The following is a 143820-nucleotide window of genomic DNA, read 5'->3' as shown; positions in this document are numbered from 1 at the left end:
GATCTGGGGGTCTTGGTGCACGAAACTCAAAAGGTTAGTATGCAGGTGCAGCAAGTGATTAAGAAGGCCAATGGAATGTTGGCTTTCATTGCTAGGGGGATAGAATATAAAAATAGGGAGGTATTGCTTCAGTTGTACAAGGTATTGGTGAGACCGCACCTGGAATACTGCGTACAGTTTTGGTGTCCATACTTAAGAAAGGACATACTTGCTCTCGAGTCAGTACAAAGAAGTTTCACTCGGTTAATCCCGGGGATGAGGGGATGGACATATGAGGAGAGGTTGAGTAGATTGGGACTCTACTCATTGGAGTTCAGAAGAATGAGAGGCGATCTTATTGAAACATATAAGATTGTGAAGGGGTTGGATCGGGTGAATGTGGGGAGGATGTTCCCGATGATGGGTGAAACTAGAACTAGGGGGCATAGTCTTAGAATAAGGGGCTGCTCTTTCAAAACTGAGATGAGGAGGAACTACTTCACTCAGAGGGTGGTAGGCCCATGGAATATGCTGCCCCAAAAAGCTGTAGGAGCTACATCATTACATAAATTTAAAACAGCAATAGACAGTTTCCTAGAAGTAAAGGGAATTAAGGGTTACGGGGAGCGGGCAGGAATTTGGACATGAGTCTAGGTTCGGATCGGTCATGGCCCTGTGGGTAGCGGAGCGGGCCCAGGGGCCGTGTAGCCTGACCCTGCTCCTATTTCGTGTGTCTAATTCTGTTAGATTCAGGAGATGGTTATGTGATAGTGGATTGGCGGTTAGGATCAGATCAGCCATGATCTTATTGAATGGCGGAGCAGGCTCGAGGGGCCGATTGGCCTACTCCTGCTCCTATTTCTTATGTTCTTATACCACAGTGACTAGTGAAGTCAAATTAATAAATGGCCAGGATTTTGCGGTCAGCGGCAAAGTGATGGCACTTTCCGCTGACCTCGAAAAAAGCTGCTCACAAAGGTCTAGCGATCTCTGTGGCGTGGATTTCACCTCTCCCATTGATAATTTGATTCTGGCGTCACCTATAGGTGATCTCCAGTGTCCAGCAACAGTGATGTCATCAAGCTGGCTAAGCAGCCAATCACATTGAAGAATTCTCACAGACAGCAAACCAGGAAGTAAAATGCACTGATTATCCTGCACTTTTTAAATCATTTTACAGAGAGTGAAATAAAGATTTGGACATACACATGGGATGAAGGTAAAAGCTGAAATATCATAAACAAACTTTTAAAAAATTATTATATTAGAAACCATGGAATCTTTATCATAGTGGAAAAATTTGACATTCCATAAATATAAAATTAGTTTTTCAGGGCCAGAACGGTTGTTCAGCAGTAGTTATGACTCAATGCACTGTTAAGAACTCAGTTACACTTCATTGAACAAGGCTTAACTTTTTCGGGGAGGTTTTAACAGCGATATCAGAGCGTAAAAGCCGAAGTTTTCATCAGTTCAGTGATTTCAATTGGTAGCCGGCTGTGTGGAGGAGCAGGGAATCACTGACAGCAACTTCTAGATTTTCACGTTTAACTGCGCATGTGCAAGTTGCTGTCAGTTTCACAGTTGTAATGACGGCGAACGCTGACAGTTTCGCCGTCAGTACAACCACAAATTCTGGGCCATAATGTTTCAAAAGGAGTTAGAGAAACACTTCAAAAAGACAGGGAAAGAGCAGGAAAATTGAAGTGAAGCAGATGGCTCCAGTGGGAACTAACAGTGGCACAGGTATGTTGGGCCAAAATAGCCTCCTTCTGTGCTTAAACTTCTAAGATTCAGGACATTATCAAGGTTCAAACGAGTAAAACAAGATGTTGAAATAAATCAGGAAATAATGGCCCGTAATTTCCGATAGGAGGCTTCCTGCGTGCGGATGCCGAGGTCCAACCATTTCCGATCCTGGGCCTCTCCTGGTGCGCGCGCGAAGAGGCCCAGGTATCCCAGGAGCGCAGGTGGTTCGCAAGTGTCCCTGGGATCACATGGGCCAGGCGAGCCAATGGGAGAAGGGAATCCCACTTCATACTTTTGACAGGTAGACCTGTCAATAGCCTGAATGGGGATCAGTGAAAAAAGACATCAAAGCATTAAATAAATTTTTTAGAACCATAACGTTTTTAAAATGAGTTAAAATTACATTAAATTTAATATTTTAAACAAAAATTTAATTTTTTGAAAAAAATAATTAAAGTTTTTTACAGGGCTAAAAATAAACTTACCTTTTTAAAAAGTATTTTAAATTATAAATGAGTGAAAACATTTTTTTTAACTTTTTTAAAACTCTTATATGCTGATAATAAAAGCAGGTCTTACACCTGCTTTTACCAGGCGTAAGATTTTTAAGGGATTTCAGCGGGTGGGGGTTCTGCAGAAAGCAGCACTCTCCACCCGCAGAGGCCCTTCTCCAGGGCGGGCGTGCGATCTGTCAAGAGGATTCTTGACAGATCGGAAATGCTGGTTTTCAGCGCATGCGCTTCGCATGCCTGAAACCGGCACTTGCAAGGTCCCAACGGGTGTGTACACAGCTCGTACACACCTGTAGGGATCGGAAATTACGGGCCATTGATTAGAATAAGTTAAGCTTAGATTTTTAAAATCTGAAGACAATAGGAGGGAGGAAAGATGGAAGAAAGAGGACAAGGCATTCCACAGTTTTGGGGTCCCGCAAGAGAATTGAGTTAGAGTAATAGACTATATGATGAGTCTTGATTTCAACACAGTAAGAATGCAGAGAAGTGGAACAGCAGATGGGATAGCATATCTACAGCTTAGGTGCAACAAGTCAGGAAGGTTCAGAGGATCGCTGACCATAATAATATTGAACAAGTAAAGAAAGTCAAGGAAGTTTATGACAGAAAGAGAGAGGTTAGAGGCTAAAGGTAAAAGATAGATCACCTATCATATGGCTAACTTTTACCTGGTAGCCAATCTAGAGGGGTGAAATTCTTCTTGGGCCAGTGAATCGACAACCCCTTTACACTCCATCCGATTTTCTTTTCCATTGGCTGTTAGAATGAGAGCAGTATTCATGCCTCCAATGGACTTTGGTTTTATAGCGAGTTAAGAATAGTTAAGGAGAAAATAAAAAATTGAAAGTAAAGAGGAAACCAAGTTTCTTGGAGCCAGCTTTGGCAATGAAGAAGATTTGAGATAAGAGGAGACAATGAGGCCAAGAATATCAATAGATGAAAAAGGGTTAAGGTTAGAACCATCAAAGATAAATTTGTTAAAAAGTGACTGCACTCAGGCTGGGTATATTTGAATGTTTGCGGATGGCGTTCTGCTTTTGATCATTCCACAGTGGGCAGTGCAGCTCTCGATGACGCAAGGTACAGTGTAAATTCAGCAATAGGTAATATTGAAGAGATTTAGTAGTGAAACTTTGCATTCCCTAACAATGAATGAATTACAGTTGTTTCACAAATGGGAAATACATAGGTGAAAGAATATCAGAACTTAATATTCACCCATCTCTAAGTAAGATCTTGAATACTTGTAGTTTCAGCATTCAGCACACTTATGATGCAAATATTGTTATATCTGCCCCATAAAATAAATTGACCATAGACAATCAATTTCTACTTGCTACACCAGTATCCCCATGGCCTGAGTAAGATTGCTGAACACTCTGCTGTAGTCTTATAGCAGAGGCTGCCCAAACTCACTTCACACATAATTTGCATAGTTGACAAAGGAGGGTTTTTAAAATTCTCATCCCCATGTTCAAATCCCTCCATGGCCTAGCCCCTCTCTATCTCTATAACCTTCTCCAATCCTACAACCCTCGAAGAACTCTGCGTTTTTTCCAACTCTGGCCTCTTCTGCATCCCTTACTCCCTTTGCCTTGCCATTGGCGGCCGTGCCTTCAGCCATCTAGGATCTAAGCTCTGGAATTCCCTCCCGAAACCGCTCCACCTCTTTGCCCGCCTTAAAACCTACCTCTTTGACAGTCCTGACATCTCCTTATGTGGCTCGCTGCCAAATATCGTCTGATATGAACTCCTTGGGAATTTTTTTTATGTTAAAGGTGCGATATAAATAGAAATTGTTCTTGTTAGGAATGTTCACTGCCCAGAAAAACGGCAGTATAGACTATCTGCAGCAATTATAGTCACGGACAATTTAATTTATTTTAACATTGCAGAACCTTTTTAGAAGAGGAGGGGGGGAGGAGGTGGAACACAACATATACTTACACCTGTCAATTTCACAAAGAGCCATTCAAAGTTCGTTTCACATCAGTTACCATATCAGTCCAGTGCTGGAAATATTTATCACAAGTATTCGTTATACATATTGCAGTCAAAACTAATATAAATTTAAAACAAATGTATTTAGCTTTATCAGTGAAATAACCTATCACACTAATTGTGATGGTCAAATCAAAACTGCAGGTTTGTCGATACTGTTAATCTTGTTTGTATAAATAACAATGACATTGTCTTCAGAATACATTTCACTTTAGAGAGAATGAAGAAATTAGAGCGGCGCTTCTGACTTGGTCTCTCAGAGAACCGATCAGTGCTCGTCCGGAGCCAGCCGCTCATTTAGCCGGTGAGATTCATGGTGCAACGAGGCAGCCGCAATTCCCCTTTTCTGTAACTCGACTCCGAACTCCCTGAAGGTTTGAAGCCCACCTAAAAGAAAACCACCAGGATATCTGCACATTCGGGGGGAGACTTACATTGACGGCCTGTATGTGTGCTTTATCTCCGTCCGCCGTTGAGGGGGGGGGGGGGAGCCGCCGTTACAGCCGCTGCTCCTGGTATCCACAAACAACCCGGTCACCATGGAGACAACCACTTCCGGCGGGCCGAGCAACGTGCGCTCCATCCGGTCATAGAGTCCCAGAAGGAAGCCATTCGCCCCATCGAGTCCATGCCGGCTCTCTCTAGAGGAATCCAGTCCGTCCCATGCCCCCTCTACACCCGTAGCCCTGCAAGTTTATTTCCCTCAAGTGCCTATCCAGTCTCCCCTTGAAAATGTTGAGTGTCTTCACATCCACCACTTCCGTTGGCAGTGAATTCCAAGTCCTCACCACTGGCTGCTTAAAAAAGTTTTCCCTCACATCCCCCCCTGTATCTCTTGCCCAAAACCTTAAATCTGTGTCCCCTAGTCCTTGTACCATCAACTAGTGAGAACAGCCTTTCCCTGTCTAGCCTATCCAACCCCGTCATAATCTTGTACACCTCTATCAAATCACCCTTCAACCTCCTTTGCTCTAATGAAAACAAATCCAGCTTCTCCAACCTGTCCTTGTAGCTAAGATCCCCCATCCCCGGATCCATTCTGGTAAATCTCCTCTGCACCCTCTCAAGGAACTCACATCCTTCCTAAAGTATGGTGACCAGAACTGAACACAATACTCCAGTTCTGGCCTAACCAGCACTTTATAAAGGTTCAGCATAACTTCTCTATTTTTGTACTCAATACCTCTATTTATGAAGCCCAAGATCCCATATGCTTTGTTAACCACTCTCTCAATATGTCCCGCCACCTTCAGGGACCTATGCACGTTAACTTCCGCGGTGGCACTCGGTGAGCTCAGCCTTTCACTGGGTGCAGTCTGTACCAGGGAGCGTCAAGGCTGCTGTGAGGTGGCCTCCGTTAAACTCGCAATTAACGGGAGATCCAGCAGCGAAATGATTTGCCTGTCGTGTCTCATTCATTTCGGTTTAAAAATATGATCGGTTGAAGAGCAGGGGAGTTCCCCTCCCCGTGTCCCGGCCAATATTTATTCCCGCAATCAAGATCATCAACAAAACAGATTATCTGGTCATCATCACATTGCTGTTTGTGGGAGCTTGCTGTGCGCAAATTGGCTGCATTACAACAGTGACTACACTTCCAAAAAAAAAAGCTGTAAAGCGCTTTGGGATGTCCAGTGGTCGTGAAAGGCTCTATCTAAATGCAAATTTTTTTTGGTGTTAAAAAATAAACCCCTGTTCAGGTTTATGTTTTTTTTTGCTCTACTGAATTTTTCCACATTCAACTGAAACAACCTTCACCGAGCTCACAACTTGGTGGAAAATTATGAGGGCTAAATCTCAAGTGCTGTCAGCGTGAGAAGTGACTTGCATTGGAGACAGTTCAGAGATGATTCACACAGTTAATTCCAGAGATGAGGGGTTTGACTTATGAGGAAAGGTTGAGCAGGCTTGGCCTATACTCATTGGAATTTAGAAGAATGAGAGGTGATCTTATCGAAACATATAAGATACTGAGGGGGCTCGACAGGGCAGATGCAGAAAGGATGTTTCCTCTCGTGGGGAAATCTAGAACTCGGGGGCACAGTCTCAGCCTTTTTAGAACTGAGATGAGGAGGAACTACTTCTCAGAGGGTCGTAAATTTGTGGAATTCTCTGCCCCAGAGAGCTGTGGAGGCTGGGTCATTAAATACATTTAAAGTGGAGATAGACAGATTTTTGCATGATAAGGGAGTGAAGGGTTATGGGAAGTGGGCAGGGAAGTGGCTTTGAGCCCAAGATCAGCCACGATCTTATTGAATGGCGGAGCAGGCTCGATGGGCCAAGTGGCCTATTCATGCTCCTATTTCTTATGTTCTTATGCAGTATAATGTGGATAAATGTGAGGTTATCCACTTTGGTGGCAAAAACAGGAAGGCAGATTATTATCTGAACAGCAATAGATTTGGAAAAGGGGAAGTGCAACGAGACCTGGGTGTCCTTGTGCACCAGTCGCTGAAGGTAAGCATGCAGGTGCAGCAGGCGGTTAAGAAGGCAAATGGTATGTTGGCCTTTATAGCGAGAGAATTTGAGTACAGGAGCAAGGATGCCTTGTACAGGGCCTTGGTGAGACCACACCTTGAGTATTGCGTGCAGTTTTGGTCGCCTTATCTGAGGAAGGATGTTCTTGCCATGGAGGGAGTGCAGCGAAGATTCACCAGACTGATACCTGGGATGCCAGGAATGACGTATGAAGAGAGATTGGGTCGATTAGACTTATATTCGCTAGAGTTTATAAGAATGAGAGGGGATCTCATTGAAACTTATAAAATTCTAACAGGACTAGACAGACTAGATGCAGGAAGGATGTTCCTGATGGTGGGGGAGTCCAGAGCCAGGGGTTGTAGTGTATGTACTTTGCAGAAGGAACTATATTCTGCAGCCCCTGTATACTGCAGTACCAGTAGTGACCACCCCTGTATATAAGCCTGTGTAGTAACTTTTGCATAGTAGTTCCAGTTTGTCTCCACTCAGTAAAGACCTGTTATAACCAACTCCTGCAGTCCGTGTCTCAATTACACACGGACATAATACTGGCGATGAGCAGATCCGAACTTAACTACAGTCTGCACCACCTCATGGGGATCCATCCCTGAAGCGAAGTTGTCAGAGGTCGAGGCCAGAAGGAAGAAAGAAAAAACAAACAAACAGAAGAAACGGGCGTCGACCGTGGGCAACCGCCTCTGATTCATCGGAGTTGAAGATTTGCAGGAGAGGCTGTCGAGAGCGGGGCTTGGTTATCCTGTCGATGGTGTTCCAGCTAATCGGGCTGGTGGCAGGTAGTACACTGATCCTTCCTGGGCTGCGGCGGGCTAGAGCTCAATCGGGTGGCTTTTCAACGGGGCCGAGCAGCGTTGTCAGGAAGAGGAGAGAGAGAGGGAGGGTGGAGCACACAGGGCGCGGCCGGTGCTACGAAGCCAGGCAGCGTACAGACCTGAGAAGAGGGAGGAAAGTGTCCCGCAGGGTTGCTCCAACGACGGGGAAATAAAAGAAATTAGAAGCGCAGAAAGCCGCAAGGAGCTGCAGTTTGCCACGGGAACCGCGGAGAGCAGCGTTAGCAGCAGCACGGGGGGAAGTGCGCGAAGACCATAGGGCGTCGCCATCAAGGCACAAAACGCCAGCAACAGTGCTAGCAGCAGCGGGGAAGACGGAAAGCGCGGGAGGCGCCATTTTGTTAAATCGGGGAAGAAGGCAAAGCGCAGGAGGCGCCATCTTAGATTTCCAAGATGCCAAAGACTGGCAATATCACTGCCTTCGATAATGCAATAGAAGACTGGACCACGTATGTGGAAAGAGTCGAAGTATATTGCGAGGCAAACGAAGTAGCCGATGAGAAAAAGGCATCGGTACTACTAAACTTAATGGGCGCAAGAACGTACGGCCTATTGCGGAACCTGATTACTCCAGCCAAACCGATGGCGAAGAGTTTTAACGAAATTGTTGATATCCTACAGGAACACCTAAATCCTACACCGCTGCTGATAGCAGAAAGATTTAAATTCCACAGGAGAAATCAGCATAAAGATGAGAGCAATGCTGATTACCTTACGGAACTACGCAAGCTATCAAAGCACTGCCAGTTCGGAGCAGGACTGGCAGATACCCTACGGGACAAATTTGTCTGTGGACTCCTGAGTGAAGGAACCCAGAAGAGGTTACTCTCAGAGAAAGAGCTGACACTAGATAAGGCTTTCAGCGTGGCAGTATCGTACGAAGCAGCAGCAAGGGGAGCTGCAGAAATACAGCAAAAGCCACAGGAATACGGCACCCACGAAATGACACGGGGATTTGAAAAATGTTATCGCTGCGGCAGAACAACCCATGACCAGAAGGACTGCTGGTCCAAGGACAAAATATGCGGGCAATGCGGAAAGATGGGACACATTGCACGAGTTTGCAGGTCTGGGAAGAAGACTAACGACAACAAAAAGGCTACTAAGGAACAGTACAGGAAAGTACAAAAGATGACAGACAGTAGTTCCGAAGACCAGATGAGCGATAGTGAATCCGGGAACAAGAGACTAAGCTGTCTCAAACTTCACAACGTAATCGCAAAAGAGGTTCACCGAACCATTTGGGTCACCCTCACGATAGCAGGGTCCCAAGTCAAAATGGAATTGGATACAGGATCAGCCCTGACCATCATGAATCGACGAGACTACGAGCGGCTATTCTCACACATACCCTTGAAAGAGACATCCATTGTCTTGAAGACGTATACGGGGCAAAAAGTATACCCCAGAGGGAAAATAAGGGTGCCTGTCGAATACAACGGCAAGGAAATACAGAAATTGTATCTGTACATACTGCAAGATGGTGGACCACCGTTATTGGGACGTGAATGGATCAGAAAGATAAGTTTAGGCTGGCACTCCATTCAGGCACTAACGGTGGCTGGTAAAAAGGATGACGACGTCACACCTGGACGATTGTCAAAAATCTTTGCTAACGCCAAAGAGGTATTTCAACAAGAACTGGGAACTCTTAAAGGCGTAACCGTCTCGATAAAAATAGAAGAGAATGCAATTCCCAAGTTTTTCAAAGCAAAACCGGTACCATATGCAATTCGCCCAGCCGTCGAGGCAGAGCTGGAGAATCTGGAGAATGCAGGCGTGTTATCTAAGGTAGACTGGAGCGAGTGGGTGACACCCATCATTCCTGTCATGAAGAAAACGTTAAACAATAAGTCTGAGGAGCCAAGGAAGGTTCGCATCTGTGGGGACTTCAAGGTGACGGTGAACCCAGTCCTTCACACAGTACAATATCCTCTCCCAAGGATAGAAGATATTTTCGCCTCACTATCTGGAGGGAAGCATTTTACAAAAATTGACCTAACACAAGCATATTTGCAGATGGAGGTTGAAGAATCCTCTAGGAAGTATCTCACGATAAACACTCACAAATGTCTTTACCAGTATAATCGACTGGTATTCGGAGTAGCATCAGCTCCGGCAATATGGCAAAGAGCGATGGAACAAGTCCTGCAAGGAATTCCGGGGACTCAGTGTTACTTGGACGACATCCTAGTGACAGGTGAAGATGACAGTGAACACCTTGCCAACCTAGAGCAGGTGCTCACTAGACTAAGAGAACATGGGCTACGAGCCAATTGCACCAAGTGCGAGTTTTTTAAGAAACAGATATCGTATTGTGGCCACGTGATTGATGAAGAGGGGTTGCATAAGTCCCCTGACAAAATTGAAGCAGTAGTTAAGGCTCCAGCGCCTGAAAATGTGTCGCAACTGAGGTCATTCCTCGGATTGGTGAATTACTACCATAAGTTTTTGCCGAATTTGTCCACAATTCTGCACCCACTGAACGCCCTACTACAAACTGGAGTAGCATGGAAATGGAGCGATGAATGTAAGCGGGCCTTTCAAAAGAGTAAAGACCTAATCACTTCAAGAGAAGTATTGGCTCACTACAACCCATCACTACCGATAAGACTGGCGTGTGATGCGTCTCCCTACGGCATTGGAGCGGTACTGTCACGTAAATTCCTTCATGGTTCAGAGAGGCCGATAGCTTTTGCATCACGCTCGTTAACATCAGCCGAGCGTAACTACGCCCAGATTGACAGAGAGGCCCTCAGCCTGGTGTGGGGGGTGAAGAAGTTCAATCACTACCTGCACGGTCAGAAATTTACTCTACTAACTGATCATCAACCTCTTGTCTCCATTTTCAACCCTCAGAAGGGCGTCCCGATAATGACAGCACAACGGCTACAGAGGTGGTCCCTTTTCCTAGGTGTGGAGATGCCGGAGTTGGACTGGGGTGGACAAATGTAAGAAGTCACACAACACCAGGTTATAGTCCAACAGCTTTATTTGAAATCACAAGCTTTCGGAGCGCTGCTCCTTCTTCAGGTGAAGTGGAGAAATGCATAAAGACACAGCTTATATAGTCAGAGAATCATGTCAGATGTTTACAGGTAACCTTTCCAACTGCCATTTATCGCACCTCGGCAGAGAGATAATCACAGCAGTCAAAGGTGTGAATGGTGTCCAAACAGGTCAGTCAGGGAAACATTACATCAAAGAACAATGAGGTGGGGTCACAAGGGGTCAAATATTGCAGATGCTGGGGTCTGTTTTTCATACAGACCCCGGCATCTGCAATATTTGACCCCTTGTGACCCCACCTCATTGTTCTTTGATGTAATGTTTCCCTGACTGACCTGTTTGGACACCATTCACACCTTTGACTGCTGTGATTATCTCTCTGCCGAGGTGCGATAAATGGCAGTTGGAAAGGTTACCTGTAAACATCTGACATGATTCTCTGACTATATAAGCTGTGTCTTTATGCATTTCTCCACTTCACCTGAAGAAGGAGCAGCGCTCCGAAAGCTTGTGATTTCAAATAAAGCTGTTGGACTATAACCTGGTGTTGTGTGACTTCTTACCCTTTTCCTAGGGGCACACCAATATGACATCGAGTACAAAGGAACTAAACAGCATGGGAATGCTGATGGATTGTCGCGCCTACCGTTGCCGACGGTGGAAGAAGCACCTGCAGTGGATCCAGTGGAGATATTCCACTCAACCATAGTCGAATGTCTCCCTGTGACGAATGCAAACATAGAAAAGGAAACACGAAATGACCCGACACTCTCCTGGGTCTATGATTTAACGGTGAAGGGATGGCCAGCACATGGCAAACCACTGCTGCCAGCATTCTCGCCGAGAAGAGAACAGCTGTCAGTGTGCAGAGGAACCTTGATGTGTGGATCCAGAGTGGTAATTCCACCCAAATTGAAGGATAGAGTGCTCAATGAGCTTCATGAGGGTCATCTGGGTGGGGTAAAAATGAAGAACTTAGCCAGAGCGTTTGTGTGGTGGCCGGGAATCGATAGAGAAATCGAAGAGATGACCAAGAGCTGTACAGGATGCCAGAAGGTCCAAAACGCCCCACCACAAGCCCCTCTACATCCATGGGAGTGGCCCTCATCTCCATGGCAAAGGGTGCACATTGATTTTGCTGGTCCATTTATGGACTCGATGTTTTTAATTGCGGTGGATGCACATTCAAAGTGGCCAGAGGTAATAAAAATGTCCTCAACCACCACAGAAAAAACTATCACAGTCTTACGAACCATATTCGCCAGAAATGGGCTGCCTGAACAGATTTGCTCCGACAATGGACCACAGTTTGTGTCTGAAGAGTTCCGGAGGTTCTTAAAGAACAATGGTGTTAAGCATTACACATCCACCCCATATCATCCAGCCACCAATGGATTGGCTGAGAGGTTCGTTCAAACATTCAAGAAGGCTATCAAGGCAATGTGTAATGAAGACATACCCCTACAACACAAGGTGGATAACTTCTTGTTTGCCTACCGGAATGCGACACATGCGGTTACCAACCAAACTCCAGCCATGATGTTCTTCAATCGAAGACTACGATGCCGCTTGGATTTGGTTAAGTCAAACATCAGAAGAGATGTGGAGAACAGGCAGTTTCAGAATATGAATGAAAGGCCGACCAGGAGTTTTAAGATAGGTCAACCAGTTTTGGCCCGGGACTACCGCACAGAGAAATGGCAGCCAGGAATGATCTGTACACGGCAAGGACCTCTAATGTATACCATGGACTTTGGGGAGAGCATTGTAAGACACCATGCTGACCAGATTCTAGTGTTGGAGAGAATTTCGGTACTAAAGGACTTTGCAAAGCTCGTCGGGATACTTGACATTCGTTACAGGCTAAAACTGGACCTTGAGCTGCGCATGTACCCTGGAATGAGTAGTGCCAGCTGCATCCTGTTTTGTACTTCAGTTATCTTGCAAGGACAGACAGTCTGCTAATTGTTTTTATTTCTGCTTATCCTATCTCGCGGTATAAAGTCCAAAGAAGTCCTAGTTCTGCTGAACATTGTTTACAATATCTTACTGCTACAATGTCATGAGGCATTTCTCTGATTAATCCGCTTAACCTTTCATTTGTGTATAAAGGTAAACGCATTTAGAGTGTCAAACGAGAAGCTTGGCGGTTGCACACGGGTGCATAGCACTTCTCCCAGAGCGCTCTGCAAATAAAGTGTACTCTCACATTTCAATTATACCACAGTCGTCTGAGTCTTATTACTCTATCAAGCTGAGGTTGGGTATACGTCGACCTTGTATATCACTTGGTCCGTTCAGGCTCCAACTCAGCGGTAACACTAGAGTCACAGGAAAACGTCAATTCCATACCACGATCCGATACACCTGGTGATGAAACCGAAGTACCAATTGCATCTACCTCAGAATCGGTGATATTGGAAGCAGACGAACCAAACAACGACGTTGATCCCGAATCAACTTTGCCAGAAGAACCTGATACCCCAAAGAGGCGTTATCCAGACAGAATCAGGAAGCCTCCTCAAAGACTGAACTTATAATTGCTTAACTTCAGCTAATGTATCTAGCAACTGTAATTGTAAATATGTTATTTAATTATTAATCGAATGTTATGTACTGTTTAGCTAAAAGGGGAGGAATTGTAGTGTATGTACTTTGCAGAAGGAACTATATTCTGCAGCCCCTGTATACTGCAGTACCAGTAGTGACCACACCTGTATATAAGCCTGTGTAGTAACCTTTGCATAGTAGTTCCAGTTTGTCTCCACTCAGTAAAGACCTGTTATAACCAACTCCTGCAGTCCGTGTCTCAATTACACACAGACATAATAGGGGTCACAGTCTAAGGATAAGGGGTAAGCCATTTAGGACTGAGATGAGGAGGAATTTCTTCACCCAGAGAGTGGTGAACCTGTGGAATTCTCTACCACAGAAGGCAGTTGAGGCCAATTCATTAAATATATTCAAGAAGGAGTTAGATATATTTCTTAAGGCTAAAGGGATCAAGGGATATTGGGAGAAAGCAGGGACAGGGTACTGAATTTGGATGATCAGCCATGATCTCATTAAATGGCGGAATAGCCTCGAGGGGCTGAATGGCCTACTCCTGCTCCTATCTTCTATGTTTCTATGTTCTTATGTTATGTAAGTGTGCACAAAGTCTCCTGGAGTTACAGATGTTTTAGGCCTCAGAACCTTTGCGTTGTCGGTACACAACAAAATGTTTGTGTTATTTTTTAACAAGTTGGTGGCCAGTGAGGTCTGTGCAGACCTTATATTCGCAATTTTTTTTTACCAGGAATGGCAAGTGCAGTTAGTTAGAAAAAATAATAATAGAGGCTTTGACTGCAGTAAATGGCCCAATTGCTGATTAAGTCAGAAGGCCGTGGGATCAAGTCCCACTCCGAAGGCGTAAGCGCCTAATTTAGGTTGACACTTCAGTGCAGACCAGTTGTTAAACAAAGGCCCTCACAGGTAGATGTAAACGAGCCAATGGCATTTTTAGAAGAGGAGCAGGGGAGTTCACCCAGTGACTTTGCCAACACCTATCTCTAAAGCAACACCGCTAAAACCATAATATTTTCCAATGAACTCTATTCTGTTTGTGGGGCCTTGCCTTGCGCAAATTGGCTGATGCATTTCCCTACATCACAACTGTAGTGTATGTACCTTTAAGGGGAGAACTACTTTTTATAGCTCCTGTATACTGTAGTACTGGCAGTGACCACACCTGTATATAAACCCTGAGTAGGGATTTGTACGTTTAGTTTTAGAGTAACCCTCATCCAGTAAATACCTGTTGATTGTTCCTGCAGTCTCGTGTCTAGTTATTGAAGGACACACAACATCAAAAATACACGGATCTAACAGTGGCGACGAGGCAGATTTGAACCTACCTGCAACTCTGCATTACCTCCCAGGGATTCGCTCCTGGAGAACAGTGGAAGAAAGTTGAGGCTAGAAGCACAGGCGTCGACCATGAGCAACCGCCCAGTCATCCAGCAGAGATTGAGCATCGCAGGGGAGGCTGTTGAGAGCTGGGCTTGGTACTCCAGTCACGGTGGTCCAGCGACACGGTACGGCGCAGACCCTTCCCGGACAGCGGCGGCTAGAGCCGACCGACGGCACAGAAAAGGCCGAGCAGCGTCGACGGGAGAAGAGAGAGGGTAGAGCGCACAGGGCGCAGCCGGTGTTCAGGACCGAGCGGCGTCGACGGGAGAAGAGAGAGGGTAGAGCGCACAGGGCGCAGCCAGCGCTCAGGACCGAACGGCTTCGACGGGAGAAGATAGTGAGGCGTGAAAGAAAACGCGCAGAGCGCAGCCGGTGTTCAAGGGACGAGCAGCATCAGCGAGGAAGAAAGGGAAACGCGCAGAGCGCAGCCAGTGTTCAAGGGCCGAGCAGCTGCAGCGGAGAAGAAGGGAGAGCGCGGGAAACGCAATTTTGAGCCGCAGCGGAGAAGAAGGGAGAGCGCGGGAAAACGCCATTTTGAGCCGCAGCGGAGAAGAAGGGAGAGCGCGGGAAATCGCCATTTTGAGCTGCAGCGGAGAAGAAGGGAAGCGCGGGAAAATGCCATTTTGAGCCAGTCTAACCACACCCAGGGATGCCGAAGAGTGGCAGTATCACAGCGTTCAACAATGAAGTCGAAGATTGGGCGACATATGTCGAACGCATAGAAGTGTACTGCAAGGCGAATGAAGTGCCAGATGAGAGGAAAGCGCTGGTATTGTTGAATTCCATGGGTGCAAAAACGTATGGCTTACTGCGAAACCTAGTAACCCCAGAGAAGCCAGTGGACAAGGATTTTGGAAACATAGTGTCAATCCTACAGAACCACTTAAACCCCACACCGCTGCTGATAGCAGAAAGATTTAAGTTTCACAAAAGGAACCAGCATAAAGAGGAAAGTAATGCTGAGTATTTAACGGAACTGCGCAAGCTATCGAAACACTGCCAGTTTGGAACGGGACTAGCAGATACTTTAAGTGACAAGTTTGTGTGTGGGCTTCAAAGTGAAGGAACCCAGAAACGGCTTCTATCAGAAAAGGATCTTACACTGGACAAGGCTTTCAGCATGGCAGTATCACACGAAGCAGCCGCATGGGGCGCTGCAGAGATACAACGGAGACCACAAGAATATGGCACAAATGAAATGTCATACGGAACAGTGAAGTGCTATCGCTGCGGCAGAACAACACACGACCATAATGTTTGCTGGTTTAAGGACAAAGTGTGCAGACAGTGTGGAAAAGTAGGACACATAGCAAGAGTCTGCAGGTCGGGAAAGGAAACCAGCAGCAAGAAATCTCCACAGGAGAAGTACAAGAAGGTACATAAGGTGACGGAGAGTAGTTCAGATGAACAGAAAAGTGATACAGACTCCGGAAGCAAGGAGCTGGGTTGTCTGAAACTACATAAGGTGATCCAAACGGAGGATCATCAAACTATCTGGGTCACGCTCAAGATAGCAGGAGTCCAAGTGAAAATGGAATTGGACACAGGATCAGCCCTAACAGTCATAAACCGAAGGGACTACAAGCGGCTATTCTCACATATACCCTTGAGAGATACAGAGATTGTCTTGAAGATGTACACGGGGCAAAAAGTCTATCCCAAAGGAAAAATAAGGGTGAACGTTGTATATAACGGTAAGGAAACACCAAAAATGGACCCATATGTATTGCCAGATGGAGGACCACCACTATTGGACGTGAATGGATCCGGAAGATACAGCTAGATTGGCATTCCATACAAGCACTGACTGTAGATGCCAAAAACGATGTCGACGCCACACCTGGACGACTGTCAAAAATGCTAACTGACGCACAAGAAGTGTTCCAGGAGGGACTTGGAACACTAAAAGGCATAACAGCGATGATCAAAATAGAGGAAAATGCAAGCCCAAAGTTTTTTAAGGCCAGACCGGTGCCTTATGCGATCCGCCCAGCCATCGAAGCAGAGCTGGAAGGTTTGGAACATTCAGGAGTACTGTCCAAAGTGGACTGGAGCGAGTGGGCCACACCCATCGTTCCTGTAATGAAGAGGTCGTTGAGTAATACGCCTGGGGAACCAAAGAAAGTTCGCATCTGTGGGGACTTTAAGATGACAGTGAACCCAGTCCTTCACACGGTACAATATCCGCTTCCGCGGATTGAAGATATTTTCGCCTCGCTATCTGGAGGAAAACGCTTCACTAAGATTGATCTGGCCCAGGCGTACCTGCAAATGGAGGTAGAAGAAGCCTTGAAACAGTACCTCACGATCAACACTCATAAAGGTCTCTACCAATACAACCGGCTGGTGTTCGGGGTAGCATCAGCTCCGGCTATTTGGCAAAGGGCAATGGATCAAGTCCTGCAAGGGATTCCAGGGACCCAGTGATATTTGGACGACATCCTGGTCACGGGCGAAAATGATAGTGCTCACCTTGCCAACCTGGAGCAGGTGCTCACTAGATTGAAGGAATATGGGCTCCGAGCAAATCGCCACAAATGCGAGTTTTTCCAGAAGCAGATCTCGTATTGTGGCCACGTTATTGATGAAGAGGGGTTACATAAGTCCCCTGAAAAGATTGAGGCAGTAGTCAAGGCTCCAGCACTGGAAAATGTGTCACAACTGAGGCCGTTCCTCGGGCTGGTGAACTACTACCATAAGTTCTTGCCGAATTTGTCTACAGTACTACACCCACTGAACACCCTACTGCAAACGGGGGTACCATGGAAGTGGAATGACGAATATAAACGAGCTTTCCAGAAGTGCAAAGAATTGATTACATCAAAAGAGGTGTTGACTCATTTCAACCCAGCACTACCAATTCGGTTGGCGTGTGATGCATCACCCTATGGCATTGGAGCGGTGCTGTCGCACAAGTTCCCGGACGGCTCGGAGAGGCCGGTAGCCTTTGCGTCTCGGTCACTAACCTCAGCCGAGCGTAACTACGCCCAGATTGACAGGGAGGCCCTCAGCCTAATGTGGGGAGTGAAAAAGTTCAACCACTATCTGCACGGGCAGAAGTTCACCTTGCTGACGGACCACCAACCACTTGTCTCCATCTTTAATCCAAAGAAGGGCGTGCCGGTGATGACTGCGCAACGGCTACAAAGATGGTCGCTTTTTCTAGGGGCGAACCAATATGAAATCAAGTATAAGGGCACGAAACAGCATGGATACGCTGATGGGCTATCATGCCTGCCACTGCCTACTGCGGAGGAAGCACCAGCAGTGGACCCTGTCGAAATATTTCATTCGACTATAATTGAACGTTTGCCAGTAACTAACGCTGGTATAGAGAAGGAGACCCGAAATGACCCGACACTGTCTCGGGTATATGACTTGACGGTGAAGGGATGGCCAACATATGGCGACTCACTGTTGCCAGCATTCTCATCCAGAAGAGAACAGCTGTCAGTATGCCAGGGGACCTTGATGTGTGGATCCCGAGTGGTAATTCCACCCAAGTTAAGGGAGAGAGTGCTCAATGAGCTTCACGAAGGCCATCTGGGAGGGGTGAAAATGAAAAGCCTTGCTAGGGCTTATGTGTGGTGGCCGGGGATCGATCAGCAAATCGAGAACCTGACAAAGAGCTGCTCAGGATGCCAGAAGGTCCAAAATGCACCACCACATGCCCCTCTACACCCATGGGAGTGGCCCTCCTCTCCATGGCACGGGTGCATATTGATTTTGCTGGTCCATTCATGGACTCAATGTTTCTAATAGCCGTGGATGTGCACTCGAAATGGCCTGAGGTGATCAAAATGTCGTCCACCACCACGGAGAAAACTATTGCAGTCCTACAGACTATATTTGCCAGGAACGGCTTGCCAGAGCAGATTTGCTCTGATAACGGACCACAGTTTGTGTCCGAAGAGTTTCGAAGATTCATGAAAAGGAATGGGGTAAGGCATTACACATCCGCCCCGTATCATCCAGCCACAAATGGATTGGCTGAGAGGTTCGTACAAACCTTTAAGAAAGCAGTAAGGGCCATGTGCAATGATGACATTCCACTGCAGCATAAGGTGGACAATTTCCTGTTAGCCTACAGAAATGCGACACACCAACCAGACCCCAGCCATGATGTTCTTTAACCGAAGGTTGAGATCTCGTCTGGATTTGCTCAAACCAAATGTACGAAGAGATGTTGAGAATAAGCAATTCCAGCACATCAATGAGAAGCCGACAAAGAGCTTCAATGTAGGGCAACCAGTCTTGGCCCACGACTACCGAACAGAGAAATGGCAACCAGGAACGATATGCACACGGCAGGGGCCACTAATGTACACAGTGGATGTTGGGGAGAACATTGTGAGACGCCATGTCGAACAGATCCTAGAGTCACAGGAACGAGTCAACCCCATGTCTCGCGCACCTGGTGATGAACCCGACATACAGGTAGCATCTACCCCAGTGTAAACAGTAGCATCGGAAGCGGATGAACCAACTGACGACAGGGGGCCTCCGCACCAAGAACAAGACACTCAGGAAAGGCGCTATCCAGAAAGGATTAGGAAGCCGCCCCAAGACTGAATTTATAAATGGACTATTTTCAGTTAATGTGCATGTTAAAAGTGTTAATTGTTAAATGAATGTTATGGTACTGTCAATCTAAAAGGGGAGGAACTGTAGTGTATGTACCTTTAAGGGGAGAACTACTTTTTATAGCTCCTGTATACTGTAGTACCGGCAGTGACCACACCTGTATATAAACCCTGAGTAGGGATTTGTACGTTTAGTTTTAGAGTAACCCTCATCCAGTAAATACCTGTTGATTGTTCCTGCAGTCTTGTGTCTAGTTATTGAAGGACAGACAACATCAAAAATACACGGATCTAACAACAATGGTTACTTCAAAATAAATTCTGGTCATCATATTATAAAAAGGATATAGAGGCACTGGAGAGGGTGCAGTGAAGATTTACAAGGATGATACCAGAAATGCGAGGGTATACTTAACAGGAATGGATGAATAGGTTGGGTCTCTTTTCTCTTGAAAAGAGAAGGCTGAGCGGTGACCTAATAGAAGTCTTAAAAATTTTGAAAGGCTTTGATAGAGTAGACACAGAGAGAGTGTTTCCATTTGTGGGGAAGAGCAAAACTAGAGGCCATCAATAGAAGATAGTTGTAATATATGTGGGTAGAACAAATAAAGGACAGAGACACAATGAGTTGCTAATACATGTGCTTACGTTACTAGGCCAGAGCAAACTGAGCATGCTCATACTAAACTATGTGACAAACCATATGATAATACATTACACTGCTTTCCCCTTAAAAAAAAGTATGTATTCCCCTTTCAAATACAACAAAACTATGGTCTCACCTTTCCCAGCATTACATGTACCGCATAACGAAAACTCCTGGCTTTTAAAAAAAATAAACTACAAATCCAGTTTAATAACAGGTTTGCGGAGCCTTCCTGATCTCACAAAAGATTTTGGCATTGAACCAATTTTCGGGCTGTTTTGTTCTGGTTCCGAACTCAAAGATGATCGTGTTTCTATCTCAGATTTGTTTGAACCTGGTACATAAGAACATAAGAAATAGGAGCAGGAGTAGGCCATTTGGCCCTTGAAGCCTGCTCCGCCATTCAATAAGATCATGGCTGATCTTCTACCTCATCTCCACTTTCCTGAACTATCCCCATATCCCTTGATTCCTTTAATATTCTTTAATGGTACTTCAGTTTCTGAAGTCTGAACGGAGTCAAACTCATGTATGAGTTCATCATCAAGCGGTTCAAGATCACGTCTTGGTTCATCTCTAGCAGAGATCATTTGATCTACATGAACACTTCTCGGATGTTGTCACCAATTCCAACCAAATATCTCTTGGTCCCACCAACCTTTAGTATGGTTTCTATATCCCACTTGTGTGAACTCAACTTGCCAGGGGGACTGAGAACACAAACACACTCGTTTTGTTTGAAACTGCGTTCTTTCTGATTGCTGTCATGTCTGATCAATTTGATTGAATTTTTCGAGGAGGTGACTAGGTGTGTGGATGAGGGTAGTGCAGTTGATGTAGTCTACATGGACTTCAGTAAGGCTTTTGACAAAGTTCCACATGGGAGACTGGTCAAGAAGGTAAGAGCCCATGGGATCCAGGGCAATTTGGCACATTGGATCAAAAATTGGCTTAGTGGCAGGAGGCAGAGGGTAATGATCGAAGGTTGTTTTTATGACTGGAAGCCTGTGTCCAGTGGGGTACCACAGGGATCGGTGCTGGGTCCTTTGCTGTTTGTAGTGTACATTAATGATTTAGATGTGAATGTAGGAGGTATGATCAGTAAGTTCACAGATGACACTAAAATTGGTGGAGTGGTAAATAGCGAGGAGGAAAGCCTCAGGCTACAGGACGATATAGACGGGATGGATAGATGGGCAGAACAGTGGCAAATGGAATTTAACCCTGAAAAGTGTGAGATGATGCATTTTGGGAGGACTAACAAGGCAAGGGAATAAACAATGGTAGGACCCTAGGAAGGACAGAGGATCAGAGGGACCTTGGTGTGCATGTACATAGATCCCTGAAGACAGCAGGACAGGTAGATAAGGTGGTTAAAAAGGCATATGGGATACTTGCCTTCATTAGCCGAGGCATAGAATATAAGAGCAGGGAGGTTATGATGGAGCTGTACAAAACGCTAGTTAGGCCACAGCTAGAATACTGTGTGCAGTTCTGGTCGCCACACTATAGGAGGGATGTGATTGTATTGGAGAGGGTGAAGAGGAGATTCACCAGGATGTTACCTGGGCTGGAGCGCTTCAGCTATGAAGAGAGACTGGACAGGCTAGGGTTGTTTTCCTTAGAGCAGAGAAGGCTGAGGGGGGACCTGATTGAGGTGTACAAAATTATGAGGGGCATAGATAGGGTAGATAGAAAGGAACTTTTCCCCTTAGTAGAGGGGTCAATAACCAGGGGGCATAGTTTCAAGGTAAGGGGCAGGAGGTTTAAAGGGGATTTGAGGAAAAACTTTTTCACCCAGAGGGTGGTTGGAATCTGGAACTCACTGCCTGAAAGGGTGGTAGAGGCAGGAACCCTCACAACATTCAAAAAGCATTTAGATGAGCACTTGACACGTCATAGCATACAAGGCTACGGACCAAGTGCTGGAAAATGGGATTAGAATAGACAGGGCTTGATGGTCGGCGCGGACACGATGGGCTGAAGGGCCTCTTTCTGTGCTGTATAACTCTATGACTCTATGACTAATGTTTCTGACTCAACTGTTTCTGTTCAACTCTTGAGGCCAAATTTGGTTGAACAAGATTCAATCGTGTTCTCAATCTCCTCTTCATCAAGAGTTCTGCTGGGGTATACGGGGTTGTAATGTGTGGAGTAGTTCTGTACTTCAGCAAGAAATTTGCCAAATGTTGCTTCATGCTGAGTCCCAAACAACCCTGCAACACTTGCTTTTTGAGAGCTTCTTTTACTATTCTGACTGACCTTTTGGCTGCTCCGTTTGAAGCTGGATGATATGGTGGAATGAGAGTGTGTTTGATGCCATTCCGTTTCATGAATTCTTTGAATAGAACAGAATGAAACTAAGGGCCATTGTCAGAAACAAGCTCTTCAGGTAAACCATGACATGCAGAGATAGACCTCAACTCATCTATGGTATGTTCAGTTGTAGTATTTGAACTCATGTGTTTCACTTCAATCCACTTTGAATACTATCTACAAGTACCAGGAAATAATCATTTGCTTTCTCACAGAGGTCTACATGTACTCTATGAAAAGGTCTACTTGGCCATGACCAGGGTTGTAGTGGAGTTTTGGGTGGATGGTTTCTGCAATTTTGGCAAACGCTGCATTTGCTGACAAGTGATTCAAGATCACTGTCCAATCCAGGCCAATAAACAAAGCTTCTTGCAATTGATTTCATACTAACAATCCCTGGATATTCAGTATGAAGTTCGACTAGAATTCTATCTCTCAAAGAAGTAGGTACCACCACTCTGTTTACCCACTTGATACAACCTTGCTCACGAGACAATTCAGTATGACAGTTATGGAATGGTTTCAACTCTGTGTCCAGACACTGATCAGTCCATCCATTCAAGGTCTTTTCAGTACTGAGTCCCATCTGCAATCTCAGATGCATTCATGGGAAAGTCTTTGTCAACTGCACCTAGCGTGAAAATATCACCTTCACTCCCAACACAGAAATCACAGAAACCCCACAGTGCAGATAGAGGCCATTTTGGCCCATCGAGCCTGCACCGACACATATCCCACCCTATCCCCGTAACCCCACGTATTTAATCCCCCTAACACTAAGGGTCAATTTATCATAGCCAATCAACCTAACCCGCACATCTTTGGACTGTGGGAGGAAACCGGAGCACCCGGAGGAAACCCACGCAAACACGGGGAGAATGTGCAAACTCCACACAGACAGTCACCTGAGGCCGGATTCGAACCCGGGTCCCTGGCGCTGTGAGGCAACAGTGCTAACCACTATGCCACCGTGCTACACATGAGTCCTTATGTGGCAACCTGGACAAGGCATCTGCGATTGCGTTATGCACTGAAGGGCGATATTCAATCGTGTAGTCATGTTGTGACAACACTGCCCAACATTGCATTTTTGATGTGGCCATTGCAGGGATGGCAGATTTGGGCCCCAATATTGCTAGGAGCGGTTTGTGATCGGTTATCAGGGTAAATTTTCTGCCGATCAGGAACTGTTGAAATTTCTTTATTCCAAACACTATGGCGAGTGCTTCCTTTTCAATTTGCGTGTAGTTTCTTTCGCTCTTTGTGAGGGTTTGCGATGCAAACGAATTGGTTTCTCTTGGCTGTCATCCATTACGTGGCTTATTATAGCTTCCACACCACAGCTAGAAGCATCACACGCTAACTTAAGCTCATGCTCTGTGTCGTAGTGCACAAGTAGAGCATCGCTAGAGAGACTTCTCTTACAAGTGTCGTAAGCTTCCTGTTGCACTTTCGGCCACTTTTACTGGACATCCTTCTTGAGGAGCTCATGCAATGGAGCTAACATGGTCGCTAACTCAGGTAAGAAACGTGCGTTTCCAAGGAAAGATCTTAACTCAGGCTTTGGAGCATTGATGACAGCATCAACCTTTTCCTTCACTGGCTGCAAGCCATTTGCATCAACTTTCAGACCAAGGTATACAACCTCGGGCTGCACAAAAGCACATTTGCCCCTTTTCAATTTGACATTTGTGGGAATTCAACCTTTGAAGCACTATATCTAACACTTCTAGATTTTCTTCCTCGCTGCTTGTTGCGATCAGCACATCGTCTTGATTGCATAAGCAATTTGGAATTCCTTGCAAAATCTTATCCATCGTAGCCTGGAAGATTTTGGGGGAGGACTTTACACCATACAGTAGCTTGGTGTATGAGTACAGTCCCTTGTGTGTGTTGATAGTGGGACACTGTTGACTCTCTTTGTCAACATTCAGCTGAGCGTAAGCGTGTGACAGGTCAAGCTTAGAGAAAACCTTTGACCCAGAGAGTGCTATATACAAATCTTGCGATGTAGGTAACGGGTACTGCTCATCGTCAATTGCTTGGTTGATACTAACTTTGTAGTCACCACACAAGCGAACATAGAAACATAGAAGATAGGAGCAGGAGTAGGCCATTCGGCCCCTCAAGCCTGTTCCGCCATTTAATGAGATCATGGCTGATCATCCAAATTTAGTACCCTGTCCCTGCTTTCTCCCCATATCCCTTGATCCCTTTAGCCTTAAGAACAGTTTTGTCTGCTTTGGGCACTACTACAATCGGGGTAGCCCATTCACTTTTGTCAGTTTTTACTAGCACTTCGTTCTCTCTCAGTTTCTCTAGCTCTTCCTATGTGTTGAAAAGTCAGGTGCAGGAAGAGCTAGAGCAGCCTGCCACTGTGTCGATATACATAGCAATATATTGCTCGTTGATCAAAAGTTTTGTACGGAAGTCTTTCTCACGACTGCTTGCGTTGCCGCTAGTGGCATAGATACTGTAGATGCCTAGTTCTTCAACATCAGGTGTGTTCACTTCAATATTGTGAACTCCTCCCTTTTGTTGTCGCTGCTTTGCATTGCATTACTTCCTGCTTTAGATCTAGCTCTGCAAGCTGTTGAAATATGGCCTTGCTTCTGGCCGTGAAAACACTTCGCATTTCTGTATTGGCAGGACTGTAGTGAGTGTTTTCAAATTACAGCGATAACAATTCACTGAACTGCTCTCACCAACATGCTTTTGACTTGGTCTCACAGCTTTAGGTTTGGCGGTGGCTTTGTGACTGTAGACCTCAGTTGCCCTAGTCACGTGAGTTGGACGAAGCTCCCTAACATTCTTAGATGCCATCTCCATAGATAGAGCAATTCTGCATGCTATGTCAAACGTTAGGTTCGGAGTGTTCAGTAACTTGGACTGTGTGCGCTCAGCCACCAGTCCACACACAAACTTATCTCATAACGCACGATCCAAAAATGTGCCGAAGCTACAATGCAAAGACAGGTTCTTAAGAACTACAATGTACTCACTGAAGGTTTCACTTTCTTTTTGGTTTCTCGTACCAAACTTATAGCTCTCTGCTATTTCTAACAGCTTTGGGTTGAAATGGTTCTCGAGTTTCTTGACAATGTCTTCAAACAACACATCCTTCATTTTCCCTGGCGCGAGTATGTTTGTCAACATTCCGTAGACATCTGGCCCAGTCTCCATTAGAAAAATTGCTTTCTTCCGTTCACGAATTACTTTATTTTGAGCTTGAACATTCTCATCTGCATCTTCAGTCTCAATAATGTTATCGGCCCTAAAAAACATTTCCATCCACTCAATGTAAGAACTGAATGGTTCAGGAGCTCGGTCATACATGCCGAGGCTTCCAATGAATCCTATAGGTGTGGCCATGATTATCCGATCCCATCGAACAGTGACTCAGCATGCTACCTGTGTACCTTAAACTTTTCCACTCGAAGGTTGAGCACTCTGTCCTTCCATGATCCCTAAAAGTGGCTTTGGGATCCCATTCTCATCACCAAAAATGTAATATATGTGGATAGAACAAATGAAGGACAGAGACATGATAAGTTGCTAATCCATGTGCTTGCTTTACTCGGCCAAAGCAAACTGAGCATGCTCATACTAAACCATGTGACAAACCATGTGATAATACATTACAATAGTCACCAAGAAATCAAATAGGCAATTCAGAAGAAACTTTACCCAGAGAGTGGTGAGAATGTGGAACTCGCTACCACAGGGAGCGGTTGAAGCGAATAGTATAGATGCATTTAAGGGGCAGTTAGATAAGCATATGAGGGGAAGGGAATAGAGGGTTATGCTGATAGAGTTAGATGAGGAAAGACGGGTGGAGGCTCGGGTGGAGGCTCGAGTGGAGGCTCGAGTGGAGCATAAACACCGGCATGGACTGTTTGGGCTGAATGGCCTGTTTCTGTGCTGTATATCCTACGTAATCTTATGTAATCCGATGTAAATGCTTTGGGATGTCCTGAGGTCATAAAATATATTCTTTACTTTAATGGTAATTAATACTAAAACCACTTCACTTCAAATAGAGAAGGAGCAAGACTTCAGCCATTCATCTGGATGGATATTACATTAATTTTTGTAAAACCAAATTTAGATTCCTCTTCCAAGTCATTCATAGTACAAAAGCCCTAAATGGGAAGATAATCTATTTATCTTGATTAGCAGCACACCTGTAGTACGTAGAATATGATACAAACTAGTTTACAGAGCACAAGGGGAGAAAAGTACTGCAGTTTTAGAGATTCCTTTCTGGCTTACCTAGTCATACCGCTGTGTCCAGTTGTATACTGCTGAGGGATTCCCCAAAGCAGCTAAAGCTGGATAGCAGAACCCTTCATTTTTTTTAAAGAGGGCCATAGGAATCTCAAAAGACTCCATCCTAAAAGCTGGTTACTTAAGTGAACTTACCTAAACAGCAGTATTTCCCCATGATGTTTTCATACCTGACCTCATGGAAGTATCAGTGCATAAATAGCACTCAAATTGCATGAAAAACAATGATTGATATAAACCTATAGTTTTCAGTATTAATCTTGGGACTGCACATTTTCAGTTTTTGAAAATACACCAACAATAGAATGTGACAACTCAGACTCTAAACTAATTTGAACAATCAAAATCACGAATGGCTATTTTCATTTGAGTATAACATTGTGTCAGTTTGCTAAATTAATAGCGCACTCACCTCTGCATCAAAAGATTATGGGTTCAAAACCCAACTATGGACTTGAGCACGTGTTCTAGGCTAGGACTCAAGTGTAGTACTGAAGGAATGAAAAGAAAGAAAGAAGACTTGCATTTATATAGCGCCTTTCACGACCACTGGATGTCTTAAAGCACTTTACAGCCAAGTGCTGGAGTGTAGTCACTATTGTAATGTGGGAAACGAGGCAGCCAATTTGCGCACAGCAAGTTCCCACAAACAGCAATGTGATAATGACCAGATAATCTGTTTTTGTTATGTTGATTGAGGGATAAATATTGACCAGGACACCGGGGATAACTCCCCTGCTCTTCTTCGAAATAGTGCATGGGATCTTTTACGTCCACCTGAGAGCAGACAAGACTTCGGTTTAATGTCCCATCTGAAAGAAGGCACCTCCGACAGTGCAGCACTCCCTTAGTACTGCACTGGAGTGTCAGCCTAGATTTTTGTGCTCAAGTCACTGGAGTGGGACTTGAACCCACAATGCTGTATTGTTGGAGGCACTACCTTTAAAGGTGTTAAACTAAGGTCAAGTTAAACACCTGCTCCCCTTCCCATGCAAAAACAGGAGATAAGAACATAAACATAAGAACATAAGAAGTAGGAGCAGGAGTAGGCCATACGGCCCCTCGGGCCTGCTCCACCATTCAATAAGATCATGGCTGATCCGAACTTAGACTCACGTCCACTTCCCTGCCCGCTCCCCATAACCCCTAATTCCCTTATCAGCTAGGAAACTGTCTATCTCCGTTTTAAATTTATTTAATGTTGCAGCTTCCACAGCTCTCTGAGGTAGCAAATTCCATAGATTTACTACCCTCTGAATGAAGAAGTTTCTCCTCATCTCAGTTTTGAAAGGGCAGCCCCTTATTCTAAGATTATGCCCCCTGGTTCTAGTCTCACCCATCAGTGGAAACATCCTCCCCACATCCACCCGATCAAGCCCCCTCACAATCTTATATGTTTCGATAAGATCACTTCTCATTCTTCTGAATTCCAATGAGTAGAGGCCCAACCTACTCAACCTTTCCTCATAAGTCAACCCCCTCATCTCCGGAATCAACCAAGTGAACCTTCTCTGTACTGCCTCGAGAGCAAGTATATCTTTTCTTAAATATGGAAACCAAAACTGTACGCACTATTCCAGGTGTGGCCTCGCCAGTACCCTGTATAACTGAAGCAAGACTTCCCTGCTTTTATATTCCATCCCTTTTGCAATAAAAGCCAAGATTCCATTGGCCTCCCTGATCACCTGCTGTACCTGCATACTAACCTTCTGTGTTGCATGCGCCAGGACCCCCAGATCCCTTTGTACTGTAGCACTTTGCAATTTCTCTCCATTTAGATAATAACTTGCTCTTTGATTTTTTCAGCCAAAGTGCATAACCTCACACTTTCCAACATTATATTCCATCTGCCAAATTTCTGCCCACTCACTTAGCCTGTCTATGTCCTTTTGCAGGTTTTTTATGTCCTCCTCACTCACTGCTTTCCCTCCCATCTTTGTATCATCAGCAAACTTGGATATGTTGCACTCGGTCCCTTCCTCCAAATCGTTAATATAGATTGTAAAGAGTTGGGGTCCCAGCACTGACCCCTGCGGAACACCGCTAGTCACAGATTGCCAACCTGAGAATGAACCATTTATCCCAACTCTCTATTTTCTGTTAGATAGCCAATCTTCCACCCATGCCAGTATATTACCCCCAATCCCGTGATTTTTTATCTTGTGCAGTAATCTGTCCTTTCACCTCCTCCCTTCCTACAATCCGGGACCCCAAACACTCTTTCCTGGTGAAACAGTGATTTACTTGTACTTCTTTCAATTTAATATACAGTATTCACTGCTCACGATGCAGTCTCCTCTACATTGGGGAGACCAAATGCAGATTGGGTGATCCGTTTGCTGAACACCTCCGCTCAGTCCATTGCCCACTCCGTTGCCCATAGCTTCCGGTCGCTCGCCATTTTAATTCTCTGTCTCACTTCCACTCTGACCTCTCTGTACTCAGCCTCCTACACTGTTCCAATGGAGCTCAACTGAAGCTCAAGGAACAGCACCTCATCTTCCAAACTCAACATGGAGTTCAACAATTTCAGTTTATAACCACTGCTCCGATTTTTTCAGACAGCAGGTGTTGGTAATGTTTCTGCTGTTGCCATTTACAGTTCCTCTAGACCCATCTTTTGTTTCTTTACTTGTCCCATTACCACCCCCTTTTGCCTTACACAGTCATCCTTTTTGTCATTTAATCACTCCTGTTTTCCACCTGATCACAGACCCTCCTTTTGTTCTTTTCTCCACACCCCACACCCCCTTTCCCTGCCCCTGTACTTGCTTAAAACCTGTTACATCTCTAATTTTATCCAGTTCTGACGAAAGGCCAACCTGGAACATTAACTGTTTCTCTCTCCACAGATGCTGTCTGACCTGCTGAGTAATTCCAGCATTTTCGATGTTTATATATCAGATTTCCAGCATCCGCATTTTTGTTTTGTGTCAAGTTAAATGAACTGTCCTAGGTCCATGAGGACAGGGCAGGACTTGATGCAGGATAGGCCAGGGGTTCTCAACCGGGGGTCCGCGAAAAGATTTCAGGGTGCCTGCCAATGTGTAGGCAAAAGTAATGGCCTGGAATTTGCGGTCAGGGTGACAGCAAACTGTCCGCGTTCGCTGTCATTGTGCCTTTGAAACTGACCGCAACTTTGGGATTTGGTGCATATCCTGAAGTTGCGGTCTGTCAATGACAGCTCTGAAACAGGCTACGCTGTGCGTCCCCCCGCCCTCCACTCCACCCTGCCCCCAGAGCTGGCAATCCGTGTAATCAGCCAAATCAGGGAAACTGACAAAAACTTCAGCTCTTCCGCAGTAAGTTCACTGTTGAATTCCCCACTAAATGGACCCAAAGGGATTAGGTGTATTATGTCCGTGAATGATTGAGACATGGACAGCAGGAGTTGAACAAAACAAGTCTTTACTGATTGAAGTCAATCAGGAACTGAAAACAACAGAGGCTCACTAGCGCCTTTTATACAGGGGTGGTCACTGCCGGTACTGCAGTCTGAGACCAGTTATTCTCTTAAAGGTACATACACAACAATTCCTCCCCTTTTAGATAAACAGTACATAACATTCATTTAACAACTAAATGATAACTAATTACAATCACAATTACGGTTGCTAGATACATTGGTTAAGTTTAAGCAATTATAAGTTCAGTCTTTGAGGAGGCTTCCTGATTCTGTCTGGATAACGCCTCTTTGGGGTATCAGGTTCTTCTGGCAATGTTGAGTCGGGATCAATGTCGTTGTTTGGTTCATCTGCTTCCAATATCACCGGTTCTGCGGTAGCTGCAATTGGTACGTCGATTTCATTGCCAGGTGTATCAGATGGTGGTGTGGAGTTGACGTTTTCCAGTGACTCTAGAATCTGGTCAGCATGGCGTCTTACAATGCTTTCTCCAACGTCCACGGTATACATGAGAGGTCCTTGCCGTGTACAAATCGTTCCTGGCTGCCATTTCTCAGTGCGGTAGTCCCGGGCCAAAACTGGTTGACCTATCTTAAAACTCCTGGTCGGCCTTTCATTCATATTCTGAAACTGCCTGTTCTCCACATCTCTTCGGACGTTTGGCTTAACCAAATCCAAGCGGCATCGTAGTCTTCGATTGAAGAACATCATGGCTGGAGTTTGGTTGGTAACCGCATGTGTCGCATTCCGGTAGGCAAACAAGAAGTTGTCCACCTTGTGTTGTAGGGGTATATCTTCATTACACATTGCCTTGATAGCCTTATTGAATGTTTGGACAAACCTCTCGGCCAATCCATTAGTGGCTGGATGATATGGGGCAGATGTGTAATGCTTAACACCATTGTTCTTTAAGAACCTCCGGAACTCTTCAGACACAAACTGTGGTCCATTGTCAGAGCAAATCTGTTCAGGCAGCCCATTCCTGGTGAATATGGTTCGTAAAACTGTGATAGTTTTTTCCGTGGTGGTTGAGGACATTTTTATTACCTCTGGCCACTTTGAATGTGCATCCACCGCAATTAAAAACATCGAGTCCATGAAGGGACCAGCAAAATCAATGTGCACCCTTTTCCATGGAGATGAGGGCCACTCCCATGGGTGTAGAGGAGCTTGTGGTGGGGCGTTTTGGACCTTCTGGCATCCTGCACAGCTCTTGGTCATCTCTTCAATTTCTCTATCGATTCCCGGCCACCACACAAACGCTCTGGCTAAGTTCTTCATTTTTACCCCACCCAGATGACCCTCATGAAGCTCATTGAGCACTCTATCCATCAACTTAGGTGGAATTACTACTCTGGATCCACACATCAAGGTTCCTCTGCACACTGACAGCTGTTCTCTTCTCGGCGAGAATGCAGGCAGCAGTGGTTCGCCATGTGCTGGCCATCCCTTCACCGTTAAATCATAGACCCGCGATAGTGTCGGGTCATTCCGTGTTTCCTTTTCTATGTTTGCATTCGTCACAGGGAGACATTCGACTGTGGTCGAGTGGAATAACTCCATTGGATCCACTGCAAGGTCTTCTTCTTCCACCGTCGGCAACGGTAGGCGTGACAATCCATCAGCATTCCCATGCTGTTTAGTTCCTTTGTACTCGATGTCATATTGGTGTGCCCCTAGGAAAAGGGACCACCTCTGCAGCCGTTGCGCTGTCATTATCGGTACGCCCTTCTGAGGGTTGAAAATGGAGACAAGAGGTTGATGATCGGTTAGTAGAGTAAATTTTTCACCGTGCAGGTAGTGATTGAACTTCTTCACCCCCCACACTAGGCTGAGGGCCTCTCTGTCAATCTGGGCGTAGTTACGCTCGGCAGAAGTTAACAAGCGTGACGCAAAAGCTATCGGCCTCTCTAAACCATCAAGGAATTTATGTGACAGTACCGCCCCAATGCCATAGGGAGACGCATCACACGCCAGTCTGGTCGGCAGTGCTGGGTTGTAGTGAGCCAATACTTCTCTTGAAGTGATTAAGTCCTTACTCTTCTGAAAGGCCCGCTTACAGTCATTGCTCCATTTCCATGCTACTCCCGTTCGTAGCAGGGCGTTCAGTGGGTGCAGAATTGTCGACAAATTCAGCAAAAACTTATGGTAGTAATTCACTAATCCGAGGAATGACCTCAGTTGCGACACATTTTCAGGCGCTGGGGCCTTAACAACCGCTTCAATTTTGTCAGGGGACTTATGTAACCCCTCTTCATCAATCACGTGGCCACAATACGATATCTGTTTCTTAAAAAACTCGCACTTGGGGCGGTTGGCTCGTAGCCCATGTTCCCGTAGTCTAGTGAGCACCTGTTCTAGGTTGTTAAGGTGTTCACTGTCATCTTCACCTGTCACAAGGATGTCGTCCAAGTAACACTGAGTCCCCGGAATCCCTTGCAGGACTTGTTCCATCGCTCTTTGCCATATCGCTGGAGCCGATGCTACTCCGAATACCAATCGATGATACTGGTAAAGACCTTTGTGAGTGTTAATCGTGAGATACTTCCTAAAGGATTCTTCAACCTCCATCTGCAAATATGCTTGTGCTAGGTCAATCTTTGTAAAACGCTTCCCTCCAGACAGTGAGGCAAAGATGTCTTCTATCCTTGGAAGAGGATATTGTACTGTGTGAAGGACTGGGTTCACCGTCACCTTGAAATCCCCACAGATGCGAACCTTCCTAGGCTCCTCAGACTTATTGCTTAACGTTTTCTTCATGACAGGAACGATGGGAGTTGCCCACTCGCTCCAGTCGACCTTAGACAACACGCCTGCCTTCTCCAGATTCTCCAGCTCTGCCTCGATGGCTGGGCGAATTGCATATGGTACCGGTCTTGCTTTGAAAAACTTGGGAATTGCATTCTCTGCTATTTTTATCGAGGCAGTTACACCTTTAAGAGTGCCCAGTTCTTGTTGAAATACCTCTTTGGCGTTAGCTAAGATTGTTGACAATCGTCCAGGAGTGACGTCTTCATCTTTTTTACCGTCCGCCGTCATTACATGAATGGAGTGCCAATCTAAGCTTATCTTCCTGATCCATTCACGTCCCAATAATGGTGGTCCACCATTTTGCAGTATGTAGAGATACAATTTCCGTATCTTCTTGCCGTTATATTCGACAGGCACCCTTATTTTTCCTCTGGGGTATACTTTTTGCCCCGTATACGTCGTCAAGACGATGGATGTCTCTCTCAAGGGTATGTGTGAGAATAGCCGCTCGTAGTCTCGTCGATTCATGACGGTTAGCGCTGATCCTGTATCCAATTCCATTTTAACTTGGGACCCTGCTATCGTGAGGGTGACCCAAATGGTTCGGTGATCCTCTTTTGCGATTACATTGTGAAGTTTGAGACAGCTTAGTCTCCTGTTCCCGGATTCACTATCGCTCATCAGGTCTTCGGAACTACTGTCCGTCATCTTTTGTACTTTCTTGTACGGTTCCTTAGTAGCCTTTTTGTTGTCGCTGGTCTTCTTCCCAGACCTGCAAACTCGTGCAATGTGTCCCATCTTTCCGCATTGCCTGCATATTTTGTCTTTGGACCAGCAGTTCTTCTGGGCATGGTTAGTTCTGCCGCAGCGATAACATTTTGCAAATCCCCGTGTCATTTCGTGGGTGCCATATTCCTGCGGCTTTTGTTGAATTGCTGCAGCTCCCCTGGCTGCTGCTTCGTACGATACTGCCACACTGAAAGCCTTATCTAGCGTCAGCTCTTTCTCTGAGAGTAACTTCTTCTGGGTTCCTTCACTCAGGAGTCCACAGACAAATTTGTCCCGCAGAGTATCTGTCAGTCCTGCTCCGAACTGGCTGTGCTTTGATAGCTTGCGTAGTTCCGTAAGGTACTCAGCAATGCTCTCATCTTTATGCTGAGTTCTCCTGTGGAATTTAAATCTTTCTGCTATCAACAGTGCAGGGTTTAGGTGTTCCTGTAGGACAGCAACAATTTCGTTAAAACTCTTCGCCTTCGGTTTGGCTGGAGTAATCAGGTCCCGCAATAGGCCGTACGTTCTAGCGCCCATTAAGTTTAGCAATACCGATGCCTTTTTCTCATCAGCTATTTCGTTTGCCTCGCAATATACCTCGACTCTTTCCACATACGTGGTCCAGTCCTCTATTGTATTATCAAAGGCAGTGATACAGCCAGTCTTCGGCATCTTGCAAATCTAAAATGGCACCTCCCGCGCTTTGCCTTCTTCCCCGATTTAACAAAATGGCGCCTCCCGCGCTTTGCCTTCTTCCCCGCTGAATAAGATGGCGCCTCCCGCTCGAGTTCGCGACCGCCGCAGCCCAGGAAGGATCAGTGTACTACCTGCCACCAGCCCGATTAGCTGAAGCACCGTCGCCAGGAACCAGGCCCCGCTTTCGACAGCTTCTCCAGCAATCTTCAACTCCGCTAACACAGGGGCGGATGCCCACGGTCGACGCCCGTTTCTACTGCTTCTTACTTTTTTTTTTCCTGGCCTCGACCTCTGCTCACTTCGCTGTAGGAATGGATCCCAGGAGGTGGTGCAGACTGTAGGTAAGTTCGTATCTGCTCATCGCCAGTATTATGTCCGTGAATGATTGAGACACAGACAGCAGGAGTTGAACAAAACAAGTCTTTACTGATTGAAGTCAATCGGGAACTGAAAACAACAGAGGCTCACTAGCGCCTTTTATACAGGGGTGGTCACTGCCAGTACTGCAGTCTGAGACCAGTTATTCTCTTAAAGGTACATACACAAGGTGTAACTGGGGCTTTGACAGCATTACTACTGCTAAATAAATGTTAAGGGCCTGGAAAACTAATTTTAATTTTGTGCAGTGTGAAATTTGTCCGTTTTAATAAAAAATAATAATTTTTAAGAAACTTTTCACAAGTTTGACCATCTTTATTTCAGGTTTGCCTTTTCGCCATGTGAGAGCTCCAATCTTTGTTTTGCTCTCTCTAAAAAATGTTAAAAGTTAGAATTTTAAGAGCTAACTCACTTCCTTGTTTGCTGTCTGAGTTCTGTGTTTTGATTGGCTGCTTTGACAGCCTGTTGACGTCACAGCAGTTCACACAAGGGGTTCCCCATTAAACTCCGTTGATTTAAATTGAAGGTCGGAAAACCTGAAGTTCTGTACACAGGGATCGTGAGATCGTTGTGTGAAGCATAATTAGGGTCCAGCAGCGAACGCCTTCGCTTCACTGCTGACCTCAAATTCCAGGCCAATACTTTTTCTTTGCCCTAATCAAATATGGCAGCACTCATTCTCAAATCGGCACAGCCCCACAGTGCGCATGTGGTATAGTGAGGTCACTGGAAAGTGGACAGCAATTGGAAGTTATCAGCAGGCAGCAGCGGGATGTTTAATTAAAGCACCTAGAGCCAGGGATGGAGTCCTACAATGAACTGTCCTACACCCTTTGGCTCCTGCAGAGCGGTTGTTGTGCGATGTAGCGTTTGAGGACAAGCTACTGATTACTGCGGAGAAACCTGGTGAAAGGGTTTTATTAAAGAGACTGGCGTCTGATGGTTGCGACATGCACTGGTGCCGCGATCTTGCTCCAGGTCACACAACCAAGAGAAATCCTTCCTGAGGCCGGTTAACTTCCAACCATTGTCGGTCCCAGCAACTCAGTGCCTCCCGCGACATGGGAATTAATGTGATGCAGGCTCACAATATGACTCATCAGAGTCCGCTTTATAGGGAGGTAAAAAGAAAATTACTGCAACAGTACACATACTGGAAAACAGGTCAGCCAACATCTACAGGAAGAGCACATTTTTCAGAAGGGGTTGGGGTATCTGATCTTTGTTCACCCACCTTGGGCATCTGATGCTTTGCTCATCCATGTGGGGTATCTGATATGTTCGCCCATTTGAGGTTGGGGTATTATGCTTTACTCACCATTCGGGTGAAGGCTGGGATATTTTTAATATCTATTTTGATTCTTGGAATGTGGGCAAGGCCGGCAACTACACCCATCCCTAGTTGGTGCATGTTTTACATGCTGAAAACGCAGAAATTAACACATTCTCTTCACATTATGTAAAACAAAAAAAGTGCTTAATTGTGTAACTAATTTTTATATAGAAAAAATACTTGTGTTATGTTACAGGGGTCCATGGAATTTTTAGAACATGGGTGGGGGTCTCTGAAACAAAGGTTGAGAACCCCCTGGGATAGGCTACTTGCAGCAGTTTTGATTAACTAAAATGTATGGTATGTGGAGAATGAGGGGCTAGCCAAGGGAGCATTGGAATAGTTGAAACTGCATTTGTAAGTGACTTGGGGGAGTTTTCCCCCAGTACATAGGGTAGTGAGGAAGACACCAAAATCATGGTCAGGGTTAGATAATGAGGGTTTTAAATGAGGAGATGGGTGGAACAAGAAGATATGCTCAAAAACAACTATCAGCAGAGTAGAGGAAGGAGACCAAGATGTGCTTTAGTGATGAGGGCAGTTGCTCATAATGAGGCAGCAATGGCAAGGGGCAGTAGGAGCGAAACCCCAGGACCAAAAGCAATGAAGCCTCTGGAGCCCGAGAGTCAAGGAGTTACTCCATCTAAGGGCAACAAGAGTTCTGAAGGATAAGTGGAGTCTGTGGCCACAAGAAGCAAGCAGATAGAAGCAACGGCAGATTATTCAGCAACATGGGAAGATGATCCCAGAGCAGAATGTGAACCAGCAGGTACAGATCAGAGCTAAAGTACTTTAGAATTTCACGAGAATGTTAATAAAGGTGCTATATAAACGTAAGTTTTCTGTTTGCACAAGCTGGAAAAATGTAAATTTGCTCCGAATCACTGCCCGATAGCTCAGTTGGTTAACTTGGAAGTCCACATTTCGATTCCTGGCCTGTGCTGTTAGCTGATCTCAGCCAGGGATGCTAGTTGTTCTCAGTGCTCCTGGGCTAGGAAGAGGAAAATGACCAGGATTCTTGCTGTGTATAGCTATTTGAAGGGTGTACGTCTGGACAAGATGCGACTTGGCTGCAAACCCTGCCTCCCCCAAAAACAGCTTGGCAGCACTCTACCTAGGTTCATATGAAGAATGGCCATAAGACACCAGTGGAACTGTACCCTTGCAAGGAGTCAATTCCTTCAGGAAGTGAGGAGTTGAAAAGGGAAGTAACTTGTCTCAATGACGCTCTGAAGACAAAAGGAGCAAAATACAATTGCTCGCATTTCTTGATTAGCACCCTTTCACTGAACTAAATATTCACCCCCTCCATCACCAACACGGAGCTTATTCTCAGCAGCTCCCCCACAACCTCTACCACCAAGGACAAGAGCAGAAATACCACGAGAACACCATTACCTCTAAGTTCCCCTCCAAGTCACTCATCACCTGTACTTGAACATGTACCTCAGTTCCTTCGTCAGCAGAGTCAAAACCCTGGAATTCACTACCAAGCACAAGGACCGCAGCTGTTCAAAGCGACCCACCACCACCTTCTCGGAAACTAGGAATTTGTAATAAAAATGCATTGTTGCTAGAAACAACCACCTCTTGAGAACCAAGATAGAATAAAATCTGTTTGTAGATTTCTCTTTATCTCTTCTTGCTTGCATATTAAGTTTGCCTCCCAGACTTTTTTGGGTTTGTCACCAGTTCAGCAAATCTGAGAGTTTATGCCCAGGTTATATATTTTCATTTTATCACTATAACTGAAAATGGCAGCATCAAGCAGTACCAGAGAGGCAAGGGATTACCAGTTCAATGCCAAGCTGCAGTGCAGGTCAGATGAGTCCACCACAGGGAACAATGATTACTGGACCATTCTCTACATCTACCTCTAACCAGTTCAGAGAACGTATGTATGTTTGCCCAGAGAAATAAAAATAATACCCTCAAATAATAAAACCTGGAACATGAATTCTCAAGATTCCTCCCATTGAGTCTTAATAATGGACTTGTTGCAAACAGAAAGGATTCGATAACTTTGGGAAATTATATTCTGACAAACACACATTTATTTTAAAATGTTTTATTTTCAATCTTTGATAATACACTGAAACATTTAAGATCTTGGTCTCTCCTTCTTGCCTTTGTACAGGGCCAACAGAGATACGTTGGCTACTTTGACCACCTTGAAGCGGACACCAGGAATATCACCAACAGCATGGCCCTTACGACCAAAACCAGCAACCAGAACTTCATCGTTTTCCTAAAAGAGAAAGTTGGACCATCAGTGAAATAGTTCAAAGCATTTACAAACTAGGAAACAGTTAGTGAGGGAGAGGAAGGATTACCAAATGTTACATTTCTTGACATTAATGCTATGCTAGTGCATCAGCTACGGCACTGCTAATGGTGAATCAAAGGAAACAACGTGGCTACTAAAAAAAAGGATTGGGGAAGAATTTTAAATTGTGCTCAGTGAAGTGAGTGTTAATCAAGAGAACAGTTTTTTTGTATTATGGACATATTTCAAGTGTGACATATGCTATGAATAAGACTTAAATCAATAGGAGGTATATAATCGAAGAGGGAGCAATTAATATAGACCTAGGATCGTCACATCATCTACAAAGGTGACTCAAAACAGTTTCTTTAAAGTACTCTGTAAGCGAAGCACATATGTGGAATATGAGCTGTATATACAGTACTATTAGTCCCAATCTCCTAACGGTGGAGTAGAATAATAAAGAAAATCTCCAAAATGGAGATTACATGAAAAGCACTCAGATTGGGAGTCCAATCTAAATACCGTCAGTAACTGACTGATCAAGCTCAGCAGCAGGACGAGGGGAAAATAACTTGGATGGGGGTGGAAGAGAATTGGGTTGTTACAAGACATCACACTTCAATGAAATAATTTGAATTTGTAACCATTACTCCACTGCACTAATCAGGAATTTTTGCCACTGATCTTTTTGGGAGAGTGGGTGGAAGCAGAAACAGGAAAGGGAAGAGGGAATAGAAGAGTGTATACAGACAGACACAACTGGACAATCTAAATAAAGACTATTAATCAGTATGATTTGGAGGACACAAATCTAATTTGCCACCAAGCTGAAGCTTTGCGTAAATATGCCAGAGTTAAAAAATGTCCACACCTCAGGAGTACTCAAATGTTCAGGGCTAGAGGGCAACCTTGTAGTACACTAACCTACAGTATTAGTTATCTCCATTCAATTTGAAATGTAAACAAGGCTGAAATTGATAGCAAGGATGGGTGGAATAGTAACAGGACACTTGCCAACTTGTTGAATTTTCATTTGAGTCAGAAGGCAGTGGGTCCAAGTTCCACATTCTTCCCTCAACCAATACCAATGAAAACAGATTAATTAATTCATTTGCTGTGTGTAAATTGGCTGCTGCACTTTACTTATAAAGTGCATCCACTGTTACATGGTTAAGTGCTTTGGAATGCCCCGAGGACATAAGGGCCTAGAAATTCAATATCGCCACGTTTGGGGTGCTACAGCCGAGCGTTCGCTAAACTTAGCGCCACCTTCGCCAAAATTGAGTTGCATCACCCCAAGAGGTTGCTGCTGCGCTAAAGCAGGCGGTGCACGACTATCATAAGGCGCTAAGCCGGCGAGCCGAGGCGCTACCAGCGAGGGCGGGCACAGCGCAGGTGCGGCGAGTTATAGATTGCAGGCAGACACGCTGGCGCCGGTCAGCTCTTAAAGGGGGAAGGTCAATTTGTTTTGCTGCCACGCCCTGCACACTGCAGCCCCGAATCTAGGCTTAGACAGACCTGCTTCAACAACTCAACGCCCACGACCATGGAGAAGGCCAGGGAGCGAACGCAGCGCTTTAGTGAGGGTGCTCTGAGGGTTCTGGTTGGCGCAGTGGAGTGCCGGCGATCTATCCTCTTCCCTGACAGTGGCAGGAGGCCGCTGCCCAGCGAGTACAGGAAAGCTTGGAGGGAGGTGGCGAACAGAGTGACCTCCAACAGCATGGTCCCCAGGACACCCACGCAGTGCAGAAAAAAATTGCACATTCACTTTACACACTGTCAGGGCTATTCCACCATGGGAGGCAGTGCAGGCAAGATCAGGGCTTGACACTGTACTCAGAGCCCGTCCTCTCTCTTGCAGGGCAAGCTGGCCCACAATCGCAGGCAGCAGCTACGGACCGGGGGAGGCCGTCCTGAACTTAAAGACCTCAGCGACCTGGAGCAGCAAGTGGAGCGGATTATGGGAGGCCGGCTGATTGGCCCCGTCGCCACTGGAGATGCCGACCCCGTTCTGGACAGCAATGGTAAGGTCATCACCTTTTTGACCTCTCTCTTTCCACTTGTGCCTCACAGCAGCATCCTTTGCCACTCTCGAACCAATGCAGTGCATTGCAGCACTCATGCCTCCCTCGCTGCCGCCCTGTCCTCACTCTAAAGCAACTCTTGTGCCTCCCTGCTTTCAGATGCTGAATCGCCAGGTGAGGAGGCGGGCCCTCAAGCTGGCACTGAGTGTGAATCGGAAGGCGAGGAGGAGGAAGACGACGAAGCCGGACCATCACTGCCACCCTCAGCCGAGGCAGCCCATGGCCATGATGGGGACACGTCTTCCCTGGAGGGGAGCAGGGAGGAAGGGTCTGATGACGGTGAAGCTCCGGGGCCCAGCGGGCTGCAGCAACGCGGGAGGGGTAGGGAAGCTCGGCGGCCTTCTCCCCGGAGGGAGAGTTCGGCCTCCAGTCCTGCTACAGTGAGCGCAGAGGAGGTGCGGCTCCTTGGTGAAATGGGTGCCCAGGCTGAGCGCAGGCACATTGAGCTCATGGCTGCAGTGGCAAGGATGCCTGACTGCATAGAGTCACTGGCAAGGAGTGTGCAGGAATTCGGGGCAGCACAGGCCAGGAGTCTGCAGGAATTCGGGGCAGTACCGGCCAGGAGTCTGCAGGAGGTCGCTGCATCACATGCGGCTTCCAGCCAAGTGCTTAGTCGTGCCATGCATTCACTGGCTGGTCTGATGCAGACACAGATCAGGGCCACACGGGCACTAACTGCTGCCACCCTTGCTGGATCGGCCAGGAATCGCCGGGGCCCTCGCCGCGCCGCAGCAGCCTGTGCTTCAGCAGATTGCTGCGCATGCTTCAGTGCTGGCCCGTGCGAGTGCCAGTGTCTCGGCCGACCAGGGAGTGCCTGTGCTCTGTCAGGCTGGCAGCATTCCTGCTGCCAACACTGTCACTCCTCCACTGCAGCTGCCACCACCCGTAGGACAGACTGCTGCCTCCCAAGCAAAGTTGGAGCAGTCAGCAGCCGGGCCCTCCAGGCCCAGACCGTCCCCCAAGGGCATCTGCCGATTCACTATCTGACCCTCAGCAGCCTTCCCCCAGCCTTGCTGCAGCCACTGGGGTCCCATTGAGGAGGAGCTGCAGGGCGGGAAGGGGCCACTCTCGCAGGCCAAAAAGGAGGTGTGGCAAAATGTTGAGTTTTTTTATGAAGGCCGAGAATGTTGTGTTTGTTTTTTATGAAGGCCGAGGATCATGGTCATTTTTGTTTCACTGTTGTTTCACTGTTTTCACAGAATCACAGAATCTACAGTGCAGATAGAGGCCATTTCGGCCCATCGAGCCTGCACCGACACATATCCCACCCTATCCCCGTAACCCCACGTATTTAATCCCCTAACACTAAGGGTCAATTTATCATAGCCAAATCAACCTAACCTGCACATCTTTGGACTGTGGGAGGAAACCGGAGCACCCGGAGGAAACCCACGCAGACACAGGGAGAATGTGCAAACTCCACACAGACAGTCGCCCGAGGCCAGATTTGAACCCGGGTCCCTGGCGCTGTGAGGCAACAGTGCTAACCACTATGCCACCGTGCTTGTTCATTTTCTCCAGGTTGTGAGAGCCAGTTATGTGTCTGACTGGTTTTTTTTTGGGGGGGGGGGGGGGGGGGGGTTTCTCTGTATTTGTTTGTCATGCGGGAAGGGCAGAGAGTTTGTTAAATAAAAAATTGTCTTTATTCAGATTGTCCATGTTTGCACTTTGACCTATTTGTTGCCTTGACCGCCTCAGGGTTTGCGGGGCGGCTCCATTCATGTTCTTTCAATGGCACAAGCCATTCCCTGAGAGGGGGCCTAGAACCGACTTGCAATAAGCTGCTGATGGACGGGCCCTTGCACTTTGTGCCTCCCTCCCGTCTTGGTGCTCCTCCTCATCCTCTGGTGGTCCTCCAATGTCTGCTGGCAGTGGCTGAGTCCTGAGGATAGCCAGATTGTGCAGCATGCAGCACACTACAACGAAATGGGAGACTCGCTCAGGCGAGTACTGTAGGGCTCCCCCAGAATGGTCCAGACAGCGGAACCGTTGCTTCAGCACGCCGATTGTGTGCTCAATGATGTTCCTGGTCGCTTGATGGCTGTCATTGTATCGTTCTTCAGCAGGGGTGGTGGGCGCACGGAGTGGGGTCATCAGCCAGGTGCACAAAGGATAGCCCTTGTCCCCGAGAAGCCAGCCTCCTGGGTGAGCCGGGGCTTCGAAAATGTCTGCCACAGAAGTCTGGCGCAGGATGAAGGCGTCGTGGCTGCTGCCTGGAAAGCGGGCATTCACAGCTAGTATGAGCTGCCTGTGGTCACAAACCAACTGCAAGTTCAGCGAATGGTAGCCCTTCCAGTTGCGGTAATCCTCGGCATTCTCTAGAGGCACCCGCAAAGCCACATGCGTGCAGTCAATGGCGCCCTAGACCATGGGGAAGCTTTCTATTCTTGCAAATCCCATTGCACGCTTTTGCTGCTTGTCCAGGGTCACGGGGAAGGAAATGTACTGACGTCTCCTTCTGAAGAGGGCATTCGTGACCTGGCGGATGCAGCAATGCAAGGCGAACTGGGAGATATTGGCAATGTCCCCAGTAGCGGATTGGAAGGAGCCGGTGGCATAGAAGTTGAGAGCCACTGTCACCTTCACCGCCACCGACAAGAGACGTCCTGCTCCTCAGCTGAGGCTGCAGATCTCTCTGAAGCAGGTGGCAGATCTCAGTGACCACCTCCCTTCTGAATCGAAGCCTCCGAATGCACTGCTCCTCAGACATGTTGAGGTAGGAGAAGTGCTGGTGGTATACCCTAGGAGGTTAAGGCCTCCTGTGCCGACACCTGTTGGCCCTTCTCTGTCTGGCCATGATTGGCACTCTCTCTCGGCGTCTCTGAGCCCTTTCAATGCAATGTAGAAACCCAACGTTTCCACCCATTGCAGCCCCCATTATATGTGGCCACTCAAGGCTATGGCACTGAGAAATAAATCCAACTGCAAAGCTCTGGCCTGAAGCCAGAAGTACCTGCGTGAGCAATGAGTCAAAGCAGAAAGCTCGCTCCCTTTGTCTCTCTCTCACACACAGAAGGAATGGAACAAAATGGCTGCCACAAAGAATGCAGGAAGAGTCCCCTTTAAATAGCGGCCCCCCAGCGACTGGGAACCGTTCCACTCAACCAGTCGCTGGGAGCGCCAGGCGCAAAGGGGGGCGCCACTGAAGTTCCGGTTCGGGGCGCACCAAGGGCGTTGCACCATGAAATGACAGCAGGATCTGCGCGCGCAGCTGAGCGGGCCCTGCGGTTTTGCGCCGCCGCTAATTCTTGACTCAAGTTCGCGAGAGGCGCAGATTGCGCCGCGCCCGGGCGCTAGCTGCTTCGCGCCCCACTTCTCGCCCTCTTAAGGCGCCAGCGGCTGGCGCTAACAACTGAATTTCTAGGCCAAGGTGTTACTATAAATGTAAATTAATTCTTTGCTCACAACAGCAATGCCAATGGATACTGAAGAAGTGGGCACAAAATAACTTTTAGAAACCGAGTCTTTACTGATCTGCTTTCCACGCCATTATGTTTAGTGGCGTATCTGACATCCCTCGTTTACCCCACCCCCCCTACTCATTTCCAGACAGTGTAGTGATCGGGTATTTAGACAGTATTTTCTTCAGCACCATCATCCACACAAATTACAAATTAAAATGTTACTACTAGAAACAAAATTTATTAAACAACTTTCATAATTCCTCTACACACTATCTTTCCTGCCATTTATCTTGTGAACCTGTTCACTTATGTGGATATGGGGGCGGGCCCGAGGGAGAAGTGCTTCCTCTTGAATGACCATCAGAAGAAAGCAATCAATCCCTTTTAAATCATTCTGTGGGATAAAGCGTCACTGGCAAGGCTGGCAGCCATTGCCCAATTTTAGTTGCCCTTAGGTGGTGGTGGTGGGCCAGCTCGAACCAAAGCAGTCCACGTGGTGAAGATAGTCCCACAATGCTGTTAGGTAGGATGTTCCAGGATTTGCACCCAGTGACACTGAAGGTTTGGGAGCTGCGGCCGCAAAAGCCTTGGTGACTTGTTGCAGTGCATCCTGTAGACACTGCAGCCACTGTGCTCTGGTGGTGGATGAGCTGCTGATCAAGTGGACTGCTTTGTCCTGGCTGGTGTTGAGTTTCATGAGTGTTGTTGCAGCTGCTCCCATTTCAGGCAAGTGCAAAGTATTCCATCAGACTTGTGCCTTGAAGGTGGTGGGAGGGGCTTTGGGGAGTCAGGCGAGTCACTCGCCGCAGAATACCCAGCCTCTGACCTACTCTAGTAGCAACAGCTATGTGGCTATTCCAGTCACGTTTCTGGCCAATGGTGACTGCCAGGATTTTGACGGTGGGACACAGTGATGATAATGTCATTGAATGTCAAAGGGGGTTGGTTAGGCCCTCTCTTGTTGGAGATGGTCACTGCTTGGCACTTGTGTAGCGCAAATGTTACTTGCCACTTATCAGTCCAAGCCTGGATGTTGTCCAGGTCTTGTTGCAATGTAGGCACGACTGCTTCATTATCTGAGGAGTTGCAAATGGAACTGAACACTGTGCAATCATCAGCGAACATCCCCACTTCTGACCTTATGTTGGAGGGAAGGTCATTGATGAAACAAATGAAGATAGTTGGGCCCAGGACGCTGTCCTGAAGAACTACTGCAGTAATGTCCTGGGGCTGAGAGGATTGGCCTCCAGCAACCATCTTCCTTTATGCCGAGTATAACTTCGGCCACTGTAGAGGTTTCTCCCTGATCCCCATTGACTTCAGGTTTTACTAGGGCTACATCTTGGTTTACAATAGTATGTGGAAATAGGATGATAAATATAATTTATAGGAGAAAATCTAAAAACTTGCTTAAAATAATACACAAAAGGGAAGCAAGGTGAAATTTCAAACTAATTTATGGCAGATCCCATTATTTACCCTACACTCAGATGTTGGTGGTTCTTTAACCTCGTCAGTTTGAAGAATTAATCAGTTACAGTCAGGAGAAAAAACTAGAAGACCCATTTAAAATAATTTTTAAAAATATATGCCATTGCATACTCAGCAGTTATAGAGGACTAGAAATCCAGTAAATCGCAGTCTGAATATAAAAAGGTTCATTTAGTTATACAATTAATACAAGTGAAAGCAAGTAGCAAAATAAAATGGCTTCATTTCCGGTCGCAGCATTAGTTACAATCAGAACTGTACCAATAGGTTACTGCTAAAAATGTGAATGCTTACCTCAATGAAATTCAAGCAACCATCGTTTGGAACAAAAGCTGTGATTTTCTTGCCATTCTTAATAAGCTGGACTCGAACACATTTTCTGATGGCAGAATTGGGCTGCTTAGCCTCAACACCACTGTATTAAAAAATAAAATAATTAATAATTCCCCATATTCCTGAACTCCCGCTCTGCATTTGTCCCCTCCCAAACTAGTGAAGTACCTTGGGACATTTTGCAGTTAAAGGAACTATAAAAGTTGTGCAAGATGGGGCAATGCAGAAGTTTAATTTCCCAGTGGGTTTCACTTAAAAGTAGATGTGGTTTATACAAACAACTGGGTAAACGAGACAAACTTAATCTACCCAAATCCAATTCATTAAAATCAATGCACTAGAGCTTTTTGAAAGCAGATATTTTTTTAATGTATATAGACCATGTAACATACAGTATCATTCTGCCGCTAAAGTGTACATGTGCATCTCTATTATGGCTACATGGTGCAATTGCTCTGAAATTTTGATGTGAATGTTCAGGAGAGTTACGTCTAGTTAAGTGTAATGGTGCTAGGTCACAATTCCTCATATTTTCAGTTTTCAGCCTTACCATCAAAAGAATGTACCAAACAGTGGCTAGGAACTTTCCTAGCAAGAGGTTTAACAATGCAGCCAGTTACCCCAGGCCACTCTCATGCACATTCTAACAATCCCTTTTTAAAAAAGTGAGGAAAGAAAATACAGGGATGCTTCAGGGAAAGGAAATAACTTACAACAGTCAGTAACAGTGAGAAAGATCCTCAGTTTAAAAATACTTACACTTTTTCCAAGACTATTCCTTTGGCATGGGAGGCACCACCAAATGGGTTGGCCTTCAGTGCAGTCCCCAAGTGGGCCTTCTTGTATTGCTTATCATGCCATTTCTGATCACGGCGAAGGTTACGTAATTTTCTGGCTGTACGAAGACCACGGCACTTACCTAAAAACAAATGTTAAGATGTCTTTATTTGTGATTACTAATTCAATAGCTTCTGTATAATATAGGGAAGGGCAAAATATAAATTGCGCAAGTGAGTTAAGTCTAAGACTGAAATTCAGCCCAATGGTTGATTTCTATGCTGATATCAGAGACATCATCCACCATAATTTTAATTAAGTAGGTTCCTAGCAGTAGAAATTGTTTACTTTCCTGCAAATAGAAGCATACATCACCAAATTGCTTGTTGTAGGAAGTGCCAAGATTAGCAATTATAATATGTACTCAAGAGTGCCAGTGTTGCATTGCATTTGAAGCACCAATATATTTGAATATTTCCTTTAAAAGGAACTTGGTGCCAATGAACTGTCACATAGAAATTATGCAGTCTTCTCAACATGCAATCACTTTTGCTCAGTTACAAAAACTCATTAAAGGCAATGGCGTTGAACTCAGAACCTCATTGTCTGTCGCCCGATTGAAGGTCCCACTACGAACCACAAGCTGAACATACAAGTCAGTCATCAAAAATCACCACCTCCAAACCGATTAACTTAATGTAGAAAAATCCACATTATAAAAAAAACCCTAGGACCTCCTCAGATGTCTTCAAGGCCCAGAAATACTCCCACCCAGCTTTGTAAAAATCATTTTTTTCTAAAATTGAGAAATGTGTTCGGATTTTGGTGTTCTGGGGAGAGTTTAGTTTTTTTTTGGAACAGCGATCGCCTGGACCAGGCCCCGGGCCTAAACCCTCGAGTCAGGGCCCCGCGTCGTGGCGGTTCGCATGCGGCTGCTCGACTCATTAATAAAAATGAACCCTCCTCCCTCCCTTCTCCTGTGGCCCGTGGCGGGGACTGACTGTGTGCACTGGCTCGGTATCTCCGAGCGCGAGTTTCCAAGGGGAGATTGGGTGTACTCGGGCTGGGCCGCCCGCCACACTCACCCATTGCCGCAGACTCGGCCTCTCAGCAAAAAGACCAGCACTCGCCCTGCGCCGCGCCTAGTACCATCCGCCAGGACCCTGCCAGCAGCCCTCCGCCGCCTGCAGTCAAACACGGGGGAAAAAAAATATTTTTACTCAAATCTTTCCAAAACCTGAGAGAAAATCGCCGCTTCGTTCCAACTAAAATATTACACTTGGCACAATAATCATTTTCCTCAGTTTAAAAGCTATAATTCCAGCGATCCCGCCTTCCGCCCGGCCTCACTGGCTGCTCGGCGGGAACTCCGCCGCTGATTGGTGGATGCTGCCGTCAATCACAGGGAGGTCGCGCTCTCGCTGCTGCAGCCGACGTTCGGCTTTGGAACATTGCGACTCCGGGGTTCTGTGCAGAATTACTGCTGATATTTCTCAATGGAAGCCTTTCAGATACAGTGTTTAACAATTTCACTTCTCATTAGGTTTTCGATCACGGTTGATCAGACCGTGCCTGTTATAATGTGGTCATCGGCAAAGTAAGTAAATGTTTTCAACACGCAAGTTATGTAACTTGTACAAATAAAATGAATTCCAAATATTGTATTACAATGTTTGTACATAATGTCAATCTATTTTATGAATGTGTTGTGAGCGTGGTTTGCCTTCAATATGTACAAAGGTAAAAGGAAAAACGTAATGAATGTATCTCTTAATGAACTGACAATAATATATAATTTATTCTAATAATAGTTTGACGATTCAGGGACCTTTCGTTGACTGGATTGTCCAACACAAGATTCGCAAAGGGATAGATTCATACTGAAAACTTCCTTCGAAACTAATCGTTAAGGTTATCAATTTGTTATTGTACATAAAGTCTTTACGAAAGGTGGATATTAGCAAATTACATTGCTGCACTCCATAAACAACATGAAGTTCAAATGATTTATTATATTCCGTTGTATGTAAACTTCGTTTTATTGCATACTATACATTGTAAGTCAGTAACTTGTTTTTTGTATCTCCTCAGTTCCAGGGGAAGCAGTTTTTAAATAAATGCCTGAAATGCCCCCGGAGACTTGGTCTATACTAGAAACGCTAATCTCTTTTTCTCTTTTCAGATGCTGAAATCTCTGTGTGGCTCCAACATTTTCTGTTTTTATTTCAGATTTCTAACATCTGTACATTTTTTCTTGCCTGTACCAGTTTTTAACTCGAACGTACATTTTAATTGTTTTGTGTGTGAAAGACGAATAAGACTAAGGAGAGAAGTATTTGCCCGAGTCTATCTTAAATCAAACGATATACAGCTATATTTCCCAACTGTGAATTTAATCTGGATACCTAGCTGTGCTGCACAGATGGGACTTTGCCGATAATGCAGGTCAATGTGGACATGTGATTACTTTAATCTTGTATTAGACAATCCGAGAAGCTCCAATCAGTCAGTGGCCCGACAATGTTGGACAGTTTCTTGTTCTGAGTTGCATTCTCCCACTTTCCCATTTGTTGCCAGCACAAATAAGGTTCAGGTAGCGATTTCAGTGCTTGATGTGGCACCCAATACAATACGGGAGAGGGAAGAATAATCTCTGACAACCACCCAAAAAATGGCATTTCAATTCTCTAAACATAATGCACCTCTATATACATTCTATACCTTATGTTCTCTTTTTATAACATCTCGGTTTAGGAAAATTGCTAACAATTTTAGCTCCAATCGAATTATGCAACATTACCACAGTTGGATGTAATTTATGAAAAGACAGACCCTTCAAATGTTCAAACTCTAAATATTATGGGAATAAGACAAAACGTTTTTGAACTACGGTGATGCTTTTTTGCTACCTGGGTCCGCTCGGGGAGAAAGGAGACATACTTTGTGCTGTTGGATCACGTCCCTGGTCTCTCGGAACCAATTTTTTCCTGACCCTTTCAATCGATGAACTTTCATCTTGTTCAAATTTAACCTCCATCAACAGCTGACAACATGCTGGTAAATATCTCGATAAATATCTTGCGGAGTAGTGCATTGTGTTAAGAGGTAAAAATACCTGGTAACGTTTATGCACTTTCAGCAGTCATACCTGAGGATATCATTATTCAAAAATAATTAACCCATAACCTTCTTTGCTGTTTAATACTTGACGTCCCACGTCCTATCATAAACGCAGTGCTATTGTTAGTGTTTTCTCAGTTGTTCATTATACCTTTTCGCAAATTTGTAGAAATTTAAACAAGTTTTCTGATCCGCCGTAAACTTCCAAGGGATGCGAGTACAATTAGCCTCCAAATTCATGGGTTGGGGAGGGTGTAAATTGGGATTTGAGACTGCGGGGCTAGGAGTTTCTAACCGGGGTTAGTCCTCCGATTTCGACGAGCATAATTCCTGCTCCACGGCGAGGTAGGAATTTCCAGTCCAGTCTGCGACAGTTTAAGCCTGAAAAGAGATGAGACATTCTGCTGTGGTGGAAATCCAGTAACACTGACTGAAGTTTGAAGCAATTTGCTGAGTTATCCCATTCTACAAAAATTAAACATAGTGAACGGATTTATTTGACCATATGACTGGCAAGCTTTTCGTGGATTTATCTTACCATACCTAATTCGATCCTGCATGTAGATAAAATGCTGCAATGTAATAATAAGCACTGAATATTTTACTAAGTGGTAAATACTTTTTAAACACAACTCCAGTACCTGCCACCTGATGTCACAAAGATCTTCTGGTTGACTATCACAATCTATTGTGGGGGGGTGGGGGCAGGGAGCGCAGCCAGTGTCAGAGCAGTGAATGACTGACCGCAACTTCAGGATTTCCACGTTTAGATGCGCATGCGCTACATCCTGAAATTGCAGTTAGTTTCAGAGGGTTAATATCGGCGAATGCTGTTAGTTCACCATTATTACCCAATGCAGATTCCAGCCCAATATAACTACATAATTTTTAAATGGTCACCGCACATTGGAAAATGGAAATATATGATGAATTTTCTATTTCATAATTAATATAAATACATGACTTAATTCAATTTAATACAGGGCACTGTGGAAAACAGTGAATATTCCACATAGAGAGCACATTGAATCACACAAAGAGGTGCTGGAGCTGTCCTGGTATCTCAATCCTGTGCTCAACAGAGGTCCGAAGAAAGTGGTACTATTCTGGCAGGACAAGGTAATTGAGGCAAAATTCTTTCTGTAGAACTTTTAGTTAAAGGATTTTAAAATTGGTTTTAAAAAAAACCAACAGACAATGCTGTAACACTTTCATAGGAATGTGCAGGATGGGAAAAGATCATCGTGGTCCATCTGGCCAGTCCCAGAATCCGGGAAAGATTATATCCCACAATACTCCTTTATCTATTTATTTTTCTTTAGGTAATTATCCAATTCTTTCTTGAACTTTCTGATACAATCAGCCCCACTGCCTCCCTTGGTAGTAAATTCCATACATTCACCACCCTCTGATAAAGTAGTTAAACCTAAACTGGCTCTCCGCACTCCAGTGTCTAAGTTTGAGGCTATGTACTCTTGCAGTCTGTGGCTGTGTTGACATTTATCTTCTCTATACCATTTAGGATCTTGAATACTTCAACAAGATCACCTGAGCCTTTTCTTTTCCAGAGTAAATATTCCCAGCTTTTACAATCTTTCCTCTTAATTCAACCAGCAATGTAGTTGCCCTTTGCTGCACCCTCTCTAAAGACTGGATGTGTTAATAGTGACTAGATTTGTATATTTTACTTCAGATGGGGTAAGACTAGTGTTCTGTATACACTTGTAATCACTTCCTGTGATTGTATTCTATTCCTTTGGCTATACAACCCAAAAAGAAAGACTTGCATTTATATAGAAAGAAAGACTTGAATTTATATAGCGCCTTTCATGACCACCAGACATCCCAAAGCACTTTACAGCCAGTGAAGTACTTTTTGAAGTGTAGTCACTATTGTAATGTGGGAAACGTGGCAGCCAATTTTCACACAGCAAGCTCCCACAATGTGATATTGACCAGATAATCTGTGTTAGTGATATTGACTGAAGGATGATTAACTAGGACACCGGGGATAACTCCTCTGCTCTTCTTTGAACTAGTGCCACAGGATCTTTTACATCCACCTGAGAGGGCAGACGGGGCCTCGGTTTAACGCCTCATCCGAAAGACGGCACCTCCGACAGTGCAGTACTCCCTCAGTACTGCACTGGAGTGTCAGCCTAGATTTTTGTACTCCAGTCTCTGTAGCAGGACTTGAACCCACAACCTTCTGACTCAGAGGCGAGGGTGCTACCAACTGAGCCATGGCTGACCCCATAAATAGTGCCTTTCATGACCTCAGAATATCCCAAAGTGCTTTACAGCCAATGAAGTACTTTTGAAGTGTAGTCACTGTTGTAATGTGAGATCATGATTACTTTCTTTACTGCTGCTACAGTTTGTACTGATGGCTTTACCAATCTTATCCACTAGCACTGACTCTCCTGTAATGTGTCCTGTAGAATACCATTTTGTTAATATTGCCACTATTTATCTATCTATCTACATATATAAATCGGTACTTCTGTCTGTCATCGCGTGTGCATCTGTCGGGTATACGCTCGAAAGTTACAGGGCGTACCTACGCGCGCGTTACCGCCAAAGAAAGCTTACGCTTCCGAGACGGTTTTAAGCGTATTTACGTTTCGGCCGGGCTAAAATCGCGCCCGCGGTATCCGAAAAACCTTAACATTCTGCTCATTAGCATCTCATTATCCGCTCATTAGCGACAGAGTGACCTCGAGCTCGACCAATCGTACGCCAGGTTGCTGGCGTGTGCCGCCGCCGGGCCAATCGGTGCGTGTGTGGCCGGGCCTTATCGTTCTGAACCGAGGTGAGTCGCCGCCATCTTGATTCCAAACTTTTCCTTTCTTTTTCCCGCTTTCTGCGTCTTTAAAAAAAACGTTGCTTTTAAAACACATATTGTTTTAAAAAAAAAATGATTTAGAAAGTCATTAACTTATCTAATCTCATTAATTATCCTACCTTTCCCCGTTTTTCCAGGTAGGCCTCGAAGCCTCGGCCTCTCCTCCGCACCCACGCCCGAGCTAGGCACCTCCCGGCCCCACTCGAAGGCTGGAGGGCCGAGCCTCAGCCCAGCGCCGCTAGGGTGCGCGCGCAGCAGGAGCTGAGACGCGGTGTCTCTCTCTGGCTCGGCCGGGAGGCGGGGCTTGCTGAGCTTCAACCGTCACCCTGGCAACCGGCTGTCTCGCACAGCCGCAATCGGCGGTCTTCACCTGGGGGGGGGGGCGCGACCCTCGGGGGGGCCGCCAAGCGTCACCCTGGCAACCGGCCCCCCGGCCGTCTCGCACAGCCGCAATCGGCGGTCTTCACCTCGGGGGGGGGGGGCCGCGACCCCTCCTCCCCCTCTTCTCTCCCCCTTCCCCCTCCCCCTCTTCTCTCCCCCTTCCCCTTCTCCTCCCCCTTCCCCCCCTCCTCCCCCTCCCTCCCCCCTCTCCCCTTCTCTCCCCCTCCCTCCCCTCCCCCCCTCCCTCCCCTTCTCTCCCTCCCTCCCCCCCCTCCCTTCCTTCCTCCCTCCCCCCCTCCCTCCCCCCCTTCTCTCCCCCTCCTCTCCTCCCTCCCCCCTTCTCTCCCCCTCCCTCCCCTTGCCTCCCCCTCCCCCCTCCTCCCTCCCCTCCTTCTCTCCCCCTCCCTCCCCTCCCCCTCCTCCCCCCCTTCGCTCCCCCTCCCTCTCCTCTCCTCCCTCCCCCCCTTCCCTCCCCCTCCTCCCTCCCCCCCTTCCCTCCCCCTCCCCCCCTCCTCTCCTCCCTCCCCCCTTCTCTCCCCCTCCTTCCCTCCCCCTCCTTCTCTCCCCCTCCTCCCCTCTCCCTCCCTCCTCCCCTCTCCCCCTCCCTCCCTCCTCCCCTCTCCCTCCTCCTCCCCTCCCCTCCTCCTTCTCTCCCCCTCCTCCCCTTCTCTCCCCCTCCCCTCTCCCCTTCCCCCTCTCTCCCTCCCCTCTCCCCTTCCCCCTCTCTCCCCCTCCTCCTCCTCCTCCCCTTCTCTCCCCCTCCCCTCTCCCCTTCCCCCTCTCTCCCCTCCCCTCTCCCTTCCCTCCTCCTCTCCCCTCCCTCTCCCCCTCCTCTCCCCCCTTCCCCTCTCCCTCTCCCCCTCCTCTCCCCCCTTCCCCCTCTCTCCCCCCTTCCCCCTCTCTCCCCTCCCTCCCCCCGCTCTCTCTCCCCTCCCTCCTCCCCCTCCTCCTCACCCCGGCCCTCAGCCGTCACCTCCACCTCGGCCCTCCCTCTCCGCCCCCTCCCCCCCTCCCTCTCCCCCCTCCTCCTCTCCCCCCTCCTCTCCCCCCTCCTCCTCACCCCCTCCTCCTCTCCCCTCCCACCTCCCCCTCCCCCTCTCCCCTCCTCCCTCGCCTCCCTCCCCCCTCCTCCTCTCCCCCCTCCTCCTCTCCCCCACCCCCCCTCCTCTCCCCCCCTCCTCCTCTCCCCTCCTCTCCCTCCCTCTCCCCCTCCTCCTCTCCCCTCCCCCTCCCTCCTCCCTCCCCCTCCCTCTCCCCCCTCCTCCTCTCCCCTCCCTCCCTCCACTCCCCTCCCTCTCCCCCTCCTCCCATCCCTCCTCCCTCCCACTCCCCCCTCCTCCCCCACCTCCCTCCCCTCCCCCCTCTCCCTCCCCCCTCCCTCCCACCTCCCCTCCCCCCCTCTCCCCCCTCTCCCCTCCCTCCCTCCCCTCCCCTCCCCCCTCTCCCTCCCCCTCTCCTCCCCTCCCTCCCCCTCTCCTCCCCCTCCCTCCCTCCTCTCCCCCTCCTCCCCTCCCCCACCCCTCCCACCCTCCTCCCTCCCCACCCCTCCCCACCTCCCCCTCCCCACCCCTCCCCCCCCCCTTACTGACAGCTATTATTTCAAAATTAAACATTTTCAGAACACATATTTTACCAAGAGATGCTTCATATAACTGCACCAGTGCTTTACAAAAAATAATAAATGTAACATAAAAAATCAACTGTAGACAACAATCTGATTTTATACTGCTTTCAGCTGCACTAATAATTAACGTGCATTAATAATTAAAACATTTTTGACAACTGAAAAATCTCTTTAATGAGTTCAGACACTTTAGCAAATTTTAAATACATTTTCACAACAAAACTAAATCAAACCATATATTTCTCAGAATATATTATCGTGAATGGAAATTGTGTTCTTGGAGACTACTTTATTTTAGTGAAACACCACTCCCTCTTTTTAATATTTTCTCTTTTTACTCCCAAATGGGACTTGCCCTAGTGGACACCATCTCAGTCAAAAGGGAAGGTGGCGCAATCTGACACCAAACTTCCATCTATGGCAGTCTTAAATCACTCATGAAGAGGAAACCTGGCATGATTCTCCCTCCCTTCTAGTGAGGAAGTGCATGGTTCCCAGTCCTATGCCTCCCTATGGCAACACAAATGAGTTTGGGAATTTGAGATCAGAAGCAGAAGATTGTGAGCATGCATCTACATCCCAGTACTACATACAGGTGCAGGCTGTTAATAGTTAATACAGTAGTTAATATAAAAAAAGTAAACAAAGATATCTGTTTGTTTACATATTTTGAATATATTAAAGTTTTTGTACCTTTACTACAATCAACCTTCATTTAAACATATACATAAAACTCCAGTTTCACACTTCTGAGACACTTTTCAGCAGTGTCTGTGGTGGATGCAGGCACTTTAACATGCTCTCTTATATTAAGCACATGCATACTTTCCCATTCTGGTATGCCTGCTTCTGTTAGCCAAATTCATGGCAATTTATAATGGAAGCATATTAATTGATTTATAATAATATATTAGTCTGATTGAAGCTGATTCATCCTGTTCATGCATATGTACTGCACCAAACAGTTGTGGGCACTGATTTAATCAAACTGTATTTAAGTGAAAACTAAATTTAGTTAAATTAAAACTGATGTTCTATTTCTTAGCTCTTTACATTTTGGTTGTACTTTCAGCTGAACATGCATGATATTATCACTCTCGATGGCAAGTTGGCCCACGCATTTTCAAACATTCAGGTATGATGGAACTTTATTTCACGAGCATAGTTCAAAATTATATATTTTAATTATTATAAGCAGGCAGTAAGTGAATGAAGGTTTTATACATAATAAATTTTAATCACTGGATTTCAAGGGCTAGTTTAGGTTGTGAATAAAATTCAGACCTTAACTGATAGCTTGTAAAACTAGTAAAGAAATTAATTAACTTCTAAGAAAGAAACAAGTCAGGAAAAATGGTTAGAGTTCATTCATAGTAATGATTAAATAACAAGATTGTGAATAGGACAGTGCATAGCTCTGTGTTTAGGGCTCCAAATTCACTAAACTGAATACTGTTGCACTCCAGATGAGGAGGAAGCCATCATACAGTATTTGATGAATATAGTTTGTTTCTCCCCCCCCTCCACTACAGTGCAGTCAAATACTGTTAAGTATGTGACTAGGTTCCCAAGATCATGATTTCTATCGACTGATTCGTATGCTTATAAACCTTTTATTAGACTGAAATTTAAACAAAAAAATATTGGCCCGGATTTTTCCGAGAGCAGCGAAGAAACGGCTTTGTCCTTCACCTCGCATACAGTTGCCCAGAGACTTTTCCGCAGGTTTATCAATGGAGATTTCTAGTTTTCCCAGCATCCCCAGGGCATCTGTGAGTAGGACAAGCAGCAGATAGGCTCTTCCACCTATCAAGTTGAATAATCCTTACTGAGACACGCAGACTGCAAAGCAGCAAGTAAAAAACAGGAAATATAAATTACATTTAAATTCACTGTACAGGAAGTGAAACAAAGATTGGGACACATGGGATTAAGGGAGATGTATAAATGAGAAAAACAGCAAAACTAAAAAAAATTATTTTAATTTTAATTTTTTTTAAATCTGCGACTCCACACTAGTAAAATTAATTTTTCAGGACCAGAGAGGTTTTTCAAGCAGTAATGATTACTTATTATACCTTTAAAAAACTCAGTTACTCGTGATTGCAACTTTTTCATCTGTTTTTGCTGTGTTAACAGTGGGTAATTAGCCTAAGTTCACACCATTGCAGTGCAGATTCCATTAGTGAAGACTGCAACAAGCGCAGCTTGCAGAGGAGCAGGGTATCACTGAAGTAGCTTCCCTGATTACTCAATAGCTAAGCATACAACTGGCAAGGTACCAGATTGGATCTCTGATTTCCGCGTTTGACTACGCATGTGCGGATGCTAGAAGTTGCTGTCAGTTTTACCGTGTAATAACGGGGAGCGCTGTCAGCCTCTCTGTTATTAGTACAGCAAAATCCAGCCCATTAATCCCTTGCCTCCTCAGTGAGTCAGTGGGCAAATGCATTGCTTGACGAAGTAATGTGCCACATAGACCAGAAAGGTCTCACGTTTGATCTCTGGAATTTTCTGGATTAGCTGATCTCAGTTGGTCACACTGGAGTGCCAGGATAGGTTTTTGTATCAGTAATCTAATTTAATCTAAAGATCCAGCATAATTTTCAGTGTTTTGGAGAGTGTTCCAGACCAGATTAATGGAGCAGGTCACTCAGCATCTTAAAAATACATTTTGGATATAACCCTTTTTCAGTACTTCCGTTTTCTTACCTTTTTTCCTTGTGTGGGCTTTTCCATGTCTTTCATCAGTTATCTGTTTGCATGTTCTCTTTTTCCTTTAACGTCTTCCCATTACCTCACTTATCTGATCTATCATAGTATATATCATCTAACAGTTTCCAACTAAGCACTTTGTATGTTATTCAACCAATTAATTTCCTCCCTGTAATTGGAATATGTGTTGTTTCTCTCCAACTATACTAAAGTGCTTGCTTATCTTTCAGTTTTCAGTTCTGACAAAGGTTTATTCCCAAAACACAAACCCATTTTTTTCTCTTTACAAATGCTGGCTGATCTGCTATATATTTCCAGAATTTCCTATTTTTGTTTCAGATTTCCTGTCTTTTCTATTTCTTTGTAATGGAGCCAGTGTTACTGGGAATTTCATTTAAACAAAACACATGTGTGTGAGAGAAAAGAGAATAAAGAAAGAATTTGCATTTATATAGCACCTTTCACGACCTCAGGATGTTGCAAAGGACTTTACAGCCAATGCAGTACTTTTGAAGTGTAGTCACTGTAGTAATGTTGGAAATGCGGCAGCTAATTTGCGCACAAGCTCCCACAAACAGCAATGTGATAATGACCGGATAATCTGTTTTAGAGATGTTGGTTAAGAAACATCCACAAATTACATACTGAGCAGTGTTTAAGAATGATTGTAAACTCAATGTCATCCTTTTGATTACCTGTAGAATGCCCTGGATTCTTCCCCATCTTCCATTGTCTTACCAGCTGTAAGCCAGCGATGGACAAATCAGCTGCCTAAATATCTCCAAGAGAAGCTCGGAGGAAACCCAATACATGTGGATTACTTACCTTTTTGGAATCCAGAACTGAGCAGCACTAAATCATCTCTACTAATAGTGGAATTACCATCTTTGCACAGGTAAAATTAACTTACACATGTGTACTACAATATGTACTATCACACTGGTTATTTTAGCTTGGACCAAAAGGAAACCACTGTATAATATTTTATTATTTTTTACTGAAGTCACACAATAATGCAGTAAAACTATGATAAATGTATAATTAGTTTTCCAAGAAAGGATACCATGGATCTGAATTCTTGCCCCCCATCAATTTTCTTCCCTTTGCTCTTGAAGATGATGACTGAAGCTGGAGCACAGTTTCATGAGAGCGACGGCCCTCCTGTACATTGATCAAGTGACTAATCTTAATGATCCAAGATAGTAAATGTAAGCTTAGCAACATTTTTGACCATGAGTGCATCACAGTCAAGCTTGATACAGTCCCCGCCTGATGTTTCCATACACATGTACGCTCTAGCAGGGATCACTGGATATCAATCAGGCTGATTTTTCTCCTCTTAGCCTGGGAATGTGGAGGTCACTTGTATGCACCTTCAACCACCCCAGCTCAGATTGGCTGATTTTGCACAGATTGGGGATTAAACATGGGAGTTTCATGATCTAAATACAACCAAGATCTTGCCCCATGAGGAAATTGTGAGCAAGCAAACTCGTGGTGAAACAACCCAATCTGCTAACTGTGATCTGCTTACCCTTGAAGCAGATAGAAAGTAAAGCTTTAAACCTCTTTGTAGCTTCCCTGATTGCCCAATAGCTAAGCCATACAACTGGCAAGGTACCAGGTTGGATCACTGGGCTGTGTTGAGTTAGCTGATCTCACCTGGGTCAATGGACAATACAGTTGACCTGAGCACTTCTGGATTAGGCTGGTGAAAATTCACCAAGGTTCTTGATCCCGATTTCAGGGAATCAACACCTTCAGGAGAGGGGGCTGGGGAGAAAACTGGCAGAGAAAAACTGACAAAAAATATTTAGTAAACTACAGAGGATTACACTTGAATATCAGAGGACTAACATTTCACATCTGTTGCTTGTAGCTATTAATGGCCCTATATTTCTCTCTGTGACTGGAAAAGACACGTGTCATAGGATTCCACTTATAATCTTTTTAGGATGAGTATCTTTGATAAGCTCGTGCTTAGACTTGAACTCAGGCTAAGGTCATTTGCATAAACTCAGATAATCAATTGTGCTAATCCAATAATAGGTTAAACCAATATTATTTTGATTTCTTAATTGATAATCTATCCTGCCTAGAGATATTAAAAGTTTTAGCATTTTTATAACAAGGTGTTGTTGTGTCTGTGTGTTGATAGAGACACTGAAGACAGGAGTTGGTTTCATAGGTGTTTACTAAACAAAGTCTGGAGGGGAACGAACTGATACAACACAATATACAGGCTTATATAGCCCGAGTGGCCATTACCGGCATTACAGTACACATGGGGCTCTTAAAGGCACATACACTACAATTCCTCCCCTTTTAGCCAACCAGTACATAATATTTTAAGTAATTATTAATTACATGTTACAAGAAAAATAATCTACACATTGCTGCAGTTAATTAATTATAAGTCAGTCTCTCTGGAGGCTTCCTGACTCGGTCCGGATAACGCCTCGGTGGTGTAGTAGTTTCTGGTGGTGTAGTAGGTTCTTTTGGCAAGGCTGATTCGGCTTGAATAACAGTGTCGGGTTCATCGGGTTCCAGTATCACCGGATCGGAGGTAGATATGGGTATCTCTACTTCATTGTTAGGCGTATAGAGTTGTGGTGTAGGTTGTCCCTTTTCGGATGACTCTATGAATTGGTCAGCATGGCGCCTTATTATGCTTTCTCCGATGTCCACGGTATACATCAGCGGTCCTAGTCGTGTGCAGATAGTTCCAGGCTGCCATTTCTCGGTACGGTAGTCCCGGGCCAAAACGTGTTGACCTATCTGGAAGGTTCTAGTTGGCCTTTCATTCATGCCTTGAAATTGCCGGTTCTCCACGTCCCTTCTGATGTTGGGCTTGATCAAATCCAGCCGGCATCTTAGGCTTCTATTGAAGAACATCATGGCGGGAGTTTGGTTTGTAACCATATGTGTTGCATTCCTGTATGCGAACAAGAAGTTATCCACCTTGTGCTGAAGTTTTATGTCTTCATTACCCATGGCCTTTATGGCCTTCTTGAAGGTCTGGACAAACCTTTCAGCCAATCCATTGGTGGCGGGATGGTATGGGGCGGACGTGTAGTGCTTAACCCCATTGTTTTTTAAGAACTTCCTGAATTCTTCGGACACAAATTGCGGTCCATTATCAGAACAGATCTGTTCCGGCAGCCCATTCCTGGCAAATATGGTCCTTAATACTGTGATGGTTTTTTCCGTGGTGGTGGAGGACATCTTTATTACCTCTGACCACTTGGAGTGTGCATCAACCGCGATTAAGAACATTGAGTCCATAAATGGACCAGCAAAGTCGATGTGTACCCTTTGCCAGGGAGATGAGGGCCACTCCCATGGATGTAGAGGGGCTTGGGGTGGAGCGTTTTGGACCTTCTGGCATCCTAGGCAGCTCTTGGTCATTTCTTTGATGTCTCCATCGATACCTGGCCACCATACAAATGCCCTGGCTAGGTTCTTCATTTTCACTCCACCCAGATGCCCCTCGTGAAGCTCCTTTAGAACTTTATCCTGGAGTTTGGGTGGAATCACCACTCTGGATCCACACATCAAGGTTCCTCGGCACACTGACAGCTGTTCTCTTTTTTGCGAGAATGCTGGCAACAGTGGTTCGCCATGTGCTGGCCATCCCTTCACTATTAAATCGTAGACTCGAGAGAGAGTCGGGTCATTTCTAGTTTCCCTTTCAATGGCAGAATTTGTTACTGGTAGACATTCGACTATGGTAGAGTGGAAAATCTCCACTGGGTCTACGGTAGGTGCTTCTTCTACCGTTGGCAACGGTAGGCGCGATAACCCGTCAGCATTCCCATGCTGTTTTGATCCTTTGTATTCTATGTTGTATTGGTGTGCCCCTAGAAAAAGGGGCCACCTCTGTAGCCTTTGCGCTGTCATAATGGGAACACCCTTTTTAGGGTTGAATATGGAGATGAGGGGTTGATGGTCAGTCAACAAGGTAAATTTTTGTCCGTGTAGGTAATGGTTGAATTTCTTCACTCCCCATACCAGGCTGAGTGCTTCCCTGTCGATTTGGGCATAGTTACGCTCAGCTGAGTTCAATGAGCGTGACGCAAAAGCTATCGGCCGTTCCCAGCCATCAGGGAATTTATGCGATAATACTGCTCCTACGCCGTAAGGGGATGCATCGCACACCAGTCTGATTGGCAGTGATGGGTTGTAATGAGCCAAAACTTCTTTGGATGTGATTAAGTCTTTGCATTTATGGAAGGCACGTTTACAGTCTTCGTTCCATTTCCAAATCACTCCTGTTTGTAGCAGTTCATTAAGAGGGTGTAGAAGAGTTGATAAGTTCGGTAAAAATTTATGATAGTAATTTATTAATCCCAGGAACGACCTTAATTGTGAAACATTTTCAGGTGCTGGGGCTTTTATGACCGCTTCAATTTTTTCAGGTGACTTATGCAACCCTTCCTTATTAATTATGTGGCCACAATATATTTGATTTTGGAAAAATTCACACTTGGGGCGATTTGCTCGTAGGCCCTGTTCTCTCAGCCTAGTGAGCACCTGCTCCAAATTGGCAAGGTGCTCGTTGTCGTTTTCTCCTGTTACAAGGATGTCGTCTAGGTAGCATTGAGTCCCCAGAATCCCTTGGAGGACTTGCTCCATAGCTCTTTGCCAGATAGCTGGAGCGGATGCTACTCCGAAAACCAGTCGATTGTACTGGTACAGACCTTTGTGTGTATTTATCGTGAGATATTTTTTAGAGGCCTCTTCAACCTCCATCTGTAGATATGCCTGTGCCAAGTCAATTTTGGTGAAACGTTTCCCTCCGGATAGTGAGGCGAAAATATCTTCTATCCTCAGAAGAGGATACTGTACCATGTGAAGGACCGGGTTTACAGTCACCTTGAAGTCTCCACAGATGCGAATTTTTCTGTTCTTCAGATTTATCATTATTCAATGCTTTCTTCATGACTGGAACGATGGGTGTTGCCCACTCGCTCCAGTCTATTTTGGATAATACGCCTGCCTTTTCCAAATTCTCCAGCTCTGCCTCGACTGCTGGACGAATTGCGTATGGCACCGGTCTTGCCTTAAAAAACTTGGGAATTGCTGCATCTTCCACTTTTATTGAGGCGGTGATGCCTTTCAAGGTTCCTAGTTTCTCTTGAAACACTTCTTTGGCGTTGGCCAAGATGTCTTTTAATCATTCAGGTATGGCGTCATCATCGTTTTTTTTCTTACTGGTCACCGTCAGTGCCTGAATGGAGTGCCAGTCTAAACGTATTTTCCTGATCCATTCACGTCCCAACAGCGGTGGACCACCATCTTGTAGAATGTATAAATACAACTTTTGTATTTCCTTGCCGTTGTATACAACGGGCACCCTTATTTTTCCTTTGGGGTATACGTTCTGCCCCGTATATGTTTTCAAGATAATGGATGTGTCTTTTAAAGGTATATGCGGAAATAGCCGCTCGTAATCCCGCCGATTTATGACGGTCAGAGCGGATCCTGTATCTAGCTCCATTTTAACTGGGGACCCTGCTATCGTGAGGGTAACCCAAATGGTCTGGTAATCATCTTTGGCAATTACATTATGTAATTTGAGACAGCTTAGTCTCTTGTTTCCGGAGTCGCTATCGCTCTTCTGGTCTTCGGAGCTACTGTCCGTCATCATTTGTACCTTTCTGTACTTTTCTTTATTGATTTTTTTTTTCCTGTCTGTGGATTTTTTTTGTCCAGATCGGCATACCCGTGCAATGTGTCCAATCTTTCCGCATTGCCTGCATGATTTGTCCTTGAACCAGCAGTCCCTCTGGTCATGGGTGGATCTGCCGCAGCGATAACATCTCTCGAAACCCTGTGTCATTTCATGGGTGCCGAAGTCCTGTGTCTTTTGTTGTATCTCTGCAGCTCCTCTTGCGGCTGCTTCGTATGATACAGCCATACTGAAAGCCTTGTCCAGTGTTAAATCCTTTTCAGAAAGCAGCCTTTTCTGTGTTCCTTCACTTAAGAGACCGCAGACGAATTTGTCTCGAAGATAATCTGCTAGTCCTGCCCCGAATTGGCAGTGTTTTGATAGCTTTCTTAATTCGGTGAGGTAATCAGCGTTACTTTCATTCTTGTGTTGATTTCTCTTGAAGAATTTGAATCGTTCCACTGTCGGCAGCGGTGTTGGGTTTAAGTGCTCCTGTAGGGTATCAACAATTTCTTTAAAATTCTTGTCCTTTGGTTTGGCTGGAGTGATTAAATTTTGTAACAGCCCGTATGTCTTTGTGCCCATTAGATTTAGTAGTACTGAAGCTTTTTTTTCATCTTCTATTCCATTTGCGGTGCAATATACCTCCACTCTTTCCACGTGGTCCAATCCTCTATCTCGTTATCAAAAGCATCAATATTGCCAGACTTAGGCATCCTAGAAAAAAAATGGCGCTTCCTGCGCTTTTCTTTCTTTCCTGCAGTAAAGATATGGCGCTTCCCCGCCGCTGCTGCCGATGACAACGCTGTTTCCCGCGGTTTCCGTTCTTTTTATTTATTTATTTACAGTTGGAGACTCATTTCCGCCGGACTCTCTCTCTAGGTCTGAACGCCGACCTGCTCGCAGCGCCGGCCATCTCCCGAGTGTTCCCTCCCCGTCTGTTACTGCTTGCCTCCGCTTTCGCTGCTTGGCCCAGCTGTAGAGCCAGCTGCTGGAGCCCCAGCCCGACGCCCAGGAAGGATTATTGCAGTACCTGCCACCAGCCTGGCTAGCTGGTGAAACTACAGCTTTTTCTTTTTCTTGATTTTTCTTCAACTTTGGACGCCAGAGGAATCGATGTCCTTGAAGTGCTGCCAAATTGCAGGTAAGTTCGTTTCCAATTCGTCGCCACTGTTGTATCTGTGTGTTGATAGAGACACTGAAGACAGGAGTTGGTTTCATAGGTGTTTACTAAACAAAGTCTGGAGGGGAACGAACTGATACAACACAATATACAGGCTTATATAGCCCGAGTGGCCATTACCGGCATTACAGTACACATTGGGCTCTTAAAGGCACATACACTACAGGTGTAACAAACAATGAACACACTGAATTGTTAGCATTGTCTAATCTTGCCGGAGTACTCAACTCTGTGATTGTGTAAAATGATATGAACAGCAGTGTGTCAGTTTTCACTTGTTAATATAATATTGCAGTAGAATTTAACTTTTAGGAATAAAGAAGCAAATGATTACATTTTTAAACATTCTTGCTCTAGATTATTTCAGCTTTCATATCTCAGATCATTCTCAAGTGTCTTCCAACATCTCATACTTTTTGAGGGTGTCTATCCCTTTGCCTTCAGTAATGTGCTTGGTTAAACAAATAGAAAACCCAGTTTGGTAATTGTTTTTAGGTTCTGGATTATTTTATGCCCCCATAAAGGTTACATTTCATTCTTCAAAAGTGGTAGGGTATAACAGCAGACTTTGTTTAAAGTATAAAAAAGTAACAAATTTATTAAATGAACAATGAACTAGCAAATAATCTAACAGTAATAAAATAGTTATATATTTACAGGAGTACATCTTTTACCTAGCTGCTTGAGTAGATCTAATAAGACAATTGGATAAACACTTGAAGAGAAAAAAATTACAGGGCTACGGGGAAAGAGCAGGGGAGTGGGATTAATTGGATAGATCTACCAAAGAGCCGGCACAAGCATGATGGGCTGAATGGCCTCCTTCTGTGCTGTATTATTTGATGACTTTAAGAGAATGCAAAAAAAGCTAAATTTTTCCCTCTCCTCGGGTACTGTCCCCGTCCCCTTCAAATCTGCAGTCACCACCCCCTTCCTCAAAAAACACACCCTTGGCCCCTCTGTCCTTGCAAACTACCACCCCATCTCCAACCTCCCTTTCCTCTCCAAAGTGCTTCAACGTGTTGTCGCCTCCCAAATCTGTGCCCATCTTTCCCGCAACTCCATGTTTGAACCCTCCAATCAGGTTTCAGCCCCTGCCAAAGCACTGAAACGGCCCTTATCAAAGTCACAAATGACATCCTATGTGGCTGTGACTGTAGTAAACTATACCTCCTCATCCTTCTCAATCTGGCTGCAGCCTTCAACACGGTTGACCACATCATCCTCCTCCAACGCCTCTCTTCCATCATCCAGCTGGGTGGGACTGCCCTCGCTTTGTTCCATTTTTATCTGTCCAGTCGTAGCCAGAAAATCACCTGCAATGGTTTCTCTTCTCGCTCCTGCACCATTACCTCTGGAGTCCCCCAAGGATCTATCCTTAGCCTCCTCCTATTTTTCATCTATATGCTGCCCCTCAATGATATCATCTGAAAACACAATAGACTATAGACTTGCATTTACATAGTACCTTTCACGATCTCGGGACGTCCCAAAGCGCTTTACAACCAATGAAGTACTTTTTGAACTGTTGTCACTGTTGTAATGAAGGAAACGCAGCAGCCAATTTGCGCACAGCAAGCACCCACAAACAGCAATGTGATAATGACCAGATCATCTGTTCTTAGGTATTGATTGAGGGATAAATATTGGCCAAGACACCAGGGCGAACTCCCCTGTTCTTCTTCGAAATAGTGCCATGAGATCTTTATGTCCACCTGAGAGAGCAGACAGGGCCTCAGTTTAACGTCTCATCCGAAAGACAATGTTAGGTTCCACATGCATGCTGATGACACCCAGCTCTACCTCACCACCACCTCTCTTGGCCCCTCCACCAATGTTTCCCCCTAATTTTTTTGAGTGGGCGGCCCCTTTAAGGGGCTGTGTGGCCCAATTCATAGTTTCGTGCATGTGCAAAATTTAACATTGGCCCGGATTTTGCAGTGCTTCCGACAGCGTACACTGTCAGAAGCCATAAGAATGGCCCCGCAAGTTTCTCCATGCGCGAAAACCCAGAACTTGTGATATCCGCTGTAAATTCACTTTCGCTGGTGTAGAGTTTGGCTATTTGCCCAACTACTGCCCAGCAAATGCCCACAAAATTCTTACACCTGGTAAAAGCAGGACAAGGGCCTTCTTTTACCAGCGTAAGGGTTAAAATAAATGTTAAAATACATTTTTTTTACATGATTTCAACATTCACCTACATTTAGAATTTTAGTTTAGGTAAGTTTTGTCCCATTTAAAAATGTTTACATTTATTTTTCAAAAAAATAATTTTTTTATTGTAAATGTTTAAAGGGTATTTTAAATAATTTTGGACCTGTGATCATTTAATTTTATTTAAGTGGTGTGAAATTTTATTTATTAGGTGATTTCTATTATGTTTATGAGGATTCCGTACGTAAATGGAATCCCCATAAGCATCATAGGAATCCCCCTTTTTGATTGGTTGGCCTGGCCTATGTGATCCCAGAACACTTGCGAACCACCTGTGCCCCTGGGATCTGTGGGCCTTTAGGCAGGCATATGCCTGCAGGCCCAGGACTGGAACAGTCCAAAGCTCCGGAGACACCAGGTAAGTTCGTAGCTTTATTTCGGTTCGGAGGTGTGTGCGGACGGCATGCCTCCGACCGCAATTTTCAGGCCATTGAAAAAGCCGGTCCCGGGCTGTGCGGGACCGGCAGAGAGCTGCGCGGCCACACAGCTTAGAGGGAACATTGCCCTCCACTGTCTCTGATTTGTCATGTTGCTTATCCAACATCAAGTCCTGAATGAGCAGAAATTTCCTCCAACTAAATATTGGGAAGACTGAAGTCGTTCTCTAGTCACCAACTCCATCCCTCTCCCTAGTCACTTGTTTGCAACCTTGGAGTCCTATTTGACCCTGAGATGAGCTTCCAACCACATATCCACAAGACCAACTACTTCCACCTCCATAACATTGCCCGTCTCTGACCTGCCTCAGCTCATCTGCTGCTGAAACCCTCACCCATCCTTGGTTAGCTCTAGATTTAACCATTCCAATTCTCTCTTGGCTGGCCTCCCATCTTCCACACTCCATAAACTTGAACTCATCCAAAATTCTGCTGCCGTATCCTAACTCGCACCAAGTCCCGTTCATTCATCGCCCCTGTGCTCACTGACCTACATTGACTGTCAGTTCGGCAACGCCTTGATTTTAAAATTCTCATCCTTGTTTTCAAATCCCTCCATGGCCTCGCCCCTCCCTATCTCTGTAACCTCCTCCAGCTCTACAACGCTCTGAGATCTCTGCGGTCATCCAATTCTGGCCTCTTGCGCATCCCCAATTTTAATTGTTCCACCACTGGCAGCCATGCCTTGGCCCTTGGCTCTGGAGTTCCTTTGCTAACCCTCTCCGCCTCTCTACCCCTTCCGTCCTTTTAAGACACTCCTTAAAACCTGCCTAGACCCCAAACTCTGGAATTTCCTCCCTAAACTGCTCTCTTTCCTCCTGTAAGATGCTCCTTAAAACCTTCTCACCTGTCAATATCTCCTTACATGACTCGGTGTCAAATTTTGTTTGATAATGCACCTGTGAAGCATCTTGGGACGTTTTACTACATTAAAGGTGCTATATAAATGCAAGTTGTTCTAAAAATTCACGGTGTACAGTGGCTGCAGTGAGTACCATCTACAAGATGCACTGCAGCAACTCGCCAAGGCTTCTTCGGCAACATCTTCCAAACCCGCGACCTCTACCATCTAGAAGGACAAGGGCAGCAGATGCATGGGAACCACACCAGCTCCAAGTCACACACCATCCTGACTTGGAAATATATCGCCGTTCCTTCATTGTTGCTGGGTCAAAATCCTGGAACTCCTTCCCTAACAGCACTGTGTGAGTACCTTCACCACACGGACTACAGCGGTTCAAGGCGGCGGCTCATCACCACCTTCTCAAGGGCAACTAGGGATGGGCAATGAATGCTGGCCTTGCCAGCGACACCCACATCTCATGAACAAATAAAAAAACATTTTTAAAAAAGCACTTCACTTTTTCAGAATAATCAATTTGTCTCTTCTCCCAAACCCTGCTTGGTGCATCTTGGAGCCAATTCAACTCCAAATGACCCAGACCCAAGAAGGACTGTAGAAAAATATATTTTACACGAAGAAGAAAAATAATGAATTAAAAAAAAAAGTATTGGACAGGTAATAGAAAGAGCAAATAAAGGAAAGCTGCAAATAAAGAACAAAGAAAAAATGTGGTCCAATCACAGAAACGGAAAATTTGGCCTGGATTGTAACCTAACTCGCCTGGTGGTCAATGGAGCATAAAATCGGGTGGGATGTAAAACGGCCATGTGACCCAAACCCATCCGTTACTGCTAGGCAGGTTCAGTTAAAATTGAGGCCTATTTCTCCACTAGACCACTCTCGCAATAGAGACAAGGATGAGTTTTCACACAGAATAGAGACAGGAAATTTTCCTCACAGGATCAATAGGCACAGGGTGAATTAGTCACGATAGGAAAAGGTCAAGTTTTCACATTTGTCTAATGACAGGGCATGCTGTCACACAAATCTAACTTCCATGTAATTTGTTTTCATGGGTTGAATTATCATAGAACCAAATTCAGGATTGTAAGGGTTAAGGAGACATAGTTGGTTTGGTACAGGAACAAGGATGTCTTGCTACAGTTGTACAGGGCCTTGGTGAGACCGCACCTTGAGTATTGTGTGCAGTTTTGGTCGCCTTTCCTGAGGAAGGACGTTCTTGCCATGGAGGGAGTGCAGCGAAGATTCACCAGGCTGATACCTGGGATGGCAGGAATGACGTATGAGGAGAGATTGTGTCGATTGGGCTTATACTCACTGGAGTTTAGAAGATTGAGAGGGGATCTCATCGAAACCTATAAAATTCTGTCAGGCCTGGACAGACTAGATGCAGGAAGGATGTTTCTGATGGCCGGGGAGTCCAGAACCAGGGGTTATAGTCTAAGGATAAGGGGTAAGCCATTTAGGACTGAAATGAGGAGGAATTTCTTCACCCAGAGAGTGGTGAACCTGTGGAATTCTCTGCCACAGAGGGCGGTGGAGGCCAGTTCATTAAATATATTCAAGAAAGAGTTGGATATATTTCTTAAGGCTAAAGGGATCAAGGGATATGGGGAGAAGGCAGGGACAGGGTACTGAATTTGAATGATCAGCCATGATCTCATTGAATGGCGGAGCAGGTTCGAGGGGCCGAATGGCCTACTCCTGCTCCTATCTTCTATGTTTCTATACTCAAACTAAGCTCTACATTCTCCTTTCACAGACCTACAGTGACACCAGACACCGAAGTCCTAGCTGATGATGGTAAGCTTTCCGGTTGCGTCACACTTTTTAATGCTGCCAAGATTGCAGAATTTCAAAATTTTACACAAAAAATTCTATTTTAATGAGGAGTACTGCAACTTGGTAGCCTAGTGGCAGAATGCTGTATTGGTTTGGAGTGATCTATGAAGTATCGAAAAAGTAGATACAATTGTTGCAGGTCCGACAATATTTGTTTCTATTTTAAATAGAATCAGCTGAATTCTGTGGAAAAAACCAAACACTACAAAATGTTCCTAGGCAACAGAAGAGAAAGATTTCAGAAAAAGAAGTCTGTAGAACTAGTATATCAAAAATATTTAAAATGCAACCATATTGAGTATTGGACAGCTTGCTCAAAAAGCCATGACTTTATTTTCTATGCTTAATTTTTCCCACCAGTAATCTCCTCTCCCCTCCTTTCCTGAAGGCGTCAACTCCTCAATGGGGTACAGTTTCAATGCTAATGGGTTCGCTTTGGTTTCAGGTCTATTCCCCTGGGGTGGGGGGAACCTGCTCCTGTCCTTATTTGGCATCCACACTTTCAGCTGGGGTCTGGTGAAAATGCTGATAGATTTTCCTCTTTAGTGCCAAAAGGCACTGAGCCCAATTGCAGCACCTGTATTATTTACCAGGCTGAGGTAGCTGAGCACAGGCCGGGAATTGAATCTGTGACCTTCCTGGTCTGTAATGCTCAGTTCCTCATTGGATAAGCTTGCCGGGTTATTGGGGGAGTGATCCCATTTGCATGTACAACTGCAGCAACAGACTTCATACATGACCATATGCCACATCTTCATTTGGAATTAGATCATCCTCTGCAAATAAAAACGATAATCCTATGATTCTTTAGATAAACACTGGTTGAGTTAACTAAACAATTACTAATGCAGATAAGCATTTGGTTCTCTTGGTACTTTGCAGTGAGGGAGGGGTTGATACAGAAGTTACAGTATAGGACATGCGCGATGGAGACCAGCTGATCTTTACCTGTCTTTTTTCATACGTTTTGTATCTCAAGCTGCTCTGCTAAGGGAAAATGAGGTGTATATTGTAAAAACAGCTGGCCACATAATTACTAATGAAACATAGTCTTGTGATAATGTGGTCATTATATTAAAAAGAGCAAAAGTGTATTTTGCTTTTTTTTTTTCCCATAGAATTTACTAAAGAATACTTTCTTTATTTTTAAACAGCTGTCATTAAACTGGTCATCAATGCTTTAAAAGCAAATGGTGTCCCTTACACAGCCATTTTCACAGCCAGCAGGAGTTCCCAGGTATAAAATTTCATTGTCAAACTGGTTATTTATTATTGTGTGCTATTAAACATTTTGCTGTGCCATGGACAGTTATGGTATTTGTTCATGTCCACAACACTCCACATGCTGAGTTTACTAATTTAGCCGTGCAACTTTGAGAACATGCTGAGATCAGAGCAACCAGGCACTTCCTCATAAGGAGAGAGGGGAAAAGAAATCAGATTTTCTGGCCTGTTTCTCCACAGCTCCTAGTGATTGGCTTCAGAGTGGCACTGGCAGTTGCCTGAGAGCAGGTTGGCCATTCAACTCTTAGTCAGCTCAGAGTCAACCAAGGCACTAGGGGAAAAAAAAAACTAAAAAAAGAGCAAGTCTCACCCTCAGCAAAAAGAAAATACACCAACAAACTGAAAGGTGTGTGTCCATTGGCAAAATGCAAATTCACATGTTAAAACGGACTAAGATGAGCTCCCCAGTCATTTCCAAGTCAGAACTAACACAGTTCACAGGACACTTCTGTACAAAGGGAAAAATCCAGGAACAAGTCAATTCTGGTTGGCCAGTAGCCAGCTTGCAAGCCTGAGAATGTTGTGTATTGTTGTGATTTGCAAACTTAAATTGCATAGGAAATTTAAAAAACTTAAAGTATAGTGTAAAATCCATGCAGATTTGAAGATTTAAAACTTCCCACAGGTGCTCAAATCTGAAGTGATAGTAACATGTTAGAATCCTAAATTGCACATACTAGAATTAATTTCCTTCCCTAAGACATGTCTGCTTGCTTAGGTGACATAAAAAATCCCATGGCCTGGTGTCCTGGTCAACATTCTTTTCAATGAACACCACTAACAGCAATTTATTTGGTCACTTAGCTCATTTGCTGTTGGTAAAACCTTGCTGCATGCAACTTATGTGATGCATACAAAGTAACAGTGCACTTCAAAAGTAAAACACTTTGGGACATTAAGGACATGTATATAAAATGCAAGTTTTTTTAAACTGATCAGAGTTCTGTGTTATTACTGTAAATGTCATAGATTACTTTTGCAGAGAAATGTTTAACTAATGTACCATCAATTTTATTAAGTTGATCTTTATACTCACAATTGAATGAAATTTGCATTTATATACTATAACATGAACTGATGTAACATTGCAGGCTGGTTGATTTAACATCTGTGGTAGAGAAATTTTGGAATCTTTAATTAAAGATAAAATTACTAACTATCTAGATGAAGAAAACATAATTAGAAGTAGCCAACACGGATTTCAGAAAGGAAGACTGTGCTTGATAAACCTGATAAGACTTCTTTGAGGTGATTACAGTGCTCCAGAATGGGGGAAAAGCTGTGGATGTGGTGTACATGGATTTTCAGAAAACCTTTGATGAGGTAGCACATAAGATATTATTGGAGAAGATTAAGGGGTGTGGAATTGGGGGAAAATTGGTAGCAAAATTGTATTAAAAACTGGTTGAAAGGGTGGGAACCAGGGAGTAGGAGTTAAGGATAGAGTAGTTGGAGGTGGTTACTGGTGTCCACATGGTTCTGTTCTGGGACAGTTTCTGTTCAACACAGAAACAGACCGTTCAGACTAACTAGTTCATGTTATATTTATCCTCCGCACGAGCAATATTCCTAATCCGATGTGTCCTCCTTTCTTTCCACTGAAGTCCAATGTCACCCCCAGACAGTTTTCAGTAGTTGAGGGGTCTAGAACGAGGGGAGATAGATATACGATTAAATGTAAGAGGTTTAGGACATAGAACAGGAGAAACTTTTTTTACACAGCGGGCTTTATGAGGCTGTGGACTGCACATCCAGAATTAGTGATTGAAGCAGAAACCATGTCAACATTTAAGAATGGGTGAGAGGTTGAAGGAAAGGGGGATAAAAGGATTTGGGACGTGGGGGGTGGCACATGCTCGTGTGGAGGATAAACATAACATGGACTGATTAAGCCAAACAATCTGTTTCTGTGTTGTAATTTCTATGTAATTCTATGCAACATGCAATGTCTGTTAATGCTGGTGGATCAGTTACCTCTGAAAATAAATGAGTTTGGGAATTTTATATCTATACCTCAAATAGCATTTACTTTGATAGAGAGTAGGCCAAAGTAAAGTCATCGGCCAAAATGATATTTTCTCAAATCATTTTTCTTATTCCAGTATCCAACCATATGTGGTATGTGTATCCATATCCGTATTTATGCAGTTTTTACTGCATCAGCAGCAGATCCTTTAGGACTTATTATGTTAGAACAATGAACAAGTTTCACTGAATAGTGATCTTAACATTTATCACTAGGAATTCAATTCTGATACCTTTGTTTTATAGGTGGTCAGACAAGCTTTCAATGAAGTAATGAGTACAGGTAGACAGCTTCTGCAAGTCCCAAGCTGGAGCCAGTACCCTCCCATAAATGTTACAGATGGTGAGATACCCTGCATTCTCTTTATAGCCAAGAAGGTAACACTCCGGTTTGGAGACCAGCCTGAGATAGGTTTGACAAACAGAACATTTGGGAGCACTGCTCAAGTTAGTACCAGAAATTCAACATGTACTACTGATAAAGCCATGTAAGTCATAATAAACTCATAACGCTTTACATTTGGGCACTTTACGTTAGAATAAGAAGAGTTTTTAAACATGAAATTTGTTGCAAATAGAATAGGAACATTTGATTCATTAAGTATTATGAGGGGAGTAAGTAGTGCAGTGAACATTATTTACCTGTGAGATCTGAGAATCATACAGGTCATAATAATGCGGATGAAATAAAAATATTTTCTTTTTGTTGACTTTGAAATGAGTTTAGACAGTCTTAAATCCGTTCTCAGTGGGCACAAATCCACAGCACAAAACTGACTATAGTTCAGCGTTAAGGTTAAATTGCAGTCAGCGAGATCACGGAGATGCGATTCAGAGAAAGATGGGTGGGGAGAATGGAAAAGTAATTTTAAACAAATCTGTATTACTTGTTTCCATGTCTTTATGGTTCAAATTGTGTCCTTTGATCTTAGATTGGTGTGTATTTAAATTTCAGATGGCCTCACTAATTTAAGTAACAAAGTTTTCCTATGGCATGTATATTTTGTTGTGACAAGTTTGATTAATTTGCAAATTGTCTTTTTACAGTTTAGCAGACAGAATTGTATGTTTTTTTTTGCATGTCATGAAATTTGTCTATGGTATTTAATTATATTTATGCACAGAGTAGTTTTTGATTTGCTGTTGCAATATCTTAGATTAATCAGAAAGTTTGGCAAAATATTATTTGAAATGGAAAAAGAACACAAGTGCTAGCCAAGTGTTAGTTTCGATAACTACTGCGTCTAATATAGGAGCTTTGGAACAGCTAATAGTTTTTTTTTACTAAAGCCAGTGATTCCTGAAAAATAGTTTGAGAAAAGAATGAAAAGTTCCTTGAATGAACACAAGGAAAGAGAAATATGATGAAGCTGATGATGGCATATTGTGAGTGCATTATTCGGGAGTTTGAATGAAATTAGACAGAGTTGCTGTCTTGAAAAGTACAAGAGGCAGTCAAACAAGAATATGGCTGGATGATGTGATGGAATGGGCAGAAGTAACATCAGCAGCTGATCCATTCCACGTGTGTAGAGACTGGAAAGTTTGGAGCACACTGAATGTGGAGAAGGGTTGGGGGAAGCTGGGAAAGAGAAAGAGAAAGATACCTGAACTCGCATTGTTTGATATCGACAACAAATGCAAATCGTGGACGATGTTAAATTGTCCATCACTGTAATTCCCTACTTTGATTTGCACTTAAATTCATCTTAAGAATTATTTACAAATAATTGTAAAATGTCAATATTAACGTGAATCTACTTTTTAAAAATATATAAGCCTTATATTCAATGTGAAATACAGGGTTATTTCTTTTTGGTTACAATTCTATTTTATCACATTCAGGCTTTCACTGAACTATGGTGATGTTGGGAATCTGAAGCAACTTGTCATTAGGTAAGGGTTATTACTTAGGTGCTTAGTACTCTTAACATTCTTCCTGAGCCCAAACAAACTTATGCTGATTTGCAATCTGTTGCATAACTTAGTATATTGCTCTTCTTTCTAGCATGCCATCGGTTTCAAATGACAGACATTAAGATTATAGATTTTTTTTGACAAATATATCATAGAATGGTTACATCACAGAAGGAGGCCATTTGGCCCATCGAGCCCGTGCCAGCTCTCTGCAAGAGCACTTCAGCCATTCCCACACCCCCGCCCATATATATATTACTAGCTGAAGTGCCCGGCGGTGCCGAGGCTTTTTCGAGGGCATGTTGTTGTTGGAAGAGAGAGAGAGAGCGACTGGGGGGGAAGAGAGAGAGCGACTGGGGGGAAGAGAGAGAGCGACTGGGGGGAAGAGAGAGAGCGACTGGGGGGAAGAGAGAGAGCGACTGGGGGGAAGAGAGAGAGCGACTGGGGGGAAGAGAGAGAGCGACTGGGGGGAAGAGAGAGAGCGACTGGGGGGAAGAGAGAGAGCGACTGGGGGGAAGAGAGAGAGCGACTGGGGGGAAGAGAGAGAGCGACTGGGGGGGAAGAGAGAGAGCGACTGGGGGGAAGAGAGAGCGCGACTGGGGGGAAGAGAGAGAGCGACTGGGGGGAAGAGAGAGAGCGACTGGGGGGGAAGAGAGAGAGCGACTGGGGGGGAAGAGAGAGAGCGACTGGGGGGAAGAGAGAGAGCGACTGGGGGGGAAGAGAGAGAGCGACTGGGGGGAAGAGAGAGAGCGACTGGGGGGGAAGAGAGAGAGCGACTGGGGGGGAAGAGAGAGAGCGACTGGGGGGGAAGAGAGAGAGCGACTGGGGGGGAAGAGAGAGAGCGACTGGGGGGGAAGAGAGAGAGCGACTGGGGGGGAAGAGAGAGAGCGACTGGGGGGGAAGAGAGAGAGCGACTGGGGGAGAGAGACTGGGGAGAGAGAGCGACTGGGGGGGAAGAGAGAGAGCGACTGGGGGGGAAGAGAGAGAGCGACTGGGGGGGAAGAGAGAGAGCGACTGGGGGGGAAGAGAGAGAGCGACTGGGGGGGAAGAGAGAGAGCGACTGGGGGGGAAGAGAGAGAGCGACTGGGGGGAAGAGAGAGAGCGACTGGGGGGGAAGAGAGAGAGCGACTGGGGGGGAAGAGAGAGAGCGACTGGGGGGGAAGAGAGAGAGCGACTGGGGGGGAAGAGAGAGAGCGACTGGGGGGGAAGAGAGAGAGCGACTGGGGGGAAGAGAGAGAGCGACTGGGGGGAAGAGAGAGAGCGACTGGGGGGAAGAGAGAGAGCGACTGGGGGGAAGAGAGAGAGCGACTGGGGGGAAGAGAGAGAGCGACTGGGGGGAAGAGAGAGAGCGACTGGGGGGAAGAGAGAGAGCGACTGGGGGGAAGAGAGAGAGCGACTGGGGGGAAGAGAGAGAGCGACTGGGGGGAAGAGAGAGAGCGACTGGGGGGGAAGAGAGAGAGCGACTGGGGGAAGAGAGAGAGCGACTGGGGGGGAAGAGAGAGAGCGACTGGGGGGAAGAGAGAGAGCGACTGGGGGGAAGAGAGAGAGCGACTGGGGGGAAGAGAGAGAGCGACTGGGGGGAAGAGAGAGAGCGACTGGGGGGAAGAGAGAGAGCGACTGGGGGGAAGAGAGAGAGCGACTGGGGGAAGAGAGAGAGCGACTGGGGGAAGAGAGAGAGCGACTGGGGGAAGAGAGAGAGCGACTGGGGGGAAGAGAGAGAGCGACTGGGGGGAAGAGAGAGAGCGACTGGGGGAAGAGAGAGAGCGACTGGGGGAAGAGAGAGAGCGACTGGGGGAAGAGAGAGAGCGACTGGGGGAAGAGAGAGAGCGACTGGGGGAAGAGAGAGAGCGACTGGGGGAAGAGAGAGAGCGACTGGGGGAAGAGAGAGAGCGACTGGGGGAAGAGAGAGAGCGACTGGGGGAAGAGAGAGAGCGACTGGGGGAAGAGAGAGAGCGACTGGGGGAAGAGAGAGAGCGACTGGGGGAAGAGAGAGAGCGACTGGGGGAAGAGAGAGAGCGACTGGGGGAAGAGAGAGAGCGACTGGGGGAAGAGAGAGAGCGACTGGGGGAAGAGAGAGAGCGACTGGGGGAAGAGAGAGAGCGACTGGGGGAAGAGAGAGAGCGACTGGGGGAAGAGAGAGAGCGACTGGGGGAAGAGAGAGAGCGACTGGGGGAAGAGAGAGAGCGACTGGGGGAAGAGAGAGAGCGACTGGGGGAAGAGAGAGAGCGACTGGGGGAAGAGAGAGAGCGACTGGGGGAAGAGAGAGAGCGACTGGGGGAAGAGAGAGAGCGACTGGGGGGAAGAGAGAGAGCGACTGGGGGGGAAGAGAGAGAGCGACTGGGGGGGAAGAGAGAGAGCGACTGGGGGGGAAGAGAGAGAGCGACTGGGGGGGAAGAGAGAGAGCGACTGGGGGGGAAGAGAGAGAGCGACTGGGGGGGAAGAGAGAGAGCGACTGGGGGGGAAGAGAGAGAGCGACTGGGGGGGAAGAGAGAGAGCGACTGGGGGGAAGAGAGAGAGCGACTGGGGGGGAAGAGAGAGAGCGACTGGGGGGGAAGAGAGCGAGCGACTGGGGGGAAGAGAGCGAGCGACTGGGGGGAAGAGAGCGAGCGACTGGGGGGAAGAGAGCGAGCGACTGGGGGGAAGAGAGCGAGCGACTGGGGGGAAGAGAGCGAGCGACTGGGGGGAAGAGAGCGAGCGACTGGGGGGAAGAGAGCGAGCGACTGGGGGGAAGAGAGCGAGCGACTGGGGGGAAGAGAGCGAGCGACTGGGGGGAAGAGAGCGAGCGACTGGGGGGAAGAGAGCGAGCGACTGGGGGGAAGAGAGCGAGCGACTGGGGGGAAGAGAGCGAGCGACTGGGGGGAAGAGAGCGAGCGACTGGGGGGAAGAGAGCGAGCGACTGGGGGGAAGAGAGCGAGCGACTGGGGGGAAGAGAGCGAGCGACTGGGGGGAAGAGAGCGAGCGACTGGGGGGAAGAGAGCGAGCGACTGGGGGGAAGAGAGCGAGCGACTGGGGGGAAGAGAGCGAGCGACTGGGGGGAAGAGAGCGAGCGACTGGGGGGAAGAGAGCGAGCGACTGGGGGGAAGAGAGCGAGCGACTGGGGGGAAGAGAGCGAGCGACTGGGGGGAAGAGAGCGAGCGACTGGGGGGAAGAGAGCGAGCGACTGGGGGGAAGAGAGCGAGCGACTGGGGGGAAGAGAGCGAGCGACTGGGGGGAAGAGAGCGAGCGACTGGGGGGAAGAGAGCGAGCGACTGGGGGGAAGAGAGCGAGCGACTGGGGGGAAGAGAGCGAGCGACTGGGGGGAAGAGAGCGAGCGACTGGGGGGAAGAGAGCGAGCGACTGGGGGGAAGAGAGCGAGCGACTGGGGGGAAGAGAGCGAGCGACTGGGGGGAAGAGAGCGAGCGACTGGGGGGAAGAGAGCGAGCGACTGGGGGGAAGAGAGCGAGCGACTGGGGGGAAGAGAGCGAGCGACTGGGGGGAAGAGAGCGAGCGACTGGGGGGAAGAGAGCGAGCGACTGGGGGGAAGAGAGCGAGCGACTGGGGGGAAGAGAGCGAGCGACTGGGGGGAAGAGAGCGAGCGACTGGGGGGAAGAGAGCGAGCGACTGGGGGAAGAGAGCGAGCGACTGGGGGGAAGAGAGCGAGCGACTGGGGGGAAGAGAGCGAGCGACTGGGGGGAAGAGAGCGAGCGACTGGGGGGAAGAGAGCGAGCGACTGGGGGGAAGAGAGCGAGCGACTGGGGGGAAGAGAGCGAGCGACTGGGGGGAAGAGAGCGAGCGACTGGGGGGAAGAGAGCGAGCGACTGGGGGGAAGAGAGCGAGCGACTGGGGGGAAGAGAGCGAGCGACTGGGGGGAAGAGAGCGAGCGACTGGGGGGAAGAGAGCGAGCGACTGGGGGGAAGAGAGCGAGCGACTGGGGGGAAGAGAGCGAGCGACTGGGGGGAAGAGAGCGAGCGACTGGGGGGAAGAGAGCGAGCGACTGGGGGGAAGAGAGCGAGCGACTGGGGGGAAGAGAGCGAGCGACTGGGGGGAAGAGAGCGAGCGACTGGGGGGAAGAGAGCGAGCGACTGGGGGGAAGAGAGCGAGCGACTGGGGGGAAGAGAGCGAGCGACTGGGGGGAAGAGAGCGAGCGACTGGGGGGAAGAGAGCGAGCGACTGGGGGGAAGAGAGCGAGCGACTGGGGGGAAGAGAGCGAGCGACTGGGGGGAAGAGAGCGAGCGACTGGGGGAAGAGAGCGAGCGACTGGGGGGAAGAGAGCGAGCGACTGGGGGGAAGAGAGCGAGCGACTGGGGGGAAGAGAGCGAGCGACTGGGGGGAAGAGAGCGAGCGACTGGGGGGAAGAGAGCGAGCGACTGGGGGGAAGAGAGCGAGCGACTGGGGGGAAGAGAGCGAGCGACTGGGGGGAAGAGAGCGAGCGACTGGGGGGAAGAGAGCGAGCGACTGGGGGGAAGAGAGCGAGCGACTGGGGGGAAGAGAGCGAGCGACTGGGGGGAAGAGAGCGAGCGACTGGGGGGAAGAGAGCGAGCGACTGGGGGGAAGAGAGCGAGCGACTGGGGGGAAGAGAGCGAGCGACTGGGGGGAAGAGAGCGAGCGACTGGGGGGAAGAGAGCGAGCGACTGGGGGGAAGAGAGCGAGCGACTGGGGGGAAGAGAGCGAGCGACTGGGGGGAAGAGAGCGAGCGACTGGGGGGAAGAGAGCGAGCGACTGGGGGGAAGAGAGCGAGCGACTGGGGGGAAGAGAGCGAGCGACTGGGGGGAAGAGAGCGAGCGACTGGGGGGAAGAGAGCGAGCGACTGGGGGGAAGAGAGCGAGCGACTGGGGGGAAGAGAGCGAGCGACTGGGGGGAAGAGAGCGAGCGACTGGGGGGAAGAGAGCGAGCGACTGGGGGGAAGAGAGCGAGCGACTGGGGGGAAGAGAGCGAGCGACTGGGGGGAAGAGAGCGAGCGACTGGGGGGAAGAGAGCGAGCGACTGGGGGGAAGAGAGCGAGCGACTGGGGGGAAGAGAGCGAGCGACTGGGGGGAAGAGAGCGAGCGACTGGGGGGAAGAGAGCGAGCGACTGGGGGGAAGAGAGCGAGCGACTGGGGGGAAGAGAGCGAGCGACTGGGGGGAAGAGAGCGAGCGACTGGGGGGAAGAGAGCGAGCGACTGGGGGGAAGAGAGCGAGCGACTGGGGGGAAGAGAGCGAGCGACTGGGGGGAAGAGAGCGAGCGACTGGGGGGAAGAGAGCGAGCGACTGGGGGGAAGAGAGCGAGCGACTGGGGGGAAGAGAGCGAGCGACTGGGGGGAAGAGAGCGAGCGACTGGGGGGAAGAGAGCGAGCGACTGGGGGGAAGAGAGCGAGCGACTGGGGGGAAGAGAGCGAGCGACTGGGGGGAAGAGAGCGAGCGACTGGGGGGAAGAGAGCGAGCGACTGGGGGGAGAGAGCGAGCGACTGGGGGGAAGAGAGCGAGCGACTGGGGGGAAGAGAGCGAGCGACTGGGGGGAAGAGAGCGAGCGACTGGGGGGAAGAGAGCGAGCGACTGGGGGGAAGAGAGCGAGCGACTGGGGGGAAGAGAGCGAGCGACTGGGGGGAAGAGAGCGAGCGACTGGGGGGAAGAGAGCGAGCGACTGGGGGGAAGAGAGCGAGCGACTGGGGGGAAGAGAGCGAGCGACTGGGGGGAAGAGAGCGAGCGACTGGGGGGAAGAGAGCGAGCGACTGGGGGGAAGAGAGCGAGCGACTGGGGGGAAGAGAGCGAGCGACTGGGGGGAAGAGAGCGAGCGACTGGGGGGAAGAGAGCGAGCGACTGGGGGGAAGAGAGCGAGCGACTGGGGGGAAGAGAGCGAGCGACTGGGGGGAAGAGAGCGAGCGACTGGGGGGAAGAGAGCGAGCGACTGGGGGGAAGAGAGCGAGCGACTGGGGGGAAGAGAGCGAGCGACTGGGGGGAAGAGAGCGAGCGACTGGGGGGAAGAGAGCGAGCGACTGGGGGGAAGAGAGCGAGCGACTGGGGGGAAGAGAGCGAGCGACTGGGGGGAAGAGAGCGAGCGACTGGGGGGAAGAGAGCGAGCGACTGGGGGGAAGAGAGCGAGCGACTGGGGGGAAGAGAGCGAGCGACTGGGGGGAAGAGAGCGAGCGACTGGGGGGAAGAGAGCGAGCGACTGGGGGGAAGAGAGCGAGCGACTGGGGGGAAGAGAGCGAGCGACTGGGGGGAAGAGAGCGAGCGACTGGGGGGAAGAGAGCGAGCGACTGGGGGGAAGAGAGCGAGCGACTGGGGGGAAGAGAGCGAGCGACTGGGGGGAAGAGAGCGAGCGACTGGGGGAAGAGAGCGAGCGACTGGGGGGAAGAGAGCGAGCGACTGGGGGGAAGAGAGCGAGCGACTGGGGGGAAGAGAGCGAGCGACTGGGGGGAAGAGAGCGAGCGACTGGGGGGAAGAGAGCGAGCGACTGGGGGGAAGAGAGCGAGCGACTGGGGGGAAGAGAGCGAGCGACTGGGGGGAAGAGAGCGAGCGACTGGGGGGAAGAGAGCGAGCGACTGGGGGGAAGAGAGCGAGCGACTGGGGGGAAGAGAGCGAGCGACTGGGGGGAAGAGAGCGAGCGACTGGGGGGAAGAGAGCGAGCGACTGGGGGGAAGAGAGCGAGCGACTGGGGGGAAGAGAGCGAGCGACTGGGGGGAAGAGAGCGAGCGACTGGGGGGAAGAGAGCGAGCGACTGGGGGGAAGAGAGCGAGCGACTGGGGGGAAGAGAGCGAGCGACTGGGGGGAAGAGAGCGAGCGACTGGGGGGGAAGAGAGCGAGCGACTGGGGGGAAGAGAGAGAGCGACTGGGGGGAAGAGAGAGAGCGACTGGGGGGGAAGAGAGAGAGCGACTGGGGGGAAGAGAGAGAGCGACTGGGGGGGAAGAGAGAGAGCGACTGGGGGGGAAGAGAGAGAGCGACTGGGGGGGAAGAGAGAGAGCGACTGGGGGGGAAGAGAGAGAGCGACTGGGGGGGAAGAGAGAGAGCGACTGGGGGGGAAGAGAGAGAGCGACTGGGGGGGAAGAGAGAGAGCGACTGGGGGGGAAGAGAGAGAGCGACTGGGGGGAAGAGAGAGAGCGACTGGGGGGGAAGAGAGAGAGCGACTGGGGGGAAGAGAGAGAGCGACTGGGGGGAAGAGAGAGAGCGACTGGGGGGAAGAGAGAGAGCGACTGGGGGGGAAGAGAGAGAGCGACTGGGGGGGAAGAGAGAGAGCGACTGGGGGGGAAGAGAGAGAGCGACTGGGGGGGAAGAGAGAGAGCGACTGGGGGGAAGAGAGAGAGCGACTGGGGGGAAGAGAGAGAGAGAGAAGAGCGACTGGGGGAGAGAGGAAGAGCGACTGGGGGGGAAGAGAGAGAGCGACTGGGGGAAGAGATGAGAGCGACTGGGGGGAAGAGAGAGAGCGACTGGGGGGAAGAGAGAGAGCGACTGGGGGGAAGAGAGAGAGCGACTGGGGGAAGAGAGAGAGCGACTGGGGGGAAGAGAGAGAGCGACTGGGGGGAAGAGAGAGAGCGACTGGGGGGAGAGAGAGAGCGACTGGGGGGAAGAGAGAGAGCGACTGGGGGGAAGAGAGAGAGCGACTGGGGGGAAGAGAGAGAGCGACTGGGGGGAAGAGAGAGAGCGACTGGGGGAAGAGAGAGAGCGACTGGGGGGAAGAGAGAGAGCGACTGGGGGAAGAGAGAGAGCGACTGGGGGAAGAGAGAGAGCGACTGGGGGAAGAGAGAGAGCGACTGGGGGAAGAGAGAGAGCGACTGGGGGAAGAGAGAGAGCGACTGGGGGAAGAGAGAGAGCGACTGGGGGGAAGAGAGAGAGCGACTGGGGGAAGAGAGAGAGCGACTGGGGGAAGAGAGAGAGCGACTGGGGGAAGAGAGAGAGCGACTGGGGGAAGAGAGAGAGCGACTGGGGGAAGAGAGAGAGCGACTGGGGGAAGAGAGAGAGCGACTGGGGGAAGAGAGAGAGCGACTGGGGGAAGAGAGAGAGCGACTGGGGGAAGAGAGAGAGCGACTGGGGGAAGAGAGAGAGCGACTGGGGGAAGAGAGAGAGCGACTGGGGGAAGAGAGAGAGCGACTGGGGGAAGAGAGAGAGCGACTGGGGGAAGAGAGAGAGCGACTGGGGGAAGAGAGAGAGCGACTGGGGGAAGAGAGAGAGCGACTGGGGGAAGAGAGAGAGCGACTGGGGGAAGAGAGAGAGCGACTGGGGGAAGAGAGAGAGCGACTGGGGGAAGAGAGAGAGCGACTGGGGAAGAGAGAGAGCGACTGGGGGAAGAGAGAGAGCGACTGGGGGAAGAGAGAGAGCGACTGGGGGAAGAGAGAGAGCGACTGGGGGAAGAGAGAGAGCGACTGGGGGAAGAGAGAGAGCGACTGGGGGAAGAGAGAGAGCGACTGGGGGAAGAGAGAGAGCGACTGGGGGAAGAGAGAGAGCGACTGGGGGAAGAGAGAGAGCGACTGGGGGAAGAGAGAGAGCGACTGGGGGAAGAGAGAGAGCGACTGGGGGAAGAGAGAGAGCGACTGGGGGAAGAGAGAGAGCGACTGGGGGAAGAGAGAGAGCGACTGGGGGAAGAGAGAGAGCGACTGGGGGGAAGAGAGAGAGCGACTGGGGGAAGAGAGAGAGCGACTGGGGGGAAGAGAGAGAGCGACTGGGGGGAAGAGAGAGAGCGACTGGGGGGGAAGAGAGAGAGCGACTGGGGGGGGAAGAGAGAGAGCGACTGGGGGGGAAGAGAGAGAGCGACTGGGGGGGAAGAGAGAGAGCGACTGGGGGGGAAGAGAGAGAGCGACTGGGGGGAAGAGAGAGAGCGACTGGGGGGAAGAGAGAGAGCGACTGGGGGGAAGAGAGAGAGCGACTGGGGGGAAGAGAGAGAGCGACTGGGGGGAAGAGAGAGAGCGACTGGGGGGAAGAGAGAGAGCGACTGGGGGGAAGAGAGAGAGCGACTGGGGGGAAGAGAGAGAGCGACTGGGGGGAAGAGAGCGAGCGACTGGGGGAAGAGAGCGAGCGACTGGGGGGAAGAGAGCGAGCGACTGGGGGGAAGAGAGAGAGCGACTGGGGGGAAGAGAGAGAGCGACTGGGGGGAAGAGAGAGAGCGACTGGGGGGAAGAGAGAGAGCGACTGGGGGGAAGAGAGAGAGCGACTGGGGGGAAGAGAGAGAGCGACTGGGGGGAAGAGAGAGAGCGACTGGGGGGGAAGAGAGAGAGCGACTGGGGGGGAAGAGAGAGAGCGACTGGGGGGAAGAGAGAGAGCGACTGGGGGGAAGAGAGGGAGGGGGGGGAAGAGAGGGAGGGGGGGAAGAGAGGGAGGGAGGGGGGGAAGAGAGGGAGGGGGGGAGGGGGAGAGTGGAGTGGAGGGCAGGGAAGGGAGGGCGGGTAAGGGAGGGCGGAGGGGAGGGGGGAGGGAGAGGAGGGGAGGGCGGGGGGGAAGGGGAGGGCGGGGGGAAGGGGAGGGCGGGGGGAAGGGAGCGGGGGGGGGGAAGGGAGCGGGGGGGGGGAAGGGACGGAGGGGGAGGGAGGGCGGGGGTCCCCCTCCCCCCCCCGAGGTGAAGACCGCCGATTGCGCGCGCAGCAGGAGCTGAGACGCGGCGTCTCTGGCTTGGCCGGCGGGCCCGGTTGCCAGGGTAACCGTGACGCTGACCAAACCCCGCCCCCCGGCTGAGGAGAGAGAGAGAAGTCGCGTCTCAGCTGCTCCTGCTGTGCGCGGGGGCCCCCCCCGAGGTGAAGACCGCCGATTGCGGCTGCGCCAGACGTCCGGCGGGCCCGGTTGCCAGGGTAACGCTGGACGCTAGCCAGAGAGAGACGCCGCGTCTCAGCTCCTGCTGCGCGCGCACCGTAGCGGCGCTGCGGCTCGGCCCTCCAGCCTTCGAGTGGGGCCGGGAGGTGCCTAGCTTGGGCGTGGGTGCGGAGGAGACGCCGAGGCTTCTAGGCCTACCTGGCAAAATGGGGAAAGGTACGAAAATTAATGGGATTAGATAAGTTAATTAATTTCTAACTCATTTATGTTTTAAAACAATATGGACTAGATTTTCAGTTGATTGCGCTAGCAGTTAGCGCCTTAAGAGAATCATCATCATCATCCTCCTCCTCCTCCTCCTCCTCCTCCTCCTCCATCATCATCATCATGCACCCTTCCCCTTTAAGAGCTCACTGGCACCAGAGTGTCTGCTGTGCGCTGCACCGCCGGCTTAGCGCCTAAAGATAGTAGTGGAACGCCTCTTTTAGCGCTCCACCAACCTCTTAGGGCGAAGCCACTGAATTTCCGGCAAAGGGGCGCTACTTTGGGGCGGGCGCTAAGGTTAGCGCCCCAAAACTGTCTATACTGAAAATCTAGCCCTATGTGTTTTAAAAGCAACGTGTTTTTTTTTTAGGACACAGAAAGCAGGAAAAAGAAAGGAAAAGTTTGGAATCAAGATGGCGGCGACTCACCTCGGTTCAGAATGATAAAGCCCGGCCACACGCGCACCGATTGGCCCGGCGGCACATGCCAGCAACCCGGCATACGATTGGTCGAGCTCGAGGTCACTCTGTCGCTAATGAGCGGAACGTTGAAGGTTTTTGGGATACCGCGGGCGGGATTTTAGCCCGGCCGAAACGTAAATACGCTTAAAACCGTCTCGGAAGCGTAAGCTTTCTTTGGAGGTAACGCGCACGTAGTTACGCCCTGTAACTTTCGAGCGCATACCCACAAGACGCACACGCGATGACAGACAGAATGACAGACAGAAGTACCGATTTATATATATAGAAGATAAAGAAGAAATATATATATAACTCAGAGGGAGTTAGGGAAAGATGCATTTGTGCAAGATCCTAGGTATTAACAATCAATTTAGAGGAACATACTGTAATAATGCTCTATAAATGACCTTAATCCAGATTACATATCAAGGATGTCTTAGTCAGACCTTTGGGACTAGGATGACTGACTGGTCAATTGGTCAGAATATGTTGAGTGGGATGGAAGAATTTAAACAGGAGATGGGGGGGAAACTTTTTTTTTAACTGGAGACTATTTTTAATTTTTGGGGAGATAATTCTTAGTGTTTCAATGGAGGGTGTCATCCTGGACATTTCATGGTGTAGCTACATCTGTGTTTCCTAATAATGTTAGTCAGCCTATCAGTTTGAATGGGGGGGGGGGGGGGCATTTGATTCTTGGCTCTATGTGCATTGCTGCCAGACTACAAGAGAGAGCACTTCCCGTATGTTAGTGGTATGTGTGTGTATGTGTTCCTGGATATTTATGTAGCCTCCCACAGTCGCCTATAGGAATCATATTTCAGCTTTGAAATCACTCGGACATTAGAATCTGTGAAGTCAAAGACTAAAACATCCTGGTCATTCATCCCCAATAGTGAGAGGTTAAGGCTCTATAACATATACCATGGTAATTTTCAGCTATAAACTTCCAATTACTTCTTGGTATACTTGCAAAAATTTCAACATTATCCTTTTCATTCTCAACAATTTTCTCCTTTTGCTTCTTTTCCTAAAGACTGTTTGTTGAGGTACAGTTCCACAAATGTTAATCATCCTCCAATACCTTACCCAAGTAGCCATCATCCATACATATGCCTGACAGTGAACTGTGGCAGCCAACATATCTATAGGAAACATTGCTGAGCTGAATCCTATCCTTTGCTGATGCACTGCATGCCCTGTCTTCCAGCAGAGGTTGCTGGAGAGGAAACATAGGCGATTTCCCCTTCATAACACAAGGGGCCTGAATTCAATTGCAGCACCTCTACCACCACTCTAACTGAGATCACCTAACTCAGCACAAACCAAGGATCAAACCTGGGACATTCCAAATCTGTAAGGCTCAGTTATTAGCTAGATAAATTTGCTGAGCCACTGGTGGGGTTGGGGAGGGGGGGGCGGGGGGCACAGTATCCATGTAGATGTCCTTCCATATCATACATCAGCACAATGTACACTACTGCGGCAAGAAAACTGAATAAAACGCCCCATTGAGTTAACAGTATATATGACTACCCCAGATTGATTTATCAGGGTTTAGATGATATTTATGAACCTCACCTGAATTTCTTGATTAGTTTACTGCCCTGTATAGGTGTATTATATTGTCATTCTAAGGTATTAATTTTCTAATTATGATGTGACAACTTACACCAAAGCAACACTGGTGTTGTTCATAAATCAACATAACTCTTATTTGTCCAACACTATGGTTACTCAATTCTATGAATACTAATTATATATTGTATATGCAAAATTTTACATTTGAAAAGTTTTGTGGCTTTGTCTTAAACTTTAGCATTTCTGTTATCTAATTATAGGTTTAAAATGTCAAATAATTACCACAGAACCTCTGTTCAGAACTGGTTTAGCCTGGACTTTGTGGAGATCTTCCACAACAATTCATTACAAGCAATGTTCAATGCATCTGAAATCTATGCTCCAGTTACGAATTCATATCACTGTCAGTACATCAGTAGCCTGCAGAAAGATGAAGCACTGCTGGTGCCCAGATCCAAAGAGGACACTACAAGATTCTGGCATATCACCTTTGTGGAGTTCCAGGTATAGTTCATTCATGTCAATAAAGCAAAACAAATATGCAGGATTTGTGATTATTCCACCAATAAAACTCCAAGCCCAGGCCATCCAATGGAAATGCATGTTATACTTTCCCCAAAACACTGATTATTTGTAGCACCTTTACCACCGCCGGCCAGTGTTGGATTCAATATGGTTAAGATTTCATGGACTGAATATTCAGACACTGAAAACATTCACCACAATGCAGCCTGAAGCTTGGCTGGTATATACTCCGCTACTGTAAAGAAGTAGGCATTTCCTCAAAGTAAATAAAGGAAAATCTTCTTCATCATGAGGAGAAGTGTGTCTGTCCCTATCTCAGCCTCTCCACTGCTGAAACCACTCAATGCCTTCATCATCTCCAGACTACTCTACTCTAATGCTTTCCTTGCTGACCTTCCCATCCTCCACCCTCCATAAACTTCAGCTTGACCAAACCTCTGCTCATATATCCTTTCCTGAACGAAACCCCATTCGCCCATCAAACGCCACCTCACTGACCTATAGTAGCTCCTTGTCGGATAACACATTCAATTCAAAATCCCTGTTATATATAAATTACTCAATTGCCTTGTCCCACCCTATCCTTAAATTCTTTCCCCAAATGTTCCATTCCTCTGACTCTGTGCATACCCCATCCCTTTGATGGCTGAACTTTCAACTGCCTCTGTCATATTCTTTCAAACACCCTAAACCTCCCCACCTCTTAAAACCCCAAGACCTATCTGTTTGACCAAGCTTTTGGTCACCCATCTAATCTCTCCCTTCTGTCTCCGTGTCTCTTTTCCTTATGCCAATTTGTGGAGTACCTGGAGACATTTCTTTACATTAAAGATGCTATATAATTGCAAAAGCAAAATACCACAGATGCTGGAAATCTGAAATAGAAACAGAAAATGTTGGAAATAGTCAGCAGGTCAGGCAGCATCTGTGGAGAGAGAAACAGAGTTAACGTTTCAGGTCGATGACCTTTCATCAGAACCTGAAACGTAAACTCTGTTTCTCTCTCTCCACAGATGCTGACTGACCTATATAAATGCAAGTTGATATTGTAAGGGAGAGTCACTACTAGCTGAAGATCTCACAGTAGCATTGGCGGAGGCCTTAGGGCAGGATACATACCCATTGATAAGTTACATTGTGTGTGGAGAGTAGAGAAAGGGGAAGGGGGAGAAAAGCCCCCCACAAATATAGCTGTGGTATGGGCTTGTCTCTTGTAAGGCATCCCTCCCATTCACCCCACCATTGGTGGCTGTGCTATCATCCACATAGGACACCTCACTCTGAAACTCCCTCCCTAAAGTCCTTTGCCCCTCCACCTTCCTCTTCTCCTTTAAAGATCCTCCTGAAAAACCCATCTCTTTGGCCAAGCTTTTGGTCACCCCTCCTAATATCTCTTTCTTTGGCTCAGCAACCATTTTTTGATTAAACTTCTGTGAAGCACTTGGTATGTTTTTCTACATTAAACACACAAGTTATAATATGATTTACTGGCACTTTTTTAACTACCTTCCACAACAGAATGTGACAAAAACATATTTTTATCTGTATTAAATTTTTGAATAGGAATTTTTATGTCTAGAAACAGCATGTGAAGGGTTAAAATACACAATATATTTCTCAAAGATCCCTGCGTTCAGGCTGGCTTCAGTTGGCTCCACAAGGTGCAAAGTATCAGCAAAAGCACAATAAGATGTTAATTGTTTAAATGGCTAGAGCCATCTTATTTAATAGCTTCCTTGCCATTGTCAAAGATTGATTTTTCATTTAATATTGATGATGACGAATCTTAGTATTAGGATCTTCTTCAAACGTATCGGCAGAGGTAGTCCCAAGCCGTTTTGGCATAGACCAAAGAATCAAGCCCAGCGTGAGGTTGTTGGTTTGATTGACAGTTGCGTCTAGACCTTTGAGAAGGGTACAGGGTCATTGATTGGCCATAGTCCTCTGACAAGTGGCTTGGTGTCGGGATTATATTGGGCTTCAAGTGCTTATTTCAACAATCAGTCTTCACCTTTCCAGCCAGAAAAGAGCAATGTTGATTATGCCTCTGAAGCACTTTGGGAAGTTTTTTCTACATTAAAGGCTCTATATAAATGCCAGTTGTAATTTGGTATACTGGAGAATTGGGTCAGTTTCGAAGTGCAACATGTTTCAGAGAGTAAGAAGTGAGTTTCTGTTTTATTATAGTCTATATATAAAGTAAGTGACATCATGATTGTTTTACGTATTGAAGAGGATAGCATATGATTCACTGTTTGTTTGATACTTTCTACTCATTACCTGCTTTATTGAAGTAAACCAACTGTTTGGTTTAGAGCCTGAAACTCAGTCTAATAGAATGTATATTCAACAACAACTTGCATTTATATATTGCCTTTATAATGCAGAAAAATATCACAGAGGTACAATCTGATAAAAATGGATGCCGAGCCACAGAAGGAGATATTAGGAGAGGTGATCAATATCTGGGCCAAAGAAATATGTTTTAAGGAGAGTCTTAAAAGAGAGGGGGATGGAGAGGTGGTGGGGCCTAGACGGCTGAAGGCACAGCCGCCAATGGTGGGGCGAAAGGAGGGGGGAGAGGCACAAAAATATTAGGTCTGCCTTTAAAGAGAGGAGAATCATGTGAGTCATTCCAGTTATGATCCCTGGTTCAAAGTTGGTTCAGCCACACACATCTTTATAGTGATCTCAATGTCATTTTACCCCACCCAGTGAAAAGTGCATGAATGATGTGGAAGGAGATCTATGTCCTTAAAGCAGTGAACAAGCCTATGTATAAATACAAATAAAGAACTATGTTTCAAATCTGGGTCTTTTTCAGCACTTTTGTGTTATTGCTCTGGGGGCATATATGTGTATACTGTATTCAGTGTGTACGCACACAAACATAGATGAACTGGGGCCTTCTATGCCTTGGTACTGTACTATTATGTTATATACTATGTTGAGGAGAAAGCTTTGTATATAGTTTTAAATGTTATACTTATATTAATTAACTGTAATTAGTGCTAGTAATATATAATAGTTTAATGTAGAATCAAGGTTTTATAGTGAGTATTAGCAGAGAGATAATCTTTTCCCCTTTTTGGTATCTCTGCAGATTCAAGGATTTAATATTAAGTCAGGACAGTTTGCCTCGGTCAGTGACTGTGCCTCATTCTTCACACCAGCTGTCTTGATGGGCCTTGTAACTTCTCTCATACTCGTGCTAGTTCTTGCTTATGCAGGGCATATGCTGATCCACTTAAAAAGGATGGAAGAGTACAATGAATCTAAAAACATTGTTTACAACCCTAAGATGGAAGAACCTGATTATGCAGAGTAATCACCGCCAAGACTGCTGCCCAGAATCTCAAATTCTTTAGCCTGCATTTTCCAATACTCACCTATACTGCCTGAAAATCGGGTAATATTTCCGCAGTTGGATGAGGAGAATCACTGCACCTTCCACCCCACCAAAATGTGCCAGGTTTGTGTCTTGACACCTTTTCCAGTGGGTTAAACCATTGGTAATTGAAGCACTCACCTTAAACAAGCAAGAACTTCATTTTAATATTAGCCTGGCAGCATGTTGATCCTGCATACCATTTCTTATAGTTCTGGCATGTAGGGTACCTAATGTAAGGAATGTCCATTGAAATGGGTGCTAGATGGCAGTAAGTATCCTAAAGGTCATGAAAAAGGCAGGGTAATATAAAGGTGAGTGTATTTTAGCCATTTTAAATCTTTTTTCCTGTTGACACTTAGACTCTCATGAGTCTTGTGCCAATCAATTATATATTTTTCCCCCAGCACCTCCACAGACACCAATGGGTTTCCCAATAGGAATCACCTTAAATGACACGTCTGGAAGAAAATGAAGCCCTGCAGAGCGATCTGGGCAGATCAGGCTGTTTGAGATTTTTTAACCAATTCACTGGCTAGAAATCAGAAGCAGAAACCCTTACTATTATTTCTCCTCTGTAGCCCAAGCACGTAGAGACAAGAAATAGCACCTCCACTGCTACCCCAGCTGAGATCAGCTAACTTATCACAGACCAGGAATCAATCCTCAGATCTTCCTGGTTTCAATGACTTAGTACCACATTGGGTGGAGCATTGTTAATATTTACTTTAAATACATTACCACTTTCTCAAGCATCAGATTCAAAATTCTAATAATTTTTAGTGGAAATGTAGAAGCTTAAGTGAGCCTATTTGATAAAGCATTTTCAATCACCACCTGCAAGGAAGATATTCAGATTTTCACAGTAGACATCAATTTTAGGAAGACCTGATCTGGATACTCACACTGCCAATCATCGCTCCTCACTCGGGGTCCTGCCAATCTTAAAATTAAAAACCAAGAAGAAAGAAGAGGACAGTGACAAGATTACACAAACTGTTCATTTCTTAAACTTGATTACCACTGTGAATATCTTCATAACCAGAATATCTCCACCACAGAATGATATGATGAACATTTTTAACAGAAAGGCTTCTTAAGTTCCCATCCATGTATTGTGTTCTTAAAAATAAGTTATTTTGTAAAAAAATATTTTGGCAATACAGCTTTACAGTTACTTGATTTGTTCTGTAACTGCTTTGTTTTGTAAAATCACCTGTAGTTCTTTTCATTCAAGAAAAATAAATTATCTAAAGTGTGCTTTGCCTAAATTCTTTGAAACTGTTTTAAATTGTAATTCTCTAAAGGGTCCAGTAATTAATTCACAATGTTTGTGTTTATGTATGATTAATTTTGATATTAAAAGTATTTATAAACCTAATTTTCCTTCAATTTATTTTAACATTCCACATCCAGTTTTATGTTGTTCTTTTTAGCTCCTCCTCCTCCATAAATGTTTGCATGTGACCCTGCAACAAGTAAATGCAGAATGGAAGTACTGAAAATAAAATGGTGGAACTCCATCTTATCACACAAATTTCAATAAATTGAAGCATCTTGCAGATCACAATAAATTATAGAGATGTAGAAAGAATCTATGTATTATACTTCAATTAAATTGAAGCATTTACTTTTAATTTTCAAAATGAATTCCAATTATGCACCTCTAACTTTTTCCTGTTACATCTCTAACTTTTTCCAGTTCTGACGAAAGGTCATCGACCTGAAACGTTAACTCTGTTTCTCTCTCCACAGATGCTGCCTGACCTGCTGAGTATTTCCAGCATTTTCTGTTTTTATTTATGAAAGGTTCAATGATGGTTATGTCTATACCCAGAGGAAAAATGGGGTAATTGCATTTATTTCTCTGTATGACCACTGCTTAGAGACATTGGCCCAGAAATTCGGGTCGGGGGCTTCCCGCGGGTGCAAGCCTCCGACCTGCACTTACCTTGCGCGCCGGCCGTTGAGCTGTGAGCCCCCATGGAATTCCGATCCGGGGTCTGGTCCAGCTGCCGGCGCGCAGTGCTTGCGTATCCCAGGGGCGCAGTTAGTTCGATGCGTCCCCTGGGATCACGTGGGCCATGGGGAGCCAATCGGAGCAGGGAATGCTCCATTCATAAGTCTGACAGGAAGTGCCCCTTCTTCTTACAAAACATCACTAAATCTTCAAATAATTTTTTTTTTTAAATCACATTTTTTAAATAAACTATAAATTACATGAAATAACTATTTTAAACAATAATTTAAATTTTTGAAAAAAATAATTTTATTTTCTAATGGGGCTAAAAATAAACTTACCTTGCTTTAAAGTATTTAAAAATAATAAACCTGTTGGAAAAATGTTTTAATTTTAATTAATTCACCACTTACCTTGTAAAAAGCAGGTCTTACGCCTGCTTTTTATATTTCTAACTTCTGCAGGCTTACCTCCCGGGAAAACCTGTAAAAGAAAACGAAGTTCGATGCACACGCGCAGCCTCCCCCGTGCACGCGTTCGACCTCTGAACCCCTGCTTTCAGGGGAACAGAAGTGCCGGTTTCCCACGCATGCGCAGTGCATGCAGGAAACCGGCACTTCCATTGGGCCTACGGGTGAGTACACCGTGTGTACTCACCCGTGGAGACCCGAATTTCTGCCCCATTGAGTGTGTCGTGTCAAGTCATGGTCAAACACAATAAAAGGTTTTTAAGTTGCAACCATATTTGGTGACCGATTTGAATTCTCTTACAATTGGTGACTGGCGGCAGGATCTGACTAGCAACACTCTTGCTGTTGTTGTGACACCAAGTACCTGGGCGATCGGGACTTGTACAAAACCAAATTTTGATTAGGTCGGAAACCATTTCGGTGGGTGCATGGGGTTATGCCTCCAGTAGTACGAGTAACCACGGCAACTGTCAAGGGAGCTTTTCAAAAGAAGCTAACTGACGCAGCCGGTAGTGAGCTGTTGGTCACTGTAATGGCCAAAACAGGCACGCTGAATGCGACGGCGATGACCCATATAGAGGAGTTGGTGACTGAGAAAAAGGTGAAATTAAAATCAGTGAGGGTTTTGTTGAGGTATGTGTGGAAAGATGTGAAAAGTGGGTGGAGGAGTTGTGTGAAAAAGAGGAGCCGTTTAAAACAGTGAGAGACCATGTGGCTGGACTAAAGAGTTCTCTGTAGAGAAAGGGCAGAAGCTGTTATGCTAAGCTGCTCACTTTTGATGTGGCCAAGGGATGGGTCATATGGGAAAATTCTCATTGGAGAATAAGATAGTCTGGAACCAGGTGAAATCTTGTTGGATTTTTAAAATGAGAATACGCAGTTACAGTTAGAAACAGAAGCACAGGAGAAGGAATTTCAGAAATTTAAAGATAAGATTGTTGACCAACAAGCAGCAGTGGCTTGTTCAGGAGCATTTAAAGTTTCTGTAAGGGACTGTCTCAAAACAGAGTGAAAGGGGACAACGTGAGAGGTGTAATGTTGCAGAAATGAGAGAGGCAGTTGTAATGATTCAGCAATGGAGAGGTTTACTGGGACTCTGAATGAGTTTCTCAGTATGCCCTTTATACTTTATGCAATTGCACCGGTTCCTTTGTTCAACGGCTCCACCACAGACCCAATTCACGTACGGACCGGGGTCAAGCAAGGCTGTGTCATCGCACCAACGCTCTTTTCGATCTTCTTTGTTGCAATGCTCCATCTCACCCTCAGTAAACTCCCCGCTGGAGTGGAGCTAATTTACAGAACAAACGGGAAACTGTTCAACCTCCGTTGCCTCCAGTCCAGATCCAAGGTCGTCCCATCCTCTATCGTCGAATTACAGTATGCAAACGACGCTTGCGTCTGCGCACACTCGGAGGCTGAACTCCAAACCATCATCAACACCTTCGCTGAAGCGTACGAGAGCATAGGCCTTACACTAGACATCCGTAAAACAAAGGTCCTCTACCAACCTGCCCCCGCCACACAGTACTGCCCCCCAATTATCAAAATCCACGACAAGGCCGTGGACAACGTGGATCACTTTCCATACCTTGGGAGCCTACTGTCAATGACTAAGTCCAACACCGCCTTCAGTGTGCCAGTGCAGCCTTTGGTTGCCTGAGGAAGAGAGTGTTTGAAGACAAGGACCTCAAACCAAGCTCATGGTCTACAGAGCAGTAGCGATACCCACCCTCCTGTATGCCTCAGAGATGTGGACCATGTACAGCAGGCACCTCAAAGCACTGTAGAGGTACCACCAACGCTGCCTCCGCAAGATCCTGCAAATCCATTGGCAGGATAGGCGCACCGTCAGTGTTCTCGCTCAGGCCAACATCCCCAGCATCGAAGCTTTGACCACGCTCGACCAGCTCCAATGGACAGGTCACATCGTCCGCATGCCCAATACAAGACTCCCAAAACAAGCGCTCTACTCAGAGCTCTGACACTGCAAGAGAGCCCCAAGTGGGCAGAGGAAACGCTTCAAGGACACCCTCAAAGCCTCCTTGAAAAAGTGCAACATCCCCACCGACACCTGGGAATCCCTGGCCCAAGACCGCACAAAGTGGAGGAGAAGCATCTGGGAAGGCAGCGAACAACTCGAGTCTCTTCGCCGGGAGCAAGCGAAAGCCAAGCGCAAGCAGCGCACGTCAACCCAAGCACCCTACCCACCCTCCCCTTCAACCACCGTCTGCCCCACCTGTGACAGGGGCTGCAGATCCCGCATTGGACTCATCAGTCACCTGAGAACTCATTTTTAATGTGGAAGCAAGTTATCCTTGGTTCCGAGGGACTGCCCAAGAAGAGTGAAGAAATTGTGTAGAAGGTTGAGGACTTTGTATTCGCCCTTTTGCAGCAAACAATAGCTTTAAAGCAGTTAAAGCAGAAATTCCTTTGTTAGATATGCAAAGAGTAAGAACAGAGAACAGATTTAGGAAGATAAAGAAATTGAAAGTCCACAGAAAATATTAGATTGAAATTGTTGTGAGAAAACAGGATTGAAGGAATAGACTCAGACTTTATTTTGTGTTGCATGTACTGTCGCTTTAAATACATCTACTTTCTGCTGTTTCATGCTGCAGTGTCTCAGATCAAAAAGTAGTTTAACCCTTTGTAGTCCCTGTTACTATTAACAGTAATGTAAGCATTTTGATCAGTGTCTTTTCTATGAGCATATACTGACTTGCGGTTGTTAACTGTTTTCTCTGTATATGTATACAAATATGTTGTTTTTGCGATATTGAGTTCTTCTAGTTTTGGGTTTGACCAAATTATGAACTCTGCTTTTCTGATAGTGGCCATTTCTAGAAAACTGGTTATGTAATTTGTGTGAACAACTTGGTTATATCAATCAAAATCTGGCACTTGAGTTATCAATCCATAACAAGGAATCACTATTTTAAGGTGGATGATAACAAATAAGGCTTGAAAGATTGATGTAAGAAGTCACACAACACCAGGTTATAGTCCAACAGCTTTATTTGAAATCACAAGCTTTCGGAGCGCTGCTCCTTCGTCAGGTGAAGTGAAGAGTTGCATATAAGCACAGCATATATAGTCAGAGAGTACTGCCAGATGATTACAGGTAATCTTTCTAACTGCCCTTTATCACACCCTGGCAGAGATATAATCACAGCAATCACAGGTGTGAATGGTGTCCAAACAGGTCAGTCAGGAAAACATTACATCAAAGAACAATGAGGTGGGGTCACAAGGGGTCAAATGTTGCAGATGCTGGGGTCCGTATGAAAAACAAAAAACTATTTTTTTGCTGGAAACCGCAGCAGGTCCAGCCGCATCTGTGTAGAGAGAACAAGCCAACGACGACTCGAGTCTGGATGACTCTACGTCAGGTGGGGTTACATGTAGCGTGACATGAACCCAAGATCCCGGTTGAGGCCGTCCTCATGAGTGCGAAACTTGGCTATCAGTTTCTGCTCAACGATTTTGCGTTGTCGTGTGTCTCGAAAGCCGCCTTGGAGAATGCTTACCCGAAGATCGGAGGCTGAATGTCCTTGACTGCTGAAGTGTTCCCCTTGAAAGATTGAGTGTGATTAAGGTACCTGGAGTCGTTAGGAGAGCGTGAACATAATTGTTAAAAGTATGTTTCTGTTAATTTAAGATTGTGCCCCCAAAGAAGTGGGAGATTTAAGAAAAGACTTTGTGCTTTCATAGAAAGTGTTTGGTTTTATACTTTTTGGGTTAAAGATGTGTGGTATGGATTTATTTTGACTATAATTTACATTATACCACTGTTCAGCTGCTTTGTCAGTTCCCTCTGGCAAACATTTAGCAGAGCGTTCTTATCAGCATAGAGGTATTTGAGTAGTTTGGATCCTTTCAAACGGACACCAGCAGGATGGGAGGCGCCATGGATGTTTTTGACACTACAGCAGACGAGGAAGACAATTACCATCCACGTGCTGTGGTGGGATCAGCAGGTGCACAGGAGAGAGATGCAGAACAGAGAGGAGACCAATAGAGGATCCGAGATTGGAGGAGGCACTGCCCATGTGACTGGATATACCGACAGAGGCTCAACCTCCTAGACCTATCGGTAGAGCAGTGCTTCTGCAGGATCAGATTGTCACGGCAGGTGGTCACTGACATCTGCAGCCTCTTTCAAGCAAAGCTGCTCCCTGCTGGACCTGCATTGCCCGCCACTGTCAGTGTCATTATAGCCCTCAATTTCTTTGCCTCTGGCTCCTTCCAGTGTGCCGCCGGAGACATGTCGAGTGTTTCTCAGTTGGCTGCCCATAGATGTACACGGCAGTTCACAGATGGGTTATTTGCCAGGGTGTGACTTGTCAACTTCCCCTGCCACGACAATAGCCAAAATGAGCACACAGTCACATTTGCCTCTCTGGCTAGCTTCCCACAGGTATAGGGTGCCATCGATTGCACACACGTGGCAATCCGAGGACCACCACAGTTTCTATCAACTGCAAGGGATATTGTTCCATCAATGCCCAGCTGGTGTGCAACCACAAGAGGTTCATGCAGATGTGCACCAGATTCCCTGGGAGCTTTCATGATGCTTTTATACTGCGGCAGTCCAACATTCCAGAGCATTTTGTTCCAGGAACCAGAATTAAGGGCTGGCTCATAGGAGACAAGGGAGACCCACTTCAAACTTGGCTCATGACACCCGTGAGGAACCCCAACAACGAGGCGCAAGAACACTACAACGAGAGCCACATGACCACCAGGTGTGTCATAGAGCAAGCCATCGGCATGTTGAAGATGCCCTTCAGGTGCCGACACAGGTCTGGAGAAGCCCTTCAGTACTCGCCAGCGAGGGTGTCCAGAATAATAGTGGTGTGCTGCATTCTGTACAACATTGCGCAGCAGAGAGAAGTGGAGGAGAACGAAGGCGCTCATCAAACATCGGCCTTTAGTCCTCTGACTCAGCCTGCTGTTTTTTCAACACCCTCCTAGCATCAGGGTAATATTCAGTGGTCTTGGCCCCATTGTCTGGAATTCCTGCTCTAATCACTCTGCCTTGCCACTTCTCACTTTTAATAGACTGCTCAAAATCTATCTTTTCAACCACAGCTTTGGACACCTCACCTAACTCTTCTATTACTACTGGGCGTCTGTTTTTCTGTTATATGAAGCACCCTGGAAAGCTGACTACCTTAAATGTCCAACCAATGCAGAGCAGCAATCAACAAAACTAATAGGATGTTGAATTATACCGAGAACAGTCGAACATGTCAGTTGAGATAAGCAAATTGTCTAGTGTTCTGACCAGACTGCACCTTGATTATTGCATCCAGTTTTACTAAGAAACAAGAGACATTCAAGTACTGAATAAATATAATAATCAACTTTATTGTCATTGTTAGTGCACAAGTGCAGTACAACGAAATGTAGGCTTGCGGCTCCCGAGAGTGTACATTTAGATTAAGACATTTAAACATTCAACATTCATTTGGCTTGCAATACATTAACATAAACATAACCATAATAAAGTGCATTGGCAGATGTGCAGGCTTTAGAGTTTATTTGTGGAGTTCAGTAGGATGACAGCCCTGGGAAAGAAGCTGTTCCTAAATCTGGTCGTTCGGGTGCGAATGCATCTGTAGCGTCTCCCAGATGGCAGGAGGGCGAACAGACTGTGGCTGGGGTGGGTAGGGTCTTTGATGATGGTCCGTGACCTCCGTAAACAGCGTTTCTGGTATATGTGCTCTATGGTCGGTAGCCGGGTGCCGGTAATGCGTTGGGCAGTTTTGACTACCCGCTGCAAGGCTTTCCGGTCATAGTAGCTACAGCTGCCATACCATACTGTGATACAGTTCGTCAGGATGCTCTCTATTGTGCAGCGGTAAAAGTTAGAGAGGATCAGGGGTGACAGGTTACATCCCTTCAGTCTCCTTAGGAAATATAGGCGCTGCTGGGCCTTCTTCACCAGAGAGGAGGTATTGAGGGACCAGGAGAGGTCTTCCGTGATGTGGACTCCGAGGAACTTAAAGCTGTCCACCCTTTCCACCACAGCCCCATGGATGTGGATGGGGGTGTGACTTCCGCCTTTAGACTTCCTGAAGTCCACAATGATTTCTTTGGTTTTCTTGATGTTCAGGGCCAGGTTGTTATCGGCGCACCACTTCACGAGATGCTGGACTTCCTCCCTGTAGGCTGACTCATCGTTGTTGGTGATCTGGCCTACTACCGTGGTATCATCCGCAAACTTGATGATGGTGTTGGAACCATGAACAGCCACACAGTCGTGGGTGAAGAGGGAGTAGAGGAGGGGGCTCAGCACACATCCTTGTGGGGCCCCCGTGTTCAGGGTCGGGGGGGGGGGGGGGGGGGAGAAAGGTGTGGTTACTTAATTTGACAGACTGGGGTCTGTTTGTTAGAAAGTCCAGGGTCCAGTTGCAGAGGGAAGTGTTCAGGCCAAGAGTGTGGAGTTTGGTGACCAGCTTGTTGGGGACGATAGTGTTGAATGCTGAGCTGTAGTCTATGAACAGCATTCTGATGTAGGTCTCTTTACCATCTAAGTGATTCAGTGCAGAGTGTAGAGCAGTTGTGATTGCATCCTCCGTTGATCTGTTTGCACGATAGGCAAACTGGTGTTGGTCAAGAGAGGCGGGAACACTGGCTTTGATGTGAGCCAGGACCAGTCTCTCGAAACACTTCATTATGATGGGTGTGAGTGCGACAGGTCGATAGTCGTTCAGGCACGTCACAGCCGTTTGCTTTGGCACAGGAATAATGGTAGTGGTCTTGAAGCATGTAGGGACTACTGCCTGGGCCAATGACAGATTGAAGATGGCGGTGAAGACATCAGCCAGCTGATCAGCACATTCCTTGAGTACCCGTCCAGGGATGCTATCCGGTCCAGCAGCCTTTCGTGTGTTCACTCCGCATAGAACACCCCTTACGTCAGAGGTCGACAGAGTGAGCACCTGGTCTTCCGGGGGTGGCAAGGCTTTGGTAGCCGGCTCCCTGTTGTCCCTGTCGAAGCGAGCGTAGAAGTTGTTAAGCTCCTCCGGAAGGGAGGCATCGTTAACCGGGGGGCTGGTGTTTTTGCTCTTGTAGTCAGTGATGGACTGGATGCCTTGCCACATGCGCCGGGGGTCCGAGTTGTTGTGGAAATGATCCTCTATCCGCAGTGTCTGTTTCCTTTTGGCAGTCCCGATACCCTTTTTTAGGTTGGTCCTAGCTGCACTGTAAGCCGCCGCGTCGCCAGATTTAAATGCTGCGTCGCGTGCTTTCAACAGCGAGCGGACCTCTCCGTTCATCCAGGGTTTCTGGTTGGGGTATGTCCTGATATTTTTATGGGTCGTGACGACCTCGACGCAACTGTTAATGTAGAATAGCACTGTGGATGCATATTCCTCGATGTCATTATGGGCAAACATGCCCCAATCAGTGCGTTTGAAGCAATCCTGAAGCTCCGAGACTGCCCCCTCTGGCCATACTTTCACTGATCTCACTAATGTTCTCACTCTTTTGATGAGCGGTTTGTATGCCGGGGCTAGAAACAGGGAGAGGTGGTCAGACTTCCCAAGGTGGGGGCAGGGAATGGCCTTATAAGCATCTACAATGCTCATGTAGACTTGATCCAGTGTGTTCTCCCCTCTTGTGGGGCAGGAAACATTCTGGTGGAATTTCGGTAGTACAGATTTTAGGTTTATGTGATTGAAGTCCCCCGCGACAATAAAAGCTCCGTCTGGGTGCGCAGTTTGTTGTTCGCTGATGGCCCTGTAGAGGTCCTTCAGTGCTAGTTTGGCATTAGCGTGTGGTGGGATGTAGACCGCAGTGATGATAACAGCCGTGAATTCCCGAGGCAGGTAGAAGGGTCTGCACCTTACCATGAGGAATTCCAAATCGTCGGAGTTATGAGGAAAGGCGGGTTAGACTGGGCTTTTCAGCCAGGAAAGCAGGCATCTGAGAGGCGATTACTTTAAATTAAACTGCGGGAATTGAACTAGGGGACAGAGGCTTAAACTAGTAAAGGGTAATTTTAGGCCTGATATCAGGAAATAATTCTTCTTCAGAGTGAGCAACATGTGGAATAAACCTCCAGATAAAGTCCGTCTTTTGGATGAGACATTAAACCGAGGCCCCGTCTGCTCTCTCAGGTGGACGTAAAAGATCCCAAGGTACTATTTCGAAGATGAGCAGGGGAGTTATCCCTGGTGTCCTGGACAATATTTATCCCTCAATCAACATAACAAAAACAGATTATCTGGTCATTATCACACTGCTGTTTGTGGGAGCTTGCTGTGCGCAAATTGGCTGCCGCGTTTCCTACATTACAACAGCGGCTACACTCCAAAAGTACTCCATTGGCTGTAAAGCGCTTTGAGATGTCCGGTGGTCGTGAAAGCTGCTATATAAATGCAAGTATTTATTTATGTTTACATATAACAAATTTGATGATGTAACGAGCAGGGTGGATAAGGGTGAGCCAGTGGATGTGGTGTATTTGGTTTTCCAGAAGGCATTAGATAAGGTGCCACATAAAATGTTACTGCATAAGATAAGAGATCATGGAGTTGGGGGTAATGTATTAGCATGGATAGAGAATTGGCTAACTAACAGAAAGCAGAGAGTCAGGATAAATGGGTCATTTTCCAGTTGGCAAACAGTAACTAGTGGGGTGCCACAGGAATCGGTGCTGGGGCCTTAACTATTTACAATCTACATTAATGATTTGGATGAACGGATCGAGTGTAATGTAGCCAAGTTTGCGGATGATACAAAGATGGGTAGGAAAGCAAGTTGTGCAGAGAACTCAAAGAATCTGCAAAGGGATATAGACAGGCTAAGTGAGTGGGCAAACATTTGGCAGATGGAGTATAATGTGGGAAAGTGCGAGGTTATCCACTTTGGCAGGAAAAATAAAAAAGCAAATTATTATTTAAATGGAGAGATTTTACAAAATGCTACAGTTCAGAGGGACCTGGGGGTCCTTGTGCATGAAACACAAAAAGTTAGCATGCAGGTACAGCAAGTAATCAAAAAGACAAATGGAATGTTGGCCTTTATTGCAAGGGGGTTGGAGTATAAAAGCAGGGAAGTCCTGCTACAACTGTACAGAGTATTGGCGAGACCACACCTTGAGTACTGCGTACAGTTTTGGTCTCCTTATTTAAGGATGAATATACTTGCATTGGAGGCAGTTCAGAGATGATTCACATGGTTGATTCCTGAGATGAGGGGGTTGACTTATGAAGAAAGGTTGAGCAGGCTGAGCCTATACTCATTGGAATTTAGAAGAATGAGAGGTAATCTTATTGAAACATACAAGATACTGAGGGGGCTCGACAAGGTAGATGCAGAGAGGATGTTTCCCCTTCGTGGGGAAATCTAGAACGCGGGGGCACAGTTTCAAAATAAAGGGTCGCCCTTTTAGAACTGAGATGAGGAGGAATTTCTTCTCTCGGAGGGTCATAAATCTGTGGAATTCTCTGCCCTAGAGTGCCGTGGAGGCTGGGTCATTAAATACATTTAAGGTGGAGATAGACAGGTTTTTGCAAGATAAGGGAGTGAAGGGTTATGGGGAGCGGGCAGGGAAGTGGCCTTGAGCCCAAGATCAGCCATGATCTTATTGAATGGCAGAGCAGGCTCGAGGGGCCAAGTGGCCTATTCCTGCTCCTAGTTCTTATGTTTGAATCCCTCCAATCAGGTTTCTGCCCCGGCCACAGTACCGAAACAGCTCTTATCAAAGTTACAAATTACATCCTATACGACTATGACAAAGGTAAACTAACCCACTTCATCCTTCTCGACCTGTCCACAGCATTTGACATGGTTGACCACACCATCCTCAACCAATGCCTCTCCACCGTCGTCCATCTGGGTGGGACTGCACTCGCCTGGCTCCATTCTTCTCTATCTAATCGTAGCCGGAGAATCATCAGCAATGGCTTCTCTTCCCGCTCCCGCACTATCACCTCTGGTGTCCCCCAAGGATCTATCCTTTGCCCCCTCCTATTTCTCATCTACAGGCTGCCCGTCGGCTACATCATCTGAAAACATAGCATCAGTTTCCACATGTATGCTGACGACACCCAGCTCTAGCTCATCACCACCTCTCTCGACCCCTCCACTGCCTCTAAATTGTCAGACTGCTTGTTCGACATCCAGTACTGGATGAGCAGAAACTTCCTCCAACTAAATATTGGGAAGACCGAAGCCATTGTCTTCGGTCCCCACCACAAACTCCGTTCCCTAGCCACCGACTCCATCCCTCTCCCTAGCAACTGTCTGAGGCTGAACCAGACTGTTTGCAACCTCCGCGCCATCACTAAGAACACCTAGTTCCACCTCCGGAACATCACCCAACTCCCTGCCTCAGCTCATCTGCTGCTGAAACCCTCATCCATGACTCTGTTACCTCTAGACTTGGCTATCCCAATGCACTCCTGGCCGACCTCCCACGTTCTACCCTCCATGAACTTGAGGTCATCCAAACCTCTGCTGCCCGTGTCCTAACTCGCACCAAGTCCCGTTCACCCATCACCCCTGTGCTCGCTGACCTACATTGGCTCCCAGTTAAACAACGCCTCAATTTTTAAAATTCTCATCCTTGTTTTCAAATATCGCTATGGCCTCGCCCCTCCCCATCTCTGTAATCTCCTCCAGCCCCACAACCCTCAGATATCTGCACTCCTCAGATTCTGGCCTCTTGAGCATCCTCGATTTCAATCGCTCCACCATTGGTGGCCATGCCTTCAGCTGCCAAGGTCCTAAGCTCTGGAACTCCGTCCCTAAATCTTGCTGTGTGCCAATTGGCGGCCTTGTTTCCTACATTACAACAGTGGCTGATACCTGGGATGGCAGGAATGACGTATGAGAGATTGGGTCGATTGGGCTTATACTCGCTGGAGTTTAGAAGAATGAGAGGGGATCTCGTTGAAACTTATAAAATTCTAACAGGACTAGACAGACTAGATGCAGGAAGGGTGTTCCTGATGGCGGGGGAGGCCAGAACCAGGGGCCACAGTCTAAAGAAAAGGGGTAAGCCATTTAGGACAGAGATGAGGAGGAATTTCTTCACCCAGAGAGTGGTGAACCTATGGAATTCTCTACCACAGAATGCAGTTGAGGCCAATTCATTAAATATATTCAAGAAGGAGTTAGATATATTTCTTAAGGCTAAAGGGATCAAGGGGTATGGGGAGAAGGCAGGGACCGGGTACTGAGTTTGGATGATCAGCCATGATCTCATTGAATGGCGGAGCAGGCTCGAGGGGCCAAATAAGAACATAAGAAATAGGAGCAGGAGTAGGCCAATTGGCCCCTCGAGCCTGCTCCACCATTCAATAAGATCATGGCTGATCTGATCCTAACCGCCAATCACAGAACCATCTCCTGAATCTAACAGAATTAGACACACGAAATAGGAGCAGGATCAGGCTACACGGCCTCTGGGCCCGCTCCGCTACCCACAGGGCCATGTCCGATCCGAACCTAGACTCATGTCCAAATTCCTGCCCGCTCCCCGTAACCCTTAATTCCCTTTACTTCTAGGAAACTGTCTATTTCTGTTTTAAATTTATGTAATGATGTAGCTTCTACAGCTTTTTGGGGCAGCATATTCCATGGACCTACCACCCTCTGAGTGAAGTAGTTCCTCCTCATCTCAGTTTTGAAAGAGCAGCCCCTTATTCTAAGATTATGCCCCCTAGTTCTAGTTTCACCCATCATCGGGAACATCCTCCCCGCATCCACCCGATCCAACCCCTTCACAATCTTATATGTTTCAATAAGATCGCCTCTCATTCTTCTGAACTCCAATGAGTAGAGTCCCAATCTACTCAACCTCTCCTCATATGTCCATCCCCTCATCCCCGGGATTAACCGAGTGAACCTTCTTTGTACTGACTCGAGAGCAAGTATGTCTTTTCTTAAGTATGGACACCAAAACTGTATGCAGTATTCCAGGTGCGGTCTCACCAATACCTTGTACAACTGAAGCAATACCTCCCTATTTTTATATTCTATCCCCCTAGCAATGAAAGCCAACATTCCATTGGCCTTCTTAATCACTTGCTGCACCTGCATACTAACCTTTTGAGTTTCGTGCACCAGGACCCCCAGATCCCTTTGTACTTCAGTACTTTCCAGTTTCTTGCCATTAAGATAATAACTTGCTCTACGATTTTTCCTGCCAAAGTGCATAACCTCACACTTTCCAGTATTGTATTCCATCTGCCAAATCTCTGCCCACTTACTTAGCCTGTCTATGTCCCCTTGCAGGTTTTTTATGTCCTCCTCACTCACTACTTTCCCTCCCATCTTAGTATCATCTGCAAACTTTGATATGTTACACTCGGTCCCCTCCTCCAAATCGTTAATATAGATTGTAAAGAGTTGGGGACCCAGCACCGACCCCTGCGGAACACCACTAGTTACTGATTGCCAGTCTGAGAATGAACCATTTATCCCAACTCTCTGCCTTCTGTTAGATAGCCAATCCTCTATCCACGCCAGAATATTACCCCCAATCCCGTGATTTTTTATCTTAAGCAATAATCTTTTGTGTGGCACCTTGTCAAATGCCTTTTGGAAGTCTAAATACACTACGCCCACTGGTTCCCCTTTATCCACCCAAATGTTGCTTCCTCAAAGAACTCCAGCAAATTTGTCAAACATGACTTCCCCTTCATAAAACCTTGCTGACTTTGTCCTATTAAATTATGATTATCCAAATGTCCTGTTACTGTCTCCTTAATAATGGACTCCAAAATTTTACCTACCACAGATGTTAGCCTTCTGTCTACTGCCCTTTTTAAATAAGGGTGTTACATTAGCAGTTTTCCAGTCTGCCGGGACCTTTGCTGAGTCCAGGGAGTTTTGGAAAATTATTACCAATGCATCCACAATCCCTACCGCCACTTCCCTCAAGACCCTAGGATGTAAGCCATCAGGTCCAGGTGATTTATCCGCCTTGAGTCCCATTATTTTACCGAGTACCACTTCCTTAGTGATTTTGATCGTGTTTAGCTCCTCCCCCCCTATAGCCCCCTGTTTGTCCAGTGTTGGGATATTCTTAGTGTCCTCTACTGTAAAGACTGATACAAAATATTCACTCAGTGTTTTTGCCATCTCCATATTTCCCACCATTAATTTCCTGGTCTCATCCTCTGAGGGACCAACATTTACGTTAGCCACCCTTTTTCTTTTTATATAACTATAAAAACTCTTACTATCTGTTTTTATATTTTTTGCTAATTTACCTTCATAATCTATCTTCCCTTTCTTAATCAATCTTTATGTTATTTTTTGCTGTCTTTTAAAGTTTTCCCAATCCTCTATCCTCCCACTAGATTTGGCTACCTTATATGCCCTTGTTTTTAGTCGAATACTATCCTTTATTTCTTTACTTAGCCACGGATGGCTGTCTTTTCTTTTACACCCTTTTCTTCTCAGTGGAATATATATTTTTTGGAAGTTGTAAAATAACTCCTTAAATGTGCACCACTGATCATGTATCGTCTTACCCTTTAATCTATTTTCCCAATCCACTCTACTCAATTCCGCTCTCATACCTTCATAGTCTCCTTTATTCAAGCTCAGCACGCTTGTTTGAGATCCAACCTTCTCACCCTCTAATTGAATATGGAATTCAACCATGTTATGGTCACTCATTCCAAGGGGATCCTTTACTAGGACATTTTTAATTAATCCTGTCTCGTTACACAGGACCAGATCGAAGGTTGCTTGCCCCCTGGTCGGTTCAGTTACATACTGCTCAAGAAACCCATCCCTAATACACTCAATGAACTCATCCTCAAGGCAGCCCTGCCCAATTTGATGTCCAATTAATATGATAGTTAAAATCCCCCATAATTATAGATGTTCCCTTATTACAAGCCTCAACTATTTCCTGATTGATACTCCGTCCAACAGAGTTGCAACTGTTCAGAGGCCTATAGACTACGCCCACTAGTGTTTTTTTCCCCTTATTATTCCTTACCTCCACCCAAACTGTTTCATTATCCTGATCTTTTGACCCAATATCATTTCTCTGTATTACAGTGATTCCTTCCTTTATTAACATAGCCACCCTACCTCCCCTTCCTTCCTGTCCTTCCTGATCGTTAAATAACCTGGTATGTTTAATTCCCAGGCATTGTCACCCTGCAGCCATGTTTCTGTAATGGCCACAAGATCATACCCATATGTAGTTATTTCTGCCATTAACTCGTCTATTTTGTTACAAATGCTACGTGCATTCAGATAGAGAGCTTTCAAATATGTTTTGTGACACTTAGTTCCTGCTTTTGCCCTTTTTACTACTTTACCTTTTACTTCATACCTTCTGCCCCTTCCTGACACGCTCTGGTTTTTAATTTCCCCAAGTAAGACAACCTTCTCTGTTGTCATTTTTATTATTTGCTCTCTAGGAACCTCCCCCCACTAGTTAGTTTAAAGCTCTCTCTACAGCCCTAGTTATATGATCCGCCAGGACTCTAGTCCCAGCACTGGCCAAGTGAAGCCCGTCCCAACGGAACAGCTCCCTCCGGCCCCAGTACTGGTGCCAGTGTCCCAGGAAGCAAAACCCATTTCTCCCACACCAGTCTTTGAGCCACGCATTTAACTCTCTAATTTTATTTGTCCTAGCCAAATTTGCTCGTGGCTCAGGTAATAATCCAGAGATTATTACCCTTGAGGTTCTGTTTTTTAATTTGACCCCTAGCTGCTCATACTCCTTTAACAGAACCGGCTTCCTAGTCCTATCTACGTCGTTTGTACCAACATGGACCACGACAACTGGATCCACCCCCTCCCACTGCAAGTTTCTTTCCAGCCCAGAGGAGATGTCCTTAACCCTGGCACCGGGTAGGCAACACAGCCTTCGGGACTCTCGCTCTCAGCTGCAGAGAACTCTATCTATCCCCCTAATAATACTATCCCCTACCACTACAACATTTCTATTTACTCCCCCCTCTTGAATGGCCCCCCATTCCACGGTGCTGTGGCCAGGTTGCTCATCCTCCTTGCAGTCCCTGCTCCTGTCCCCACAGGGAGTAAGAACCTCAAACCTTTTGGACAAGAGCAAGGGCTGCAGCTCCTCCAGCTCTACCTCCTGGATCCCCGTACCTGCCTCACTCGTAGTCACACCGTCCTGTCCCTGACCATGGGCTACATCTGAATTAATTAACTTCAGAGGTGTGACCACCTCCTGATACACAGAGTCCAGGTACTTCTCCCCCTCCCTGATGTGTCACAGTGTCTGAAGCTCAGACTCCAGCTCATCAACACGGAGCTGGAGTTCCTGTAGCAGCAGACACTTGTCACAGACGTAGTCACCATGAGCCTCAATGGGGTTCACCGGCTCCCACATCTCGCAACAGTAACACATCACCTGCTCCATTCTATGTAATTAATTAAATTTTTTATTGTTAATTATGGACACCCTCTGCCCAATTTTAGATGCTAGTATCCCCTTTAATTAATTGGATTTAAATTAAATCAATCCCTCTAGTTACACCAGTTAAATGGTTTACCAACAGTCACTCTGCACCAGAAAGGCCTTATTAACTACAACCCACAGAGTTAAAGTTTGAAAAGAGCACCTAACACCCCACTTACCCTCTCTCACACTTACCCAAACTCACAGCACTCTTTGATGACTCGCACTCAGTGCTTGCTCGCACTAGGAATGGTCTTTTTATACTGTTTGTTTGTTTACAGCCAAATGAGTCACCCCTACTGATCGGTTAGAAAACTGGTTTCCACTGCCTGCTGTGCCAATTTACTCCTACTGCAGTGTAACCTTGTTTTACTCTTCTTAAACCAACAGAATCCCAAATATTTAACTTTTCCCCTTTACTTAAACTGCTTAAGTAATCTTATCAAGAATGATTTAAAGAGAAATAACAATTAAAGAACTCACACACTTACCCAAACTCACAGCACTCTTTGATGACTCTCACTCAGCCTACTCCTGCTCCAACTTCTATGTTTCTATGACTACACTTCAAAACAAAAAGTCTTCATTGGCTGTAAAGCGCTTTGGGACGTCCTGCGGTTGTGAAAGGCGCTATATAAATGGGAATCTTTCTATATAACAGATTCTAACCAACTGTGCACCACACTTTCGCCAGAGGCGCGTCTCCCCTGCACAGACAGCAACGTTGCTGCTGAGCGCCAAGCGCTGCGAGACGTGGTGACAGCGCCCATGTCTGGCCTGTTCGGCGGCGCTTTCCGTTTGTTGCAGTGTCCGAGGTTGGTGCGAGTGTCGTCCGGCTCGGGCCCGGCCATGCAGAAGGCGGTTGTCCGTTGTGTGCCGAGCGAGAGCAAACTGACCATCTCGATGGGCCAGAGGCGCCTGCAGCGGGAGCAGAGCGAGAGCCTGCGAACGGCGCTCGCCCGCATCGCGCAGAACGCGCTCAAAGCGCAGGCCAAGCCCGGCAAAGGCAAAGGCAAGAGGAAGGCGGCGGCGGCCCAAGCCGAGGCCCCGGCCGTGACTCTCTACCAAGGAGAGCAGCCGGTGCCCGGGGACACGAGTAACGCCGAGGCCTGGCAGGAGGGGGCCGTGTTGGAGGTGGGGGGAGCGCGGTACCGGGTGGAGAGGAACCCGCCCACCCTGACCCACCTCGAGTTGCCGGCCTCCATCTTGGCCGGCTTCCCGCTCTGCCCCAAGGTGCGGGTGGAGTTCGGGGAGCCGGCCGAGTCGTGCTTCGAGTGGTTGATCGAGGCGGGTGGGGGCTGGGAGCCGGCGGGCAGCGGCAGGGTCTTTACTCCGAAGAACGGCCACATCGGCCTCAGGCTGAAGCTGAAGTGCCAGCCGGGCGACGGGCGGAGGTACGGCGCCGCGGCCGAGCTGGAAAGCGCGGGCGCCGTGGAGGCCGGCCCGGGGGTTTGTACCTTCGACAACCGCCATTCGTTCACCCGTCGGCCGGTGGAGGAGGAGGCGGCGCTGCTCCGGGTGGTTTCCTATAACATCCTGGCCGACGTGTACGCACAGACCGAGTTCTCCAAGAGCAGCCTGTACCCGTACTGCGCGCCCTACGCACTCGAGGCCGATTACAGGCAGAACCTGATCCAGAAGGAGCTGAGCGGCTACAACGCCGACATCCTCTGCCTGCAGGAGGTGGACAAGAATGCCTTCGTCAACAACCTCTCGCCTTCCCTGGAGGCTTTCGGCTTTCAGGGAGTCTTCCGCATCAAGGAGAAGCAGCACGAAGGTCTCGCAACTTTCTTCCGAACCTCCAAGTACAGACTGTTAAGTCAGCATGATGTGACCTTCAGTGAGGCTCTGGCTTCAGACCCCTTGTACTGCGAGCTTTTGGAGAGGATATCTGCAAACCCAAATGTCAAAGAAAAGGTCTTGCAAAGATCAACCACCTTCCAGGTACTTAAAAGATCTTTTTGGACAACTGTATTTCAACCCTGCGAATTGACACACTAGCTTTGGAGATCTGACTCAGTTGGTAGCACCCTCGCCTCTGGGTCAGAAGGTTGTGGGTTCAAGTCCCACTCCAGAGACTTGAGCACAAAAATCTAGGCTGACACTCCAGTGCAGTACTGAAGGAGCAAGGGAGTTATCCCTGGTGTGCTGGCCAATGTTTAGCCCTTAATCAACATCACTAAAACAGATTATCTGGTCGTGATCACATTGTTGTTTGTGGGAGCTTGCTGTGTCCAAATTGGCTGCTGCGTTTCCTACATTGCAAGTGACTACACTTCAGAAAAAGTACTTCATTGGCTGTAAAGTGATTTGGGACGTCTGGTGGTCATGAATGGTGTTCTATAAATGCAAGTCTTTATTTCAATTTTAGAATATAGGCCAGTCTGTGGTAGGAAAATAGTATTTCCATTTCTTTTGGGAGCAAAATATTGCTACAATCTGCTTGAGCTGATTTTAGGAGCATTTTTTGTCTCAAAATTTGAATTAAGCAACATTAACACAGCAGAGTGTAAATTTAGTGCTAAACAAATTGAATGATCAGATATTTAGTAATGGCTGCAGTGTAATATCTGATCAGTCACATACAAATACAGTCTGAATATATGCTGTAGATTCTATTGTGAAGATTAATATACATTTGAGAACTTTAAAAATGATATCTTCCATTTTCAAAGATTTGGGGCAGCCCAAACTAGTGCTGGGTAATTAAACTCTAAACAGCTGAAATCCCATTAAACATTTTGCTTTCTTTACATTTCGTACTTGTTTGAGCAATTCAGAGTTTGTTATTTGCCTTAAACACTGCTATTTTTATTTAGGTTTGTGTACTTCAGTCTCTTGAAGATTCATCGAGGAAGTTGTGTATTGGCAATACTCATCTTTATTGGCACCCCAAAGGTAAATTTTACATTTACAGAATTATCTGGTGTTTCTTTTCCCCTCCACTTTTTTGGGCATGCATCTCGCCTCTGCTTGGTATTAACTTCCCCATTAAAAATTGTTAGCTGACTCATTGTGAGGCTGAGTTACTGCTCCTTTTAGGAATGTGTTCTAGCTACAATTTTTAAAACCTGTTTTATCTAGAATAGCTATCTTTTATTAGTGTTGCCACTAGACATTGGTTATATTGGTACCAAAATGGTACAGGAAAAATTGCACTTAAGCCAGTATGTTTCTTGTGTGAAACAAAAATAGAAAATGCTAGAAACACTCAGCAAGTTAGGCAGTATCTGTGTTTTTAAAAAAAAAAGGAAAAATGTTGGTGTTTCATCAGAACTGCTGAGTGTTTTTCATATTTCCAGTGGTACAATGTTAAAGATTCACATGTTCATGAAAAGTTAGTGAAATTCATGTGAGAAAATGACTACAGTACAGCTGCATGAAAATGTCCCATCCCCGCTATATTGTTTTATGGGAATCAACACTGCTTTACGTTGTGAAAATTACATACAAGCCTGCTTCCCTTCCCGCCTTTTTTTAATGAGCCGGCTCCCGTAACGAACTGGAAGTGTGCATGCATAGATTGCTTCTACGCAGCTTCCGGTTCATTGGCAGTAGTTGCATTCTTTAATTAAACTATATAGGGCAGTTTATTTTTTTCCCCTCTGCCTGGGTACTTGTTACATAGAGCACACCTGAAGTGCATGATCTTCAACCCTCCTGCATTTCTGGATTCAGGTCATCAGCTAAGACCAGGCATTCTCCTATTGGAAGCCTACCCCCTGGCAGGGCTTTGCAACTGGAAATGGGGATGGAAATCCAACTAGCAGCATGCCAGCTAGGGGCTTTTTAAAAATTTGTTTATGGGATGTGGGCTTTGCTGGCAAGGGCAGCATTTATTGCCCTTGAGGTGGTGGTGAGCCGCCGCCTTGAACCGCAGCAGTCCGTGTGGTGAAGGTACTCCCATAGTGCTGTTAAGGAGTTCCAGGATTTTGACCCAGCGACGTTGAAGGATCAGCGATATACTTCTAAGTCAGGATGGTGTGTGACTTGGAGGTGGTGGTATTCCCAAGCGCCTGCTGCCCTTCTAGGTGGAAGAGGTCGCAGGTTTGGGAGGTGCTGATGAAGCCTTGGCGAGTTGCTGCAATGCATCTTGTAGATGGTACACACTGCAGCCACGGTATGCTGGTGGTGGATGGGGTGCCAATCAAGTGGGCTGCTTTGACCTGGCTCTGTGGAGCTTGTGTTGTTGGAGCTGCACTCATCCAGGCAAGTGGAGAGTATTCCATCACACGCCTTACTTGTGCCTTGTAGATGGTGGAAAGGCTTTGGGGAGTTGGGAGGTGAGACACTTGCTGCAGAATACCCAGCCTCTAGACCTGCTCTTGTTGCTTCTGAAAGGAATTTGGCAGTTCAGCTTTGGCCATCTGTGTAAGAGCATTGCTTTGTAGCATAATGAATTAACTGAAGGGGCAGGGTTGTAGATGTATTTAAATACCAGTCCAGAATTGAACTTAAACTTGTAACCTCCAGTGGGAAGCTTTGTACTTTTGATAGATCCTGGGCTACTCGGTTCTCAATTTTAATGCTGTCATGATAAGACTGGTTGGTATACTCACAAATAGGATAAGAGTTACTTGACAGCACAGTGATTCTTCTGGAAATCTGCTTTTTAATGTTAAGTTAAAGCAGTAGCTTAGTGGGGCAGTCTGGAAGTGGACAACAGAAAATAGGTAATACCTGCAATTTGTGGATAAGAATCTATTGCCAATCATAATCTGTTGGATAGGTTGTCCAGATTAATTGTCAAAATTAAATGTTTTGATTTTGTTTTCAGGAGGACACATTCGTCTTGTTCAGATAGCAACCGCTTTTCGTCACCTTCAACAAGTTACTACAGAGATTTACCCCGATACACCAGTCATTTTTTGTGGCGACTTTAACAGTATCCCAACCTCAGGCTTGTATGACTTTGTCACTAAGGGAAGTATTTCTGCTGATCACCCAGACTGGACTTCAAATGGTGAGGAAGAACGATGCAGCATGTCCCTTACCCATCCGTTTAAACTAAAAAGTGCTTGTGGAGAACCTGCTTACACAAATTATGTAGGTGGCTTCCAAGGCTGCCTAGACTACATTTTCATGGATATGAACATGTTTGAGGTTGTTCAGGTTATTCCTTTTCCAACTCACGAGGAAATCACCTGCCATTTGGCTCTGCCAAGTGTTTCACACCCATCTGATCATATTGCACTTATCTGTGACCTGAAATGCAAATAAACCATGATGACCTGAGGGTCTGCTACTTTAGTAACTAATGAAGATAGTACTTGTGTGAGCTTACAAACACTGAAACTTCTAGAAGTAAACAGGTATATCAGCATCTGTAAAGAGAAGATGGTTAATAATGTTTTGGGTATTGACCTTTGTTCAAAACTGCCAGATGCTGACAAACCTGCTGTTCCAACATTTTGTTTATTTTAGATTTACAGCATTTGTATCTTCCTTTTATGAAAACTGTTTGGTCATAATACAATGCAGTCAATGGAATGGCTCAGAATGGATGAAAACAAAGCAGCACAGACAATGTAAAAAGCAAAACTGGAACATGATAACTAATTGCAGGTGGCAGGATTTGTAATGTGTATGCAGAAACAGTTCACCATTTTGCTGCACTATAACTGAAGTAAAGTATTACTTGCATAAAATTATGGAAATCAAAGACTGTTTAAGTGGAAACTGAAACAAAGATTTCCAGAATTTTTCATGGTGGCCCAGAGATCCAACAATATAATTTGGCTGTCATTTCATAAGTATGGAATTTATCTAAATAAATATTGCACAGGTCACAGATTCATCACCATCTGGCAGCACGTGTAATTGGAAGGAGACCTATATTGTTGTGCCCTCTACTATAAATCAAAATATGCTTTGTCATGAGTAGATAGGTTGTGTGCACTTTTATGGAGATGACTAAATTTAGGTTCCAAAGACAGAAAATGAAACTGCATATTAATTACTGCAAATACAGGTATTTTGTTAATGTATGCTATGATAAATATAGGGTTTGTGTTAAGATTACATCTTGGAATATCCAATGGGCACAGACAATGAAGGGGTGTCTAATAGTAAAAGAAGGATTGGAACATGACTGACTGTTCACTGCATGTAAATTACGTTGTTTGAGTAGGCTAATCCTATTAGGATTCAAAACAACTTAACTTTATGAACCACAAATATTTCAAATACTGTGAAAGGATATTTTGAGAGAAGTTACAAGAAGGATTCACATGAAGTAATAAACACATACATTGAACTTCACTTTAGAGAAAGGATAATTGATTCATAGGGGGTGCAATTTGTCTTGGTCAGTAGTGGAAAATTGGCAATAGCAATTGGGTGCCTGTTTCACTTTTTCCCCCCCCAGTAAAAGAAAATAGGATGGAAAGCAGGAAGAACATTTGGAAAACCTTTTAGATTAATTTTTTTGATAGGAAGTTGTTTTTTCATAGAATATATACAGTATAGAACTAGTCCATGTGAGCGTTTATGCTCCACTCAAGCCTCTTCCCATCCTTCATCTAACTCAGATCAGCCTAACTCCCTTCTCTCTCATCTGCTTATCCCCTTAAATGCATCTATACTATTTACCTCAAGCATTCCTTGTGGTAGAGTGCCACATTATCACCACTCTGGGAAGTTTTGTCTAAATTGCCTATTTGAATTCTTGACCATCTTTCAGAGATGTTAAACCAAAGCCCCATCAGCCCTTGCAGCTGTAAGAAGGGGGGAGAATTTTCCCAGTATCCTGGCTAACATTTATCCTTCAATCGATATCAAAATGTGACCATTTATCTGTGCTATTTCATCTAGATCTTTCTTGGATTGAGTTTCTGGTACCATAAGTCAAGGAAACTTTCCTAATGGAAGTACAATATGATTTTAAGTTGTCAAATGTAAAGTTTTGGGGGAAAACCTCAACCGTGGCTCGTTGGTAGCACACTAACCAGTAGGTTGTGGATTTTAGCTCAGACTGGAGCACATAAGCTGGGTTGACACTTCAGTGCAGGAGTACACTATTGGAGGTGCTATCTTTCAGACGAGATGTTAAATCAAAGCCCCATCTGCCAGTGTAGCTGTATGAAAAGGAGAAGGGTGTTTTCCCAGCATCCTGGCTAACATTTATCATTCAACCAATATCAAAACAAATTATCTAACCATTTATCTCTGCTGTTTGTGGGACCTTTGTGTGCAAATTGGCTGTCATATTTCCCTACAACATTGAAAGTACTTTATTGGCTGTGAAGCACTTAAGGACATCGAACAGTCGAGAGGTGCTATATAAATACAAGTTCTTTCTATTCAATCAAATCTGAGTAATTTATGAAGTAACTAAAACTGTTGGGAAACACTGACCAAGTCCAGCAGTATCTGTGGAGAGAATAGAAGTTGATGTTTTTGGTTTGGACTGTCCAAACTCAGTTTTGACAAAGGGTTCACACCCAAAACATCAAACCTGTCCTCTCCACAGATACTGCCAGTCCTGATGAGTATTTCCAGCATTATCAGTTTTTGTTTCAGAGCTCTAGCAGTTTTTTTGCATTTACTTTATTCTTTTCTAAAATAACCCAGGAGACACTGGGTTGGCCCAGTGTCACCAACATAAAACCAAACAAAAGTGCCCTGCTTTTAAAGAGACACAATTAATAAAGAACTTAACCATAAAATCAAAGGAAACAAATCAAACATAAATGTTGCTTTAATCGACAATGCACTCCAGTCCCTGCGGTGCCCTCTGGTTGCGGAAAGCCTCAAGCGTACTGGATGCTCATTCTCCAGGGACCCCCTAGGCACGGACAAGACCGGGGAAGAGGCATGCAGCTAGAGCAACCACCCCCACAGGCTGCTTCCACTGCACTCTAACAAAATAGTAAATCCAGATGACTTTATAGTTTGATAATCTGGTGTAAAATAAATGGCACTGCTGACGAGCAGGTGATGAATGAAGAGAGATTAACTTATCCATGAGACCCACCACCCTCTCAATCTTATTCCCACTAAACTGCTGACCACCCAACTTCCCTTCCTGGCCACTATGCTTGCTGATACTGTAAACCGTTCCTATGCCTCAGCTACTGTCCCTCTGCCTTTCAAATCTGCCATCATCCTCCTCAAAACCAACCCATGACCCCTCTGTCCTTAAACTACCACCACGTCTCCAGTCCTTGAACACGTTGCCATCTTTCTTCCTGGCCATTGGTCTCGGGCTGAACCAGACTTTGCAACCGCTGCATCCTATTTTACCCTGCGCTGAGATTCTGACCCCATATCCTGTCTCTCTCAAAGACTGCCTACTTCCATCTCCATAATATCACCTATCTCTGCCCCTGCCCATCTGCTGCCAAAACCGTCATCCATGCTTTTTTGTCACATTCAGAATCCACTATTCCAGTGCTCTCCTGGACAGCATCCCATCTTCCACCCTCCATAAACTTAAGCTCATCAAAAACTATGCTGCCTGTATCCTCACTCACACCAAGATTCACATAGCCACTGACCTACAATGGTGCCTGGTCCAACGCCTTGATTTAAAAATTCTCTTTCTTGTGTTAAAATCCCATTATGACCTCGCCCCTTCAGCCCTGCAAGAACTGAGAGTTCCCTCAACTCTAGACTCTTGTGCATCCCCTGCTTCCTTCAGGCACCCCCACCCCACCCAAACTATTGCCAGCTGTGCCTTCAGCTGTCTAGGCACTAAGCTCTAGATTTCCCTCCCTAAACACCTCGGTCTCCTCCAACACCCTCCTTAAAACCTGTATCTTTGACTAAGCTTATAGTCACCTGTACTATCATCTCCTTAGGCTTGCTGTCAATTTATGTCTGATTAAGGTCTTGTGAAGCCCCTTGGGACGATTTCCTGTTAAAGGCACTACACAAATGCAAGTCGGGAGACTTTGGGCATTTGCTCCACAGTGCCACCCACAGGCCAGACCATATTACCAGTAACTGTTCAAATACAGAATTTCAATGTTGGCATAAAAGTATGCCAAATTTTAACAACCAGCACTTGTATAGTACATGTGTACATACAAGACTTTTAAATATGTAGTAGTCAATCTCCCATGATTTTGCACACAAGTCAAGACCAAGTATAGTTTTGAAATGAAGTGGGGACAACTGGAGCAGGCAGTGCAGATGTAAAGTCATACATTGTCATTGCCAAAGTATCAGCCCTCTCACCTGAGTCAGATGAATCACAGAAACCCCACAGTGCAGATAGAGGTCATTTCGGCCCATCGAGCCTGCACCGACACATATCCCACCCGATCCCTGTAACCCCTACACCAACACATATCCCACCCTATCCCCGTAACCCCACGTATTTAATCCCCCTAACACTAAGGGTCAATTTATCATAGCCAATCAACCTAACCCGCACATCTTACTCCTGAGACCCAAGCACATAATCTAAGCTGACACTTCAGTGCAGCACTTAAGTGTGTGCTGCAAAGTTGGAGGTGCCATTGTTCAGAAGAGACATTAAACCAAGGCCCCTGTCTGCCTTCTCAGATGGACAGAATAGATCCAGGGCACTATTCAAAGAAGAGTTCTCTCCGTCGTCCTGACCAATATTAATTCCTCAACCAATATCACTAGAAAACCCAGAATATCTCATTGCTGTTTGTGGGACCTTGCTGTGCAAAAATTCACTGCCGAGTTTCCTACATTACAGCAGTGACTACACTTAAAGTACTTAATTGGCTGTAAAGCACTTTGGGATGTTGAGGTTGTGAAAGGCACTATATAAATGCAACTTCTTTATATTTCTATTATAAATGCCTATTTAGAAACTATATAAACTGGTCACAGTATAAGTACACCTTTCCACCAGTCATGGCACTGCAGCATGACTCTATGCTCCAACAAACTACTTCCCAAATTGCCATAAGTTTTGCTATTTGACTAAGCATTGTAAAATGAAATTATATATAAAGTTCATAATGTATGGCTTTAAAATAGCTAATCAATCACATCCTGGCCAATTATTGCCCACCCTCTAACTCTGCTTCATCTGAAGAGTACACTTAGTCTTGACTCCATGCGATTCTCCTGACTCTATATTTCATGCTCATGATCTTAAGTTTTATTTACACAAAACTCGTGTCTAAAACAATTAAATTAAATGACAATGCACAAAGTATCTCTATAAAGTTTATTTCATTAGAATTATGTCAAATGTATTGTGTAGACACCTTTCATTATTGGAATTATAATTTTCCAAAATCTTCCAGTTTCATGAAGACTTGCCCATCCGTAGACAAATAAACCAACAATAACTATATTACAGTGAATAACACAGCACATTGATACCAAAAGCAACATGCAACATTTAAAAAAAGTTTCAAATTTCAATATACTAGAAAGACCATCTGACCTTATCTAAGAGGATAGAAATGCCAACATGAAAGCATGCTTTAGTAGTGTTATAAAGTTTACATTGCAATGGGTTGCACAGCCTGTTTGTTTTATGACAAAGGAAGAAAGGAACATTGAAGAGTTTGCAGTGTCAAATATGCAGAATAGGGGATGGATGTGGTCCACTGAAACTGGTTATGTTGTCAAGAACAGGTGTCTACCAAAAGAAAAACCTTAACCCTTAAATTATTTTAACAGCCTTGCATTAAACCAGCTGACACGAGATAGCAAAAACCACTGCGGTCTACAGCCCCACATTAGAGGTTGTTTCAACACTAGTGGACTGGGTTGCTCTGGGAGGGGCCATAAAGTTTTAATCAGCAAGACTAAATTTGTATTGAGACACAGACATCTGCCAGACTATATGAACAAGGCAATTTCTGTGCAATTGGTACATTTTCCATTCGGATAATTTGCTTTACTGACTCCAAAAAATCTCTATCTCCTTACCCCACCACCCTGCCTGGATCTATTCAGGAGCCATGTTCAATAATAGCCAAATGAAAAGGAACTGGCGCCCTACTGTCACAAAATGGAATGGTACAGAAATATCTTTTCAGCAGATTGTCTGTTTTGGAATGACCCGAGGTATCACAAAACTCTGAAAAAGGGCAAGGTAATTTTTTTTTTTTTTGAAAACAATTGTTTATTTGGGCTCAAGTATATTTGAAGTTAATTCTTCAGCTATTACAGAAGTTAGGGTCTATGTATTGGCTTCAATTGGGAGATAAATTGGAAGAAGTGCACTTTTTCCACCACAAGATAGCTGTAAATTATCTTTAATCTTCCAATTTATGAAACCTATCACAAACAATGAAGAGTTCAAAATCAAGCTGTGCTGCCAAGAAAAAAAATCAGCTCCAAAAACCACAATATTTGGGAGATGAAAACTAGTTAACAAGCCTAGACCAATATTACCAAACGTGTCCCCTGTTAAATAAAACAGTTGCTAAATTAAATTGTGGCAGCAGGTCTAGGATTTTGATAGTTGACTTGACAACCAATCAAGCCCTTCATACAAGCCACTTCCTTGTGTAGCACAGGTACCCTGAACAAACCACTGTTCAAAAAAAAAAGAAAATATGGTATTAGACAAATTAACAAAAATACAATCTTATTTATCTAATCTAATACAGAAACACATTTCAAATAGCGACAATAATTTATAACAGAAATTAACAGGCATTTGGCCACGGGTATTTCAAATAAAAAAAAATTAAACTTGTCAAAACTCCCCCCTTACCCCCAATTGTCCCCTGGAGCCAGTGAATATGGTGCAATGAGTACTGGCAGCCCTCTAGTACATCATTTAAGTGGACAATTTTTTGTGTGGGCCAAAACAGGAAGCATTGCCTATTATATGGTGGGACATCACATCTAGTATCCACACACACATTTTCCAGCAAAGATTACTGGATTGAGATCAGGCGATGGAATCTTGACTAAATTTTCCTCCCCAAACTAAGGACAATTGTCGTCATCAATCCAGCTCTGATCAACTTATTTAACCCAAACCAGGGCTCAAACTTGAGATCTTCATAATCTATATAGCTCTGTACACACCATCCACCAGAAAGCAAATTCATCCATTGAGGAATTAGGAAATCCACTCATTAAATTTCTGATATTTTGGGGACTTCTTGAACTCTTCAGTGATCAGGAAAAGATATTTTAAAGAATGCACATTCGTATAGTGCTCTTCATGTCCTTGGCTCCCCAAAACACTTCACAACCAACACATTACTTTTTACCCTATAAAATCTTCTATACGGCTTCATACTGTATTTCCACTGTCCACATCTTAAGAAAGTGCCGTACTTTTAACTTTTTGCCAATATTTCGCCAAATCCTAAAGATGTCAATAAAGTGGGCGATATTGGATCGGCCACCCATTATTCACCCTGCCAAATTTTCTTCTCCACTGAAGTTAATGGAAAGGAAAAGCGTGCGAGATGGAAAGATGGTCAATCCAATATAATCCAATCTACAGCCCCACCGAAGTTGAACATTTCGTCCTCAAGTATTTTTTTGCCTGCCTACAATTAGCTATCTCAACATTAGCCAGGAATCAAATGTCAGGCATTTTTTTTGGATTGTACAGCCCAGTTTCTCATTATATAAATTAATTTAAGTCATTGGACAAGTCCTATTTTGTCACTTTGAGGGAACATGGATCTTAAAAAGTTCAATGATGCTTAAGGCACATATAATGAATGCCAATTTTGCAAATACTAACACATCTATGATAATTCTGTGCAAAGTGTTATGAATTACTAACTTTACAATAGAACAGCTCTAAGTAGATTTCTTACAGTTTTGTTATGAAGACCCTGTAGTCCTAATTTTTCTGTCAGTTCGTTGACGGTCAAGATACTTGGCAGGTCCTGTTTATTGGCAAATACCAATAAAAATGCATCTCTCAATTCCTCTTCTTGAAGCTGGAATAAAACAAATTAGCAATATGATTCAGTTATCATGGCAGATTTGATACAAGAGTGCAAGATTTGTGATCATTCAATTTATCCGGAAATTGTACATTTGCTAAATTGTCCATAAGTCAAGTTACACCCAGGATCAGGACGTTCATTTCAACCTCAGCCCTACATTAGTTCTAGATTCCCACGCTCTTGAAGATACTCGCTCATGCTGGGATTTCAGTATCTTGCCCAAATGGCCGTTCTGTGTGTATGAGCCAAGCCAGGCTAGAAGACTACAAGGACATCATAGTCAAGACAGGGATCATTTAACATCCCCCCCCCCATTTTTTTTTGTTAGTTCAAAAATGTTGTTAAGGCAAATTGTAGCCCTACTGATACACTGGCAGAGATAACTCCCCCACAGACCAGAAACTGCTGTACAAGGCGGATATTCCCCACTGGTACTTCAACTAAGTGGCCATTATTGTTGCACAAAACTGGACAGTTAGTGCCGGGAGATTATTGGACTTTGCCTGGTGTCCAGATGCACAATTCCAGTAAGGATATTATCGTGATCAGAAGTGATAAACCTGGCTAAGTTTTACCATCCCTAACCCAGGGGTATAACTTTCAATTGAAATACCCTGACTGCTGTCTCAGCTATGATCAGTTAACTCACCAGAGACCTGGTACCTCACTGATCTGCTTGGTACTGGAGTGGCTTTTCTTTAGGCAATTCATGCATGTACTCCAGCCCTAAAAAGATAACTAGCCTATATAGCAAGGTACCCAACAATAGAATGTGTTCAACAGTTTTGGGGCATAAACCATAAGGCTAGGTCCCCAACGGCTTAGTTGATAACAATAGTAGTGAACTGAGCCAAGACAAATTTGAAGGTCCAGTTTGATTCGTAGCCTGTGCGGAGTTAGATGATTTCAGCCAGGGTGAAAGTAGGGGTACAATTGGTTCCCACACCCTTGGGTTAAAGGGGAATATCAGCCAGGACTCCCATCTTTGATCACTATCCAGTGACTCCCTACTGGAAAGTGCACATCAGTTAAGGCCTGGATTAGGATTGGCCATGCTGCCCACCACACCAACCCCCATCAAAATTTAATTCCTTGCTAACGCTCACTGCCAGGTTCACACATGAAAAGTGGCTATTTGGGCAAAGTACAGGAAGGTGTTTTGCAATCATACATAAGAAGTTAATGGCTTCAGAATAGAATATTTGGAGAAAACCTTAAAAGAAACTATATTATTAAAATTGGTATATTCAGTCATCTCTCAGCATTCATGGTAGTCATTTCAAAGTCCCACATCTGTTTAAAACAAGTGACACTGTCACTGGATGCAAGAACACTTTCTACACTTAGTTTGCATGCAGTTGTAGCCTTTGGCCGCTGGGAGGTAGGGTGCACATTTGCAGAGATTGTTGTTTTCTGTTCAGGCAAGTTTTAATGTTAATGTTGAATCATTTTTAAAAACTTTATTTACACTTGATTTTTATATTCTGTCTTTTACCCTCTTGCTACACCTCAAATTTGAAATAAGATATGATCTTATCTTCATCTTTGAAAGTGGATAAATCCCCAGGTCCGGATAAAATGTATCCCAGATTGTTAAGAGAAGGAGGGGGAAATAGCAGAGGCTCTGACCATCATTTTCCAATCCTCTCTGGCTACAGGTGTGGTGCCGGCAGACTGCCAAAGTGGTACCGTTGTTTAAAAAGGGAGAAAGGGATAGATCGAGTAATTACAGGCCAGTCAGCCTAACCTCGGTGGTAGGAAAATTATTGGAAAAAATTGAGGGACAGGATAAATCTTCATTTAGAAAGTCACGGATTAATCAGGGACAGTCAGCATGGATTTGTTAAGGAAAGGTCGTGTCTAACTAACTTGATTGAATTTTGAGGAGGTAACAAGGAGGGTCGATGAGGGTAGTGCATTTGATGTAGTCTACATGAATTTTAGCAAGACTTTTGATAAGGTCCCACATGGCAGACTGGTCACAAAAGTAAAAGCCCATGGGATCCAAGGCAAAGTGGCATGTTGGATCTGAAATTGGCTCAGAGGCAGGAAACAAAGGGTAATGGTCAAAGGGTATTTTTGTAACTGGAAGGCCGTTTCCAGTGGGGTTCCGCAGGGCTCAGTACTGGGTCCTTTGCTTTTTGTGGTATATATCAATGATTTGGACATGAAAGTAGGAAGGATGATTAAGAAGTTTGCAGATGATACAAAAATTGACCATGTGGTTGCTAATGAAGAAGAAAGCTGTAGACTGCAGGAAGATATCAATGGACTGGTCAGGTTGGCAGAACAGTGGCAAATGGAATTCAATCTGGAGAAGTGTGAGGTAATGCATTTGGGGAGGGCTAACAAGGCAAGGGAATATACAATAAATGGTAGGACACTGAGAAGTGCAGAGGATCAGAGGGACCTTGGAGTGCATGTCCACAGATCCCTGAAGGTAGCAGGGCAGGTAGATAAGGTGGTTAAGAAGGCATACGGGATACTTGTCTTTATTAGCCGAGGCAAAGAATAAGAGCTGGGTGGTTATGCTTGAACTGTATAAAACACTAGTTAGGCCGCAGCTAGAATACTGCGTGCAGTTCTGGTCACCACATTACAGGAAGGATGCAATTACACTAGAGAGGGTGCAGAGGAGATTTACGAGGATGTTGCCTGGGCTGGAGAATTTTAGCTACGAGGAAAGATTGGATAGGCTGAGTTTGTTTTCTTTGGAACAGAGGAGGCTGAGGGGAGACCTTAATTGAGGTGTATAAAATGACAAGGAGCCTAGATAGAGTGGATAGGAAGGACCTATTTCCCTTAGCAGAGGGGTCAATAACCAGGGGGCATAGATTTAAAGTAATTGGTAGGAGGTTTAGCAGGGTTTTGAGGAGAATTTTTTTCACCAAGAGGGTGGTGGGGGTCTGGAACTCACTGCCTGAAAGGGTGGTAGAGGCAGAAACCCTCAACATATTTAAAAAGTACTTGGATATGCACTTGAAGTGCCGTAACCTACAAGGATACGGACCAAATGCTGGAAAGTGGGATTAGGCTGGATAGCTCTTTGTCGGCCAGCACGCACAAGATGGGCTGAACAGCCTCCTTCTGTGCTGTAAATTTCTATGATTCTAGCCTGCACCCACCCACTGCTAGCGCTTGTAGCCACTGTCCCTCTGAAATAGCTGTATTTAAAAAATTAAAAAAATAAATTTCCTGTTATTTTTCATAAATACAAATGTATCTGTGACTGTCCCCCTATCACTGTTGCGATCCGATATATCCCTACTGGCTGAGCTCCCACTGCAGCTGCACCCCTTCCGCTCTCCCAACTTGGTGGCCTGGTTAATGTGCCACAGGTTCCCACTTTGGCCGCATCTACAATATAAATTAGATTTTAAAATATTTCCACCCATCTCCAGCTCAAAGATCTATAAACAAAAATATTCTTGGCTCACTCCCAGCTGGTCCACAATTAATTTTAGAATTCCCAATACTTTTATTTTAAAAATACATTTTCATGCAACAATTTTGTATTTATTCCTTTTGTTGAATTAATATATTAATTGAATCTCTGGTCCATTAATTTAATACACATTTTCAGGCAAACCATATTTATTTCATTAATAAATTTACAGAATCCTACTGGATTAAGCACCCACTACTGTTGGTTTACTTCAATTTACGGCAACACATTGAATTAAATGTTCGGTGCCACTCACGTGACCACTTCATGAATAAATTTTAATTCATAACATTTCAGGAAAAAAAACTCATATCCACAATTTTTAATTAATCCTTAAATTTTGGGAGCTCAATTCCTTTAAAAATACCGTCAACACCACAACAGGAAATAATACTGAATATCTATACAACCAATAAACCATTACAAGGATTTTAACTTGTATGCACCAGAAAGGAACATTTATTTAGAACATTAGAAAATGAGATACCAAATGCAAATCTTGATGGATACATACCATTTTCTGCAGCTCTTCTGCTGCTTCCTGAATTCTCTCTCGGTCATTGCTATCCACCACGAAAATAAGACCCTGTAATAAGGGAAACAATTTGTACTTAAATTTTGCAAGATTTATTTTGCCAAAGCAGAGAATATAAGAATTCTTAGAAATCATTTTCACTGAACATATGCACATAACATTTACAAGATGCATTTTTACTTTTTTTTTATAAAAGCCTTTAAATAATATAAAAAAGCCCATCAACAAATCTTCCAACACTGTAGTACTACTTCAATCTACTGTACTGTCATATGGTGGGACACCAAATCAGTTCCCTACTCCATTGTATGTCTGCTATCAACTCTGGTGCTAAGGTGGTAGTAGACTATTTCTCCTCCCCCACCCCAAATCAGACCATGCGACTTACGCCATAAATTAGAAATCAAGCACAGTAAAAATAACGCAAGTAGCAAATGAGAGACAATACAGCAGCTTGCCATAATTTTACAGAGCTCTTAACTCCCACCTCTGGTACAATACCACAAAAAGAACCAGTACAAAATATATCATTTTTGTCAGTCATTACAGCACTACTCATATACTTCGCACCATTAGGTCAAAAGCAAAGGCGCTGGGAGGAGATTAACCACCCTCCACAGTTGTAGGTATACGGAATACAGGGGAAAGAAAAACATAGGGAATGATTGAGGACAATAACCCTAAAAGAAACCATCTGTACTGACCATCTGCCCTCAAGATTAGGCATCTACACAAGAAGTCATAGAGTCATAGAGTTTTACAGCACAGAGAGAGGCCCTTCGGCCCATCGTGTCTGCGCCGCCTGCAAATAAAGATATACAATATCTCACACAGAATACTTGGTCCCAGTTTCTTGCACTCAAGGTTTTGCGAGATCTGTAAAAATTCTCTTTCTATGCTCAGGATACAAATTGCCAAGAAAACCCCCCAAAAATTCTGACAAAATGTTTAAAAAGACAGAAAACAGCTAATTACCTATTGGTCATACATACCAGGTTAAAACCAGTAGATATGCAGGAGATTCTTTCTGACTAGGTAATCTCTAAATCACAGCAACTCCACATACTTCAAAACATATTAGCTTGCTACACAATGTACAGATATTTGATACACCAAATCTGTACAGGGATTAACTACAAATATGGAATCCTAATGGAGAGATTACTTACCGTCACATTTTGTTGTCATACAACTTTCAGGAAACACCCCCTTCCAATGCAAGTTCTATTTTATTGAGAGTGGCTTCTGAACCCAAATGTATGAATATATTTATGAAAGCCATCTATCCAAATTTAAAGAGTACATATGCTCAAAGGACAATATTACAAATGGCTAGCCTGGGACAATGTGGTTCTATTTCCAAGTACAATTCCCAGACATTCTAAGCCTAATGTACAATAGACTCAAGAGTGTGGTCATACTGCCACATTTAGATCACTACAAAGCAGTGTCCCCACCCCCTATTAGTTGAGGAAAAGATCCTGGCCAGGACAGAAAGTATATATGTTATTTAACAGAAATGTTTTATTTCAAATAATTCTTGATCAGTTGTATCTCAAAATCAAGGCACAACAAGTAGAGCAATGGTTGAATGCACTCAAGTAGGTAGCATTTTGGGTAACTCAATCCCATTGTTCTGCAAGAGACTCCAACACAAGACATCAGTATCAGTGAGTGTTGGTCCTGATTTGAATCACCAACAATGCAAGTTCCTGATTTCAGCTGTATCACTCAGTGATGGTCAATTGTCCCCTCCACTAAAGTGCTCTAGCACACCACTTATCTAGCTCACAAAGCACTTGGCAAAGGCCTAAGTGCAGATCATCGCACTTTGCAGGACCAGAAAAACAAATTGTGGAGCTTGGGAGTCTTTTAAAACAAATGTGCAATGGAACAGAGATGCCTTTATTTTGAATTCCTTCAATCCCTCACATGTAATCTCACTGCTTGTGCATCATTCTGCAATTCTTGGGCACAGGTCTTGAAGACTCAGCACAAATACCTCTGTGGTTCCATAAAACAAATAATCATCAAATTCAGATAATATTCGGTGTAATTCAATGAAAGTTCCACCTATGTTCACCAAGTTATGAAATACTATTTAGCATGCATCAGTTATGTTTTTGATTTGATACCCTTTCAGGCTAAAATGCAAAAATTTAAATTAATTCACGCATTGATTGTGGATCAAAAGAAACTGTTGTTAGAAAGCCAAGCAATAGCTTATATATAAAATCACAGTTAAAATGCTAATGTAGCTGTGAAGCAGATACTCCTTTTTCTATACAACCATGAAATGTAGTTGTGAACTTTTGTGCACCTTCAAACAAATACATCATAATACACTAATATCAGCAACATTCTCAGGCTTTTGAAACAGGATGCTGTGCAGGCAGTAAAGTTTTTAAAGAGAAAGTTGTGAGGGCTTTTGCGGAGACCAAGAGGTCAAAAATGCTGCAGGGACAGTTAGAAGACATCTTGTTTGAATCAAGTATTACAACCTACTGATGTGGGAAAGTGTGATGCATTCTTTATTTTTAATTATTATGTGAAGATAAGTTGTACTGTTTGAATTAAGTAAGTCTAATACATAGATACATAGAAGATAGGAGCAGGAGTAGGCCATTCGGCCCTTCGTGCCTGCTCCGCCATTTAATGAGATCATGGCTGATCCTTTAATTCAGTATCCCGTCCCCGCCTTCTCTCCGTAACCCTTAACCCCTTTTGCCCGTAGAAATATATCTAATTCCCTCTTAAATATATTTAATGAGCTGGCGTACACTGCCCTCTGTGGCAATGAGTTCCACAGGTTCACCACTCTCTGAGTGAAGAAATTCCCCCTCATCTCTGTCCTAAATGGTTTAGCCCTTATCCTTAAATTATGTCCTCTAGTTCTGTTCTCACCCGCCAAGGGAAACATTCCTTCTGCATCCAGTCTGTCTAGACCTGTCAGAATTTTATACACTTCTATGAGGTCCCCTCTCAATCTTCTAAACTCCAGTGTGTACATCCCTAAACTACATAGTCTCTCCTCATAGGTCATTCCCGCCATTCCTGGTATCAGCCTGGTGAATCGCCGCTGCACCCCCTCCATGGCAAGAACATCCTTCCTCAGATGAGGCGACCAAAACTGTACACAGTACTCGAGGTGTGGTCTCACCAGTGCCCTGTACAGCTGCAGCAAGGTATCCCTGTTCCTGTATTCTAACCCTTTTGCTATGAAGGCCAGCATACCGTTTGCCTTCTTGACCGCCTGTTGCACCTGCATGCTCGCCTTCAGTGACTGGTGTACAAGAACACCCAGGTCTCTCTGTACTTCCCCCTCTCCCAATCTATTGCCATTTAAATAATAATTTGCCCTCCCGTTCCTGCACCCAAGGTGGATAACTTCGCACTTGTCCACATTATAGTGCATCTGCCATTTATCCGCCCAATCGCCCAGTCTGTCCAAATCGCTCTGGAGCTTCCTGGTCTCTTCCTCTGAGCCCACCCCACCTCCTAGTTTAGTGTCGTCTGCAAATTTGGAAATGCTGCATCCGACTCCCTGATCCAGGTCATTAATGTAAATTGTGAACAGCTGGGGGCCCAGGACAGATCCCTGTGGTACCCCACTTGTTACTGCCTGCCATTCAGAAAATGAGCCGTTTATTCCAACTCTCTGTTTTCTATCTGACAGCCAGTTCCCTATCCACGCCAAAACTTTCCCCTTTATCCCATGAGCCTCAATTTTCCATGCTAATCTTTTATGTGGGACCTTATCGAAGGCCTTTTGGAAGTCCAGGTACACCACATCTACTGGCTCTCCCCCATCTATTCTACCAGTTACTCCCTCAAAAAATTCCAATAGATTAGTCAAGCACGATTTACCCTTTGTAAATCCATGTTGACTCTGTCCTATCCTGTCCCCATTTGCTAAGTGCTCCGCTATTTCATCCTTAGTAATAACTGCCACCTTCAGGAGAATCAAGGAAGCATTTGTGCAAAAGACAAATATCCAGTTCAGAGAGAGTGGATGCTATTGTTATATCCTTGGTTATACTACCACCCAAGTAAATAGAGCAGTGCGAGTCAACTCTCGTAAAAGATGCTGACTACTTACAGGAGCAATCTGAAAACATCAACTTGTGTGTATCATCTTTAACGTAGGAAAACAAACATCACTGAACTCGAGAAAATGTTTAAGGTAGACTTGAAGTTGTAGAGGTAATATCTTCAGCATGCTTAGGGCCAAGGCTCAAGTCAGGTGCATTAAATAGTGCCCATCCATGCCAAATTGTAGCTCCTGAATTAGAGATATTCCAGTTTTCTGTAAAACTAAGTGCAGCTATGTATACATAGAGATGCCTGTATGTGTGCAGTAATGCTCCAAGTTTCAGAGGAAACTGCAATGCTCAATGTGTGCGACCCATTTCAATTTGCTGTACATTTTAACCAATATATTGTCAGAAATAAAAATCCCTCCCTTTCTAAAGTGAACTGGTTATATTTTCTCTATTTTGAATGCTGATGCACCTGTGTATTTCCAACATTGGCAGATATTTTTCCCTTTTATGCAGACTGGTGTGCGTCCACTAGCATGGGGGGAGGGGAAAGATTTGGACTCGGCAGTGCATACATAGTTATGAGTGGTTAAGAATCTAACTGAAGACTACAAGGACAGATAGATGATGCACACAGCATGCATACAAACAAGCTGGTTCCTCAAGGAAAGAGAAGAGTAGTGGGGCATCTCTCTTTCAACCTGAACCACCGTCCAGTTCATTATAAAGAAATTGTATTCCTAGTGTTCTTGGTTTGGAACTCAAAACTGCCTTGGCTTTCTGCGATGTTATTTATAAAAATTACAAAGCTTTACCTCAAAGTTGGAATTTCACAAACTGCAAACATAAAACATTTAGAACAAAAAGAAAAAATGTAGTATTTTTGTAGCATAATGAATGAGTTGAAACTGATGAGTCAGTGTGTCACACAGACACGAAAGATTTTTCAGCATATGCGACTTATGAATTAAGCACAATAGTGTACAATGTTTCAGCTTAACAAGTTAAATTTACCTCACTGTGCTCTACCCAATCAGAATGCTAAAATACCTGGGTGTTCTGGAAATAGTGCCTCCACAAGGGTCTAATTTTGTCTTGGCCACCAACATCCCACACAGTGAAACTTATGTTTTTGTATTCCACTGTTTCAACATTGAACCCTGTAAAAAAAAATTGTGGATTCACAATAAAACCAAAGTCGTAACCAGAATATTAATTTGTAACAGCTTGCAGCTTTTACTGAGATACAAGAACAGTTACACTGTAACTCAGACATATTCAGTTTTATTCTTACAGACAACAAATTCGAACTTACTCTGTATTCAGGGATACTTTATGCTTTTAAAATAAGCTTACATAGTTTGTATATTTCTTTGCCGTATTGACAACTGAATTTATTAGTCTGGAGAATATTAGGTGACAACCAACATGGCTTCATAAAAAGCCATGTCTTACAAATCTAATTATATTTTTTGAAGAAGTTACAAAGTTGGTGGATGAGGGAAGTCCAGTCAACATTGTCTACTTGGACTTCCAAAAAGCTTTTGATGAGGTACTGCACAAGAGGCTTCTCTAAAAGATCAAAGCCTCTGGTATTAGTGGTAATAAATTGAGTTGAACTGAAAACTGGCTGGCAGGATGTAGGCAAAAAGTAGTTATTGATGGATTTGGATCTGTTTGGAGACTGGTCACCAGTGGTGCCCCGCAGGGATCAGTGTTGGGGCACAATCTGCAAATTTTCAGATAATACTAAGATCTGTGCGAGTGTTAGGATTGTAGACGATGTTCATCTGCTTCAGTGTGTAGGGAGATTGGGCTCATGACTGGCAAATGATCTATAACTTGGATAAGTGCAGTGTTATGCAAGTGGGCAGGGCAAATGCTCAACATTCATACGCCCTTCAAAGAAAAGCATTACAAGGAGGAGACTGAAAGAGATTTGGGCATTCTGGTGCTTACATCCTTAAAGGTACATGAGCAATGCCGTGAAGCGATAGCTAGAGCAAATAGAGTGTTGGGGTGTATCCATAGGACGATTGAGTATAAGACGAGGCATACTGTTTTCTCCTTGTACAAGACACTGGTCAGGCCTCACCTGGAATACAGTGTCCAGTTTTGGTCTCCTCACATGGTGGGTGATGGAGGCTTTGGAAAGGGTACAGAGGAGGGCCACTAGACTAATTCCCAGTTTAAAGCATCTTAATTATCAAGATAATAGGCTAAAAGAGTTGGGACTCGACACTTTAAAGCAGCGTAGAATTGGGGGGGGGGGGGGGGGATCTGATTGAGGTTTAAAAGATAATGAAGGAAATAGATTGTGTTCCAGTTGACCGTTTGTTCCAATTAAATAGGTTAGGGGGGGGACCAGGGTGACAAATTTAAGTTGTATAAGGCCAGATCTAGGTTAGATGTCAGGAAGTGGCTCTTTCCCCCCAGAGAATAGTAGACCTCTGAAACAGACTGCCGTCTCATGCAATGGATGCTGAATTCCTTCAAGCGAGAGCTGCGCCTGTTTCTAGCTGGGGCGAGGATCACCTCTCACAGAAGATAGATGCTGCAGGGAATTCAGGGCTAAACTGGACTAGTTTCGATCACCTAGATGGGTCAGAGAGGAATTTCCCAGATTTCCCCCCCCCCCAATTGGCCTGAGTTTATCTGTTCTTTTGCCTCTCCCAGAAGACCACATGGTTTTGGGTGGGGTGGAGTGTATATGTTGTGATACACAAGCTATCACAATTACATGGGACAGGCTCGTTGTACCAGAGGGTCTTTACCCGTCAGTCATTGTTCATATGTTTGGAAAATAAATTTGCTGTGAATAAAGTACGGTGTTCATTTCAGGAACTGCATTAATCTCAATAGTTTAACAGATTACTGCAGTAAGGCCTTTCACTTCATTTCAGAATCCAACTCCTGCCACACCCCAAAGATTTGACTTTATTTTCGTTTCATTTTAAATTACCAGCTGTATTCAGACTAGTAATTTTCCAAGACAAATTGACCAGCATCGGGCAGATCTCTCCCTCACACGCGCAGAGTAAGCTGGCGGTTCAACCCAAGAATGGTCAAAACAGAAAATGCACAGCAGCATCCAAAAAAGGAAATTTCATTTCAGATGTGCTCCTTCTTGATTTTAAATTTTCAGTCTTTGCAATTTTTTACATTTTTATTAACTATCCTCATTTCAGAACCAAACTGCCATGCTGCAGTTATTTTGGATATTAGTTTACATCTCAAATTAATGTCTGCACACCTATTTCTATATTTTGTTTATCGGAAATACGGCAATTCATTATTGGTGGTCTGCTAAATAATTCAAACCACACCTTAAACTAATCATCTGGCATTAAAAAGATTTTCCAACCATCACTGATGAATATCATAAAACATAATTGTCTTGTTAAACATATCCAGTGATGCTTAATTGCATTACCATCTTAGAGATGTTTACAGGAAACTTTGGTTTATCCAGAGGTTGTATGTCCGGAATACTCGATCTAACGGCAAAAATCAGGAGCCATTTTCTGTAAGTTTTTTTTAGATCTCGTTCTTTTTTTCCCCCCCAGTCAGGCACTGCAAGGTCTGTAGCTATAGCAACAGCTTCAGCTAGAGACGCTTGCAGCTGCAGCCGACACTTTAGAAGCTGTTGCTAAGCAACAGTGTTTGTTGTCAGATACGGAGATGAAAACCTCCGTATGCTTCAACATTAACTTTGTATGTCCGGCAGTTTTGATAGATCGGCAACACGCCGGTCCCCTCGGTGCCGGATATCACAAAGTTTCCTGCATGTATTGTATTATAAAAAGGTGAAATGGAAGCCTTTGGGGCCGTCATATAAACAATGGTATTTCACCCAAAGGTTGCTCCTGTCTTTGGATAACTTCGATCTATCTGCCAAAACATTCAAGTTTTGTTTATTTCCTCCATTTCAACCCCCACCAGATTGCAGACTCAATATCAATCTAAATGCATTTCCGATTAAAAGCATTGTAGTCTACACATGCTAACTACACGTCAGTGTTTGAATGTCTGGTCAGTGTCTCAACATCTGCTGACATAAATCAGTATGGACTCAGCAGCCATGTCAGCAGACGTTGGCACACTGACCAGACACCCAAATCCTCCAGGAGTTGCCATCAAGGTCCCTGATGGCTTAGTAGGTGAGTTTGAGGTGGTGCAGGTCAGGACCACCCTGGTTTATACTAAATTAGCATGTCTCAATCAGGTTTTGTTGGTGTTGCTACAATCACCAGACAAGAAGGGGAAAAAAAAGTCAGGGTTCCTGATCACTATCCAACAACCAATACTGGAAGTGTGTTTCAATGCAGGGTGGGGACAGGACAAGACTTGTCCATAATCATGGTCAAATAATTCAGCAACATCTCGACCAGATTCACACATGAATTGCCACCATATATCTCCTTCCAGGACTGCAAATGGTTCACAGCCTATCCCAATGCTCTGAGATGTCAATAAAAAGATCAACTTGGAGAAAAAGAAACAGAGGGGGTAAAATGTGAAGAGACAGCAAATAAAAAAACCCAACAGCATTCAAGAGAGACAAATCAGATACATCTTACTGATAGCCTGTTGGCAGTCTGATACAACCAATAATCTAGTATGATTCTTACTTACCGATAGTTGGAATAGTTGTTACAATTTCCCCTAGTTTCAGTTTGTATAAGATGGTTGTTTTACCAGCAGCGTCCAAACCAACTAGAGAGAGGAAAAAAGGATCAAATTAGTGCTTATTTTACTTAAAACACTTACCGTGCATGCAAAAATATATTTAAATTTGAAAAATACATGCTGAATTCCTGAAATAAGAAAAGACATTATTATTTTCCTCCATGGCCTTTTGGAGCTCTGGTTAGAATCTTTATATAAAAAAGTGACAACTGGAATGTATATGGGGTTGTTTGGTCTTCAAACAGCCCACACTTAAGACAACCAATCTTTGCATTTAGTCACCTTTACATTTGAGTGGTATTTTTCTAATATAGCCTGCCCACTAAAAAGCAAAAGGGGACAAATATATGGTACATAAATCTACTTTACTTAAACCACCAGTCCTTGTGTGGAACAAGTAACATATCACAAATGAACAGTCTCTTGACCCAGTTTGTTAGTGACGGCTCAAATTGTCATCTACACCAGTGGGCAATGTAATAAAGAATCAGCGCTTCAAAGCTGTAACCAAGAGGACAAATAACTGGCACATAAACCAGAATGTCCCAGGTCCATGCAGAGTTAGCTGATCATAGCTGGAGCAGCAATGAAGTCATTAAAATTATCCTTAGTGCTGTTGGGCTAGGTAGGGGAGAGGATTCCACTCCTGATCGTCATCCAGTGACTGCTGTTGGAATACACAAACACATACTTAAGTTTTAAACTAAGGCTTCTATGTTTCCACCTGTGCAACTGTGCATGTGGAAGTTACTCCCAGCTGCAGAATTCCACCATCCCCTTTTAAAATTAACAGCCAGTTAGAAAACAATGTCCAAAAATGGCTGTCATCCTAGAGAAAACAGCCTCTCTTAGGGGTGTCACACCAATCTGGTGACTTGGCATGATTTTTAATAAAGATTGTTGGGAAAGCTACGAAAATCTATTCCTGGGATAGAAATTGCCCTGCTCCTCCAGGCACAACTCCACTATTCTGGAGAACTCGCCGCTTCTGCTGGTGCTCCTGCTTTTACAACACTACTTTTCCGTTACTGCATTTTCTGCCGTCGTTTAGTAGTTCAATGTGGTAAAATAATTGAATTCTCTGTTTAATAGGATTTTGCATTTAAACTGATTGTAATTCCCCCTCCCCCCCTCGTGTAAGAGAACTCAGACCTGTTCTTGTGAAGCTCTGCTCCTGGTGCGAATGCTTGCTTATGGAAGCATGGATTGGAGAATATGGTGCATAGTTCAGCCTCTCCGATTCTGGGAAATCAGTAGTGCCACAAATCGGGTGGACTGACCTGTACATCTGATTATCCGACCCGTGCTGCCGTACTGCGAGGCTTGCGCCAAAAGTGAAGCCTATAAGTAACCTTTCTTCGTTATAATGCTGTAAAATGCATGTTAAAGTTTTACTGGTTTGTTGCTGTTTAAGCATGCATTTGCACTATAAACGTAATGATAGCAGATTTCTGCTCATTACCAATGCTAAACTAGCAGCACAAATCCAAAATAGAGCTCCAACTGAATCGAGTGAAGTGGTGAGAGATTCTAGTTCCGACTCCATATGGACTGCAAATCCAGCGTGACATCAAACCTGTTTTATCAAGTGCTCAGAGACACTTTAGACCACACCCAGACACTTTGCAAACTTTAATTTAAATAGAGAAAACATGCATTCTCTTCTCCCCTCCCACATTTAAATGTCTAACTTTTTGGAGTTAGCTATGGACATGCATGAGCAGAGTTCTCTCAAAGAAGCCAGCCAAAGTTCAGCTAGATTCTGCTTGCTGGAAACTAAACGGCAGTGACTGGTCTCAGACCAATATCTGCAGTGTAAGTGCACCCTAACTTAGCAATTTTTTTAAAAATTCGTTCACAGGATGTGGCAGTCACTGGCGAGGCCAGCATTTATTGCCCATCCCTAATTGCCCTTGAGAAGGTGGTGATGAGCCGCCTTCTTGAACCTCTGCTGTCCGTGACACTTCTTTGTAGCGGTTTGTTTCAACTGAGTGACTTGCTAGGCCATTTCAGAGGGCAGTTAAGAGTCAACCACATTGCTGTGGGTCTGGAGTCACATACAGGCCAGACCAGGTAAGGACAGCAGATTTCCTTCCCTAAATGACGTTGGTGAACCAGATGGGTTTTTACAACAATCCGGTAGTTTCATGGTCACCATTACTGATACCAGCTTTTTATTCCAGATTAATTTAATTAACTGAGTTTAAATTCCCCAGCTGCCGTGGTGCAATTTAGAACTCGTGTCATATTTTCCGATCAGAGGCTTCCCGCGTGCGGAGGCCTCCGATCTGGAAATAAATCTACGGATTTACCCGCGGGTTCCCGAGGTGCGTATACTTCCGCTCCTGGGCCTCCAACTCGAAATGCGCAGGGCCCACGCTATTCGCAAGCGTCCCTGGGATGCCAATAGGAGACGGGAATCTCCCTTCATACACTTGACAGATAGACCTGTCAAATATATGAATGGAGGTCACCCCAAAAATACTGTAAAACATTAAATAATATTGTTTTAAAAACACATTTTTAAAATGAGTTGAAATTACAATAAATTAAATATTTTAAACAAAAATTTAATTTTTTGAAAAACATTAACTTTTTTTTAACGGGGCTAAAAATAAAATAACTTTTTTTTAAAAAAAGTATTTTTAAATGATGTGAATTTTTTTTTTTTTTTTTAAACTTTTTTCAAATCTTATGCTGGTAAAAGCAGGCCTTACACCTGCTTTTACCAGACGTAAGATTTCTAGGGGTTTTCAGCGGGTGGAAGTTGTGCAGAAAGTGGAACTCTCCCCCCGCAGAGGTCCTTCTCCAAGAGCATTCTTGACAGATCGGAAATGCCGGTTTCCAGCGCATGCGCTTGGCATGCCTGAAACCGGCATTGCCGATGTCCCCACCCGTAGGGATCGGAAAATACAGCCCCATGTCTCCGGATCATTAGTCCAGGCCTTTGCTAGTTACTGGTCCAGTAACATAACCACTATGCTACTGTATCCTTAAATTAATATATAAATGTGTTTAGAACATTTTGTAATGTGCTGCAAAAATTGGAAAGACCCACCACAAAATCTTCAGTCTCTTGCTGCGGAATTTGGTTGGACTTGCTGCAGAATTGTAGGGATCTTGTCTTACACAAAAAAAAACCGCTTCAGTGACACTGGAGAGAACCCCAGCAAGAATCAATGTTTTCAGGAAAGGCAGGAAGAAAGCATTTTGAAAAAAAACCTCATCCAAGATGTAGTACTGCATGTGACATCATCTCATTCATTTGAATTCTTCACTTAAAAACTGATCTTTGACGAAAAAAACTGGGCTGGGGTCAGTTTTTGAATGTTAGGCCCACTGCCAAAGGGTAGAGAGAGTAATTAATATTCTTAAATAAAAAAAAGTGTAGAATAAGGTTTACTAGATTGAAATAAACTTAAAATAAGCAGTAACTTGCATTTACAGTGTGCCTTTAACATAGAAAATGTCCCATGACGCAAGGAAAATGGTCGTTGAGCCAAAAAGGAGATTAGGTGGGGTGACCAAGAGCTTGGTCAAATGGGTAAATATTAAGGAGCATCTTAAAGGAGGAGAAAAAGGGGGATTTAGGGAGGGAATTCCAGAGAGCGGGATATAGGCACCGATGGCACAGCCACCAATGTTGGGACAAGGGAAGGGAGGATGTACAAGAGGTCACAGTCAAAGGAAAGTTAACATGCAGGTACAGCAAGCAATTAGGAAAGCAAATGGTATGTTGGCCTTCATTACAAGAGGATTTGAGTACAAGAGTAAAGACATCTTACTGCAATTATATAGGGCCCTGGTGAGACCACACCTGGGGTATTGTGTAGAGTTTTGGTCTCCTTACCTAAGGAAGGATATACTTGCCATAGAGGGAGTGCAACGAAGGTTCACCAGACTGATTCCTGGGATCGGGGGATTGTCCTATGAGGAGAGATTGAGTAGACTAGGCCTATATTCTCCAGAGTTTAGAAGAATGAGAGGTGATCTCATTGAAACATACAAAATTCTTACAGGGCTTGACAGGGTAGATGCAGAGAGGATGTTTCCCCTGGCTAGGGAGTCTAGAACCAGGGGTCACAGTCTCAGAATAAGGGGTCGGCCATTTAGGACCAAGATGAGGAGAAATTTCTTCACTCAGAGGGTGGTGAATCTTTGGAATTCTCTACCCCAGAGGGCTGTGTGGGCTCAGTCGTTCAGTATATTCAAGACAGAGATCGATAGATTTTTGAATATTAAGGGAATCAAGGGATACGAGGATAGTGCAGGAAAGTGGAGATGAGGTAGAAGATCAGCCATGATCTTATTGAATGGCGGAGCAGGCTCGAGACGCCAAATGGCTACTCCTGCTCCTATTTCTTATGTTCTTATAAATGGAACGTTCAGGTGGCAGGGGGAGGTAGAGCTGGAGGTGGTTACAGAGATTGGGGACTTGGAGGTTTTGGAGACAAAGGATTTTAAATTTGTAAGAAAGTAAGTGCCTTTCATGACTTCAGGGCATCCCAACTAATTAAGCACTTTTGAAGTGTAGTCACTTGTAGGAAACGCAGAAGCCAATTTGCGCACAGCAAAGTCCCACAAACAGCAATCTGTTTTTGTTTAATGATATTAGCCAGGACATCAAGGAGAACTCCCTTGCTCTTCTTTGAAATAATGCCATAGGATCTTTTACACCCACCTAAGAGGGCAGACAGGGGCCTCGGTGTAACATCTCATCCGAAACACAGCACTCCTGCAGTACTGCATTGGAATGTCAGCCCAGATTTTGTGCTGGAGTGGGATTTGAACCCCCGACCTTCTGACTCAGAGGCAAGAGTGCTACCAACTGAGCCACAGCTGACACCATGGTCAGTGAGGATGGACATGATGGGTAAGCAGGACTCGCTGCAGTACAAGATGCAAGCAACCAGAGTTTGGATGAGCTGAGGTTTATGAGGGTAGAAGATGGGAGCCCAACAAGGACAGCATTGGAGTAAGAGCATCTGGAGGCGACGTACATGTATGAGGGTTTCGGTAGCAGATGGGGAGAGTTAGGGGCAGAAGCGCAAGATGTCACAAAGATGTGCACTGGCCACATACAGGGCCGGAAGCTCAGCTGGGATCGAATAGAATGCCGAGGTTGTGAAAGGTCGGTTTCAGTCAGTGTAGCCAGGGAGGGGATGGTGTCAGTGGTAAGGGAACAGAGTTTGTGGCAGAGGCTGAAGATGATGCATTCGATCTTCCCAATGTTTAGCTGGAGGAACTTAAGACTCATTCAAGACTGGATGTCAGACAAGCAGTCAGACAGAACAGAGGAAGGGTCCAGAAAGTGGAGGCAGAGCTTGGTATAAATCGGAAAACCTGCTGAAGGTGACCCCCAGGTCTACGGATGATGCTGTCAAGGAGCAGCATGTACATGAGGAAGAGGAGGACGACCATAGATGGGGGTGATGGTGCAGGGTGGAAAGAGGAGCCATTGGTAGAGATGTTCTGGCTTTGATTGGATAAATAAGAGTGGAACCAAGTGAGAGTAATCCTCTGGGGCTGGACAACTGAGGACAACAGTATTGAATACGGCAGAGATGTTGAGGAAGACGAGGAAAGATAACTTACCATGGTCAAAGTCACAGAGAATGTCATTTGTAACTTTGTTCAGAGCTCTTTTGGTGTGGGGGGGACTGAAGATGGATTAAGGATTCAAACTGGGAATTGTAGGAGAGGTGGGCACCAAGTTGGGAGGCAATGTGTTAAAGGACCTTGTAGATGAAAGTTGGAGATAGGGTGGTAGTATGTGAGAACGGAGGCTGTTTTATTTTGAGTGGGGGGCGATAGTGATTTTGATAAAAAAGGAGACAGCACCTGCAAATGAGGATGCTTTTATGTCAGCTAGTATGGGGATAGCAAGGGAGGTTGGGTGGTCAGGATTTTAGTGGGAATGGGGTTGAAAGAGTAATAGGTAGGAGCTTGGAGAGAAGAAGAAGGGAGATGGGGAGAATAAGAGAAGCAACGATAAAGAGCTTGACTGGGAGGAGGACAGAAAAATGATGGAAAAATATGAACGAATGCTTATTTTTTGCACTTTAGTTGTAGAAGGCTAGTTTTAAGAAGTTACACCTGAAATTGTAGTGACTTTATTAATGTATTAACACGTGCCTCAGCATCACACTGGGCCATTCAAAGGTCAGCCCAGGGGTGTTAGAATTTCCTTCATACAACTGGTAGGCAAGTGCTAAAAACTTTGGTTTAAGATTCACTCCCAAAACCACCACCAGAATGGGAAAAATAGTGGCTCGGATTTTGTGGCCAGCAGCGAACGAACAGCGCCAGCCGTTAATTACACTTAAACTCGTCCACAGACTTTCTGTAGGCTTTTACACTGGAACTTGCATTGATTAGAAATCCATTTGGCACAGCAGCCTCTACAGGGGATCTGTGAACAAGGCAAGCAACTGTGTATCTCCTTAACCAATCAGATTGAAGAATTCTTAATGAACAGTGCAAAGTCTAAACCAGGAAGTGTAAGTTAGAATATTCAATCCCACAGCATGTACGGAAAGCAAAATAAAGAGGGAAGAAAGATGGGATTGAGAGACAAAAGACAAAGTTAAAAAAGTATTTAATTTTTTAAAAAATCTCCAATAATTAAAATCTGATAGTATGAGACTCCACACCTGTAAAAGTTAATTTTCAGCGCTAGAGGGGTTATTTGGCAGTAATTAACAAAAACTTGCATTTATATAGCGGCTTTTAACATCGTAAAATGTCCAAGGAACATTACAGCAGCATAACCAAATAAAATTTGACACCGAGCCACACAAGGAGATATTAGGACAGATGGCCAAAGGTTTGAACAAAGAGGTACATTTAAATAAGTGTCTTAGAGATGGGGAGAGGGAGAGGTTTAGGGAGGAATTCCAGAACTTAGGCCTCGGCAGCTGAAGGCATGTATGTCAGTGGTGGAACTATTAAAAATCAGGGATGCAAAAGAGGCCAGAATTGGAGGAACACAGATCTCGAAGGGTTGTAGGGCTGGAGGAGGGGCGAGGCCATGGAGAGATTTGAAAACAAGGATGAGAATTTCAAAATTGAGGCATTGCCAGACCAGAAGCCAATAAAAGTCAGCAAGCACAGGGGTGATGGATGAACGGAGCCTGGTGCGAGTTAGGATAAAGGCAGCAGAGTTTTGAACAAGCTCAACTTTATGGAGGGTGGTAAATGGGAAGCCGGACTCACGAGCATTGGAACAGACCAGTCCAGAGGCAACAAAGGCATGGATGAGGGTTTCAGCAGCATCGGAGTTGGGCGATGTTACAGAAGGTGGAAGTAGGCGGATATGTGGTCGGTAGCTCACCTCAGAGTCAAATACGACACCAAGGTTGCGAACAGTCTGGTTCACCTCGGACAGTTCATAGAGTGGCTACAGCACGGAAGGCAGCCATTCAAGCCCGTACCGGCTCTGCTAGTTCCACTCCCCTGCCCTTTCCCCATAACCCTGCAAATTATTTTCCACCAGATACTTATCCAATTCCCTTTTGAAAGATAAGATTGAGTCTGCCTCCACCACCCTTTCAGGCAGTGCAGTCCGGATCTTAAATCACTCGCTGCATAAAAGTTTTTTCCTACGTCGCCTTTGGTTCTTTTGCCAATCACCTAAAATCAGCGTCCTCTGGTTTTCGACCCTTCTGCCAATGGGAACAGTTTCCCTCTATTTACTCTGTCTAGACCACTCATGATTTTGAACACTTGTCAAACCTCCTCTGCTCCAAGGAGAACAACCCCAGCTTCTCTAGTCTATCAACGTAACTGAAGTCCCTCATTCCTGTAATCATTCTCGTGAATCTTTTCCACACCTTCTCTAAGGCCTTCACATCCTTCCTAAAGTGTGGTGCCCAGAATTGGACATAGTACTCCAGTTGGGGCTGAACCAGTGTTTTATGCAGGTTCGTCATAATTTCCAAACTTTTGTACTCTATACCCCTATTTATGAAGCCCAGGAACCCACAAGTCTTTTTAACTGCTTTCTCAACCTGCCCTGCCACCTTCAACAATTTGTGCACATATACCCCCAGGTCTCTATTCATGCACCCCCTTTAGGATTGTACCATTTAGTTTATATGTCCTCTCCTCGTTTTTTCTACCAAAATGTATCACTTCACACTTTTCTGCATTAAATTTCATCTGCCACGTGTCCGCCCATTCCACCAGCCTGTTTATGTCTTCCTGAAGTCTATCACTCTCCTCCTCACTATACTTCCAAGTTTTGTGTCATCTGCAAATTTTGAAATTGTGCCCTGTACTCCCACATCCGAGTCATCATTAATATACATCAAGAAAAGCTTGATCTTGGAACCGACTCCTGGGGAACATCACTGTATACGTTCCTCCAGTCTGAAAAACCGTTCACCACTACTCTCTGTTTCCTGTCACTTAGCCAATTTTGTATCCATGCTGTCACTGTCCCTTTTATTCCATGGGCTTCAACTTTGCTTGCGAGCCTATTATGCAGCACTTTGTCAAACGCCTTTTGGAAATCCATATACACCACGTCAACCACGTTACTCTCATCGACCCTCCATTACCTCATCAAAAAACTCAATCAAGTTGATTAAATACGATTTGCCTTTAACAAATCCTTGCTGGCTTTCCTTAATTAATCCACACCTATCCAAGTGACTGTTAATTTTGTCCCCGATTACGGTTTCTAAAAGCTTCCCCACTACTGAGGTTAAACTGACTGGCCTGTAATTGCTGGGTTTATCTTTACATCCTTTTTTGAACAATGGTGCAACATTTGCAATTCTCCAGTCCTCTGGCACCACCCCCGTATCTATGGTGAATTGGAATATTATGGCCAGTACCGCCACAACTTCTGTCCTCAATTACCAGGGAGAGGGATGGCGTTGATGGCTCGAGAACAGAGTTTGTGGTTGGGACTGAAGACAATGGCCTAATAAGAATTATCATGCCATTTAAACTTCATTTAAATGGAATGGTTAGCTGTAACTTTTTCTGGTGAGTATAGTGGGCAAGTACCGCAACTTGACGCGTTGTGTGTTTCAAAGCCAAGTCTCTAGGCGAGGAAGTGGCACAGCAAAACTTTCGGAGGAGCAGGGCAACTCATACAGCAACTTCCTGATTTGGGCGTTGAAGTACGCCTGTTTGGTGGCCGGAAGTTGTTGTCCGATTTACTCTTTACAACGTTGAGCACGGATAGCCTCATCGTTATTTTTTAAACCTCAAAATCCATTACCGTCGAAGACCTGATGGCTCAAATCGGTAAACTTGGCAGGCTGATCTGGCAGCGGCTCCGATTGCGCATCTCACACAAGAAGACAACAGCTCGGCCCACACTCGGCGTGTGGAGCCTGGCGATGCCCATTTCAGACCCAGCTTCAGTCTTCGCCTAGCCCCGCGCTCTGGGCCCCTTCTCGCACGTTTCAATAGTAGCGGAACCGGGTGCCTGTCTCGGGCCGGTCTGACAGCCACACTCTCCACCCACATTAAAGAGAGAGAGCGAGCCGATTGTGAAATACCGCCGTTTAGCCGCCCGGTCCTCCCAATTCAGCAACCTCTAAAATAAGCACAACCCGAAAAATAAACCGGGCGGCGGGGGGGAAGCAGCATGCCGGCATGACCACTAAATCGGAGCCGCACACCGAACAAAAGAGAGGCCCGGGGCCGCCTGCACCAGGGCCCGAACCCGAACCAACAGGAGCCCGGAGAGAGAGAGGAGCCGTCAGCATGAGGCTTGCCTCACTCACTCACTCTCTCTCACACACACGCTTCTTTTATTTTTCCACCCACATCATACTCACCCATTAATATCCTGACTTGCTTCTTGCCGAAGATCCTGGTGAAGACGCTGGAGATGGTGAGCCCCATGGTGTTGACCGAGCTCTGGCGCTCCTGCTGCTCCGGGCTCGGGCTCGGGCTCTGCCACGTCACAGGCCAGCCGCCGCCGCTCCAACGCGGAGCCAATGACGTCAGGCCGTCAAGTAAGCCGGCGGTGTCGCAAAAATAAAAAGTGGCGTTGGGGGAGGGGGAGTTCTAATTACCACAGCATTTGCCCAGACAGCAGTGTGTAGTCGATACTCTCTAAAATATCATGATTTAATTCCATAACTTTCTTTTCTCCTTTTTGTATTCATTCGTGGGATGTGGTCGTTGCCAGCAATGCCAGTATTTATTGCCCGTATTATTAAGGTGGAGATATACAGATTTTTGCAAGATAAGGGAGTGAAGGGTTATGGGGAGTGGGTAGGGAATTGGCTTTGAGCCCAAGATCAGCCATGATCTTATTGAATGGCGGAGCAGGGCCAAGGGGCC

The 143820-nt window shown here is 45.6% G+C and overlaps 4 protein-coding genes and 1 long non-coding RNA gene across 7 annotated transcripts; 2 read left to right on the top strand and 3 right to left on the bottom strand.

Moving 5' to 3' along the window:
- Window positions 1-37750: 37750 nt before the first annotated feature.
- On the bottom strand, window positions 37751-47253 carry rps23 (ribosomal protein S23). The gene is made up of 4 exons (XM_086001601.1): window positions 47142-47253; window positions 46039-46198; window positions 45241-45361; window positions 37751-37946 (listed from the first exon to the last, which is right to left on the bottom strand). The coding sequence occupies exons 1-4, from the start codon at window positions 47143-47145 to the stop codon at window positions 37800-37802; spliced, it is 432 nt and encodes a 143-aa protein (XP_085857727.1). The 5' UTR covers window positions 47146-47253; the 3' UTR covers window positions 37751-37799.
- Window positions 47254-47354: 101 nt separating this feature from the next.
- Window positions 47355-91445, top strand: atp6ap1la (ATPase H+ transporting accessory protein 1 like a). Of its 3 annotated transcripts, XM_086001597.1 has the most exons (11): window positions 47355-47653; window positions 50160-50295; window positions 55099-55161; window positions 57443-57636; window positions 68877-68917; window positions 70111-70193; window positions 72512-72548; window positions 72636-72753; window positions 74111-74161; window positions 86443-86686; window positions 89811-91445. In XM_086001597.1, exons 1-11 carry the CDS (start codon window positions 47553-47555, stop codon window positions 90033-90035), a joined length of 1293 nt encoding a protein of 430 aa, XP_085857723.1. In that variant the 5' UTR covers window positions 47355-47552; the 3' UTR covers window positions 90036-91445. The 3 variants fall into 3 exon arrangements, with proteins under 3 accessions (XP_085857723.1, XP_085857722.1, XP_085857724.1); XM_086001596.1 differs by having other exon boundaries at window positions 47361-47653; window positions 72512-72753; window positions 89811-91444; XM_086001598.1 differs by lacking the exons at window positions 47355-47653; window positions 50160-50295 and adding an exon at window positions 51871-51988 and having other exon boundaries at window positions 72512-72753; window positions 89811-91443.
- Window positions 54175-109484, bottom strand: LOC147111081 (uncharacterized). The gene is made up of 2 exons (XR_015080037.1): window positions 109398-109484; window positions 54175-55868 (listed from the first exon to the last, which is right to left on the bottom strand). It is a non-coding gene; the product is annotated as an uncharacterized LOC147111081 (long non-coding RNA).
- Window positions 108603-114201, top strand: pde12 (phosphodiesterase 12). Its single transcript, XM_086001595.1, has 3 exons — window positions 108603-109884; window positions 110760-110838; window positions 112718-114201. The coding sequence occupies exons 1-3, from the start codon at window positions 108709-108711 to the stop codon at window positions 113158-113160; spliced, it is 1698 nt and encodes a 565-aa protein (XP_085857721.1). The 5' UTR covers window positions 108603-108708; the 3' UTR covers window positions 113161-114201.
- Window positions 114202-118079: 3878 nt separating this feature from the next.
- On the bottom strand, window positions 118080-143473 carry arf4a (ADP-ribosylation factor 4a). The gene is made up of 6 exons (XM_086001600.1): window positions 143310-143473; window positions 133459-133539; window positions 129874-129983; window positions 124763-124834; window positions 120669-120794; window positions 118080-119416 (listed from the first exon to the last, which is right to left on the bottom strand). Exons 1-6 carry the CDS (start codon window positions 143374-143376, stop codon window positions 119330-119332), a joined length of 543 nt encoding a protein of 180 aa, XP_085857726.1. The 5' UTR covers window positions 143377-143473; the 3' UTR covers window positions 118080-119329.
- Window positions 143474-143820: the final 347 nt, after the last annotated feature.

Source organism: Somniosus microcephalus, chromosome 11, assembly GCF_052327205.1.
Source record: "Somniosus microcephalus isolate GS21.2 chromosome 11, FLI_Smic_1.0, whole genome shotgun sequence".
Classification (NCBI taxonomy): Eukaryota; Metazoa; Chordata; class Chondrichthyes; order Squaliformes; family Somniosidae; genus Somniosus; species Somniosus microcephalus.
The sequence above is the reverse complement of the archived record's forward strand: the minus strand, read 5'-3'. Positions and strand labels throughout refer to the sequence as shown.

Coding starts and splice junctions, on each gene's coding strand:
- arf4a (XM_086001600.1), bottom strand. CDS start 143,376: ATGGGGCTCACCATCTCCAGCGTCTTCACCAGGATCTTCGGCAAGAAG. Junction 120,795..124,762: donor CAGAAGAGCTGCAGAAAATG/GTATGTATCCAT, acceptor GTTTTATTCCAG/CTTCAAGAAGAGGAATTGAG. Junction 119,417..120,668: donor AGGGTCTTCATAACAAAACT/GTAAGAAATCTA, acceptor TTTTTTGAACAG/TGGTTTGTTCAGGGTACCTG.
- atp6ap1la (XM_086001596.1), top strand. CDS start 47,553: ATGGAAGCCTTTCAGATACAGTGTTTAACAATTTCACTTCTCATTAGG. Junction 47,654..50,159: donor ATAATGTGGTCATCGGCAAA/GTAAGTAAATGT, acceptor AATTTAATACAG/GGCACTGTGGAAAACAGTGA. Junction 57,637..68,876: donor GAATTACCATCTTTGCACAG/GTAAAATTAACT, acceptor CTCCTTTCACAG/ACCTACAGTGACACCAGACA.
- rps23 (XM_086001601.1), bottom strand. Junction 45,362..46,038: donor GGAATAGTCTTGGAAAAAGT/GTAAGTATTTTT, acceptor TTTTTAATACAG/TGGTGTTGAGGCTAAGCAGC. Junction 37,947..45,240: donor GTTGCTTGAATTTCATTGAG/GTAAGCATTCAC, acceptor TTTCTCTTTTAG/GAAAACGATGAAGTTCTGGT.
- pde12 (XM_086001595.1), top strand. CDS start 108,709: ATGTCTGGCCTGTTCGGCGGCGCTTTCCGTTTGTTGCAGTGTCCGAGG. Junction 109,885..110,759: donor AAAGATCAACCACCTTCCAG/GTACTTAAAAGA, acceptor ATTTTTATTTAG/GTTTGTGTACTTCAGTCTCT. Junction 110,839..112,717: donor TCTTTATTGGCACCCCAAAG/GTAAATTTTACA, acceptor TTTTGTTTTCAG/GAGGACACATTCGTCTTGTT.